The sequence below is a fragment of the Gossypium hirsutum genome, chromosome A12, assembly GCF_007990345.1.
Source record: "Gossypium hirsutum isolate 1008001.06 chromosome A12, Gossypium_hirsutum_v2.1, whole genome shotgun sequence".
NCBI lineage: Eukaryota > Viridiplantae > Streptophyta > Magnoliopsida > Malvales > Malvaceae > Gossypium > Gossypium hirsutum.
Genome location: NC_053435.1, coordinates 107,888,338 through 108,030,289, shown reverse-complemented (window position 1 = coordinate 108,030,289; position 141,952 = coordinate 107,888,338). Strand labels below are relative to the sequence as shown.

Sequence of the window (141,952 nt, the reverse complement as noted above, 5' to 3'; positions counted from 1 at the left end):
GATTTTCAATTGTGTCAGAAAATACAGTTTTAAATCCCCCTTTCTATAAATTGGATCTATAGATATTAAATTAAAATATTTAAGTTAGTATAAAATAATATTAAAGTTTAATCCTTCAATTTTACCTATTAATTGCTTAATTAAGGTATAGGAATTAAATCGTAAAAATCTTATATTTATAGATTTTTAATTTGTTAATGATTCAAAATAGTAATTAGACCATTTTGTCTCATCCAATAGTGGAGGATGATGTATCATCCATTGACTTTGATCGGGTATGATTAAGTTTTGATTAATTAAATTTTAAATCAAGTATATAAAGGTGTGTTAATGCAATATTGTCATCTCTTTCTTTCTTCATCCATTGAACTAGCATACAGAAAACCTAAGAAAACCATTTTTGAAGCTTCAAAACTTTGTCCTTAAGGTAATTCAAGTTATTTTCTTGTAAATTTTATATTTTTAAAATCATGAGAGTTTGATTTGGCCGGTCTATGTACCAATTTGTAAAATTGATAAATTTTTTTAAAAGTTGTCATTGTTAATTTATTGAAGAAATTGGTGTTAAATTGATAACTTTTAAACTTAAATGTGAAAAAGGATAAGATTATAATGTTTAATTGTTAATTTTTGTATGTAAAGACTAAAGTAAATAAATTATGAAATGGATAATACATAAAATTAAGTCTACAATAATATATAATACTATAAAATGAACATTAAAAAAAAGTTAATTAGCTAAAATTTTAATAAATGAAAAATATATAAAATTATTAAATATTAAATTAAAAATAATACAAATATTTCAAAAAATTTGAAAAAGAAATATGAATTGATATAAAATAACGTAAATAAAAATACATATTAATATCATATTTAAAAGCATAGTGGAATTCAACCCAAACAGATGAGCAACTCTAAATCCATAAATGCAACCATAAAACAATGTTAATGAAAACTTTGGCAGTTCATTTCATTCGAAGCAAATAAATAAAGAAAAAATATATATCGTTGACCTTAAAAATCATATCTTTGAACATCATGCTTCGTCCCCACCCCTAAAGAACAAGTCGAAGAACAATCGGCCATCTCATGAATCGCATCTGTAGAAACGTAGTGTTGCACCACCAACACCGATGAATGCAACGCAAAGTTCGACGATACTAAAGTATCGCCGATTGCCCCTAATTCCGGGCAACTTCCCCAGTCCGACAGTCCTTCAGTCACCGGAGATATTTCCCCTTGTCGTCTTCCTATTATGTACAAATCAAAAAAGTCTTCACCCAATGATCTGATAGCTGCTATTATTTCTTCTCCATTGTGAACGACCATTTCTGTATAATTTATACCGATATTGCTCATCAATTTGTCTTTGAAATCTTCTATATGTTCATCGTCGACCCGTCGTTCACGGTTGACACTAACGTCATGGCTTAAATCCATTGCTTTTTCACCCGGGACAAACCTAGCCACCGTTAAACAAACATCAGGGTGACCAGCCATCCTCCATGCGTAAGCCAATGCCTCTCGGTCGTCAGGTCCACCGATAAATAACATCGCGATTTGTCGAGCAAAGTTGCGGGGGAATTTCTCTTGTGAGTCGAACATTTTCGACCCTATGCCACGGTCGACTATCATCGCTACCGAACATGGCGCGTTCGTCAACACGTTCATGTTAACATTAGAAAAATTCGAGTTCCCATTCCCCATCCTACCATCACCTTTCACTTCCTTATGGAACGGTAATATTATAAGGTTAACACTTTTATCCTCAGCTAAGCTACATATATCAACATGCATGGTAGCGTAAGGCGATATAACCGACATCGTTTGGACCGCCACCGCGTTGTTGGTTTTCTCCAAATTCTCGAACGCACGGATGATATTTGCCGTTTCGTTTTTCGAGTGGTTATTATACCGACCTTCGTCATTGTTATTATCGTCATGCACGATGAGCATCGTGGTTGTGGATCGTTTCGATAGTTCAATTAGATGGATAGCAAAGACGGAGAGTGGTGAATCATTGGTGCCATTTGAAAGGTGAAGGACACTAATGGTTCCCATTACATTACGCATGGAATGGACACATGCAAGGATACGTATCTCCGTGTCTGGTTCCGATCCTTTGATGCTCCGATTCATGTGTCTCGTGATTTTCTTCGTCGACTTGTTGGCTAATGCGATTATGGGTTCTATTAAACATGACATTACCAGTAGCGTAAGAACCATCAATGGAAATGACTGGTTGTTTAGAGCCTGATAAGAAAGATGAAGTCACAAATGTAAATATTTGTTTTTGTTCAATAAGGTTAAATTACTGTCATGATCCCTCTACTACACTTACATTATGGATTTAATCATTATACTTTCATTTAAAAATTTTAGTTTAATTGTTAGCATGGTTAAATTTTTTCTACTAAATTCATTGATATGACACTCGTTTAATAGTTACGTAATAAAAAATGATGTTAGACTTAAATTTAAGAGTAGGGTATATAAAGTAAAAGGACTAAATTCTCAGAATAAAAGTAAGATATTAAATTTTAAAAATACGAAGATTGTAAGTAATTTGATTCCTCTAATTTTATAATGTTATTAATTAATTCAAATAGTTAAATATTTCTAAATATTTTATTAAAATGTTAATACATATTTTACTTAAAAACACCATTTCTAACTCATAATACCATATAAATTTTTTTTTTGTCTGGCTTTTTTTTATAGTCACAAATGACCTCATCTATTTTATGAAATGAATCTAATTGTGTTTGAGCTGAAATGATATTCAAATAAAGCCCTCCCAATCAAGCTTAGCTCTGGGGGCTGTTTAAGAGACTAGCCGCCCAAGGCCCAAGGTTGAAAGAGGCCCCCAAAAAATATTTTTTTCAACTTTTTATGTAAAAAAAATTTCAGACTAAAAAAAATTAATGAAATACCTAGGCTTTTCAAATTTTACCATTAATGCTTCATTTCCTGTGGCCCCAACAAAATTTCAGCTTCTATTGTATTACATTTTATAATTTTTTTAAAAAGGGGCTTAATTTATTATTTCGCCTAGGACTTCAAAAATGTTAAGAATGGGCATACTCCCAACAACAATAACTCCAAAATAAAAAACTGATTTTAGTTAGAATACTTATACCAAGGTTCAAATTGGGAAAACCCCTTGATAGGGATGAGCAAAATTCGATTCGATTCAATTCAAAAAAATCGAAAAAAAATCGATTTTTGAATTATTCGAATTGAGTTAATTGAGTCAATTAGAATTGTTTTTCGAATTTCTAATTAGAATCAAGTTGAGTTTTCAAATTCAAATAATTTGAATAAACCTAATATTAAACTACCCCACCTCTACCCCCACAACCCCCCTCCCTTTCTCTTCAACTTTTTTTTTTAACTTTCCCTCCCCTTTTACTCCCAAAAATCAAAATCTTCCAAGAATCTTTTATTTCTCCCCCTTTACCCCAAAAATCAAAATCCTCTTATTCTTTTTTAATTAGATATTTTTATTTGTTCACTTCAATCTTTCTTCGTATGATTATTTTTAAAAACTTTAAAGAAAAATATTTTTAAAAATTACATAAAAATAAAAAACACCAAAGCCATTTTTTAATTTAACTCGAACAAATATATTCGATTAGATTTCAATTCCATTTCACTCAACTCGATTTGAGAAAATTTCAAATCGAGTTAGGATGATAAAATAGGATTCGTAAACTCGATTATCTTGAAATTTTTTCATTTGATTCGATCGAACACTCACCCCTACCCCTTATCGTAAATATATATAAGGACTAAAGTCTAGATTTAAATTTAATAGGTGATCAAAACTATAATTTCACCAATCCAAAAACTATTGGCGATGAAAAAGAAGAGAGTACCTTTATGTCTCGGCCTGTATTGAGGACGATGAGAGCCAACACACCTTTAGTATTCATAAGCAAACCCAGAACCAGACTGTCCATTGTCGACATCTTGTAATGCAATGAAATAAAGAACACACTAGCAACCTTTGCAACCCAAGACATGACAACAACAATCACTACCATTTCCCATGGTGTATTTTGAAACATATACCACAAGTCAGACCGTAATCCACTGATCAAAAAGAACAAAGGCATCAATATTCCAGTGACAACATCCTGAAGCCTCTCTAAAATCTTGGTTCTAACAGTGTCATCGTGTGGCAAAATAGCTCCAAACATGAAAGCACCCACAATAGAATGTGAGCCACAAGCATCGGTTGTCAACCCACAGAACAAAATCCCGGCCATAATGAACCAAACATGGGTGTCACTAATGATTTCGCCTCTCGAGGTACGATCGATTAGCCAAGCAACGGTGGGACGGAGAGCGAATATAGATATGAGGATGAAAATGCCTGTAGAGAGTACAGCGTTGTATTTTTGGCCGTTGAAGATTGATATTGCCATTATAAGGAGGAACCATGTGAATAAATCGCTGATAATGGCGGAACACATGGCTATTTTGCCGATGTTTGTACGGAGGAGCTTGAGATCGGCGAGGATTTTTGTTAGGTCCGGGAAGTTGGTTGATGTTAACGCGATGGCCCAAAACATTGAACCCCTACTGTCGAAATGGTCGGATTTTGTTACGGCCATAAAATATAAGCCGAAGCCGAAAAGAAGTGGGAAAATAATCCCGGCGGCAGCGATACTTACTACTTGAGATCCAGCTTGCATGATAAGCGTAAATTCCATCTCTAATCCAACCAAAAACATGTAATATGTCAAAGCCAAGTTAGCAAATGTCTCTAACACCAATGTTGTTTTGTGAGGGAAGATGTACTTTCTCGAGAATGAGGTATCGGCAAGCATCGTGGGGCCTAACAACACCCCACACTGCATGGAAACCACCATAATTAGTACATTATACATAGATGCATGCATGCATAATTATGTATATACTGACAGGCGGAAAGCCAGAAAATTGTTTTTAGGGTGAGAAATAATACTAATTTTTTAAAAGGGTAAATAGGGGTAAAGTAAGAAAATTTATCCAAGAGGTTGTAATTAAGTTATATATCTTTACAATACCATTTTAATAATTTATGTTTTTATAATTTTTAAAATGATTAAATCAAAATTTTATATTTTTTTGGTATAAATATAATTTTACTATTACTAATTTAAAAATTTATAAATTATAAAGAAACTAAAAGAGAAAATTTTCTATTTTAGGGATCAACTACCAGCCCCAATTTATGCCCTGTATACTAACATATGATCTCATAAAAATTGAAGGAATCACGAAGAGAAATTTCCATTTTCTTTGAGGGTAAAGACCCCTATCTTGGCCCTTGTATAGGGAATTCAGAGGGGTAAACAGGGGTTATATAGAGAAATTTTCATTTGAAAGGGTCCGTCTTCACCCCTATATAGAGAGCCAAATCCAGAGGGGTAGACACTCGACAGGGCCCCAAAAGGAAAAATTACCTTTTGATCCCCTAAAACATGATAAAATTTAAAATTAATTTAGCAAAATTACAATTTAACCTGCTTCAAATGAAAAGATTTCTATATAACATTATACTAACTTATGGTTTCATAAAAGTTGAAGGGATTATGTAGACAATTTTCCATTTGGGAGGTTGGTCTTCGCCCCTATATCCAGAGACAAATCCAGAGGGGAGGGCACTTCAAATGTGAAAATCACATTTTAGTACTCTTATATATAATAGAATTAAAAATTAATATACGAAAAAATCATAGTTTTAAACCCTTCAAAAATGAAAAGATTTCAATTTAATCCCTTTAACAACGATGAAAATAATAAATCTAACATAAAATAAAATTTCCCTTTAACCCAAAAAAAATTATAATTCAATTTCAACCGGATTTGATATATATTATACTTACGAGGATGTGAGCCACGATCGGAGGCTGACGTAAGGATTTGAGGATGAGCAAGAGAATCCGATCAACAAAAAGGACAACAAAAAGTTGGGTTAACAAGAAAGGAAGGGAAGTATTCAAAGAGCTATGATCTCGCCATAAAGGATCATGGCCGTTCTTTTTTATGAAATAACATGCTTCGATGATATCATCTGTTTTCTTTATGATATAGTGATCGTCGGAGGCGTTCATGTTGTTGACGCCGGCGACGATGGAAATATAAAAATTCAGCAGCTAACGAGCTGCCCTAGAAAAAAAAATTATTCGAAGAGAAATTAAAAAAGATGTTAATATAATTAATTGACGGTTTGCCGTTATATTTGGTATTTGCTAGCTGTTTTTACATTGTGATTTTGTTGGTTTGGTTTACGTGTACAACAACTATTTCATTTTAATTTTTGTTAATCACAAAACTGTATTCCCCTGTCTAATTAGGGTAAATTAATCATTAATCACTAAATTATGGGTATATTTTTATTTTGATCATTTAACTATTTAAAAGTTTTTATTTAAGTCACTGGCTGTTAAAATTAATGCTATAAGCTTTTTCTGTTCACACTGCCTGCACCAATCAAAAGCTTTTTTTTTTCTTATCTTCTGTAGTTTAATTTATTTTTATGAAACAGATTTTGACGTCATGAATCTGTGAATCAAAATTTAAAGAGCTTTTTTTTCCAATCTCCAACTCTGACCTTCAAACCAATTTGGATCTAAGGTATGCTCTTTTACTCATCAATGAATATTGATCCACCGTATTAATTTGTTGAATCGTCACTTGGAGTTCGTTGGTGGAACTTTTTTTAAAAATAAACTTAACAACCTAGACTTAAATAATTTTTTTTGAATAATTCAATGACCAAATTGTAACATTTTTTAATTAAATGACCAAAACTAAAACTTACCCATAATTTAGTGGATAATGGTGTAGTTTACCCTATATATAAATATTTTTCATTTGGGTTAAAATATGTCATAAGCCCGTATATTTTTTGAAAATTTAAAATTTAGTCCTTGTACTTTAATTTTCAGAAATTTAGTCATTCTACTTTTCATATTTCAAAATTTAAGTCCAAATGTTAACAATGTTAATTTTTTAGCGTTATACCTCATTTAAATTAAATTAAAAGTTTGGGGACTAAAATGATAAATTTTTAATGAATAACAATGACATTGGATTTACTTTAATTACGTGGAAAATCAAAATTTAAAAGAAAAATTCATATCAACTTGCCATTTGTGATTTTAATGGGGTGATCAAATGACTGAATTATGTAACGTGCGTGTCTAAATTGTAAATTTTTTTGAGTGCCTAAAATAAATAAAAAATTATAATTGAGTGACTATCTGTGCAATTTACCCTTAATAATTTGATTTTTAAGTAGTTGTTTTTAGAAAATAGTTTTTTTTTTAAGTTTGAGAATTGGATAAACTAAAAATAAATATTTTTTTATAAAAAAATTAAAATACATAATTATCATTATATGTTTATTTTATTTTAATGAATTAGGATTTTTGTATTTTCATCAATTAACTTGATGTCAAACTCAAACGATGAATTAATATACAGAATAAATAAGTACCAAATTTAGATATTAAAAATATTATGTTTAATTTTGTAAATATATATTATGCGAAGGAAGGCGGTGAAATTTATCTGGGTAGTTTGATGAAACATCTCAATGGTTTTCACTGAGATTTATTTATGGGTATCAATTATCCTCCATCAAAGGAAGTGATTTCACCCGAAATACAAGTATTACATCGACGAAAGAGTTCGGCCCAATTATCGGCCCAAAAGTTGACACCTAAATGGGTCTCTCTAAGCCTAAAATCGCCACCACCACAAGGCCCAATATCAATTCATGAAAGTATTTTTTAGTAGAATATTAATAAAACATTAATTTTTTAATAATTTTGACGTGAAAATTCATTTAACAGTAGAAGATTATTTTTAAAAAAATATAAAATACATGTGAATTGCCGGGTAGGTTGTTATTTTTAAAATTTTAATATTTTAGTCGATATTTCTATTTAAAAATAAGAATTTTATATTTTTTTAAAAGATTAGTGATCAAATTCAATTTTTTTTAAGATTGAGAGTTGAATTTAATTAGAATAAAAACTAAATTTAGAGACAGATATAAATTGGGGGTAAATTTTATAGCATACATGCATGTTTAAATGGGAGGCCTGCACATTTCAAATATTTGACTTCCATTATTATTATTTTAATTTAAAAGGAAAAAAGAAATTTGTGTTGTGGCAGTACCACATTGAATATAGACATTTTGGTTTGTAATATTAATATTTCACCAAGTGCACGTGGCATTGGAGAAATCGATGGGCATATATTATATTGATTTTAGTTCACTTTCAATCATTACCAACATAGTATTAACTTTTTTTTTAACTATAATAATTGATTGTATTTTAACTCGACCGATATGATGAGTATTATTATCAATGTAAAAAGACGTAAATTTGAGTGTGCTGAAATGTATTATTTTTCTATTTATGAATTGTAAAGAAATTATGAGTAGTTTTAGGTATTAAATTAAAAAGAACAAATCTAGCCAAAATTTATAATAAAATTATTAAAAAATTTAAAAAATACAGTATTTGTTTATTTTGAATTAATGCAATTCACGTTAGGGTTAATTAATTATAGAGTAGACAAAAACAGAGATGGATACAACGTTATCACTTTTTAATTATTCTTTTCCTTACATTAAGCCACCGACGACACCTTTCAATTTTTCCACCAAATTAAAGAAGAAAAAGAACAATCAACTTTGAATTATTCTTAACTTCACAACTTTAATTATGAACTAGAATGAAAGTCATGCAAAGTTCGAATAAACAATATTCAAAATATAATCAAATAAAATATACGCATGCAAGGATGAAGTCGGAAATTTTTTGAGACAAAAATAAATAAAAATATAATTTCATTATTTTAATAGTTTACATTTTTAAAATTTTAAAAAAATTAAATCGAATTATTATCATTTTTAGGAGTAAAAATATAATTTTACCATTATTAATTAAAATTTTATAAATTTATAAATAAATCTAAATAAAAAAATTCATTTTAAAAGGATCGAAACCCCTACCAATATCCTTAGCAAGCAACTAATGTCTAATCTTAAATTAATATGAAAATAAAATAATAATAATAATAATAAAGTAATAAAGCAAAGCTAGTTAGCACTAATAATAATTTTCTTTTAAGATCCCACCACGAATAAATAAATAAAATCTTAAACTCAGGCGCTAAATTATTTGTGTACATAATATATAAACTTAAGATGATGCTATGTCAATAATTGTGTTAATAATTTATGAAAATTTGATCAAATTAAATTTTTATGTATAAATTTATACAAAATCAAAATTTATGTATAAAATTACACATTAAACTAAAATTTGTATATAAATTTGAGATTTATCCATAAAATAAAATAAAATAAATAATTTCAAGGCCGTTCGATTATATCATGTAGTAAACGATTGAACCTAACAGGTGTCTATTTCATTAGAGCCATTGTTTGTCACGTGGCGTAGCTTGCGTCATGAGTCAACGGTTTTGATCCATAAATTTTAAATATTGAGTTCTAATATATATTATTAATAATATTATATGTGGGTTCTAATTATGTGTGAGTTTAATTTAATTAATTTAATTTATTAATTTTATTTAGTCGATCAAATAATTTAGTACTTGTGATTATTTCGTCATATATTTATATTTTAATTGTACTTATCACACTTTCAAAAAAAAAACCGTGCCATTTAAAAATTATATTTTCGTGCTACCACTTTAAAAATTTGTAATTATTATTCTTAAAACACACTTTAAAAACCTAATTATATAAGATAAATATTAAAGTTATATATGAATTTTAATTTCACGTATGAATCTTGATTTGGTACAATATAATTATATACATAAAAATTTAATTATGGTATATGTTATTATACATATGTTTAAAGAAATAAATAAATCAATTTATTTTTATATTATATAAGCATAAATATTTGGATATGCATACGTAAACATAAAATGATTTTACCGTAATTGAATGAAATCAATATTTTTTTTATAAAATTATACAAAATTAAAATTCATATATAATATTATATATTGGATCAATAGTCATGTGTATATATATAGGTTTAATTTTTATCCCTTTTTATTATTTAAAAATATCATTTCATGTATATAATTATCGTAAGCTAAACTAATTTTATAAAATAAAATTAATTTTAATATAAAATACAAAGAAAATTTCGTGGAATCGATATGTAATAAAATTTTTTTACCTATATATTTATGGATAATTTATTATCTGATCAATATATTTGAACAAAATGTGTTTGATTTTAAAAATTTGAAATTTATTCTTCTTAAAACTAATTTATTTTATAAATCTTAATTACTTTGCAATAGATTATTTTCTAAAAGAGTTGCTTTTCAAATAATTTTTCATATCTTTTTAAGAATGTGTTATTCTATATTAAATTGCAATATGCATATAAAGATGCAATATTTCACTGCAAATTGTAAAAAATAAAAATAAAAATTAAGATTGTTCCTTAAAATAAATTGCTTTAAATTGGTAAACTTTTTTAAAAAAAATAATCCTCTAAAATGGTTGATTTAGTTTTGATAGTCAATTAATAGAAAAACTTGAAATTGGTTAAAAAATAATTTATTATTTTGACAAGGAGAAGCTCGATAATTGTGTAAATACTTTAAAAAATAATAATAAATAAATATTTTAAAAATATAATAAATAATAGAGTTGTTTGAGCTTCAGCTCGATTAAATTTATTCATAATGGTAATGACATAATTTTATAATATAAATATATGAAAAACTTGATAAGTCTTGCTACTTGTTCAAGTCAAGTAACACTAAGCTAAAATTTAGTTCGATCGATAGCTCAAGCTTAGCTTGATAATTATCAAATCAAATTCAAAAATTTTTATTGAACTCGTGTAAATTACAAGCATCAATGTCTCATTTATACCTCTAACCACATGTGGATCATATTCAGAATAATTTTAATATTAGGTAAATTATGTTCGATTTATACTTTGTAATATTTAATTCTAGTTCATAATAATTTTGTTGTAATATCTTTATTATTGTTAGTCAATATAATTGTATTTATACCCATCCCCAAAATATCAAACAAAGATTACAATTAGAAATTAACTTTATGCTTAATTAGAAATTGAATTATCAAGTGGATATAGCTTAATCAAGAGGGGTAAAAAAAAGGAATTGAATAGAGAATAGTGGGGCATGGTGCTGTTAAATTGAATCACCGACAATTGTTGATAATAAACTTGATATAGATATGGTAAGGATAAATACATGATGAACTGACTGTAACGTAGAATTTGTGAATACAATGTAGAATAGATTAAAAAATGGGATAAAAAATAATTTAAAAAAAAAACAGATAAAACGCACACGACATATGCGCATATAGAAAAAAAAAACCACTCATCATAACTGTAAGTGATAGGATTTAAATCTTAACCTTCAAGATGTGGGGTCTCAATCTTTGTCAATAATACCAAATTAAATATTAGAGTAAAATTAAAGTACTAATTACTATATTAACCCATTATGAATTTACCCTAATAATTAAATGGTTTATGTAAATTAGTGAAAGCATCACACATTGTCGGTTGCCCTCACAGTGAGTAACCCAAGCCACGTGCCATTAACATTGTGGCTACTGCCTATACAAAGACAAATACGAACTTCCTCCAAGGTCTCGATTGTGGAGACTTCATTTAGCCACTTTTATAACCGCCATCGCCGCCGCAAATCCCGCTACTCAGCTCACTATCACTTTTTTTCTGTCACTTACCTCCGCCGGAACTTTTCCAAAACGGCTGCTCCGATAAGTGATCTTCATGCTTCCGATACACTCCCCAAAACCCCCTTCTTCTCCGACGAAAGCCACAAAAACACCTGAATTGAACTCAATCAAACGCAAAAACTCGTCGAGTTCTTTCCAGTCACAAAATTCTTTCGTTTTCCCCAACAGTAATCGCTTATGGCTTCTTCTGGTCATCGTGTCGTTACAAATAATCATCCTCCTTATGGCTCGTGGCCTCCCTCTTTCTCACCGCCGTACCCATTTTCCTTCCCCTTTGTCTTACGATCATAAACCCGTTCAAAATCGTGCTAACTTTTCGACTCATCGTTTAAAATCCGCCGACATTTCGATTTCCTCCACCGTTTCTTCTCCACCCGACCGGTGTTCGTCGGGTCGGATATTTGTTTACGACTTGCCGGCTGTTTTCAACAGGGAGTTGTTGGATAATTGTGCGGATTTAGACCCATGGCACTCGCGTTGTGAGGCTTTGTCAAACGGTGGGTTCGGGAGGGAAGCCGCCGGATTATCCGGCGTTGTACCGGAGGGTTTGGTTCCAGCTTGGTACTGGACTGACCAGTTCGCCATGGAAGTTATTTACCACAACCGTGTCTTGAGCCACGAGTGCCGGACGATGGAGCCGGATTCCGCGACGGCGTTTTACATCCCGTTTTATGCCGGACTCGCTGTCGGAAAATACTTGTGGCTTGGGTATAGTTCGAAAGATCGTGATCGATACTGTGAGATGATGTTGGAATGGATAAAGGATCAACCGTATTGGAACCGCTCCGATGGCTGGGATCATTCCATGACGATGGGTCGTATCACGTGGGATTTCCGGCGGTCTAAAAACGAAGATTGGGGTTCCAGCTGTATTTACATGCCAGGTTTAAGGAACATCACACGGCTTTTAATTGAACGGAACCCTTGGGACTATTTCGACGTCGGCGTCCCTTACCCAACCGGATTCCACCCAAGATCCGATTCCGACATCGTCCAATGGCAAAACTTCGTCCGTAACCGCCGCCGTAAAACCCTCTTTTGCTTCGCCGGAGCTCCCCGAGCCGCCATCAAGAACGATTTCAGAGGGTTACTCCTGGACCATTGCAACAACGCTTCGGGTTCATGCAAAGCCGTGGATTGCACTGGCAGCCGTTGTTCCAATGGCACCTCCGTCATCCTGCAGACATTTTTAGATTCCGATTTTTGTCTCCAACCCAGAGGCGACAGCTTCACCCGCCGGTCCGTCTTTGACTGTATGATCGCCGGTTCGATCCCGGTCTTTTTTTGGCATCGAACAGCTTACCTTCAATACCAATGGTTCTTACCCGATGACCCCAAATCATACTCTGTTTTCATCCACCGTGACTTAATCAAAAACGGTACCTCCTCCATTAAAACCGTTCTTCAAAGTTACAGCAAACAAGAACTAAACCAAATGAGGGAGAAAGTGATTCAATACATTCCCAAATTAGTTTATGCAAAACCCGAAAAGGGTTTAAACAATATAAAAGATGCATTCGATATCGCCATGGATGGAGTTTTGAAGAGAATTAAAGAACAGGAGCAGCCTGGATTCAAATGGAAATGATTATATACATACGTACGTAGATTCTTTCTTTTTCATTTTTATTTTTTGAAGAACAGAGCAGGGGAAGACATGATTGTATTTGTATTTCTCTATATACGATAATAATATATATACCACTAAATAATAATATATATTACACAGATGTAAAGTTTTTGTTGGGGAAGATAATATATCAGAGTTGCAGAGCAGGTAAGAAAATTTCATCAAACATATGTTTTTTTCCTTGAAAAAATTGGTAGATTGAGTTTCAGGGGCTGTGTATATTTGTGCAGATGGCATAATTTGTCTGCAGTTTCAGTGGCAATGAAAGCCAAGTAGTTGATTTTGGAAGAAAGGTATTGTTTTTCCCAATTTGGGTTATGATTGGATTTGGAATTTTAGAGATGATAAAGAAATAAAAATATATCACATAACCCAAATAAGTCATAATATATATTTATTTGTTGTAGTCACCTGGATCTTCATATTAGATTGTTACATGTATTCAACCATTACTATGAAGATGGGAATTTAATAATTAAAATTTTATGTGATTATGTGATATAGTGGAATTCAAGTTTAGGTAATAATATTTTATAGTTGTTGATAACTTCTTATTTTAGTGACAAGAATATTATTTTATAGATGTGAGTTTGTATTTGATTTTTAGTAATCTTATTACCTCTCTCAATAATAAAAAGAAAACAAAGTAAATATAGTCGTTTAAGTTAATATTGCTTCATTGCACTTTCATGGAATCTAAGGTTAGATTTTAAATTAGACCTAGCTATTATCTCAAAATAAAGAAAATATAACTTCAGTATCAACCCCTATTAAGAAGGGGAGAGTATTCAGTTTTTTTGAATTTTTTTTTTTAACTTCAGTATTTTTGGAGCTTGATTTTAAAAGGGTGTTTAATATTATTTCTAATTGTTTAATTTTTTTTTTCTCAAAATATCTATTAGAGTAAATCTAATAATTAATTTTTTTCTTTCTATAAATTCATTAAAAAGATAAATATTGATTACAAACTTTAAAATTACTACATATTCAATATGAGTATTGAATCCTCGACCAGCACCATTGATTTCTACAAGCATTTTTTGAGAGTAAAAATAAAGATAAATAAAATGGTGTTTGGTAGGTGGTGGCCTTAGCTTCTCATTTAAAAAGAAAGGCTTTAAAATGATAAAGGAAACTCAACCTTTGGTTACTTTTTATTTTCTTCTGAATTCGCAGCAATCCACTTATTTTATATAGTAAAAAATTGTTCAAGGCCTTCCAAAAGGAAAAAGAGAACATTAAACAAGTGGAGGAATCATTCTTCTTGAACAAGTTCCTCTCTACCTGGTAGGGTAATCAATAATATATCCTAAATTAACCCCCCAAAAAAACAAATGTGATTAAATTATTAATAAATTAATATTTTATTTAATTTTAAAAATTATAAAATAGTAATTAAATTATTTAAAAGTTTTCATTTTAAGTCATTAGAGAGTTACCGTTGCTACTATATGATCTTCTTCATCCGTACCTACTGCACCAAATGAAAGCTTTTCTTTTCCTTCTCTTCTACGGTTCAATATTTTTTTTTCATGAAACAACTTAGATCGTCAGATCAACTTGGATTTAATATATGATCTTCCACTCGTCGATGAGTATTGATCCACCGTACTGATTGTCGAATTGTCACTGAGCTTATTAGTTGAATCTTAAAAGAAATCTTTCGAATATTTTAGTGACTTAAATGAAAACTTTCGAATAATTTAATAACCATTTTGTAATCATTTGAAGTTGAGTAACAAAAACGTAAAGTTACTAACAGTTTAATAATATTGAATGTAGTCCTTTTTTTAAATAGTGAGTATGGAGCTATGATAATTGTTTGTGTTACCGTGTTTTACTATATAAAATTATTATTTTACCGTATATGTATAATTAAAAGGTAAAAATGTGTTATAGAAAAAAAAAACCATATGTTTTATGTTTACTTTTTTAAAAGGGATAATAATTTATTTGGCCTTTCAATTTTATAAGATGTGATTTTAATTTTTTATTTAATTTTTTAAATATTTTTTAGTCATTAAATTTATATTACTTGTTAAATCACTTAAAATAAATAAATAAAAAATATTTTTTAATTTTATTGATGTAACATACACATGAAATTATTTTTTTAATTTTAAAATATATATATATCACATCAACAATAATATAAGCATTAATTTTTTAAAATAATTTAATAAACAATATAAATTTATAAATTAAAAGAGAAAAGTTAACTTAAGTAGTAAAATAAATTATTTTATAAATTTATGTTGTACTATATAAAATAGTGTTGATAAATTTTTTTCTTTATTTAAGTTGAAATAGACAGCTACAATTAAATAATGGCATGGGAAATTTTTGTTCCAAGATACAGTAACCTGAGCTGAGACTGACCCACTCAAATGCTTTTGTTGGGTTTCTCTCCACAGAATGGTACGTTAGATCTAAATTATGCACATAAAATGAAGGTTTTCGTTTTTCCATATATGAAATCTAGAAAATAATTGGGAAAAAGATTTTTTCCAGTTTTTCTCAATTTTAAAATTAAATAAAATCATCCTTCTAAAAAAACCAAAATAATTTAATTTTTAAAATTTATATATTTTATCAATTTAATCGTAATTTAATAATTTATCCACAACATTTGTGTAAACGTTGAGGGAAAATTTGTTAATTTTTTAGAACTAAAGTTAAAATGATCATATGTAAACATTGAAAGCTAAATTTGTTATTATACTTAATCAAAATTATATACAATTGAAGGAATACATTGATATTGTGATTAAGGCTCCATTTGTTTCACTGAAAATGACTTCTGGAAAAGCTAATATTTTTTTGTATTTGGATGAATCTGTATAAAATATTTTCTGTTGTTTGTTAGATTTCTTAAAAATATTTCATAAAAGTTGTTTTCAATTAAACAAACATACATTTGAGATTTTCTTATTTTTTCATTATTTAATTGAGTTTATTTTTATCTATAATATTTTATTTTACATTATTTTTGCATATATTAAAAATATTATGTTAAATTCAGATTCATTACAACGTAATTTTTTAATTACATGACTACTAAGTGAGTATTTTTTATTTAAAAATGTGACATCAACAAAATTGACAAAAAAATTAACTATGTCAACAATTGGACTTGATTTTTAAATTTGAAAAGTAAAGGGACTAAATTCTTGAAAATAAAAATATAAAGTCTAAATTATAAATTTGTGAATTGTACATAGACTTTTGACGTATTTTAACATTTACACTACAAAACATTTATTATTAAAATATTAATATTAAATGTTTTCAGTAATATGTGAATAATATTATTTAAAATTATTATTTTTAAAATAAAATTGAAATATTAAATAATTTATTAAAATATTCAATTATATTTATTATATTAATAATTTATTATATGACTAAATATAAATAATTAAATATTTATGTTTAATAATATTGAAAAATATAATATTTTAAATATATTTAAAAATAAAATAAAATTTATTATCAATATAATAATATTAAGCTTGATTTAAGTTAATTTTTATAAAAAAACAAAATTATCTATAAATGAGCTCTTTTCCAAAAAATGAATTACGCTTTTCAAAATGGTAAGCCATTTTACAGGAAAAAGTGTTTATTTTACCTTGACCTGTAAGTCATTTTCCGTTGACCAAACTATTTTCTTTGAAATAAACACAGGAAAATGTAGAAAACATTTCTCGTAAAACATTTTAAATGTAAACAAACAGACCCTAATTATCCTTAATTGCTTACTTTCAAAACTAATATGAATTAAAATACTCCATTTTTTTTTTGTTTTTACCAAAATATTTAACAAAATAAATTTAGTTGTTAATTATTTAATAAAAAACGTATTTCTATAGTGTCAGGTTTAAAGTTGAAGCTTAAAGGTGCTTTTACTTGCTGTTAGAGTAAAAACAACGGTGGCGATGAGATTAAATATTGTAATGTAAAACAAAATATAAGTTAAACGCATCCCACAACCCACCGTCCATCCAAAGCCACCCTAAGCCGATACGTACAAGCTTGATATTATAGACATGCAATTATTTCGCTAAATAATTGGCAACTAATGTATATTCCATGCATATATGAAAATAAAATCCTAAACCAAAAGAATTAAAATTCAAGATTTGCTAATTTAATTAATCTTTATATATATTAAAAACTAAAGATTGAAAAGATTTGTTGATATAATATTAATTAAATTAAACTCTCTATATATTAAAGAATTGAAACATATATTGAATATTTTTATCTCTTAAAAAATTTAAATTAATTGTAAATTTGTTAATACAATAAGGAGATTGTGGTGGTTCGTGATAGTTTAAATGTTCATGATAATTCATTTAAAGGGTGAAAATTTAGAGACAATGTTATTAGAATCGAACCAGTTAGGTCATCAGTTCGTCAGTCCAATTGATCATTCCAATTCAATTAAATAAATTATTAAAAATTTATAAAATACCCGATTTAACTTGCCCATACCAATTGTCAAATCGACTGATTTAATGTCTTTATTAGAATCAATATTGTGATTGATTCCCGTTCAGTTGATTTAACTGACTAATCCTACCTAATTCAAATAATATTAACTATAAGATTCTAAAATGTTTAGAAGGTGGGTTAGTGAAGAGGATTGAAGAGAATGAGAGACTAGAGAGAATAGAGAATATTTGAGAAGAGGAAGTGTATATCTTCATATCTTGATGTTTGTAGGTATTTAAAGAAATATTTTTGATCATTCGTAAAGCGTCATGTATTATCTATGTATTGATTTTAAATTAATTAAAACATATATAAACAACTAATATATATGATGCGTAATTACGAAATATAAATATAAATGAAATTAAATAAAAATAAAATTCGATTGGATTGGATTTAGGTGCATTTTGGTAGGCACCACAAATGGAAGCAAATCCCCAATTTTCAACTTCAAAGGAAGGTTCGTAACGATCATGTAAACTAAATGGCATATTTACCCTCACCGAGCGCTATCTTTCTCTTTGTGAATTGATTTATTATTTATTTATCAAAAATAATTTATTCAAATTTAATTTTAAGCTGACAAGTGTACATTCCGCTTTAACCTTTCCTTTGTTTTTACCCTCATAAATGTGCTGGTTATTTTTGGTTATCATTTATCAACCTTTCTTCTTCCTTTTGTGCAGGAAAAAGAAAAAGTGGGTTTTATTTTTCGATGGAAATGAGTAAAGCATCAATTGTTTTTCTCTATTTTGGCTTCGTATTCATCCATTGTGATGCTAAATCGATCAGAGAAAAGCCTCAAGCTTTTGAGTCCTTCAATGTCAGTTATATACAGGTATCTTTACATGTCAATGAAATTCTCGTAATTTATGTGTGCGTGTGTGTTTTAAATTCTTATGAATGAAAATAAATTTCCCAATTTTTTATTGCAACTACAAAAAAAAATTGAATACAGAATTTAGGGAGCTGTTCTTACTCGGTGGTTTTTACAACGAGCTGTTCTTCAACTACTTACACTCGAGATCAAATCAGTATTGCTTTCGGTGATGCTTATGGTAATCAGGTTCAATTTTTTTCCCTTTTCCCCTATTTGATTTTTTCATTACCATGGTTGCTTATTGGTTAAGAATAATCTGTTAATTGACCAGCTAGTGGTTTTCAATGTTACTGTGAATTAAGATGCTTTCCGCGCCCCCTCCCCCTTTTTTCTGGGTTTAGTTTCAACTCCATAGGAAATTTTAGTTATTACAATTATAGGGTTAGAGTTTAATTACTTGAGGAGAGAAATTAAGTTTGATTAATTTTTGGAACTATAAAACTAGGGTTTGATACTTGAATTTGGCTTCAATGTTTAATTTGGTATTTGAGTTTTTTTTGCTTGATGTTCACTTTGGTACAATTTTTTAATATGATACTTGAGTTATTTTTGGCTGTGTTTGGCTTTAATGTTTAATTTATAGCATAAGATTTTTTTTTAATATAGCACACATGTCAAACATTTAATGAGCCACATAGACCAAACGTCTCGGTACCAAATTGAACATTAAAGTTAAACTTAGGTATCAAATGGTATATTTAATGGTAAAATCCCTGAGGGATTACTTCAAGTGGTTTAAAGATGATAAATTTCCTTGAAATTTGTTTTTTTCCCTACTGAACTAGATATTAGCTTCTTGTGATAATGATGGCTGCTTAGTCTATTTTTTAAGCTGATTTATAGCTCACTTTCAAATTTCGATGAAAAAAAGGGGGAAAACGTTGTGTATCAAATATCATAATATATTTCTGGTGAATTTTGCTATGGCTCAAGGTTGATTTATTGTAAGGGAAAATATGTTGTCTTAAGGATATTGATTTTATTCTTTGATGATCAGATATATGCGCCGAGGTTGGATGATCCAACTTCTAGGGCATTTGAACGATGTTCTTCAGATACCTTTGAGATTAAAGGACCATGTATCAGATCTGCTATGTTTCCGGACCAGATGGTTGGAAGCTGGAGACGGTGAAGATTTATGGCTATAATTCAAGGGCTGTTACATTTTACTACGACACCTTCATTCCAGGTGACACTTGGTATGGATTTAATTATTGCAATAGCGCTTCTTCTTCGCATCGATGGATTGGCCAGACATCGTTCTTATTTGTTGTTCTTTGGTTTGTACTCTACGCACTCATATAACCATGGCTTGTCAAAGTATCCCTTATACCTATATCCAAAAAGATTTGTAGAATGTGATATGAACTATGAAGTACATGCTGGCATCAACATTGTTATTCTCTCGGTTCTAGGTACTTGCACCATAATTAATGCCTGTTAAGAATTCCAGACCGTTGCATATCGGTAGTTGAACTGCATATCTTTATGTTTCATTGCGATTTCTGTAGGATAGTGGCACATCTTCTCTTTATCGTAATGGGAGTCCCCAACTTGTTGTGAAGGAGCATGTTAGAGAGCATAGTATTCAACTTAGTTTGCATATAAGCCGTGTGGCTTTAGAGTCCGTTCTCCATGCATATTATGAACGTTGTAGTATCTATCTACTTATCTACCTATATATGGATCAAACTAGGGATTGAGGTCAACTGAATACTAGAAATCAAGTCCTTTACTACTTCACTCTGATTCTCCATGCATATTTTGATTGTTGTAGAATCTATCTACATATATCCTATTTTGAAAAGGGAAAAGGTTAAGGGTTGTTTAGGGGTCAAACTCGGGATTGAGGTCAACTGAATTCTAGAAAATGTGTCCTTTATCTCTTCACCGTGATTCAGTCGTAACGAGAGCTTTAGAGTACATTCTCCATGCATGTTTTGAATGTTGTAGAACCTATATATATATATTTTCTTTTTTTGAAAAATGAAAAGTGCTGGTGTTGTTTAGGGATCAAACTCGTGATTGATGTCAATTGAAAACTTAAAATCAAGTTTTTTATCACTTCACGCGATTCAGTTGTAACAAGAGCTTTAGAGTAAATTCTCTGTGTATATTTTGAATGTTGTAGAATCATTTTCTTTTTAGAGAAAATGGGAGGGGTCATAGTTTTTTACATATCAAATTCAGGATTATTTTTTATCACCGTTGCAGAACCTATATATCGGTGCCAATAGCAGGGGTGGACTGTGGAGGGAGGGGTAGGCAATAACTTTGGCCTCAAAATGGAAAATTGCTTATATGGTTCCTTTAGTTTTTAGGAAATCACAAGTTAGTGTAATAGTAAAAATGCATTTTGGCCTTTCAAATTATTTTTATTCATTTTTGACCTCTTAAAACAATTTTTTGCTCCTAGTCAGTAGTAGTAAGATGGTGACCAAAGAAGGTTGAGGACATTGGTATCCATAACTGCCATTGCTTTTTTTTTTTAGTTCAAGTTGGATTTGAGATAATTATTAATTAAAACTAAAAAGCTTAATTAAGCTCATAAAATTTTGCAGTTAGGTTTTAAGTGCGAATTTGGTTCAAATTTTGGAGTGCAATTCAAGAATGATACGAGTAAAAATAAATTATCAATACTAATTAAAATAAAGAGTGTTTTTTGGCCAAATTTAAAAAAAAAAGTTTAATTAAACTCAATTATTTATTCAATTTGTGTGAGTTTTGCTCGTTTGGAGTTAAAAATTCAATAATTATTGAATCAATTTTTTTTTAAAAGTTGCAGTTGAATAAACTTAATAGTACAAATATTTCATTTACATCATTGCATTAACCACCTCAGCATAATTAATATTTGATTTTTATTTAATTTTTTTGTAAAATTATCTTTTTCATGAATTAAAAATTAATATTAAGTTTGGGTTTGATGAAGATGTTATATGATAAAAGAATTATTATGTGACGATTTTAAAATGAATAATAAATGAGCAAATTATCAAAATAGTCATTTTTGATTGATTCAGATTATATTTTAGTCAATTAAAATTTTTTATATTCTTTTCTATTTTTCACTTTGTTTTTCTCCCTTTTTATTGTAGTTTTTTTTTTCATTTGTTAAAATTAGTCTACAAGCTTGTCTCTCTCAAAAAAATTAAATTGTTCAAAAAATAAAAGTATAGGGACTGGTTTTAATAAATGAAAAACATAAAAAAAAAATTATGTCAAAAGAAATGGAAAAGGGAGGAAAATGGAGAGAGAAGCAAAAAAGAATGAAAAAAAAAGTTAAAAAACATAAATAATAAAATTAAATTGTTCAAAACAAAAAAAAATATAGGGATAGATTACATAAATTAACTTAAATTTTTTGTTTGAAATGACGATTTAATATGTCACGTTAGTGTATCGTTATACTGTTAACGATAATTAATGGTTTAATCACTAAAATGTTATAATGCGATAATGTAAATAATTAAAATGTAACATTTTAAACACAAATAGCTAAAATGTAATCTGAAATAAATAAAAGTGATTATTTTGATAGTTTACTCTAATAAATAATAGCAGTAAAAAATAATAAAATGAAACAGCTTAAAATCAGATATTATTCCACAAAGTTTTGTATGGGAGATGTTTTGATCAATTTGGAATTAGTGTGCATCATGCGGGGTTACAATCATGATAATATATAGGTAAATTATACAAATGATGGCCTGATTATTAGTATATTTCAGTTTTAACCATTCAATCATAAAAAGTTTCTATTAAATTCTTAACGAAAGAGATGACATGGCTTTTTTGAGATGACGTGGCCTTTATCCATAGGATTACGTAAATATTTACACTAGAATAACAGAAAAAGCAAATTCTACTCAAGGCGGTCAAAACTAACAACCCAGATCTAACGGCGAACATCCAAAACTGCAGAATCTCAAAATCCAACGGTCCAGATCCAATCCACCGCATTAATATTGTTATTTGCTCTTCCGGTTTCCTTCCCGCGCTTACCTGCCACATAAACTATTGCAGTGAGAGAAAGAAACTCCCTTCACTGAGACATTCTCGCATTTCTTTTGTTTTCTACACAGATCTTCAATCTCTTTTTTTCATTTTTTTTTAAATTTTCAGTTGTTAACAATCTAAAATCTAAAATGCCTTCATTAGCTTTATCCGATCATAAACACAAGAAAGAAGATAAAAAGATGAAGAATAAACTCGCTTTAAAAAATCCAGAAACCGATAAGAAAGTGAAGAAACTGAAGGATCCAAAGGTTAAAGAAGATGAAAACGATTTGGAGGTAAAGAAGAGTAAGAAGAAACGGAAGGCATCGGAGCTTCAGTTAGAAGAGGACGAAAGGAGCGAGACGAGCTCGGAGATCGTCGAGCCGGTAGATGTGAAGGTGAAGGTAAAAGTGAAAGTGACAGAGAAGAAGAAAAAGAAAAACAAAGAGAAATTGGAGAAGGATGACGAGGATGAAGGTAAAAGTGAGGATCCGAATTTGGTATCGAGGTTTCGGATCTCGGAAGCAGTTAGGAAGAAACTTAAATCGAAGGGGATTGAATCCTTGTTTCCTATTCAGGCCTTGACATTTGATGTTATTCTTGATGGCACTGATTTGGTTGGCCGTGCTCGTACCGGTCAGGTATTAATCTTCGTTTTTTGAAATATGCATGTACTTATTTGATCTGTTGATTTGAATTATGAAGGAACCTTTTCTTAGAGAAATATCATATGAAATTTACGGTTTAAATTGTGTTCTCTATTTGCTTACTTTTAATGTTTAACTGTGATTGATGCACTATGGCTGTTAAGCTTTGTTGGCCTGGTTTATGGTTGTTTGCTATTGTGCAGGGTAAGACACTGGCCTTTGTGTTGCCAATATTGGAGTCTTTAACCAACGGGACTTTAAAAGCATCAAGGAAGAATGGATATGGCAGGGCACCAAGTGTTCTGGTACTTTTACCAACTAGGGAACTGGCTAAACAGGTATAGTGCCACTAATCTGATTCTTCAATGGTGTCTTTTTGTTTGTGAAGTTTATGTTAAATTAGCCCCTTCATTTATAGGTTTTCGAGGACTTTGAAGTTTATGGCGAGGTGGTGGGGTTGACATCATGTTGTTTATATGGAGGAGCTCCCTACCACACCCAAGAGATGAAAATGAAGAAAGGAGTGGATATAGTTATCGGGACACCCGGCCGCATAAAGGTAACCTGTTCAAGAGTTTTTGTTAGTTTAGAGATGTCATTAAATTTTATATCTATTTTATTGAAATATTTTTACTATTTGAGGATGTTAAATGTCCCAGTGCAAGTGTTGCAGGATCACATAGAGAGGGGGAATATTCACTTAGGTTCATTGAAATTTCGAGTTCTTGATGAGGCGGATGAAATGCTGAGAATGGGATTTGTTGATGACGTGGAACTTATATTAGGTATGCATTTGAGTGAATGATGTTTTACTTTTTTCACAGCTTGTACCTTTATTCCAATTATTGATACCACTTATCCCAGTGCGCATCACTCTACTGTGATCTACTTATGGTAATGATTTAATTTTCCAGGCAAGGTAAAGGATGCAAGTATGGTTCAGACACTTCTTTTTAGTGCCACCTTGCCAGACTGGGTGAAGGGTGTATGTTTCTTAACCGTTCATGTGTTGTAGTATTTTATTATCCGAAATAAAAATGTTAACTTGGATTTCTTCCTCTTCAGTTTTTATCATGAATTTTATTCTTTTTCATTGCCAGATTGCAGCAAGATTTCTTAAAACAAGTAAGAAGACTGTTGATCTTGTTGGTAAAGAGAAGATGAAGGCTAGTACCAGTGTTAAGCATATTGTCTTACCCTGTTCTAAGTCTGCAAGATCACAGTTGATCCCAGATATTATTCGTTGTTATAGCAGGTCAGTTTGTAGTTTTAAAATAATTTACATTGAAAATTTAGATTCCGGTTGATGATTTGGCTATAATTCAGCAGTGGACGTACTATTATATTCACTGAGACAAAAGATTCTGCTTCGGAGCTGGCTGGCTTATTGCCTGGATCCCGAGCTTTGCATGGGGACATACAGCAAGCGCAACGTGAGGTGAAGTGTTATGTAGAATATATCATTTTTCATGCTTTCCTTAAAGCAAAATGAATTCTGTTGTTTTACCATTCTCATTTATATATGCTTGCAGGTAACCTTAAATGGGTTTCGGTCAGGCAAGTTCATGACATTAGTCGCTACAAATGTGGCGGCAAGAGGATTAGATATCAATGATGTGCAGTTAATTATCCAGGTATATTTGGATACACATGTTTTACAAAAGCTCGTAATGTGTTATCAATTCCTTTATGTTTATATAGCATTAAATTCTGTCGCAGTGTGAGCCACCGCGTGATGTAGAAGCATATATTCATCGGTCTGGACGAACAGGGAGAGCAGGTGCATTATAAGTCTGCTCATATTTATTTATTTAGTAAAAAGACCTCTTTAGTTCCTCTTAGTTTTGAAATTGAACCAATTGTCACTCTAAAAAAATTAAAGCAATTTAATCCCTATCAATTTCGAAAGTGAGCAATTAAGAATAATTAAGCATGGAGTTAATGTCTTTCATCAATTGGTCATATATTTTTTTATTGGTATAGTAACAAATTTAACTTTCATGTTCACATATTTTGTCATTCTGACCTTAACTCTAATAAATTCAACATCAACATTTAAACATTTAAACAAATTTTGCAGGATAACTTTTCTAAATTAAGACCAAACTAGCTAACAGAATATGTAAACTTTGAAGGCTAAATTTATTATTATACCAATCAAAATCATGTCCAGTTGATGAAAAATATTAATGTTGTGATTAATTGTACTTAGTTGCTCATTTTCGAAATTGACATGGATTAAATTATTTTGATTTCTTTTGAGAGGAGTCAATTTTCTCAATTTCGAAATTGAGAGGGACTAAAAAGATTTTTTATCTATTTATTTATATTTTTTGTTATTGAAATTTGAAGTGATACTGATAAAGTAACTAAAATTTCAGGCAATACTGGAGTTGCTGTCATGCTTTATGATCCTAAAAGGTCAAGCATATCTAAGATAGAAAGAGAATCTGGAGTGAAATTTGAGCACATATCTGCTCCTCAGCCAGTTGATGTTGCTAAATCTGCTGGTGTAGAAGCGGCCAAAATAATAGCCGAAGTCTCTGACAGGTATACACTAGCAAATGATGTTATTTTATCTCTTCTTTGTAACTTTTCAACTCAAATCTTACCCTATATGAGATTACAGCGTAATTCCTGCCTTCAAGTCCATTGCTCAGGAGCTATTAGAGACTTCTGGTTTATCAGCGGAAGATCTACTTGCCAAAGCACTAGCCAAGGCCGCAGTGAGTTCTCTTCCTCGTCCATACCCGACCTCTTGATTCTCTTCATATTATGAAATCATATTTTCTAGTGTTTGCATTATTTAAGTGATAATTTAACTCTGGTTTACTTTCCAATTTGATTGAAAGGACCTAACCATTGATTGATTTTTTCAGGGTTATTCTGAAATAAAGAGTAGATCCCTTCTAACATCTATGGAGAACCATGTTACATTACTTCTTGAAGCTGGAAAACCTATTTACACACTTTCGTAAGTTCATGAAACCTTTTTCAGTTGTGTATTTTTGTAATTGATGAAATTCTTCACGCACGTCTTCTTTTTCTTTTTTGTTGATGAACTCTCCTAAATTGATTCATTTTTTTTTTCTTTTTTGATGTTTAGATTTGTTTTTGGTGTGTTGAAAAGATTCTTGCCTGAGGAAAAGGTTCAGTCAGTGCAGGGACTGACCCTTACTGCTGATGGAATGGGTGCAGTATTTGATGTTGCAGAAGATGATGTCGGAACATTTCTGGCTGGTATTTTTCTTTTCATGATTGAATTTGTGATTTTATGATATGCTGCTTCTTTGTTGTTGCCTGACCTGCGCATTCATTTCACTATATAAAAATGTGTATATGTTTCCCTCAAGTTATGTGATTGGTGTTGGTTCAAGTTCTTTTTTCATTTTAGTTTTCCTTTATTTACCGGCTAGTTGTTAGGATTTCTGATTCTTTTCAGAGAAACCTACAAAATGTCATCTGTCTTAGAGTCGGTACATCCCAAAACGTTCGAAAATTTTACCTCTCAATTCTGTTGAGAGCTTGAATGCTTAAAGAGGCAATAGATTTACAAAACAAGAGTGCCTTGTTGAGGTGCTTGAGATGTCGAATGATGCGCATTGCACATAATCACCCACTAAGAGAACTCATACTTGTGCTTCATGAGGTTCGACCTATGTCCTGTAAGGCATTGTGGGTATTCATTGCTCATGGTTAGTAGACAACACTTTACTGTCTAGGTATTCTGGTTTCAGGGGCTGAAAATGCAAATAATGTTAGATTAGAGACGTTGAAGAAAAAATTGCCACGTTTACAAGAAAGAGACCAGTCAAGAGGGAGATTCGGTGGTGCTGGTGGTGGTGGTGGAAGAGGTGATAGAAGCGGCGGCGGCGGAAGTGGTGGTGGTGGTAAGTTCTCTGGCGGCAGAAGTGGCCGAGGCGGGTTTTCTGATAGAGTAAACGATCGGTTTTCGCGTGGTGGGCGAGGTCGCTACAATAGCAAGAAATGGTGAGAGCTCACTAAAAAAATATATATATATCTGTGGTTTGATTTCAGTCATCAAATTAAAGGGAAATAGCTTAAGCTTTTTGTAAGCAAAATTATTTCTGAAGATGAAGAAAATGTTCTTAATGAGCCTACGGATTTTTTTTTATTTATCTGATTATTCAGTGTTCCTCAAAGGGGTTTTGTTTTTCATAGTCCCCATGTTGGTGAAGATGTAAAAAAATTGCATCTAAATATGTATATTCCTTGCCTACAAAAACCATAAGGAAAAAAAATTAATACTTTTGGAAATATAAACCGACGAAATATATGTACAAACTTTTTGAGAATTTACCCTAAAAAATGGAATCAAATCAATATGCATAATAAAATATAACGAATTAAAATATGAAATTTCAACCTAAATATTCAAATATTCAAAAATATCATCCATTAAATGTTATAAAGGTTATATTCGTACATTTTGTTATACAATTATAATATTTTTAAAATTTAAAATGAAGTTCAAATTTTCATAATAATAAATTTTAAGATATACTAAATCTTCTGACAAAATATATTTATCAAATTTGATTTTACATTATTTTACACACTAAGTTTTGATCAAATGAAAATTATAAAATGTTTATAATAACGTAGTTTAAGTTTTAATTTAATTACTACTATATCATTATTGTAACAATAAAAATATTTAATTATGTCTAACTATATTTTTCTTTTGTTTTGAAGATTAGAATAACATTACAAATAAATAAATAAAAAAGACATTGTATATATATAAATCTATAACAATTCCTTGCTTGGAATTGCTATATAGTTGTGAAACAAAATGGTATTAAAATAGTTTAGAGAAAAATCAATCATTACAAATATTAAATTAAATAATTAATTTAATATTTAATTAATTAAAAAAATTAAAAGAAAATTCATACATTTTTTCATATGATGAAATATAAAAATCAAATCTTAAAATTCTCAAAGTTTTTTTTTTTTTACTTAAGAGTCTCATTAACTAGTATAAGAGTAATTATAAATTTATAAACATTTTCATTCTTTTCCGCTGTTTGTTTGGTGGAAAATGACTTCCTATTGTAAAATCTTTTCAAAAACACAGGAAAAAAAGCACTTTATTTTAGGAAAACGTCTTACCATTTTCATTTGGTAAGACATTTTCCAAAAATTTTCTCCTCACCTGCAAACGAATCCCCTTCATTCCCACCCCGATTTAATGCTTGCCGCCAACAAACAACAGTTTTCAGCACCAATCGCTGGTGTGGATCTTTGATTTACCCCTTTTCACCTTTCGTTGTCAAAATCTGCACTGCACCAGTTGGCGATGGCATTTATCTTCATCTCTCGAAGGTAAGAAAGACTGAAACTTTCATGGATAGTTTACTGGAAAAAAAATGAAAGAAAAAAAACCAACCTAGAAGGCAGAAGAGGCCGTCCCAAAAATGAATCCTTTGGGAAACTGGCTCTGCTAATATTCTGTGAAGACCCAACCTGGATTCCCAAAGTTAGTAACAATGTAATAATTGGCAAAGCACTGGCCTTTAGCACCAAGTCTTTAATTCGACTATTACAGAAAATTGATATGAGAAAGAGTGAGAGAGAGATATATACCTTTTTCTAAGTATAATGTTTTCTTTTTCGCTAAGTTTTTCTTTGATGAACTGAATTTATGACACAGGCACTTGTAAATATGATAAGCAACCCTGTCAATTCAACTGTTCCAATTGCAGCTGAGGTTTTCAAGAAGGCAAGGACATATGATGAAAAAAAGCTGTTTGGCGTCACTACCCTTGATGTAATTAGGGCTAAGACTTTCTACGCTGAGAAGGAAAAAGTAAACGTTGCAGGTTTGTTCAATTCTATGCTTAACAAAGGCCTCTTATAACAACCTCATTTCCTAGAATATACTGCTATAAAGGGGGAGAACAAAGGAAATAACTAGTTCACCTCTCTTCAATCACACTTTTTTTTAGAATTGCTGTTTCTGAAGAATAAGCGAAATTCTTAATTGAGGTAGCCCAGAAATCAAGTGTTTAAGTAGATTTCTTTTCTCCTTTATGAAAATCTTTTTTGTCCAAAAAGAAAGAGGTTGTTAAGAAAAAAAGAGAATTTAATCGTTGATTTTAGCATAAGTTTACGTTTGTTTGTTGGTCTGTAGATGTATTTTGATTCAATTGAATAATAGTGTTTAATTTTGTGTCCTAGGTAATCACTCCCCTTTTTCATATGTTTTTGTATTAAATTTTATACCAAACATGTCAGCTTGTTTTTCATGGCCTAATTTGCAAATTCAAACAGAGAAGTTAAGGAAATAGATAATGAAAAAAGGAGGGTTATTTGTCATTCCACTTCAATTAAATGTTACTGGGTCTAGATATTCATATACATGGATGAGTTTAGTTCAAGAAAATGGATGGCATGTATTGCTTGATGCAACTGCATTAGGTGTTAAAGAAATGGAGACTTTAATACTTTCATTGTTTGACCCTGATTTCCATATTTGTTAATTTTTAAGAGTTTTTTGTGAAAACCCATCAGAGTTTTGCTGCTTGTTTATCAAGAAATCCATTGGTTTATCTGTTTTGAAATGTTCAACCACTAATGTTAGGATCGTGAGCCTTGTTCCACCATTGAAGCTTGAAGCACTCAAAGGAAAGGCACCGTTGTAGATTCAAGAACCAGCAACACCTTACAGTGCAAGGCCTTGGACCATGCAGATTCATTAGGTCTTGTACTAATAAAAGTAGCAGAACAAGGACCTTGATTAACTAGTTGGTCAATGCATTGATGAGTCTCCAACATCCACATTCAGAAACTAGAATCCATGCTGTCAAAATTATGGTCCAAAAGTAATGTTTGATCGAGGTCCAACAGTGGCTTTCAATGTATTTGATTGGAAAGGGGAAAGGATTGATCCTGCATTAGTGCAAAAACTGACTAATAGGAACAATATTTCATTGTGCATTGGGTGTTTACAACACATTTGGTTCAGTGTTAAACATAAATAAATGAAGGAAAAAGATGAGTTTCAGCCTGGGATAGATGTTACTGCTACAATTGGGTTCCTTACTAGTCTTGAAGACATTTATAAGCTTTGGGTATTTGTTTCAAGGTTCTTGGATGCTGATTTTTTAGAGAAAGAGAAATGAAGATATAAAGCTATTAATCAAAAAACAATTGAAATTTAGTCCAAGAACTTGTTAATTCTTTCCTTTGTATATTATTGTCTGGTATGAACTTTATTTGTATATTATTGTCTGGTATGAACTTTAGTCCAAAAATTATGATCAGGTATCAAAATTTGTAATATTAATTGTGGTTTATCTGAAAAAGCGTTTGACGTTTATCTGAAAAAGTGTAAATAGACTTTGATTGTTTTCAATTTATGACGGTTAATATTTTAGCTTAATAATTGAGTATTATTATATATTAAATTTGATTTATTTATTTATAAATAAATTATTGTAATATATGTAAAAATAATTTAAAGTATAAATTTATTAATATATATAAATTTATTAATATATGTAAAAATAATTTTTTCGGAAAATATTTTCAGGGAATTTGCCAAACAACAGAAAATATTTTATATAGATTCATTCAAACATCAGAAAAGTAAATCATTTTTCAAAAATCATTTTCCGGAAAACATTTTATTACCAAACAAACGGAGCCTAAAACTATAACATAAAACACCTTAATAATCTTAGGAGTTTTTTCATTAATATATAAAATCAATATATCTTTCATATTTATTTAACAATCCATGATTTTACATAAGCAAGTCAACCTTTGAAGCGAAGGTTTCAGCACCCAATTTTACATTGTGATACGTGTAGTGACTTAAATATACATATATATATATTTGTGACACGTATTTTTTGGAGATTAACAAAACTTTCAAACGGACCCCCACACTTTATTATTAAATAAATAATAAATTGACAGCCAGCTTCATTTCATTCGATATGCAGAATATTTTCAGATTTTACAAAGAATATTTCTTATTTCTTTAAGAAAGATAATATTTTTATATAGCAGAATCATTATTTCTAATTTTTTTTAATTTTTTTAAGCCATTTTTATGGACAAATCCATCAACATCCCAATCATCTTTAAAGATCACAAACTTAAAAAACCGGCAACTAAAATTGCACAACAACTATTATTATCAAATCTAATTTAATATTGGTATTAATATCATCTTCTCTTTCATATTATTTCAAAAAAAAGATTTAAAATTATTAATACAATATATTAACGGAAGTCAAGATGGAGGTTCACAATGAGAGAGGATAGTGTTCTAGACCAAAGAAGAAGAAAAATTCTCCTTTAGGATGTCTGTCGTCTTTTATTACCAAGTCGGATTTCAAGTTGGACTCCGAGTTAAGTCATTTTAATTATAATTATATAATAATTTCTCCTCCACCCGTTCGAAAAACTCTTCTCAAACAATCTAACATTTATGAAGTGTGTGTAATTTGGGGCTTACCACATAAGTTTTAACTTGAAGCATTATTGAGCAAGTTTTGTTTGATAGTGTGACACAAGAGTAAAAAATTGTATTGCAGAATACTTAGAACTGTATTTCCCGTAAGAAAAAAAATATTGATACTGCATTTATTTGGTTAAAATATATTTTAAATATTCTTATTTTTTCTATATTTTTTGTTTTTAAAATTTTAGATCTAATTAGTAATACTTAAATTTATTGATGTGATATTTTGAAATGGTAAAAATACTTAATAGTCATGTAATAAAAGAACAAACATTATAATAACATGAATTATTGAGAATTTTAACAGGATTACATTTCTCAAAATTAAAAAAAAAACTAAATTTGAAATGTATGAAAAATACAAGAACTTAAAGCACAATTAAACCATTTCTTTATTCCAATGAAAAAACTAAACTATATTAATGTTGAAAACCCAATTGCTTCTAGGGTTTCCAATAAGGATCTAAATGCAAACCAATTGAAGATATCAAAGGCAATCCCTTTGATTCCTTTACAATAATCCTCACAGCCCTACAATGAAGTACCTTTTCAAGTCTATGTAGCCTTTTATATCCCACTGTGGTCCCTTGCACCACTTTCTTACCATCCACATATATTTCATGCTTTATGATCCTTTGTCCTAGTCCAATTGGTTCTTGAATCCTCACCACATTGAATTTCATTCCTTCTTCGCCATTGGGTACCTTTATTTCGATCCAATGCTCGTTTTTATTTTCCTTCGGTGACCAATACGTCCATACATGGTCATTATCCAACACGTTCTCTGGACCAAACCCACCACCCTTTCCTCCTCTCTGGCTGCTAACTTTAACAATACATTTTTCAGCCAAATTGGTGGAGAATATCGTATCGATCGCGGCTCGAAATTCTTTTAATCTATGAATATCAGATTCTGATATGAGTCCGGTTGAATTGGGCGGTACATTGAGTAACATGACGCAGTTCCTACCGACCGAGTTGTAGTAGATGTCTAGAAGCTGGCTTAACTTCTTTGGTGATTGCGATTTATGCCAGAACCATCCTTCTCGGATTGAAACATCACATTCTGCAGGCAACCAATTGGTTCCTTTTGGATCTCCCGTATTGAGATAGCTTGCATTATTAAAATACAAAAGTTAGTTGGGGAACTTTTAATCACACATTTCACACATGGATAGATTTAATGTTAATAAAGTAGTGCCAACTAATGGCATGCAGCTACTAATCAAATAAATTGCGAGCATCAAAATAATTGTAGATTTTGATATTCGAAAAATTCGCATATAAATAGATTTAATGTTAATAAAGTAGTGCAATATAATGGGATACAACTATTAATCAAATAAGTTACGAGGACAAAAAAAATAATTAAATTCACATAATTTTAAAAATAATTTTATAAATCAACTAAATTAAACTTGGAGTTTAATTAGAGGTGGAAAGTCTAAATTACATGTTTTAATAATCATTAATCAAGAAAAGCTAAAAAAGTGATTGGGATAAGGGAAAAAGGAAAGGGCTTTCGTTAATGAGCACTATATCCACTTAACCTACATTAAAATTAACACCCATATTTTAGATTGGTCAAATTTTACATATGTAACGCCTAAATTTAGTCATTTTATTATTTTGTCAATTTTAAAAATTATAATTATCTCCTAAAAAATAAAATTAATGATTATTTTAACTAAACGAATAAAAAATAACTTACCATGTTATCATTACTCTATCTATACAAGATAAATTTTTTTCCAAAGTTTAGAAAATTACTCGCCAATGCTTGCGTTTCCGATCGACAGCAAGGTACTATTTATGGTAGACCAGCTCGTGTTTCCGGCGAATCCTTTTTCGTTCCCGACCCACCGTACATCAGGACCGGCATCGGAAAATATGTTGATCGAACTCTGCAACTCTCTCACCATTGCAAACCAATCAGAGAAGTAGTAAGACATGTTCTTAGCATCTTTACCCTTGAATCCATCAAACCATATCTCCTTCACACTCCCATATCTGCCAAATGTATGTCAAAATGTTTCAATGATCAGAATATATAGAAAGATCAATATAATTTAAAGAAAAAAAAATGGGTGTTGGTTTTTGAATCTTACTTAGTAAGCAGTTCTTGTAACTGAGCTAAATAATACTCGTTGTACTGCAAATCATGGCCGTATCTTTTATCATGACGATCCCATGGCGAAAGGTAGAGCCCAGCATCGATGCCGCCGCCGCCATGGGTCTTGACAGAGTCGATGAACTCTTGTACAACGTCGCCGTGGCCGTTTCTCCAAGGAGACGATATAACGGAGTGGTGGGTGTATTTAGAAGGCCATAAGCAGAAGCCATCGTGGTGTTTTGCGGTGAGGATCATTAGAGAAATCCCTGCCTCGGCAGCTACGGTGACCCATTGTTTGGTATCGAGACCGACGGGGTTGAATATTGATGGGTTTTCTTTGCCGGTGCCCCGTTCGGAGTCTGTGAATGTGTTGACACCGAAATGAAGGAACATTATGAGTTCTCTTCGTTGCCATTTGAGTTGTGAAAATGTTGGAAGTGGTAGCACTGGTAGTGGTGGTGTTGGAACTTGTTCAGGCCGGGAAATAGCCAATTTTGACAGCTCGAGGAATGTGATCATGCATACCAAATACCAAAACTTAGCCATAAAGTTTATGGTCTTGGTTGTTTGCTAATAATGAAGTGGTGAAACGAGAAAAAGCATAAGATGATAAGACGGTAATGGATGGGACCAAACAAAAAGAGGGTATGGCAGATTCGATGACAAGCAAAAAAGTGAAGCATGAAAGAAAGAAGAAAGAAGAAAGAAGAAAGCTTTTGTTCTTTTTCTTTAAAGAATTTAGTGACAGCATTCACGGGTTGCATTGTCCTTCTCAATTTGTATGAAGTTGAACAAGGCACGTGTAATTCATAATATTTCATACCATAATAATGAGATCTTCTTTAAAAATATGTAAGCTTATGTGTCATCTTGACCTAATTAGGGAATATTAGAGAATGAGGGGAGACGGGGCCTTGCTGGTGGTGTGGGCAGCCCGTTTTATTCCATAGTAATCCTCGCGTAGTTATGAGTTGGGTTAAGTTAAATTCGGGTTGGGCTTATGTATGATGTTAATATATTTATTGAGAGGTCCAATCTTTGATTTATCATCTGTCGGGTTAGTAGTTGAGCTTTAACAATGTCGAGATCCATGTATAGTTCACAAAGGAGGAGCATCTTGGTTGGTGGAGCTACGAAGATTTGAACTGCAAGACTTACAGGAGAGGTGTTAGTGTAAGGCGTAATAACAATTATGCAGATAACCTAACTTGTGCACAGGGAGACTTGAACCACCAACCTAAGACTTATAGGCAACATACTTGGAGTATGGTACCACTTGAACCAATCGAGGCACCTCCTATGTGAACCAAACATGGCTCTCAATAGATAGGGCTGTAAACGAACAGAGGGTTCGATGAACAGTTCATTAATAGTTCGATTTTTGTTTGTTCATTAAGTTAAATAAATGAACATAAACAAGGTTTTGAAGCTCGTTTGTTAAATAAACCAAACATAAACATGAAAAAAGCTTGTTTAATTCACTTATGTTTATGAACAAGTTCGTTTATGTTCGTTTAAAGCATATTTATTGTTCCATTAGCATATATCAATAAAATAATTTTGGTTTGTATTTTTTTATTTATAATATTATTATTAATATTTATATTTGACTATTTTATATCTAAATATATATATGTTTGTTTATTATTTGTTTGTTTATCGTTCATGAATATTGTTCTTGAACATTGTTTAAATGAACATGTTCATGAGCATTAAATAGACGAATATAAACACGCATAATTTTAAATAAATAAAAATGAACAAATATTTTGAAATTTTTAACGAACACAAACAAACTTAAAAATAAACAAATGAACATGAACAAAAGTTTGTTTATTCAAGTTCGGTTCCTGTACAGCTCTTTCGATAAAAAAGAGACAAAACACCAACACAAAGATAATAACATAAAATATTACAAATTTAGAAATGAGTTAGATGAAGTCGAACTTAGACATTGAATGTTTACTCATATTTTAAATAGAATGTGAAAACCTAATTTTGCCTGAACTCTTTAAAATCTGTTATCAACCTTCAAGCACAAGTATGTGTATAAAGGAAAGGCTGTTGGGTTATTTTTCTATAGGCATAAGATTTTGGGCCTCATAAAGGATTCGGTCTCGGATTACTTAGAAGACTTGTCATGCCACTCCCCCTAGAAAGTTTTAATGAACTCCGGTGCGCGTCTTCTTTTATTTTTTTTTATGAGATGAAAAATATAAAATTAATTTGTTTAACAAAATAAGCTATTATGAAAATGAATTAATTGCACCAAACATCTCCAATTTATAATTTTCGTTTTAATTTGGTCCTTAAACTATTAATGTTATATTAATAAAGTCATTTTGTTACTAAAATTGTTAAATTAATCGTTAAATGAAATGTCTGATTTTACATGACATAACTTAATAAAGAAAAATGAATATTAAATTTTTTGATTTCGTGGTTTTCGAAGCATTTGCATAAACTATTGTTCACTCTTTGTTTTTTTTTCCATTTTATTTTATTTTTACTTTTTAATTTTAAAAGTTATGCGGTAACATTTTAATTTTCTTTAAAAATTTTATTTTAAATTATATCATATTTAATGGTGAAACTAATGATTTCAACAATAGAAGGACCAATTTGATATAACATTGATAGTTTAAAGATGTAATTAGAATATTTTAAAATTTGAGAACCAAACAAAAACGAAAATCATAATTTAGGAATGTTTGATGAAATTAACTCTATAAAAATTAGTGAAAGTGATTACTCTTTGATAATTCATTGCTCTAGTGTTATATTTAAATTTAAATTCATATATTTTTTCAATTTTAGATCTTGATGTTGGTGATGAAGGACAAACTCTATCAACATGACAAAGGCTTCGGCCTTAGCTCAATAGAATATTACGGCACATTGACAGTAGACTTTGCCACAACTCAAGAACGACATATCTAGAGTGATTGCAAGCACCCATCAACATAAAAAAAATGATCTCAGATGGTCCAAAGCGGCGGATATAATCGACAAAAGAACCAAAAATCAACCAAATAGGAGAGGACAATAATAAAACCATCCCTCAAATAATTTGCAAAAGCGAAACTAAAAAACTTTTACAACACAAGACAAAAATCTCCAAAAGCGAAGACTTAATGAAAAACAAACAAACAAAAACAATATAAAACATAAGATAACACAGGTCTAAATCGGCTCGTGAAAGTACTTATTATTCCGAAATACTCTCAAAACAAAAACATGTTAAGAAGTCGATGAAATGCCAGCATTTGAATATCTACAACCAACCCACTTTTCAAAAGAAACTATTGGTGGCTAATGGAGGTTCAGCAACAACAAGTACCGCCATCTATCCATCACAGCTCGTGAATACAATAAAGATACCACAAAATAGATTTAAAAATTGAAAAGAGAGAAGGCACAATGAATACCACAAAATAAAATAAAGAAAACTAAGCAAATAGCTCATAAAATTCTAATTTAATTTTAATTAGAACTTTTCATATCTATTATTTATGGGCAAAATTTTCTTCTATTAACAACACATAGCTTATTACATTCCAACTCATGCTATACTTTTATCACAAAAGTATACGTATTTAGACCACTTTCCATTAACATTATTGTTGATTTTTCTTTTTTGAGGTTCATACCATACAAGATAACATGAATGGCCACATGTTGAATTATTGGGTTTTTTTTTTGTCTCAATTTAGTTGATTTTCGATTGGTGTATTGAAAATCTAATTCAATAATATTTTATTAGACCAATGAATAATACATTAGAACCTCAACTCAATCCATCGGACCACTCAATCCAAAATTGAGTCATTGAATTTTGATTGGTTTACTTTTTTTTTTAAGATTCATTGATTTGAATTATGATTGTTGTGACATTAACATTCAAGAAATCCCATTGGCAAAAAAGCAAGAACAAGAACCACAGAATTTGACATTATCATCAATGTATTAATACATTTCTTTTTCTAATATTTTTCAATAAAAAAAGTTTGATTGTTTGGTTTTATTAATATACTTATAGTAAATTAAATAATTATTAAAAAATTGTGATTTTTAAGTTATAAAAATAAATAGATTTTATTGAGATTCTATCATCATAACATATTTATTATAAGTGTTATACGAGACAATTTGAAATTTTCTTAATTTAAAGTGTGACAAAAATTATTTATCTGACATGGCGATATCACTCTTTAAGAGAAAACAACACCATACTTTTTTAAAAATTAAAAAACCACGTTATTCTTTTAAATAATTATTTAATTTGCTATATTTTTATAATAAAACCTGTTTAAGTTTATTTACTTCATTCCTATTAAAATTGATTTTAAATATAGAAAAAAATAAAATTTTAAATACTAAAAACAATGATGTTAAAACTTTAATAATTAAAATTTGCTAAATCGTGCTAAAATCTTATTAGCAAGTAAATATTTCAAATTTAAATTCCATCGCATATTTTTAATTAATGTGTTTAATGATTAAGGTTATTTTCGAATGTCAACTATTAGTTTGTTTAAGTTATTGAATTGTAAAAATAGTTGTTATATGATTTTTTTTTGTATACATCGCTTACACCAATTGAAATTTTTTTTTCTCTTCTCTTCTACAATTCGATTCTTTTTTTACATGAAATAGTTTTGAACGTCACGAATCTGCGAATAAAAATCCAAAAAACTTTCTTCTTAAATTTTCGACATTGACTGTTAGATTAACTTAAATCTAAATAATGCTCTCTTACTCATCGATAGGTACTGATCCACTATATTGATTTTCAAATCATCAATTAGAGGTTACTAATTAAACTTAAAAAAACATAACAGCCAAGTAACTTAAATAAAAAATTTTAAGTAACTTAAATAAAAAAATTTAAGTAGTTGAATAATTATTTTATAATTTTTAAATTAAAAATATAAATTTACCACTAATTTAGAGCTTACTTAAAAATAGATGATGTTTTAATTTTGGATTAAATCACATTTTAATTAAAAAACGTTAAAATTAAATTTCTTAAATTTTAGATAAATTGATCATGTTGAATTGATTTGAAATGAAATAAGGGACGTATGACGTATCCCCACATGCCGAATTTTATTGACCAATTTCCCACTCCAACTCACGCTACCACTTCGATCAAAGAAAAAATAAACCTCAAGTTATCACGTGTCCAATTTACAGCTCATGCTTTCATCGAATGGGTAAGAAAAAAGGCACTAACGACATAATCAGTGGACCCATTGGTCACCGATTTATGTCTGACAGCACTCCCACATGGCTAACACGTGTCCCCAATCCCGCCCCGGTTTTTATGTACTTCCAACTTCGAGCGTCTCGACAATGTTGAAAATCTTGCAAACCGTATAGGAGAAAAGTCACATGCAATTTCTGGTTGAAAATGTGACAGTAAATCAACTAAATTTGATTGAATGGGGTGTCTATGTTGAGATTTTCCCTTCTTTTTTATTAAATTATTTAAATTCTTTGATTAAATTTGGCATTTAAAAAAAATACTTTGTAGCTTTTTTGACTTTTTAAAATATTAACCCTTAAAATCGTCTTTTTAAATTCGAATAATATATAAATTAAATTCTTTGAAATAAATATTGAGCAATGAAAATTACGAAAACTTTAAGTGTATTTGAATTATTTTTTAATTAAATTAACTTATTCCTAAATGTTTCATGACTTTATTCACAAATATTAAACCATATTTTTAAGCATATTTATAAAAATATAATTGAAATATTGTGTAGATATAATTCTACATAGTAAAAAATAATTATAAATTTAATTATTAATAACAAAATAAAAACATATTTTTAAATACAAAGTAAGTAAAATAAATATTAATTATTATATTGTAGATAAAATAAACACAAACAATATGAATATCATAATTATATAAAATTTCTCAAAAAATAATTATATAACAACTAGATAATAAACAAACTTTTTTTTCAAAAAAAAAATGAATTTTATATGATGTTTAAAGTGTTACAAGTATACTGTAATTAAAGTACAAATATATGTGAAAGTAATCATAAATATTAAATTAGTTCAGCACAAATAAAATGTCTGAATAATCACAAAATAAAATTAAATTATTACAGCATAAATGAATTGAGAACTACTACGATCTAGACTAAAGTTAACGAACTGAATTATACCTTAAACATGGCAATGCATATGATAAGAGTCAAAGGCTTATGCATATAATTACACATGATGTATCAAAAATTGATGGTCAGACATGTTCAACCCACAATTTAATTATTAAAACATTAAATATAATACTTTAAGATTGTATCTGGTTATCACTTAAAAGTTTATATAATTTTATTTTTAAATGATATTGTGACACGATTTTATAATGCTAACTTTTATATTTTTAAAGCTTAAAGATTAATATTTACTTAATTATTAAATTTAATTGTTAAAATGAATAAAAAATATAAGTACTAAAATTCGCTTATTAGTCGAAAGGTTGAATCATATAATTTATTAATATTTTAAATTCGATAAACAAATACAAATGAAAAAAAAAATCCCTCGCCGGAAATAGCTTTGCCGACCGCAGTCGCCTGTGACGCTTAGCTTTGTTTAAGGGACAACACTTCCTTTTTCTCAACCTGTCAAGGATGGACCACACCAGACCACCTGCGCGGCGCTGGTTACTTCACATTCCGCCACGTGTGTCGAGGTCGCGCAATTTCAGGAGAGAGAAAAAAGAAAAGAACATTTGAAAGTGAAAACGTATTCCATGAGGGCCCATCCTGCTAACTTTTATTAATATACACGTGTCAAATTTTCAGCATCCCTACTTGCTTCATTTCGAACAGGTCGGGGCCGCCACTTATAGGAGCTTCCCCTATACGTGTCACCCTCTCCAGTATCCAAGCAAACGTTTTTTTCCCACAAATATATCGCGATACGCGAAATTGACGAGACATGAAATTAACGTTTCAACGGGAAGATAAAGTCCTTCTGGGTTATGCACGTGTCATGAGTGAAACAAATAGTGGTTGGTAACGGGTAGTGTTTCGGGCAACAGGGGCAGTTTCGCATGATGCTGGCTTTACCCAGTAGAAGGCTTACAAGTTACACGAGAAATAGAACGTAACGTTACACGTTGCCATTTTTTTTTATTATACGTTTCAAATAAGTTTTGAACAAATGAAAATATACACTGTGTTGTCCTTCTCGTTTCCTTTGTATTTTTTTTTTTTGGTTTTGTGATGATTGAGAAATTAAGGGGGATTTTTATTGAATAATGTTAGGCGGAGGAGATTTTCAATGACGGAGGTTTATAGGAGAATGCTGAGCGATGAAGATGAAGATACGCCGGCGAAGTGCCGGCAACGACGGCGAAGAAGGATTGAGATGAGGAGGCATGCTGCTGTCTCGGCATCGGGAGCGTTACGGAGTCTGGGCCCAACGGAGGATCCTGCGGAGAGTTCAGATTGCGGTCGTGAAGGGAAGCGGCTACATGTGCTGGAAGCCGGTGATCTGTTAGTGACTAACAGTATGCATAGTTCTTCTGGCGAGGAGGAATCTATGGCCCGGAAGTCGAGAGCGGAATTGAATAACGGGCCGGTTTACGGAACTATGTCGATTTCCGGGAGATCACGTGAGATGGAGGATGCTATTTCTGTTCGGACTGAACTCTGCCGGCCTGATATTAATCGTCGGAGACCTGTTCATTTCTTCGCTGTTTATGACGGTCATGGTGGCCCTCATGTAAAGCTTTAATGTATTAATATTTAATTTTTTAAATTAAAGAATTTTGAAAATAAAAAGAAGGTTCCAGATTAAAAAAATGGCGCTCGCTTGCTCTTTTTTGTCCATAGCAGCAGAGATGGGCAGGTTTATCGTAGGGGTAAATTTGTCAGTTTACAATCTGATTTCTGAGTATAGCTTTCTAAAATCTTTTTTTCCCTCTGCAGGTGGCAGCACTGTGCAGGGAAAAGATGCACGTGTTCGTAGAGGAAGAATTGATGCGAGTGGGTTGCACGAGAGAGAGCGAGCGCGGGAGAGACGGCAGCTCACAAGAGGCTGCGGCGGCGGGGGAGGAGGAGCGTGAAAAGAGGTGGCGAAGCTCGATGAAAAGGAGCTTTGAGAGAATGGATGCGGTGGCGACAAACACGTGCGCGTGCGGGAGCGTGGGACACCATTGTGGATGCCACTCGATGGAGGTGGCCCTCGGTGGATCAACCGCCGTGGTAGTCTTGTTAACGCCGGAGCACATCGTCGTCGCCAATTGCGGTGATTCACGTGCCGTCCTCTATCGCGGCGGGAAGGCAATACCCCTAAGTTTCGATCATAAGGTTCGCTTTTTGTTTTTTTGCCATTGTCTTCGAGCTTTGATGGTGTGTGGGCAATCCCCAACATTTCGCTGACATCTGGTACTTAGAAAAATAATCAAATATTATAAACTGCCAAATAAGTTATCACTTTTGACCTTTTTTTATAATCTTATTGGAATGTTATATATAATTTTAACTTTTTTAAATTTGTGATTTATATTAAGAAATCTTTAGTTTATTGATTCTTTTATAAAGTTATAACTAAAAGATATTAACTAGCTGTAGTCGATAATACTAATTAATAAGATATTCTCTGAACAGGTGTCTGTCTTTTCAATTGATGAAATTCTTTATTGACATTTTTAAACATAAAACTATTGTTTTCGTATTCTTTTTTTTCTCTTCCAATAAAATGAAGTACTATTTGATCATATTTTCTACATTGGTTTCACTTTTTCAGCCTGACAGACCAGATGAACTTGCACGGATTGAAGCTGCTGGAGGTCGGGTTATCTTTGTTAATGGAGCACGAGTTGAAGGCATTCTTGCGATGTCCAGGGCAATAGGTAACCTTTTTTCTCTCTAGCTTTAACAGTTTATTATCCTTGAAATCTATGTTATACAGATTATATCAAATTAAGCCCTAATTTAATACTATTAAAAAAAATCTAATAAAGGCTAACATTTATGGTTTAAAAAATGACATGAAATTTATTTCTTCATTTACCATTCAATTCCAAACAACAGAATCAATTTGTAGAATCATAAATGGCTTTCAAAATACTAACTCTCTTAAACAGTAATCCATATTTTTGAACAGTAATTGTTAACAGTATTGAAACTTGGTCTTAGTTGATTCTTTTTAATAGTATAATGATTAAATTTATCCATTTAATCGTTTAGGGACTGACTTGATCCAGTCTCTATAATAAAAGTACCTGCCAAATTCTCCATTTATTATCATTCTGATTTATGCTTTACTCGTATTAACATTAATTGTTGCGGAAGCTATGGCTTCTATAAAAATGGGGTATTGCATTGCAATATATCTTTATGTGTTATTGGATTTCTTCCTCATCCGGGTACGTTCTATCACCATTAATTGTTGTGGAAGGCATTGCAGTATTGTTTTCTTTTGTCATGTATTTGCTTCACTTTTTCTCTGTTCTCACTGCTGGAGAGTGTCAAACTTGTTATATGCCTTAAAACCAACCAAAGCATACGATATAGGTTCCATTTTCAAATAAAAGATCTTTCTAATGATCTTACAATTGTGAAGTCATTACTGGATTTGCATTCAAATTTGTTTCTGTAATGCGTTGTTGTTGAGAGTTGATGATGATAATGTCCTCGTACTTCCATAAGAAACACATTAGGTCATAGCCCTAACCATGTTGGAGGTGGCTAATTTTTCGATCCCAAAGTTCAAGGCGATTTGTTTAACACAAAAGACGAAAGCACCATTGGATTTTATTTGCCCGTGCTCTGGCATCAAATACCATGGATGCTTTCTCTTTTTAACCTTTTATGATTCTGAGCAGGTGACAAATACCTAAAACCGGTTGTATCATCGGAACCTGAGATAACATTCACAAAGAGACAACCAGAAGACGAGTGCTTAATCCTTGCAAGTGATGGTTTATGGGATGTTCTATCTAGCGACTTGGCTTGCGAGGTTGCACATGAATGTCTTAAAGAAGGAAACAACAGTGTATTCAACGCAGGACGATCAAACCAAAAAGACGACGGGACTGAAGCATTATACCCTTCTCGCAGTGTACTTGCCGCTGCACTGCTTACTCGGTTGGCTCTTGGACGAAAAAGCTTGGATAACATCAGCGTCATAGTTGTTGATCTACAGAAAAGTTGACAACAACAACCAAAACCAGAGGTAAAAACCTAGATTTTTATATGAACCTTGCATGTAAAATGACTCATGCATGAATCATGATGGTAAAAAGAAAACATGCAGAGGTACTTGCAGTTGCTGACTTAGAATTGAATTAAATTGACTCGGATTTTATGATAAGATTATTAAATGGGGTAGATTTGAGGTGGGATTGGCACTCTATGAGAGTACCAGGACCCTATCTCCTTCCATTAAACCGCGGGCTCGGTTGACAATGATCTTTGTTCGGGTTCGGTTGACTTACGAGCCTTGATGTCTGGATGCCCGATGAGTGATTATAATTGAGCATATTTAAGCAAAAAAAAAAAATGTTGTTCTTTTTAACCTGTTTAAATAAGCTTTTAGTTTTTAATTTGTACTAAAATAAATTTTAACATAATTTTTTATTTGAAATTAAATTTATTTTAAGGGATAATATGAGTTTTGGTCCTGAATTTAGCAATTAGGTCTAATTTGATACTTATATATTTTTTTATTTACGTTGACACCTGAACTTGACAAGTTAATTCATTTTAATCCTTGAACTTGAAAAATATAAATTGTATCACATTATCACTTGAAAATTAAAAATTTTATATAAATTTTTAGTTAAAGACATGATATAATCTTAGATTGTGTTACATATAGTGTTTTAATGTAAGATTATTGAAGTCGTCAAAAATAAAACCTACTTGAAAAAGATGAATTAGTAGAAAACGACACACAAGGTCGTATTCAGAGAGATCGATGATAATTTTATTTATTTAACAAATAAGTAAAATTAAAATAAATAATGGATTTAGAATTAAAAAACTAAAATTAGAAGTAAAACAATGTAAAAATAATAAAAAATATAAAAAATAAAATGAGGAAAACTCTAGAACTTAATTGATGCAAAGATGAATTTCAATATTTTTTTAATAAATCAATTATAGTTACTGATGATCACATGGTAATTAACCTAATCTCTTATTTTCTCGATAATCAAGACAGCTGCCATTAATTGCTTTTCTTATTATAAAACAATCCTACAACAATCGCTCTGGAACTTAATTTATCGTAGCCTTGAGAATGAAAGAAACACAATTCTAACTAGCAAATGCATAATTAAAATTTATTTAAGTTAGATCGCATGCCTACACTACATATAATCATGCATTCGTAAGAAATATTAGAAATCAATTGATCGATTAATTATCTAATTGACAAAGTAATCATTCTAAGTTATAAAATACCAATTGAATATTTAACAAACTTGAACGATTATAATTAAACTAGACACACAAATACTAAAGAACAAAGAAATATTAAGAGCAATTTAATCTCACAAGCTTATAGAATCGAATTTTGAATATTACTTCAATTAGAAAAGAGGAGTTCAATAATCCATGGGAAAATAAAACATAAATAGAATTAAATTTGAGAGCGGAGATGATTCGTCTCTTTTCTAAGATCTTATTTATAGAGTTATGGAATTTTAGTTGACTTCCAACTAAAGTTACAAACTTAATTTAGACTTAAATACTCAAAAAGTACGGAAGTAGCCTTCTATCTTAGTTTTAAAACAATAAACGAACCCACAATACACGAACAACAACATCGCAACTTGGTGAAATGGCATTGCGACACGGGGCTTGAGGTGTTGGTTGTTGGGTTGGGGCACCACTTGCTATTTTGGGTCTGTTAGGATCGACCCGATTTAAGCAACGAACATTTAAAAATAACAAAATAAATTGAGAAATTAAACACACAAATTTAACGTGGAAAAACTCCTCCAAAGAGGATAAAAAACCACGAGCAAAGATAATTTTACTATAATAGCAAAAGAACGAAGAGTGCAAAAGATGAATATAAAAATTAAACCCCGAAAACCCGAAAACAAAGAACCCTCAAAACGTAAATACAAAATTCTCTAAATGTGTTATTAGTTCTAATCTCTAATGGGTGTATTTTCTAAGGTTGTAAAAGAACCTATTTATAGGCTAAATTAGCAAGTCAAATAAACTATGCTAAATATATTATACTAATAAATACTAAATCTTCTAGAAAGAATATATTTTTGTTTAACTTGACTTTCAAGCAATCTCTTAGAATTTGGGTCACACAACTCTAACAATCTCTACCTTAACATGAATTCTTTCAACGCCATCTTTGTCAAAGCCCGCCACGGGCCTATTTTAAATTATGCAGGGAATTAATTGAATCGAATCTGTGCTTAGAAGCTGGAAGATTACTAGCTTTTGACTTGTGCACTGTGTAATGCCCCCGTACTTGAGACCGTTGCTAGAGTCGAGCACGGGGTGTTAACGAACTTAATTCATTAATTAAACAGTTCAAACAATTTATTTTTAAAATTTCTAGACAAGCTGGCTAACTGCGTCACAGTCGCTTAAAAATTCATATCTCGAGTTCCGAAACTCGAAATTAAGATCTGTAAATTTTTCCTGAAACTAGACTCATATATCTATCTATTAATTTTTTTCTAGAATTTTTTATTTAGCCAATTAGTACAGTTTATTCATTAAAGTTTCCCTGTTTCAGTGATTGTCTACTCTGACCTCTGTTTACTACGAATCAATTTTCTCTCTGTACAGAATTCAAAGAGCTATGCCGTTTATTTATCTTAAAAATAGACTCAATAAGGAATCTATAAATGTAAATTATAACTCCTAATTATTTTTTCACAATTTTTAGTTAGTTTCTCAAATAGGAATAGGGGATCTCGAAGTCATTCAGACTCTGTCTCACAACAATTTAAATATCTCATAACATAAAATTCAATTGCATGTACCATTTCATTTATGTGAAACTAGACTCATTAAGATTTTATCTCATATTTTATTCAACCCCTAACTCAATTTTCACAATTTATGGTGAATTTCCAAAGTTGCATCACTGTCGTAACCCAAAACTGCGAAGGCTAAATTTACTCAATCACAACTATTATTCACTAAATCCATACAATATCATTTCATCCATCATGGAAAGAACACATAATTTTGCTTCATAGGCATAGATCCATAATCTCAATGTCCTCATCATGTCATTTTCATAATATTCACCAATACTATATACATCATATATCAAGGCATCACACATAAGTTTAGTGTACATACCTGTACAACTTGTAATTTAACTTAAAAACATACTCACCAATAGCTTGTCTCATTGGGACCATTATCGAATACTCCGTCAAATTACTCGTTGAACACTCGGAATATAATCGGATTCACGGAATGCATGCACATAAGTGCCATGCCCACAGCTAGACAAACTCAATAGCCTGTGGAATATATGTGTAGCCAAGCTATCATGTAACCCACCCATAAGTGAACTCGGACTCAACTCAATGAGCTCGGGTGTTCGCATCCATAAGTGAACTCAGACTCAACTCAACGAGTTCGGAACTCAAATATCCTAGTGACATGTCACCTGTATCCTAATCTATTCCTAAGGTTCAAACGAGATTTTTTCTTGATCATATGCCTTTGCCATCTTTCTCGTGATGTCAATATCGATACTCCGGTGGCAACTCATATTTTTCAAGTATTCTACATAATTTGTATAATAATTCAACAATAATCATAACATGCAACAATTCGTAAATAATAATCATCATACCATTATAAATACATCAACAACATATAATAATGTTACATCATTTACATAATATCAAATTATTCACATATATGTATACTTACTATTCATATAATATCATAACATTAACATTAAAATACACATTGCATTATTAAAATCATATGAACTTACCTCGTATGCGAAAATGGTCATTTTTACCATTTTGTCCACAACTTGGTATTTTGCCGATTTTAGCCCGAATTTCGATTTTCCTTGCTTATTAAGCTTGGAAGCTTGGCCAAACCCTAACCATGGCTACTCTTGGTACATTCTGCTGGAGCAAGAAGAAAGCGACACATTTGGGGTTTAAAATTTGTCTTTTAATTCATTTTACTCCTAAATAACCAAAATGTCCTTTTTATTATTCTTTAAATTTTTACCCAAACAAGGTCATTTTTGTCCAAAAAAGTTATACAATGGTTTAATTATCATTTAAGGACCTCCTATGTAAAATTTCACGACAATTAGACACCTCTAACATATAAAAAATTAACTTTTGTACTTTTTACAATTTAGTCCATTTTACGAAATTGAGTGCCCAAACATCGAAATTTTCGAATGAAATTTTCACAAAATCATTTCGTGAAATCGTAGACCATAAAAATATAATAAAAATGAAATTTTCCTCATCGAATTTGTGGTCCCGAAACCAATGTTCCGACTAAGCCCAAAATGGGATATTACACACTGCCAAATCAAAACTAACCCGGGTCTGATTTTCACAAGCATAATGCCCTAACTTTTCAAAACCTGTATCCAAAAGAGAACCTCTCTTCAACGAAACGATCATATATTTTTCCCTCCTATGACCAAGTTGCCTTCGCTCCAGATGAATTGACTTCGACTCCGTAACGGACGAGGGATGTCCGATTTCACAGGTCACTGTAGATCCTTCTAGAATATAAAGACTGCAAGTTCTTTTATCTTGTAACAAAACGAGAGCTCCACGAGATACTTTAATACCGCTTGACTCGATGTTGATTCTGCATCCTTTCAAGTCTAAAATACTCAAAGAGATGAGATTCTTTCGTAAATCAGGTACATACTTGACATCTGAAAGTGTCCTAATCGTCCTAATACCAATTACCTTATTGGATGAATCATTTCCTATGCACACAACTCCACCTTCAACTGAACTGTATGTGGAAAACCATTCTCTATTAGGACACATGTGGAAAGAACATCCCGAATCTAAGATCCACTCGGACGTGAGCTTAGAGTTATCACTCGTTGACACTAACAAGAAATCATCACCATCTTCATCGGCCAAATTAGCACCAGCTACATCTTCTTCGTTACTCTCAGCAGCTCTTTTATTTCGCAGTTTATAACAATCTGCTTTAACGTGACTTAACTTTTTACAATAGCGACACCTTTTGTCTCGTTTCTTTGATGCTACCAAAACGGAAGCTTGCCTATCTGCCTTGCTATCCAAACCAAACTCATTGTCGAGTTTGTCTCTACTAAACAAATGACCCTTCAAATCTTCAAATGAGAGTTTGTCTCTACCAGAAATCAATGTCTCCCTGAAAGACTTGTATAAAGGGGGTAAAGAGCACAATAATAGCATAGCCTGATCTTCATCGTCAATATGAACCTCAACATTCTTTAAATCATTTAAAAGAGTAATGAATTGACTGATGTGATCTCTAAAAAGCTCACATTCGTTCATGCGAAACGTAAATAGACGTTGTTTCAACACTAAATGGTTAGCCGGAGACTTAGTCGCATAAAGAGTTTCTAACCTTTTCCACAATGTGGATGAGGTCTTCTCCATCAATACCTCCTGCAACACTGTATTCGCGAGGCACAACTAGATTATAGACAAGGCCTTTTTATCAAGCTCTTCCCATTCTGTTTGATTTAGATTCTTAGGCTTTTTCCCGGTAACAACCTTTTTCAAGCCTGTTTGAACTAGAATTGCCATCATCCGAACTTATCATAGATTGAAATTTGTCTCACCATCGAACTTCTTAATTTCAAACATTGTTGTTGTCATCTCTAAATGGGCTGATTTATAAAAAATTAAACTAGCTCTGATACCACTTGTTAGGATTAACTCGATTTAAGTAACAAACAAGTAAAAATAACAGAATAAATTGAGAAATTGAACACACAAATTTAACGTGGAAAAACTCCTCCAAAGAGGATAAAAAATCACGGGCAAAGATAATTTTACTATAATGGAAAAAGAACGAATAGTACAAAAGATGGAGATAAAAACTAAACCCCGAAAACCCAAAAATAAAGAACTTTCAAAACGTAAACACAAAATTCTCTAAATGTGTTATGAGTTCTAATCTCTAATGGGTGTATTTTCTAAGGTTGTAAAAGAGCCTATTTATAGGCTAAATTAGCAAGTCAAATAAACTATGCTAATAAATACTAAATCTTCTAGAAAGAAAATATATTTTTATTTAACTTGACTTGCAAGCAATCTCTTAGAATTTGGATCACACAACTCTAACAGGGTCAGCACCACGGCGCTGGGTTATGAAGCCGTAGCCTGCTCATCTTTGTTTAAGTCTTATTTGAAAATGCTCCTTATATCCTTTATGACTCGCGACATTATATTCTAAGCTTGTATGCACTAAATTTAAGTTACAGAAACATGCGAAACAATCACTCGTAACTAACTAACATAAAATCAAGTAAAAATAGAGAAAAGTAGCAAAGCATGCATAAACAACACTAAATGCATAAATGGAGATAAAATACAATATTTCTATCATGGAACAATAAAAAGTAAAGTAAGAAGGGTTCGAAATATATGATATATGTGTACTTATCACTTAGCAATTGGATCAGTTAGTTGTAACAGTCAAATTATTGGTTTCTAATTCAGTCAACTTGATTGGTTCAATTGCTATACAACAAGAATTAAAAAAGTCAACTTGATTGGTTCAAATTACTATACAACAAGAATTAAAAATTTATTAAACTAGTTCAAGTATTGACTTTTGTCATAATTTTTTATGTTCAATTTTCAATTCAATTAGTTCAACTATTTTGTTTGGGTCAATATATTGATCCATTCTCGGTTCAATCGATCTAACTGATTAAATCCAATAATATTTTAATAACACTAGTCATAGCATAAAATTTAATTAATGGACTAATAAAAAAATTTTGATTCAATTGACAATTTTTTTAAAAATTATGTTGAAGACAAATTTACTTATTAGTTAAATTACCCAAATATTGATGGAAGATGAGACATGTATACCAAGTCAAGTTACAATTTCAATGGAAATTTTTGAATTCTGGTCATTTAAGTCTCAAGAAACCTTATGTTGATGACTTACATATTCAAATTTATAAAAGATTTATTAATGTAGAATAATTGACATTCAGCTTCATCTTTGGGTAGAAGTGATCACAAATTACAGCTAAAAAAAAATTCAAATTTTGTGACAACATTAATTGGTGATCTTCTCTTTATAGCAATTAGCCCCGGTGACAAGTGTCGTTGCCAAAATATGTCGAAAGGGATGTGATGAAAGGTGGTGTATCTTCCAAATGTGATGATCCTACAAAAATGGGAATTGCCATAAATAAGTTCAGTGACAGTTCCTTTTTATAAGGTGATGGCCCCCCTTTGATATCGTGGTGGTTTTGCATATACTGTTTAAATCGTTTCAAATATGGAACCCAAAACAAGTCTATGTCATATCCAACAGTAGTTCATTTGATGTTCTTTTACTCTCTTTTTTATACAATAAAATCTTTAAACTCACACGCGTATTTATTGAAATTAACATAGACAACCTACGGATCAATTTCACAATCTTAAAAATATGGTGAACACTTTTGATCAATAGATCAAATGTTGGGGTTCGATAGATGCAGGTTTATGACAAGTTATGTCAATGGTACTTTGGTATTATTGGTAAATGCCTTAGGTTCGACTCTTCTCTTATGTAAACCACTATATTTATTTTAAATAAAAGTATAATATAAGTCTGTATACTCTATACTAATCTAGAGCTTAGTCTCTCTATTTTTCAGAATTTAAAGTTCAAGTTCAAATGTTAATATTGTTAATTTTTGGTATGACATTTTTTTCAGATTTAAAAAAAATATAAAAACTTATAACATATTTCAACCTTTATTCTAACTTAAATTTGATCTTATATAAATAATTTCTAAAACTATTTTAATTTTGTTTCAAATATATTTTGAATATTAATCCCATTATACTCATTCGGATTAGAGGTGTTTATCAGTTAGGTCAGGTACAACCAACATCTTAGACCTATTTGTTAGGCTTGAGCCCAACCCGACAAATAAGCTTACAATTTTACCTAAGTTTGGTCTGACCTGCTGATGCGGTCGTTGAGAGCACCAAAAATATCCTATTCCCTGTAAAATAACGAAAGATAAATAGTAAAGGGAAGTAGGGTCGAACCCTCAGGGACCGGATTATACGAATGCTTGTTTCTCGAAATCCTAGGCAGAATCGTGCCCAAGAAAACCTGCGTTCCTGGAAAAAATAAAAAAACAGAATTTAAGAATTGATTTTGGAAGGAAAAAATAAAATAAAAACAGAATTTAAAATTTACTGAAATTATGATTACGAAAATAATAAAAATAATAAGAGTTTTAAGAGAAAAGAAATTCTTATGGGAAAGTTCCAGCCTCCGGTTGTCTCATTCTGCCTTGGGCTCAATCCTTGGCTTTTGGATGATCCTTCTCGACTCAAGTAAGCCAGTTATAACAGAAGAGGACGCCTACGACCACCAGCTCCAAAGATTAGACTTACGATTTTTAAGGAACCTGACTCTAGCCAGTAATCTATACTAGATCAACGCTTTTCAATGGCGAATCCCACGCCATTTTGTCTCTTTGGCTCGCCAACCTCTGATGCAGTAAGTTAACGAACCGACTATGCAATCCTTCCAAAACATACAAAGCGGCTGCCTTTGCATATACTGAAAAGCTTACTTCTTAAGGGCCATGGACGGAAGCGTCAGCTCGGAGTGCGGAGAAACGATGAATAATTGGTGAGAAGGCTAAGTACGGATTCCAGGCCTCAAGAACCCTTTTTGGGGAAATATTGACAACTTTTAGCTAGAAGGGTTTTTAGTGGCTCATGATAATGGTGGAGAAGAAAATAAATATAAAAATGGAAAAAGGGAATTTTATTAAAAGAAAATATGAAGAAACAAAAGCCTAGACTTTCAGGGAGAGAGTGTTTACAGAAAAAGATGCCCCCAAATAGAGTCACTTCACCCCCTATTTATAGTGCTAGGGAGATAGTCTAATTTAACTTAAATTCTAAAAAGATAAATACATTTAATTAAAGATAAACAAAGATAATTAAAATAAAATCCTAAATTTGAATAATCCTAATAATTATCTTAATATTAATTATCCTAATAAAATAAAATAAAATAGAGTCTTCCAAAATAAAATCTCTTCTATTTGCTTTTAAGTCCTTGTGCCTTCCATGTTCGCACTTTTGGCACCATATTTGTCCCACGTTGCATATTGGCCCATTTGATCTCCAAATTGACGCTTTTTCCCTTGAATTTACTTTTCGCCTCCAATTTTGTCCCTAAAAGATAAAAAGACATAAATAGCTCAAATTAGTAGGCTCAAGCTCAAAATAAACACATGATTAATATATAAAAACACGTCATTTTAGAGTATTATCAAATTCCCCCTATTTAGCCCATGCTTGCCCTCAAGTATGGTTTCTATCGACTGTGGAAGCTAGATTCTGCCATAAAAGAAATACCACTCCAAAGTTTCATAAAAGTTAGTTAAAAATGCATATGAAAAATAAAGAGACCTCTAAGCTTGCTTTAAGTAAAACAGAAAAAGTATTCCAATTAATTCACACAAAAATTAAGATTGACTTGAGTTATGCTATTTAGGTAAATTACCAAACCTACTAAGACACCTTAATTATTTCCTCATTTAGTCCCCGAAGTGCAACTTTATTAGTACTTATTTTTTTCTTCTTCTTTTTCTTATTCTTTTTTTGATTTTTTTATTTATTTACTTAGGAATATATTAAACCTTTTGACGCGAAGAGAGATGACAACCCAAGCACCCCACCCCGGTTACTCAGCCCAACATACTCCTAAAATTATTTATTTCCGGTTACCGGAGATTTACCCAACACGTCACACAACCGTTTGACGCAAAGTAGAATGACAACCCAAGCACCCTACCCCGGTTACTAAGTCAGTCACGATTTGAGCCATACTCATAACCTCGGCTAGCGGAGTTTTACTTGTCACGTCACACAACCTTTTGACGCGAAGTAGAATGACAACCCAAGCACCCTACTCTGGTTACTCAGTCAGTCACGATCTAAGCTGTACTCATAACCGTGAAAAGCTTTTATTAAAAATTAAACGATATTTAAAATTCTTAAGAACTCAAGAAAGAAAAATTTAAGTGTCAAAAATAAGTTTCAATAATCACCTAATAGCCATAAACATTAATTAAGCATGCAATCATTTTAAGTGTTCACTTTATATTAAACTTGATCAATTTTACGAAAAGTAAGATAGAATTAACCCTATTAATCACAATTATTTTTAGCCTAATAAAAACAAAACAGTAGAGATGGCATCAATTATGAGAAAAATCATAATTTCCTTAGAATGTAAGAATCATGCTTGTAGGTCAAACAGTAGGCAATTCATGGTAAAATATTGGGCATGAAAAGAGGCAAGATATTCTAAAAAAAACAGAAAGCCAGCAACAATAGCAACAACCAAACCAGCAGCAATAACAAAAATTCAGCAGTTAAAACAAAATGAATAACCTCCTCCTCCCTACTTAAAACATATAGTCCTCGATTGAAAGTAAAAGGAAAACAAATAGGTAGAGAAAAAAAATTTAGAAAAACTCCCCATGTAGTTACCGTCGGTTGACGCACACGGTGGAGAAGAAGATAGCGAAGCGGCAAGAGGTGGAGATGGGGTGGGTGACGTGTGCAACGACGGTTCAGCTTCGGGTTCTCACCATGGTGGCTGAGCGGTGGGTGGTGGAGAAGAGAAGAGTCGGCGGTTATGGAGAAATTTTGGGAAAAAATGTAAGGTTTGGGGGTTTTATTTGCTGAAAAGGGATGTTTGGCTGCAGGTTTTGGGGATTCTAGGGCTGGAATATGACTGTTTGGCTGCAGAGATATGGCATTCTGGGCTGGAATAGAACTGTTTGGCAGCAGGAATATGGCATTTTGGGCTGGAATAGAACTGTTTCGTACCATGGATAGGGTTGTCTTGGTGCACACTTTCTGTCTCTTTTTTTTTCTTCGTATTTTCGTTCCATTTCACCTAGATGGAAGAAGAGAAATTTATTAATATTTAACTAAAATAAAATAAAAAAATAAATAATAAAAAAATAAAGAAAAATAATAAATAATAAATAAAAATAAAAAGAAAGATTGGGTTGCCTCCCAACAAGCGCTTGTTTAACGTCGCTAGCTTGACGCCTCAACTAGAATTGGAATTGTTCCAAATAAATTCTTTCATTTGTATAGGCTTAGAAATTCTCGTTTTCTATCACATCCACCATATTTGGGCTCAATTGTTCTTGCGCCTCTTTATTTGGTTTGGTATTTTCCTCCAAGGTGTTGATCCCTTTTAAGTCGGCAATGGTCTCATCATTCTCTAAAAATGTGCATTTGAGATGTTCGGGAAGTGGTTTTAATTTCAGATCTGGTGCTTGCATAATAGGAGGTAGAAGTTTAGTATTCATGGGAGCTAATAATTTATTAACAGATTCAAAATCATCAAACATCATTTTAGGTTTATCTCCATAAGATGACTCAAAAGTTTTTTCTACTGATGAGTTAATTATGTCGACACGATTTACGTTCAAGACTTCACTTGGGTGACTAATAGTGCCATAAACGTTAAACTTCACGATCTCCTCGTCAAAGTCTATCGTGAGGGTTCCGTTTCGTACATCAATCTTAGTATTCGCAGTACTAAGGAAAGGTCGCCCCAACAAGATGTCTGAAGACCCAAGAGTGTTATCCTCCTCTATTTTTATCACATAAAAATCTGCAGAGAGGATAAGCCCATTGACTTTGACTAATACGTCCTCGATGACCCCTTCGGGATGCACAATAGACCTGTCTGCCAACTGAATGGTAACAACCTGTCTGCCAACTGAATGGTAACACCTGTCTTTGTTAAAAAACCCGCGTTAAGTGATTCATAAATATAATAAGGCATTACATTTATGGAGGCCCCTAGATCACACATAGCCTTCTTAATTCCCAAATGGCCAATTTTGCATGGAATAGCGAACATACCCATATCTTTGCATTTAACCGGCATTTTCCACTGTAGAACTGCGGAAACATTCTCACCAACACTTACCTTTTCATTACCTGTTAGTTTTCGTTTGTTGGTGCAAAGTTCTTTGAGGAACTTGGTATACCGCAAAATCTGTCTAATGGCATCTAATAGTGGTAAGTTGATCTCAACATTCCTGAATGTTTCGAGGATCTCCTTATCTTCCTTACTTTTTTGACATTGATTTAATCGTCCTGGGAATGGAGGTTGGATTTTTGGCAGTGGGGGTTTCGCTTGGATCTGTTCGTCGTTTTCTGGAGTTTCCTGGGTAATTTCTTGACCAAGATTCTTGACAGGAGCTGGTTTCAAGACCTTTCTGTTTCGTAACGTTACTGCATTCGCATTCTGTCTCGGGTTTGGTTCTGTTTGTGATGGTAGTTTCCCTTGAGAGTTTAATTTCTCAATTGATGTGGTCAACTCCCTTAAGGATGCTTCGGTTTTCTGCTGAAAACCCTTTATTTCTCTTTGGAAATTGAGACAGAATGCTGTTGAAAATCAAGGACATTAGTTGCTAATTTATTGACCAAAGTTTCTAGAGAATTACCTGAATCTTGCGACTATTGTGGGGCCCGATTTTAGTATGGTTGGTTTTATCGTGGATTAGCCCCATAACTAAAATTAGGGTGGTCCCTCCATCCTGGGTTGTAGGTATTGGTGTAAGGGTCGTATCGTCTTTGTGGTGGCCCAGGAAAATTTCTCACAACATCTAAATGGGCCATAGAATCGTCACACAGACTAGGGCACGCATCAGTCGTATGTTCAGGTGTAGCACATATTCCACATACTCGGGCAGGTTTCGATTTTTCTGTAATAAGAGAATTCACAATATTAGTAAGTCTATCAAGTCTATCCTCAACGTAGAATTACTTAGCTGGTGAACCCTTCTAGGGGGTTCAGGATTGGCTCGAAATTGCTGGGAATTCGCAGTCATTGTGGATATTAAGTCTCTTGCTTGTTGTGGAGTCATGTTGACTAACGCTCCTCCACTCGCGGCATTTACCATATTCATCTCCATGGGTTTCAAGCCTTCATAAAAGTACTGGAGTAAAGACTGTTCCATTATACCGTGTTGTGGGCAACTTGCACACAACTTCTTAAATCGCTTCCAATAATCTTATAGAGTCTCTGCGTCTTTTTGCCTTATGCCCACGATTTTTCTTCTTAACTCAGCCGCTCGTGATGCAGGGAAAAACCTGTTAAGAAATAAACGAGATAGATCACCCCAAGTTGTAATGGATCCAGGAGGTAAATAAAATAACCATTCCCTAGCTGAATCTGCTAGGGAAAAAGGGAAAGCGCGCAATTTAATTTGATCCTCAGTTACCCCCTAAGGTTTCATACTCAAACAAACCATATGGATTTTAAATGCTTATGGGGGTTTTCATTTTGTAACCCACGGAAAGTTGGCAGTAACTGAATCAAGCTTGACTTTAATTCAAAATCAGTATCCATAGTAAGATACGCTATACATAGTGGCGGTTGTTCTGTCGGTGCTTTGGCCAGTTGCCGAATTATCTGATCCATCTGTTGCTGCGCTAAATTAGGGTTTTCGTCAACCCTAGCGTCAAGGACCTCTTCAGGTGAATCGACTTCTTCTTCTTTACTTTCTAACGTTCGAGTAGGGTTTTCGTTAACCCTAGACTCTACTTCGTCGTCGATTCTAATTTCTGGCGGTGGATTGCTTTGAGTTCCAACCACCCCTGACTGTTTTTTCCTTAGTTTTGTTTCCTTACGATTAGCTTTTGCAGTCTTTTTAATTTCTGAGTCGAATGCAAGAGTATCTGGAGCAGATCTGGTCATAGAAAACAAAGAAAAACAAGATTAGTATGTTGTCGGTCCCCGGCAATGGTGCCAAAATTTGATGCGGTCGTTGAGAGCACTAAAAATATCCTATTCCCTGTAAAATAACGAAAGAGAAATTGTAAAGGGGAAATAGGGTCGAATCCTCAGGGATCGGATTATACGGATGATTGTTTCTCGAAATCTTAGGCAGAATCGTGCCCAAGAAAACCTGCGTTCCTGGAAAAAATAAAAAAATAGAATTTAAGAATTGATTTTGGAAGCAAAAAATAAAATAAAAACAGAATTTAAAATTTATTGAAATTATGATTACGAAAATACTAAAAATAATAAAAAGAATTCTAAGAGAAAATAAATTTTTATGGGAAAGTTCCAGCCTCTGGTTGTCTCATTCTGCCTTGGGCTCAATCCTTGGCTTTTGGATGATCCTTCTCGACTCAAGTAAGCCAGTTATAACGGAAGAGGACGCCTACGACCACCAGCTCCAAAGATTAGACTTACGATTTTTAAGGAACCTGACTCTAGCCAGTAATTTGTACTAGATCAACGCTTTTCAATGGTGAATCCCACGCCATTTTGTCTCTTTGGCTCGCCAACCTCTGATGCAGTAAGTTAACGAACCGACTACGCAATCCTTCCAAAACATACAAAGCGGCTGCCTTTGCATATACTGAAAAGCTTACTTCTTAAGGGCCATGGACGGAAGCGTCAGCTCGGAGTGCGGAGAAACGATGAATAATTGGTGAGAAGGCTAAGTACGGATTCTAGGCCTCAAGAACCCTTTTTGGGGAAATATTGACAACTTTTAGCTAGAAGGGTTTTTAGTGGCTCATGATAATGGTGGAGAAGAAAATAAATATAAAAATGGAAAAAGGGAATTTTATTAAAAGAAAATATGAAGAAACAAAAGCCTAGACTTTCAGGGAGAGAGTGTTTACAGAAAAAGATGCCCCCAAATAGAGTCACTTCACCCCCTATTTATAGTGCTAGGGAGATAGTCTAATTTAACTTAAATTCTAAAAAGATAAATACATTTAATTAAAGATAAACAAAGATAATTAAAATAAAATCCTAAATTTGAATAATCCTAATAATTATCTTAATATTAATTATCCTAATAAAATAAAATAAAATAGAGTCTTCCAAAATAAAATCTCTTCTATTTGCTTTTAAGTCCTTGTGCCTTCCATGTTCGCACTTTTGGCACCATATTTGTCCCACGTTGCATATTGGCCCATTTGATCTCCAAATTGATGCTTTTTCCCTTGAATTTACTTTTCGCCTCCAATTTAGTCCCTAAAAGATAAAAAGACATAAATAGCTCAAATTAGTAGGCTCAAGCTCAAAATAAACACATGATTAATATATAAAAACATGTCATTTTAGAGTATTATCACCTGCCTGTATTAATTTTTTTATATAATTTAAAAATACTAAAAAAATTAAAATAAAAGTTCCCAACAAATTGAAAATAAATTTTTAAAAATGCGTATACTTAAATAACATTAAGATAAGTACAACTTAACAAGAAAATGTCTCTAAAATAGTAATAAAATTAATGATAAAATAAGAGTTATGCAATATCTAAACAATAACAATAAAATAGTAGCAACACAATAGTAAAACTATAAAAAAATTGTGAGAAAACAATATGAAAATAACAATAAAATAGTGAGAAAACCACATAATAGGCCCGGATCATTTTCTAAATATTTTCCAACAAATTGAAAATAAATTTTTAAAAATGCGTATACTTAAATAACATTAAGATAAGTACAACTTAACAAGCAAATGTCTCTAAAATAGTAACAAAATTAATGATAAAATAAGAGTTATACAATATCTAAATAATAACAATAAAATAGTAGCAACATAATAGTAAAACTATAACAAAATAGTGAGGAAACAATAAAAAAAATGACAATAAAATAGTGAAAAAATAACATAATAGACCCGAATCATTTTCTAAACATACTTTTTTTTTGTTTAAACTTATTTTTAAATTTATATTTTTACCTGAAACTCTCTGATATATATTGTAGTAATAATTGTACTTCTACCGTTATGGGTTCAAATAACCATTTAATACCACAATTGGTGCATGACATAGCATGTGAAAGCAGTTGGTTGGGGGGTGGGTGGGTCGGTCACCCACGTGCAATTTCATATATATATATATATATTTACTTTGACTTCACTATCCTCTCCATGTTTTTCTTCTTCTTTTCGATTGTTTTTAATGGATTGGATTCACTTTCCAGAATTGTGTTCTGTCTAATACGTGTATACCAAAATCAATGTCATCAGACAGACAGTCCGCACGTGAGACGTGACAATTTACCATTTCTTTTTTTTATTTCAATTTTTTAAAATTAAATACAAATGAGATATACATGTTTCTAGTTTTAAAAAAAATTAAATTTGATCTCGAGTAAATTGAATTAAAATATTATAATATTTATTAATTAAGTTTTATTTTTTTAATTTAAAAAAAGAATTAAACATAAATAATTAAATTTAAACTCATTTTAGAAAATTCATATAAAATTTTGAAGTATTAATAATGAAAAAATTATATTATTTTTGTTTCATGAAACAATTTTAAAATTTAGGATTAGTATCTTATCTGTCTCTTTAATATAGTTATAAAATGTAAATAATTAATAATTGAACTTGTTGAGTACATTAAAAAATTAAAAAATAATAATAACTCTTAAATTTTATTAATAATATTTAAGTGAAGTTTATATACTTTAATTCTAAACCATTAGTATAACTAGTTTTTAATTTAATTTAATTTAATGAAACGGTCCAATTTGATTATGTGAGTAAAAATTAGAAAATCTTATACCAAGGGAATATATTCATGTAGCCAAAGGAGGAAAAGACATTTGACAGCAGCCACTTTGGACTTTTGAAAAGAAAATGCAAATTAATGTACCAAATATATGAATTGCATTAGGTTTTAATTTTTTAATAAATAAAATAGTAATATTCCCTTTTACCCATCAAATTCAAATTTTGAAAATATAAAAAGAAAAGTGAAAAAAGTCAAATTAAATAAGTAATAAGAAATAAAAATGGTTCAAGCTTTGAAATTTGGGAAGAAACAAACAAGAAATTGATACCTAATGCACTTATTTTTATAACAAACTAGATTTAATTTCAGAGACAAAATTATTTTTTTGAGAATTGAATTATAATTTATTGAATAAATCAAAATATAATTTTATAATTATATTAACTACAAATTTTTAAAGTATTAAATAATAATTTTTATTTTAAGAATTAAAATTGAGTTATAAATTTTGATGGTTCAAAATATAATTTTATTATTATATAGATTTAATTTTTTTTAAAAGTACCCATTTAATTTGTTGTAAATTTTTTTTATAAATTAAATGCTTTGAGAAAATTTTTTTAATGGTTAGTTAAATTAAAATTGATTTCTATTTTTTTTGCACTTGCATTAATTCGCCCAATTGTACTCCCTTTTAATATGCCAAGTTACATTTTTTTTTTCAAAAATGGGAAAATTGTGATTGTTCTCATGTTATAATTTTGGTGCATTAATTGACAAAATAAAATCAAATTTTATTGCTCATAATCTTATTTATTAGGAAATAACTTAAGCTGTTAAAAATTATTTTTTTCATATCAAATCTAAAAGCTACTTAAAAAAATAAATTAAACAAAAAGGAAAGATTTCAATTTAAAGTTCTAGCTTTGTACGTAGCTTGGCTTGGATTATTTTGGAGGGAATAACACTGTCTTTTATACCTTATCTTTTAATTTGAAATTTTTCGATATTCGATAGTTATATTGGATATTGTCTGATTTTATGAGCCAACATCTTTAATTTAAAGAGGAATTACTTTGCACGTTAAGACATTCGCAAGTTCAATCCCATACAAATTTAAACCATTTAAATTACGTACTTGACATGGATAAAACGTAGTTATATTAACTTAGATTAAAATTAAAATCAAATTATATGAAATCCTAAAAAAAATTAGACTTAAAATATTATTTAAATGATAATTAACTCCTTACTGATCGGAAATCATATATTTTAATAGATTTTATTAAAAAAAAAAAACAAATGATATAGCTGCTCTATGAACTCAAGGGGTGAAAGTAGGCAAAGGTCAAAGTAGATGACTACAATTTAACAACTCAAAAAGAGAGGAGCTGATGTTCCTTTTGGAGCTCTAATCATCTCCCTTTTTCTTCTTGTCTGTTCATTTTCATTACAGGAAACCAAAACAAGTGGAAAAATCATTACATTCAGATACTAAAACAACCCCACTTTTTTCCCCTTTTATCCTCGTAAAATCACCCTCTTCTTTGGGGTTTTTTTTTTTTTAATTTTGTTGTTGTTGCTGTTATAGAATGGGAAGGTTGATCCCTCCGTTGCCGGCGCCGCCGTTGCAGCAACCGCCTTTGATATACCACCAGAGTCCTTTGCCTGCACGACTCATTTTCCCACCTGTCGCAGCTGTTTCCGCTTCCTTTTCAATCTTATTGGTTCTGTCTTTGTGTCTTCGTAAAATCCGACGGCAACGTACTAATCCCGCCGACTCTAAACCGCCGCATCGGTATTCTTATTCCGTCTTCCGTCGTGCCACCTCGTCGTTTTCAGACTCTTGCCGCCTTGGTCAAGGGGGATTTGGCTCTGTCTACCGTGCTACTATTAACAACAGTAACGGCAATCGAACCGTCGCCGTTAAGGTGATGGACGCCGGTTCGCTCCAAGGGGAACGTGAGTTCCAAAACGAGCTCTTCTTCGCTTCTAAACTCGACTCTTCCCTGGTCGTGTCGGTCCACGGCTTCTCTTACGACCGCAAACGACGCCGGATGCTCCTGGTGTACGAGCTCATGCCTAACGGCAACTTGCAAGACGCGTTGCTTCATCGGAAATGCCCTGAATTAATGAACTGGAAACAGAGGTTTTCGATCGCCGTTGATATCGCCAAGGGACTTGATTACCTTCACGGATTGGACCCTCCGATCATTCACGGCGATATTAAGCCGAGTAACATTTTGTTGGATCAGAATTTCTCGGCCAAAATTGCGGATTTTGGATTAGCACGTTTGAAATCGGAGGAAATTAAAGTGGAAATAGCAGAGGATTATGGATCGGTAGCAGAAACAGAGAGTATAGCTACCGGAATCGAGGAGTTCAATTTTCCGCTTGATCAATCGCCGGTTTCGGTTACTGGGTCTCCGCTGAATGCGGAGGTTGTTATGGCCGTAGTTTCACCCGAGCCGGTTGCGGCCTCCCCTGATATAGGAAGTGTTTCGGAGGGGATTTTCGATAAGGCGAGTGTCGAGAGCGGTATAGAATTGACGAATGCCGGGAAGCACAATGATGCGGCGGCAGCGGAGGAGAGTGATGAAGTGAAAGATTATGTAATGGAATGGATTGGGACTGAGATCAAGGAGAGACCGACTAGTGATTGGATCGCTTCGGTAGCGGCTTCTTCGAGTAGTAAAACGAATGCGAAATTGGAGAAGAAGAAGAATAAGAGTAAGAGACCATTAGAATGGTGGGTGTCGATGGAGGACGACAAGGAAAAGAACGTAAAGAAAGAGAAGCGAAGGCCGGCGAGGGAATGGTGGAAAGAAGAGTATTGTGAAGAACTCGCGAAAAAAAAGAAGAAGAAGAAGAAAAAGAGACAAGGGACGTACAATAGCGATGATGCGGAGAATTGGTGGCCAGTTGACGACGAATTGTACACGGAAAAGAGGAAAAGGAGTAAACGAAGTAGGAGTAAAGGTAGTGTTGGCAGTGTGGATTGGTTATGGGAAGGACTTAGCGGCGAATTACGAAGAGCTTGGCACGATTCATTCAGTGGGGAAATACCGAAGAGTGGTGGTGCTAGTAGTACACCGAGTATGCGAGGAACTGTTTGCTATGTCGCACCCGAATACGGTGGCGGTGGGGACGTATCGGAGAAGTGCGATGTTTATAGCTTCGGTGTTCTGCTTTTGGTTTTGATAGCGGGTCGGCGACCATTGCAGGTCACCGAGTCACCGTTATCCGAGTTTCAACGTGCGAATTTGATCTCTTGGGCTCGACGTCTCGCCCGAACCGGGAAACTTATCGATTTGGTAGACCAAAATGTACAGTTTTTGAATAGGGAGCAAGCTCTTTTGTGTACCACAGTTGCTTTGCTTTGTTTGCAAAAATTACCGGCTCGTCGACCTTCCATAAAGGAAGTTGTCAGCATGCTCACCGGTGAGGCGGAGCCGCCTCAATTACCGACGGAATTTTCCCCTTCACCTCCGTCACGGTATCCATTCAAGTCTCGTAAGAAGGTCCGGTGAGGCATTTTCACAGTAGTTTATTGCTTTTAGCATCATTGTAAATAAAACAGTCATTTTTTATTCTCTTTTTTTTTATTGGCATTTAAAATTCAATGGTTTACAAGTCAGTTGCATTTTTCTTGATGTTACTAATATGGCCTACAAATTCATTTTGATAATTATATGACAACATATTTGCACTTTTTGTCAATTTCATCCTCACATCAACATTTTTGGCATTGAAATTTCTTACTGCTCCCATTAATAAGCCTCAAATGCATATTTAAGACCTAGTTGAGCACGGACCAATCATCCATGGAATGAATCCTTAGAATTAATGGTTTTTTAACTATATAGATGGTTGGAACAATTAGTCCATTGTTTCTTGTTTTGATTGGTTCAACTCATCTAACCTATTGATCTGATTTGATTAAATAAATAATTAAAATAAAAAAATTGATTTAACTAGTTTAATCATCTATTCAATCAGTTTTTTTTTTTCAGTTCAATTGGTTTATACTAGTTTGTAGATTAATTAATTTAATTTTTTTCCCGGAATCGATGTACCGACTGAATCTTAATCCAACTTATTTCAGTAACCATTTCGGTTTGGTTCCAACATCATTCAAGAGTTGTAATAGTTGTATTGAAGGTGCCAATTGGTGGGGAAAATAAAAAGGGATCTAGCCCCCTACCCTGCCCTTTTATTCATGGCTCCAACTCATTGCGAGCAGTGTTGCTATGACCAAAAGAGATAAAAAGCTGCAAATTGCATATTAATTGCAACTGTTTTCTTCTTTTGTTCATTAAAAGTACGGTAGTTGCTTTAAAGGCAATCAATTAATTTGAAGCTTTTCCAGCAAATGTTAGATGCAATGAGTTGTTATACTTTTTATAAATTTATAATTTAGTCTTCAGATTTTTCATCCAGTTAAACTTAGTGGTTATATATTTTAATTTTAAAATTCAGTTTCAACTATTAATACAATTAGAATTGTTTTGTAAAATATGAAAAGTAAGAGAACTATATTTTTAAAAATAAAATGATATGGATTAAATTATAAATTTGTGAATAGTACAAATATCAATAGTATATTTTAACTTTTTTTCAACTAAAAATGTATTGGTATCACTTTGTTTTTCTTATAACAGTGGATTTATTTATATTTTTTAAAATATATTTAATATATGTATAAAATATATATAATAAATGAGATTAAATAAATTTCAAATATAAAATATTGAGTAAACTATACTTTTATATAGCAATTCGTATTGAGCATTACCTCGACATTCATGTTCTCTTTGAACTCAAATATATTATATTTAATAAGGTTCATTAACATTAGATATTTATATTTCAAGCTCGAAATTCTCCTCTGGCTTAAAGTAGAGACTTTCCCTTTAATTCTTGACTGGCTTGTTCAATTTTATGCTCCGGTTGAGTCAATTTTATAGATTGGACTGATACAAAAACGACTTCAACATCGGTTTCACAATTTGACCATCGTAATAAATAATAGTTCTAGTTCATAAAAAATTATATAAAAAATTTAATAATTGTAAAAAAATAATTTTCACTCTAACTAGTATAACTTTAAAAAAAATAATAGAGAAAATTAGTTTAATCATTAGTTTAATGAATTTTTTAATCCGATTCAACTAGTTCACATATTAACCGGTTGAATTCCATATTTCAAATTAGTACCCAATAAATTCTAGATCTAAATACTTTTAATTCGAGTTTAATCTCTAAATATTTGATTTTTAATTATTTTATTTAAACAATTAATGAGTTAATGCTGTTGAAAACTATGGGCAACAGACTGAAGTCTACTTTTCTGGAATGGGCCCAAACCAACAATACGATAAAACTTAAAAGGATTCAAGCTTAGTCTTACTTTGTTCATTGATCACATTCAGTATTATTGTTAACCATTAGTCAAAAGCCCATCAGCATATAAAAATCTCCCTTTACCCTTAAATGAAGGCCCATTAACATCTTAATATCAATCTCTCTCTTGCATTGGAAATAAGCTATTAATTAGGGTACATATTTTTTCTATAACCATGTATGCCATTATCCATTTTACGGTTAAAATATAATTTTGTTCAAATCAATGTGTTACTTAGGTAAAGTTTTTCTAATTCTAAAATTCAAATTTAATATAAATATTTGAAAAAAAAATTCACTTTTACTTCTTTCAATTATTTGTAATTAGTCACGAAATATAGATTAACTGTATAAAAATAACAAATAAAAATAATTATAAAAACATCTAATCTAAAATATTTTAGAAAATATATAGAAACTAGTTTATGAAAAAAGATTCGTTGTTTAGTTTTGATGTATATTTATGGGATTAAGACAAAGAGATTGTGTTAATGATGTAATAGAATCACCAACAGATTACGAATACTGTGGTTTAGGAGACGCTGACTCGCATTTCGTAGGCCAACAGTTTATTATGGAACCCTTTTTTTTCATCAAATCAACACCAATCTTAGCTGCATTATGTCTTAAGGACTCTTGTAGTATGTCACGCATGGATTTTTTGCATCAATACTTAAGCCGTATCTAATACAATATATGAAATCCTTTCCTAACCTTTCTTTTTCTTAATAAATGTCTTCCAACTGCACAAATTTAAATTTAATAATTGAGAATTAGTTGGTTTGATGTTATTGTTGTCGTGACTATTTGGGTGAACTGAATTCAAACAAATTTAAGTATATTATTTTATCTATTGTAAGAATCAGGGTCATGAATAGTTTAAGCATTATCTATATATAAATTAGGTTTATCGATATTCATATGTATTATGAAACTTATGATTTGTTCGGGGTCAAGTGTCAAATAATACAAATGTTAAATAATATTTTGGGATTTGAACTTGGTAATTTTTTCACGTTGGGGCTTGAACCTTCTTTTGTTCAAGTTAGGCCTTAAACGTGGTAATTGTTCCGACATTGGGACTTCAATTTTGTTTTACCCAATTTAGTTTTTGAAAACCCTAAAGTTCAAGCCTTATGTGAGAACAATTGTCAAGTTCAGCCCCCAATTAATGTAAGAACAATTGCTAAGTTTAAGGTCTAGCTTAGACCGAAAAAAGTTTAGGCCTTAATGTGAGAAAAGTTGCCAAGTCCAAGTTCCAATGTGCAAATAATTGCCAAGTTTAGAGCTTAACTTAGACACAAAAAAAATTAGACCCTAGTGTGAAAAAGTTGCCAAGTTTAGGTCCGTGGTTTGGACCCTGAATGCTAAAAGAATAAACTATTAAAATAAAAAGGGATAAATCTCAAATTTATACATAAACTTTGATTCAATATGCATTTTGATACATCAACTTTAATTTGGTATAATTATACATATGAAACTTTGATTGTGATTCAAATGTATACATGAAATTTTATTTTTGATCCAATCATACACATAAAAAGAAATAACTACATCAATTTTTTTTATATTAGATAAATATAATTATTTGTATGTAATATATAAACATAAAATGATGCTATACCAATAATTATGTCAATAATTTGTAAGAATTGGATCACATCAAAATATCATGTATAAAATTACACATCAAACCAATGTCTATGTATAGTTTTAAAGTTTATCTCAAATAAAAATAATATATTTTTTGTCAATAACAATATCAATAATTATAGAACTCTTTTGTTTAGAGTTGAATCACAAGAAATAATTTTAATGTTATTTTTAAATAATAAATATTAATTCTATTGAAATTTATTTTTATCTAAAAAATATTTATAAATTTATAAATATTAATATAAAAACGTCTTAATTAATGGAAATAAATTTCAATACACTTTGGCAAACTTATGGATAGCCAAAAAAAAAAAATCGTACTTGATGGGCTCTATCACCTGACCCAATTCGATTGAGCTGGAGTTTTTCTTCTTCTTAATATCAGATTTTGGGATGGTTTTTGGAATAATTTGCCTCAGCATATTTACCAAAATGCTCTTTATATATATACTATTAGTTTAAATATATGATAATAAAATTTATATTAATATTTGTATTAATATAATTATACTTAGAAAATAATTAATAAAATAATTAAAATTTATTATGGAAACGACTCGTTATGACTTGTTAATGTTTTGAATTATTATGTACTTAGCAACTCAGAGTTCGCATTTTTAGGCGTTGTGCTTCCAATGCACTAGTAGGCAAGTTAATTAATAAGATGGCTTATACTCTTGCTCGTAGTTGTATTGCCAACTAATTACTTTAATTGTGAAATTACTCTTAGGTACATTGTCGATGTTTTAAGGAACGGTAATTTTAATATCAATCTCAATACTAACGAAATAGTATAATATATGTTCGAGTGTAATGGATAAGGTTGCCGGTTTAAATTAAGAAACCCTATATTTTTATTAATCATTGCTCTTACTTTTTTAAAATATAAAAAATAAAAATTATGGCATATTATGTTGGATGAAAGGTGAATGTAGCTTTGATTTTTCAGGTGGGGCGACCAAAGTAGATTAGATTAGAGTAATGGTTAGAGTGGAAATGTTGTTTGTGGGGGGTCAGCCTTTGTCCTCCAAGTTTGAAGACAATGATTCTTGGGGTTAGTTAAAGAGATCTGGGAATGATATGCCCTCCCATTAAAGTATTTGAATATAAAAGATTTCGAAGGATCGACGCAACCCCCCATCTTATCTGCACTCAGTCCCCTCGTAATATAATGTTTTATAAACTTAATATCAATGTGGGATCTAATTGATTTTTAATTTATCTTCAAAAACTATGTAATAATTGTTTGTTGGTGTGAGACTGCCAGTTATCAACTTATCATTCTTTTTTATTTTTAATCTCTTAAATTTATTAAGTTAAATTCTATTATTTTTAAAATTTGATGCGATAAATATATTATCATACGCATATGTCATGTCAGTTTATTCTTTTTAAATATTACTCGTTAAGAATTCAATTAATAAATTAATAACTGTCATTTGCATTAATACTAAAATTTTAAAATTCGAAAAGTACAAGGGCTTAGAATGACATAATTGCACAATACAACACAAATTTAATTTTTACTATTTAGATCATGATTAAAATTTTAAAATTCGAAAAATATATATACTAAAATTGATTAAATTAAAGTACAAAAATTAAACCTACAACATCAAATTTCAATCCACGACAAGATGGCAAATGAGGACTTAATGGTACACAAGTACTTTATGACTACATCAAATTCTATCGATTAATCCATGCATAACAACATTTTAAAAAAAAATAGAAACAAAGCTAAATTAACTTTGATTATAAAACTTCATCATTTAAATATTCGATTTATTTACTTATTTATTTTGGGTATTGTACAATTAGAGAGTTAGTATAACACATAAAATAAGAATATACTCACGCCACAAACACGCATACTACGTCAAGTGATGGAATCAAAATTTTTTTAAGGAGGCTAAAATTAAATTATATATTTTTACAATAATAAAAATATAATTTTATTATTTTAATAGTTTATAATTTTATAATTTTTTTATAATTTTTAAAGAATTAAATTAAATTTTTATAAGGGAAGAAGGTGAGGTATAATTAGTTTAAAAATTAACAACTTTCTTGTACAGCTCATGCATGCAAAGCTTAATAATATTTATAATTATAGAATTAATAAAGTAAGAATAAGAAATAAAGGAGCTTACTTCAAATATTCTGAAGATCTTTTGCCCCTTGGGTCTTGATACAGTAGGTGGGTGTTTAGGAACCTTCCCTTCTTTGTCCGACCATTTAATTGGTGCCTCCACTTTCACTTCAATGATTAATTATTTTGTTTAATGCCTTTTTTTTTTCCATAATTAACAATTGGCTGTTGATGGTTTCAAATAGAGGTGGAAATTATATACTTTTTTTTTTAAAAAAATTATTAATTTAATTTAATTTTTTAACCATAATTTTTATTTTATATCCTCGCAAAATTTATATATTATTCTGAATTTTTCATTCAAAATTTCTTCCCCTTAAGCTCAAAGGCGCAAGCAATTTATTGAATTACATAATTATAAAATTTGCCTCTAATATTTATTTCTTTTTATCACTTTGATTTTAATTAATTAATTATATTAGTTTTTAACAATCAAATTTTAGTTAAATTATTATTTTTACAAAAAAAATTGTTCGAATTAATAAAAATTTAATGATATTAGTGTGGTAGCCTATGTGATTATCAATGCGTATTTTATTGTTTACATAAATAAAATTTATTATTTTTTTGAATTTTTATGAAGTACGTGTAGATTATTTATGAGCCTCCACATTTCCGTAATTAAAGTTTTAGCATCCCAATCAAAATTTCATTCCAAAAAAAGGAAAAAATTAATTAAAAATTAAAAATCAAGGGTCAAAATGAATAAAAAAAACTAGAACTAAGATACAAAATAAAGAAATATTAAATATTAAATTTATCATTATTACTTAATAATAATTTCTTGCTTCTTTTAAGATTAGGGTATATAAAATTGAATTAAAAAATTATAATCGCTTCCACCATTGATATTAGGATAAAAAGATAATTATGTAAAAAGGTCAAGATCATATATAATATATATTTCTACCCTACATTCATTACATACTTCAATTTTATATCATATTCATCGAGTCACGTGTTATATATTTTGATTATAATACATGAATATGGTTGTAGTAGCGTAAATTCACAAAGTATACTTACATTTATACTAATTTTAAATAAAATTTGCCCTCTAGAAACCATATAAAGTCTAACTAAAAGTAATTTATTAATTATATAATTACATCTTTCTCATGGGGCACTCCATCAAGTTCTAAATATTTTAGAATATCATATCCGGTCATAATATCCTACGGTAAAGATAGGCCTTCATTGTGTGAATGCAAACAAGTGGGGTTACAAAATATAAAGCTACAGTACCTTTCAACCCTAATTTTTAATTGAATAAACTATGCTTAAGGTCACTAAATTAATAGGAAGTTTATATTTTGGTCACTCAATTTTAAAAAGTTATAAAATAGTTATTGAACTATATGTAAGGTTTTATTTAAGTGAACAAACTATTGGAATGTATTTATTTAAATAATTGAGTTGTTAAATTTTTTTTCTTTTTAAAGTTCGGTTAGTGAGCTCCAAGTAGACTTGGCCAATGGTCGAGTAGCTCTCTCGACCCAATACTTGGACACAAAATTTTGCACTTACGGGGCGGGTCGGGCCGAACTGAATTTAATTTAAATAATAAAAAATTATTTTTAAAGTTAAAAATTAATTATAAAAATATATCAAATAGTAACTAGAAAATATGTTTTTATATTTTATTAAATTTTAATAGTAAAATTGGCTTTTTGGGCGTCGAGGGCCGGCTTGAAAAATATTTTGGAATCGAGCTTCAGCTCAGCCCATGGGCACCTCTAGCTCCAAATGATGATTCGACAATTGGTACAACGGATTAATACCCACCGATGAGTAGAAGAACATACCTTAGATCCAAGTTAATCTGATAGTAAGTGTTAGAGATCGAAGAAGAAAATTGTTTGGATTTTAGTTCGCAGATTCGTGACATTCAAAGTTTCATTAAAAAAAAACTAAACTATAAAAGAAAAAGGGAATGAAAGCTTTCGATTGGTACAAGCAGTGCAAACAGAAGAGGCCATACAACAACAATTTTAACATTTCAATAACTTAATTGAAAACTTTCAAATAGTTTTGTGACCATTGTGTAACTTTTTGAAGTTGAGTGATTAATACGTAAACTTACTAATAATTTAGTGACATCGAGTGTAGTTTACCCTAAATTTTAGTTAAAGTGAAGTTTTCTTATATAACATCATATGAGCTTGATATTTTTGCATAATACTTACAAAAAGATAAGTCATTTTAGTTAATGAATTTAACAACTTAAGTCAAAATTGAAATTATAAAATTGACCAACAAATGGTTGAAAGAAGTGGTTGTAGATGATTGAATTCACGGGGCAAACAAAGTATGACACTAATAGAATAATTTCACCTAACAACTTTAACAATGATAATTTATGTCATATATGAAATTTCGAAATTCAAAAAATATAAATATTAAAATTAACAAATTAGAGTACAAACAATAAATACACAACTTATACATAGAGTAACAACAGAATTTCTTCATTTGATTAACAGTGGCCGGTGAGGTCATTTTCCATAATTGCTTTAGTTTATTCTAAGGGGGAAAAAAATAATTTGAAAAAAAGAATTTGCAGAAAAGATTCTTTTTTTTTCCCATTGAAGAATGATCAATATCTCTTTCTTTTCTTCCATTATTTCTGGTGATCAACAGACAAAATTTAAAAAAAAAAGCTTTAATTCTTGAATAATTATCATTGAGCAATATGTTTCCTTTACACCAAAGCGATGACCTGGTGTATCAGATTTTCTCCCATACCAAACAACACAAAATCCCACAAGATCCGATCACTGGTCACACCGTAGTGGTGGAATCCAACCCTATAATATCAAATCCCACGGTGAAAAACCGCGGCCGGAAAATCTGTCATATGGAGGGCGGCGCCGGTAGTGATAAATACAAGAAACAAAAGCTACATAGAGAGATTGAACGGCAAAGGAGACAAGATATGGCTTCCCTTTATGCTTCACTTCGATCCCTTCTCCCTGGTGAATACATCAAGGTAAACCAAAAAAAAAAAACCTTTCTCATAACTATGTTAAATTTCCTGGGGTTTTGCCACTTTGTGAATAGTTGAAATTTTTAGGGAAAGCGGTCGATGTCGGATCAAATGAACGAAGCAGTGAATTATATAAAACATTTGGAGAAGAAAGTCAAGGACCTTGATGCTAAAAGACATGAACTGAAGAGAGTGTCTGACTTAGCAAGTGTTGGTTCAAGAACCAAACCAGCTGCTGCTTCAATTTCAAATCATTGTTTCATAATCCGACCATGTTTGATAGGTATTGAGATCATGTTCCGTTGTGGCGTTGAAGACCAAGATTTGTCTTTATCAAGAGTGTTGGCTGTTCTTGTTGATGAAGGACTTCGTGTTGTTAGTTGTTTTTCTACCAAATCAGAAGAATTTTTGTTTCATACCATCCAAACCGAGGTGAGTTTTGTTTTGTTTTTTGTAGAAAATAATGTTAGGGTTTTTGTTTTACTCATGGAATTTCATTTCATACAGGTTAATGATCCGACAAGTGTTAACATATCAAGGCTGCAACAGAAATTACCCCAATCTAGTGAAGTAACTAAAAATTAACCATTTATGTATTATTTAGGTTTCGTAGGGATTTGATCTTTTCACCATTGGCTTATATATATATTGACTTACTGCAGTGTTGGAGTTTTAATGAACAATATCAATGGAAGGAGAAAATGTTTTTATTTGGAAAATATGTGTATAATAATTTTTCTTCTAACTAAGCTTCTTTGCAGCATTGTACTGCTTCATCTGATAAGACCCAAAATGAAAGTGCCAAAGGTATAGCAACTTGGTTGGTAAGGTCAATGGTAAGTTAACATATAGATACTGCATTATTTTGTTTAAAAGTATATATACTCAAAAGTTTCTATTTGTTGGTTTTTTGTAACGATATTGTTGAGGGGATAACCATAAACTATGAAAAGATTAGTATCCATGGATCGTACAATAGTCATAAAAGATAATTTGTGATTACACAGAAAAGTTTCTCTTTAGTTGATTTGAATCTCGAAAGAATTAATTCCTTAATAAAACTTAAAATGGTCATAGAAAATACTTTGTGGTTGTCCCAAAAAAGTATCTCTCGATTTGGAGTTGCTTAATAGAAATATTAGCCGTGAACTTTTGTTGATAGTGTTTTAGTGAATGAACTCAATGCTCCTGCTAGTTTTATATGTATGTTTTCAATTAATTTAACTTTGCTGGCGACATGTCACATTTTACCCCATCATGAAAGGTTATTCAGTGAGTTACAAGATGTTATTTGTTAAAATTATAGCTGTTATATTTGTTTTTTTATAGTATGTTCATAATATGCTCCATTAATTAATATTGTATGAACTTATATAGACCATCACTTACGTTATAGTAATTATGTATATGCATGTGTATATATATATATTTCATCAGTAACTTGAATAATTGGGTAATGTGTGGTGCCGCCAGCCAAGCTAATTAATGGAATACGCACTTACAGTACATACGTACGTATATATAAATAAATAGTATATGTATAGGAGCCATAAGGATCTTGTGTTGTTTTGATATTCCTCATCAATGATCTGTTCATTCATGAAAATTAAAAGAAGGTTCCAAGTACATGCTTTGTTGTTATAACCTCACCCATAAACTTGGCCAGCTCACCCATAATCTCCACCTTTTTAATTTTTATTTTTGTTGAAAGATCTGACAGCTCGATTTATAGGGAACAAAATCAAATCAGAAAAGCTATTTCAGGATTCATTGTTGTTATAATAATGAATTACTTTTCATGCATTACTGCACATATACATGCTTAGAAGCATTCAAACTTTTTCAGCCTTAATGTATATATAGCACTTGGATGGATGGATGGATGGATGGATGGATTCATGCATGCATCTATATACGTCAATCATTGTTCTATGAATTGTATTTCACTATATAGTTTAATGCCTCCATCTGCTTTGCTCTTGGTTCTTGATTTCATTGACTCTGGTGTGCATATTTTTTATGGTTGTATTCTTTAAAGTTCTTTTAAAAATAAATAGTAAGTCTAATAACGTAGAATTTCTTCATAAACTCCACAGATGAAATTAGAAATTTATCATTTGTTTTTTTTTAAAATAGAAAATATAGAAAAAAATAGGGATTAAAAAAAATAGGGATTTTTTAATTTTTTTTGAGCTAAAATGGTTTTGCTGTCATTGTATCAAATTATAATAATATTTGTATAGCTATAAATAAGATTAAAATATAATGCATATACAAAATAATAATCAATATGATTTTATAATAAACAGACTATTAATCAAAATACATTTGGAAAAAATTTCAAACATGATTAAATTTAAACTAGAATATAATCTAAATTACACATAATATTTTGAAGTCTTAGGACCTCACTTTAGAGACTGAAATTACAATAGATTAATATAAGTTATAAATATTTTCAACAAGCAAAGTAAAATTATAAAAAATATATAAAAATTATAGGCTTAATGTATAATTTGATACTTAAGTTTATGTGTTATTTTTTGGTCTAATGTAATATTTATATTGGACAAAAGTTATATATTTTGGTACCTGAAGATAACAATGTTAATTTTTTAATGTTTAATTCAAGTTTTAAAGTTGGTTTGATGAGAATTCACAATTAACACTAAATTTATTCTATTAACAAAATCATTAAAAAATCTAATCTAATAATATTTTTTTTAGCTCAATCAATTGATTACAAGCAAAATGGTGTAATAAAAAACTCTCAGCTCATGTATGATCGACAGAGCTGCAAAAAACAGCAGTACAACCTACAAAGAAATATAACAAGTAGACTGCACTAATACAAATCACCAAGAAATAACAGATTACCAATAAGCTTTAAAAAAGTGATTCTTGGATAGTCCAACGTTTGCCAATGAATTAGACATACCATTCTTCTGACTATTTGTGACCACAAACTTTATCTCCACCAAATGTCATAATCCTCCTTCATTATCCACAAATAATTTTCTTACTGACCATGGTCGTAAACGTTTATACTTCAACCAATTAGAAACACTACCACTACAAGAAAACAGGGCTTTAGTGGCGTTTGGATAAAAAACGCCACAAAAAATTGAGCAATAGCGGCGTTTTTGGTCCAAACGCCGCTATAGATCGAGGTTTTAGCGGCGCTTCTGGAAAAGCGCCGCTATAGGTCGAGGTTTTAGTGGCACTTCTAGAAAAACGCCGCTATAGGTAGAGGTTTTAGCGGCGCTTCTGGAGAAACGCCGCTATAGATCGAGCTTTTAGCGACGCTTTTGAAAAACGTCGTAAAAAATATATCTGTCAATTTATTATTTAACTTGTTTCTTTATATTAATTAAAATACAATTTATTTTTCAAAAAAAATAATGACACATAGAAAAAATTTGAAAGTAAAAAATATAGAAAAATATTTGTTAAAAATGAAAAAATTAATTATCATTATAGTTTAGGGTTTAGTGTATATGGCTTAGGGTTTAAGATTTAAGAGTTACTGTTTTAAGGTTTATGGGTTATGGGTTTAGGGTTTATGATTTATGGTTTAAGGGTTGGGGTTTAATGTTAGGGGTTTAGGGGTTTAGAGTTTATGGGTTATATTCTATGATTTAGGGTTTAAGGGATAGGGGTTAGCAATTTAGGGCTTGGATTAATAAGTATTTTTAATTTATATATTAAATAATTTCTTATATAATTGTAAAAGAGATAAAATTAATTTTAATATATTAAAATTATGATTATAGTTTAAATTATTTAAGAGATAATAGATAAACTTTATATATATTAAATGGTTTAGGATTTAAGGTTTAGTTGAGATTTGTTAAATGATGAAATTTTATACTATCAATTAATGCTTTTATATTTAAAAATATTTAATCTAAACCATTTGATATATTTAAGTATTAGATTTTAAAAAAATTGATAAATAAATAAAATAAAGTAACAGATTGATATGGATAGGTAACTATCTATTTTGAATAAGACCAATTTATAACAAATAAAAATGAAATACAAAAACTAAAATCATTCCACATCTAACATCTAGCAAAATAATTATATTTTAGTTTTGAAGAAATACCTCTAATAAAATGGTGATTAGATCGGAAAAGAATAATATAAAATCATATTTAACATCTCAATCTTTAATAAAAATTTGATATGTGAGAGATTAATTGCTTACATTGGATAATTCTAACTTAATAATTAATTATACCCATTTAATTATTTGTTTTCTTATTAAAATATATGATATTTATTTTGAGAGTACTTAATTTTTTCTTTTATAAAAATATAATTTATAAAAAATAGTAATAAAAAATATTTTATAAAATCATGTAACTAATAATTTTTAATAGACAAAATAAAAAAATTTTAGTAAAGTAAAACCACGTCGTTTTATTTAAAATGCAATAATTTTTTGCGGCGTTTTTAAGTAAAACGCCACATGCAAAAAATATTTTCCTTCCTCACGTGTTTTATCCCCAAAAATTTCCCCCTGAAACCCCTAATTTTCCCTCCTAAAATCATTTTTTTCCTTTCATCTTAGCTCATTTCAACTTTCCTTCCTTCATTGATTTCTATGTGTTTTTTATTTTAAATCTCTCTGCAACATATATCAGTTGAAGCTTCAACCTTTATACCCAAATACAAGATTTGGAGTTTAAAAAAGCATCAGTCTTTGTTCTTTTGTGTATAAATCATGAGATTTGTTTGGTTTCTAAGAAAATATTTTATTCGTGTTTGGAAGATTTTCTTCACCACCTCTTTGTTTCATTTTCCCGAGAAAATGTTGGACTTGACGGAAATTCCCAAGTTGGTAAGTATAATCTCTCTGGGTTTTCTTCATTTTTTAATCATCATAATCAATCGTTTCATTTCTAATTAAATCCTTGAAAAAAATTTATCTTTGAATTTGGGGATAGGATTTGGCATCTTCCAATGAGATTTCAACACAAAAAATCTCAGTTTCGGATCATATAGGTGGGTTTCAATACACAGTTGATAAACACGACAGCTTCGTTATCGACATGGATAGTTTCTCTTATGGAGGACTCAATAAAGGAATCAATCAAAACCCAAGAATCACAGTAAGTTTACTTTCTTTATTTTTTCTGGGAAGATTTCCAAAATCTTGCAATATCTCTTCAAGCAAGTGTGGCCTTTTCTTTGTTGCTAATAGTCTATTTTGCTCTAACTATTATGTTGTGTATTGCAATGCCAAATGTGTAGTTGCATTGAAAATGAAAGTCAAATCACTTCAAGTATTCTTTTCTTTTTCCTCTTATGAATCCGATATTGAAATGTGTTTTAATTCAATTTTGAGTAATTGATTTTTTTTTAGTTTTATTATCTTTGAATCAGCTGATTTGATTTACTGGAAACGATTTTCCTGATTTTGGGTAAATAGAATTGGATTTGATCCATGGTATTTTTGGATTGTGAAGGTATTGATTCAAGAACAAAGCAATCAGCCTAGCTTCTTTTCTTTTTTTCTTTTTGTTCAAAATAGTGTAAATTAATTGTTTAAGATTGTAAGCCTATGAGTAATTGAACCAAATAATCCTTGTTCTAGCCAAATATTCGTAAAATTATCCCCCTGGTGGACTGTAAATTGAGTTATCGATCTGATTGCGGGAATGCTGTATCCACTGTATAGATTATAGAAGCATTCATATGCTTTCTCATTGACCTCAGGTTGCTTTTCCCCTTCCTTTCTTTTGGTTTTCTTGTCCACCTAAACTAGATATTGTTATGTGAAATATGGTTTACATAAAGTATTATATGCCCTTTTTTTTTATTTACTTTCTGGACTGATTACACTCTCCATAAGAATGTGAAAGCCTTTTTGGAACGATGACCTTTGAACCATACCTGACCTGCTATGCAGGTTCCTATACAAGTGAATAAGTACTTGGCATATAGTGATGGAATGCGAGTGATTGAATCAGGGAAGCTGTCCGTACAGTCCACAGCTTCAGATGTTTTACCACATGCCGAACTGGACCAGTTAGTCTTGGAATCCCTTTGGAGATTGCATTTGCTTTCTTTACTGATAGAATTAGATTCATTAAAAATTGCATGAGATTCTTGTTTCTGAATGCGGCTTACCTTAATTAATTTTCCAGGCCAAGTGGTCAGCCTTGTCTCGATTCAGAGGAGTTCAAAATTGTCAGCAACTTAAATGAGGCTATTTCTCAGGAACGCTACAAGGATGCTGGTAGTCTCCTTCTGTCTTTCTCAGACATTGCATTGCTGTTTAACATAGGCTTAAGCCATTTGTCTTTTGTCCAATAGAATATCTATCTAATTATGATTAAAAAGAAGACTGGAGTGTAATTATGTTAGGTCAAGCTGAGCTTGATTAGAATTGTAGCATCGCTTAGACCTTCCTCCTCATTTGTCAGCTTTTTTTTTTCTGTTAATTATCATTAATATGTTTATTATGATTCTGATGTTATCTGACAGCTGATTTGAGAGACAAACTTGATAAGTTCCGGGCAGCAAGGAACTTGAGGAAATTCACGTGACAGGTGATGTTTATAATATGTGAATCTTTAAGGGGCTTTAGTGAATTATGTGGTAGTGTCTCCTGTATCATATCTGCCTATCTGTTTATTTATTTATTTTAACAAAACTTGTAATAATTTGTTGCAGTTGTTTATGCTAGAGTTTTCAAGTGTAAACAGCAGTTATTGTTGAAGCTGACATCTATCGATCCGGCGGCAAGCAATTGTTTCTCATCCTTTTTTATTAATTCATATCAATTTATATGAAATAGGAAAGTCCGTGAATATATGTATATTGTAACACCCCTAACCCGTATCTGCTGCCAGAACAGGGTTTCGGAGCATTACTACCATTTACAGATCACTAAAAAAAATTTAAATACTTACTGATTCAATGCATCATATAAATAAATATATTACCATTCAATCAACAGTTTGACACTTGTATAAGCATCAAACAGCAACATCGTTAGTATACTTGCACATATCTCATATAAGTTCAACATTGATATATCTATTTTCTCGACATATCACACTTGAGTTTAATAATAGTCTCAACTTACATAATTTCCTTGTATCAACATATAAAAAATAATCATATATGTACATGTCATGAAACATATCATGCTTTTACCGTTTCTTCATAAGCATATATCATTCATTTCATTATATCAATATTTCATGCTCCATCATTTACATATATTTTATGTATATTTATTCCGGTAATAGCTTATATCAAACTTAACATAAATTATATTCCATGTACTTATACTTATTTCGTTTATCTATATTCATAATTATTTCATATAACCATTCGTCATCTGATACATATTACCTGAATATCAATTGTTCAACAGATGTTAGAGCGTCTTCCATCCACGGTCTTATTTATCTTTGACAAGATGCCATAGTGTCTTTGAACTATGGTGTTACTCATTTTCTGTCATGTTGCCATGGTATCTTTCAACCATGGTTTTGTTCATTTCATATCACGTTGCCATGGTATCTTTCAACCATGGTCTTACACATTTCATATCAGGTTGCCATGGTATCATTCAACTATGGTCTTACACATTTCATATCAGAGAGCACACTCCCGCAAACCTCATCCTTACAGTGGGATTACCAGTCCAGGCTAAATCCCCTGTAATATAAACTCATAGAGTATTGTCGGGATTACCAGTCCAGGCTAAATCCCCTGCAACGACAATTACTCTAATGAGCTTGGATCTGAATTACCAGTCCAGGCTAAATTCAGACCCTAATTCGGATTACTTGTCCGGGCTAAATCCATTTTACACGTATTCTTCGGGAGGGCTATATCAGGATAGGATCACCCGTCCGGGCTAGATCCTTTTTACCGTCAATTCTTTTTCAGAAATCCATCGAATTTTCTTTTCATTCAACTGGGATTTATTTTCAATTTATATCGAGTATTATCAATATTTCATCAAATATCATGAATTGAACATTCAAATCATATTTTCATCACATAACCACATATTTCAAGTATTTAAAATACAATTCAAGTTACACAAACTTACCTCATTGCTTGTTTGTGTTTATAATTTCATTAATCCGATATCTTTTCTTTTCCACGATCAAGTCTCATATTTGAGTCGTCCGGATCTTTATAAATAAATTTGATCATCATTTTCATTCATTTCATCTTTTAATGCATTTAATTAATGCTCTAGGCAAAATTACCATTTTGCCCCTAAAATTTTAATTAATGACGATTTCGTCCTTAGGGTCAGGAAAATAAAATTACCATTTTGACATTTTTACAAAATTACACATAAAGTTTTACTTTTATTCAATTTAGTCCCTAAGCCTAAAATATGCAAATTAGCCATGCTTAATGAATATTCATATATGTTTTCCTCCTCCTCCTCTCCATTCCACATCCTTGATGTATGTAGCACACTTGTAAGTAACATTATCTATAATCTTTCTTATTTACTTTTATGAATATTAAAGCTGTCCATCTGTGTCATAGTCACTAAATTATTTATATCTGGAGCTATAGGACTCCAAATTAAGATCCGCTAATTTTACCTGAAACTAGACTCATATATCTTCTTACCATAAAATTTTAAGAATTTTTTGTTTAGTAAATAAGTACATTTTATTCTTTAAAGTTACCCCTATTCTGCTGTCTGACAGTTGTGACCCTTTTTCACTAAAAATTAATTATCTCCTTGTACAGAATTCGAATGATGTTCATATTTGTTTCTATTGAAAATAGACTCATTCAGGATTCTAAGCATATAAATTTAAGCCCCTAATTATTTTTATCCAATTTTTTTTATGATTTTACAAATTCAGAATAGGGGAACCCGAAATCATTCTGACCTTGTCTCACAAATTTCATCATATCTCATGATTTAGAATTCCATTTCCTACATAATTTCTTCTATAAGAAACTAGACTTAATAAGCTTTAATTTCATATTTTATTCATTCTATAATTATATTTTTATAATTTTTTATGATTTTTCAAAGTTAGACTACTGCTGCTGTCCAAAACTGTTTTAGTACAAGATATTAATTACCATGTTATAACATCCTTATTTTCTTTTTCTACACCATTTCTCATCACTTTCTCTTATTTTTTTCTTCACTAACATATCAAGAACATAGGACCTTATGTAAGAAAACTCTACTATAACATTATTTCCATGCTTTATCAATAATAACAAACTTAAAAACATATTGAAATCTTGATGTACTTACCTTTTCTTATTGACTTCAATCTTTAACTTGATTTTTCTCTCTCCTCCAGCTTCGATTTCTTGAATCCAACTTGATATTCTTGCTCCCCATCATCTCCTTGCTATCTTTCTCTCTTGATGGCTATGGAAATTCTTTCAATTTTTAGGTGAAAATAATGAATTTTGGGTGGAAGGACTAAATTGTAAAGAAAGCAAACTTCTTTTCTTCTTCTTATCTTACGTTAGTTTGCATGAGAAAGGAAATGGGTTGATAATTCTTCATCTTTCCTTCCTTTTATACTAAATAAATAATAATATAATAATAATAAACATCTCATAAAATATTAATAAAATAATATTTATCTAATTAATTAATTTAAAATATCATCAACATAATCATTACATTCTAGAATTCTCTCTCTTACTAATTTACCATTTTCCCCTTCATGATCTTTTAGAATTCCATCATTGAGTCATCACTTAATTTGGTAAAATTGAGATTTAGTCCCTCATAATTTTTTTACCTATTCAATTTGGTCCTAATTCATCAATTTTTCTTGGTTTCTAGATCATTCCACCCTTAAAATATTTGCACCATTAGTCCTTCAACTTTTTTATATTTACACTTCAACCCCTTAAATTTTGAGTATTTACTCTTGTGCAACAAGATTTTTCTCATCTTTGCAATTTAGTCCTTTCTTGAATTAATATATCATAATATACTTCTCAATATTGACATCACTCAAAAATTCCCTTTTTGTCACTTTATTTCCTTATGTTACTATATCACGGATAATATTTTACTGTAAAAATTTTCGGAGTATTATTATATAAATAATTTTTGTACAGATATAGTTAGAATATTGGTAACAATTATTATTATTATTATTATTATTATTATTATTATTATTATTATATGTTAAAGCACGTTGGTTTATGATGACGCTTAACAAAATATGTTTCTTGTTTCACATGCTGCCATTAAGTCCAATTTTAAATTACAGATATAATAAAGATGAGTTGTTTAATATTAATGAACTAACAAGAAATATATATAATGTTTTCGATTTTTTTACTGTCTTGAATATTAAGTAGCATATATATGAAATTATGAACTTGAGCTTGCTTGATTTGTTCCATATGCAGGACAAAGCACTGCAAGAACAGAATACCAAAAACAAGAAAGATTGATATAAAGCTTTATCACTCCTATCAATCACTTACCAACTCCTTGATCACCATGTTTGCCAAAGGTAAAGTCATTGATTATATACATAAATTCCTCAAAAGATAAAAGAATACCAAAAATCTCAATATTCAGCTTGCTTTTTTCTTTTTCCTGTCATGAACAGACAAAAAATGTGATGAAGATGATTACATTCTCACCTACCAGGACAAAGAAGGAGAATGGCTGATTGTAGGCGATATTCCATGGGAGTAAGAATATTTTTCCTTCCTTTTCTTGGTTCCTTACTCTAGTTTTCTTATTACAAGCAACCTTTGCGAATAATAGTAATCATGGAAGGAGTACAAGAAAAAAAACATAAATTTATCCGGTATTTATAGACATTTGCAATCCTTTTACATTATCTTCTCATAGAAAAGAACTTTAATCAACTTAACATATTGGACCAAATTTTAAATACATACGCAAGTTAAGTTTAAAATTGAATTTATGAATAGAGTGTCTAAATTTGGATGAATTAATGTTGGTTTTGCAGAAATTTTGTTAGGAGTGTGCAGCGAAGGGAGATAGTTAGGAACTGGGGTTGAACATTAGAGTTTGATGGGATTTGCAGTCTACTTTTATAAGCAAAATTTACTTGTTTATACCAACTTTAGTACTTTGAATATCAATTGTTCCTTCCAATAAGTACGTAGTTTGTAAAATAAAGTAAAAAAAGAAAAGAAAAAACATGTAAAATGAGTGAAGTAGTCGTAGATATTCTAAAAAAAAGTGGACTTCAACACTGTTAAATGTTCTCTTGTTGCTTTTACTAGGTTAAGAAGCGAATGAAGAAGCCTATCTATGCCTACTACCAATTGGACAATTTCTACCAGAATTATCTGAGGTATATCTTTTCTACCTTCACTATAAGTTTTGTGCTCCATTATGTGCTCTATTGCATGCTGGCTGATCTTTAAAATGATGTTAAGGATATCCTCTTTTTCATTAGCAGACATCATGCAATATTTTAACTAATTCTATTAGCATTTACCATATGCTTTTTACATGAATCCATATGATTTTTGGGTTTTATGGAAGTTTATATCTCTTAAACTGGAATAACAACCATCAGTATGAACTTCTATTAATGTCCTCTAGATATGAAATCAAATTGTAACAACCCAAAATCCGTGGGCACCAGAAAAGTGTGTTATCGGGCCTCCGTCTTAGTGAAATAAGTTCGAAAATAATTATTAAAAATATTTATGAGTCTAGTAGTGTGTTTAATTAGGTTTTAATTAAGTAAATTTAGCTTAATTTAGAGTAATTAGTAAAAAGGATTAAATTGAATAAGAGTAAAAGTTTAATTATAGATTAAAGAAAAATTAGAAGGACTTAAGAGGAAATTAAACCATTTCCTATAGCTGAGGCAGTTTAACGTGGAAAATATTAAAGATTTTATTGATTAAAAAAAATATATTTATTTAATAATTAAGTATATTATATTATATTATTATTATATATAAAAGAAACAAATAAGTTAAAAGAAACAGAATGAAAGCAAACGAAACACAGAAGAACAGGGGAGAAAGAAAGGAAAGAAGAAAGAAAAGGGGAAATAAGGTTTATGAAGCTTGGAGTTAATTGGTAAGCTCAATCAAGTCCTTTTCTCATAATTTTGATATTTTAGAAGTCTTAAAACAAGTTTTTGATGAAATTAAGTTGTTAGTTTGGAAGTTCTTAGGTTTTTAAACAAAGTTCATGTTGAATAAAATGATGAAATAGGGGTTTAATTGAACGAAATTCAAGTTAGAATAGATATAAGGATTGAATTGCAAAGTAAGCTATAAGTTTTGTGTTTTAGGGACTAGATTGAGGAAAATTCAGAATTAAGAAAATATGTTGAAAATTTAATAGTTAAATTTGAGTTTAAATGAAATTTGAATAGGAATAAGGTGTGAATTGGTGTTATAAATTTGGTTATTAACATTTTTCATCAAAACAGTTTTGGGAAGTAGCAATGGTTTGACTTTGAAAATTCACTACAAATTTTATAAATTGAACTAGAGGATGAACAAAATATGGAATTAAAGCTTATTGAGTCTAGATTCTTATAGTAGAAACAGTGTAAGCAATTAATTGATGAATCAAGAGATATTTGAAATTTTGTAATACTGGTTCGGGGTGATTTCGAGATGCCCTATTTTAACTTTGGAAAATCATTAAAAATTGTACAAAAATTATTATGGAGTGTAATTTATATATGTGAACTCCTTAATGAATCTAGTTTCAAAATAAATAAACAAGAACCTTATTCGAGTTCTGTACAATGAGATAATTTAGTTTTAGTAGAGAGAGGTCAGAACTGTCAAATGAAATAACAGGGGAGTATTTAACGAATAAACTGTATTAAATGGCTAGACCAAAAATTCTGGAAATTTTATGATTAGAAGATATATGAGTCTAGTTTTAAGAAAAAATTACGGATATTAATTTAGAGTTTTTTAGCTCAAGATATAAATAATTTAGTAACAATGACTCAAGTAGACAGCTTAATGGTGAAATTATATATATACATTAAAAATGGTTAAATTTGCATGTTTAGGCTCATGAATTAAATTGAATCATGTTGTATTGATGATTATAAATTATTATTTTCGTATCCAACAAAGAACCTGAAGCATCAGCATCGAAAGGAAAGGAGAAAGTCATCGAGTACTAAAACGGGAGAATTACGGTGTGTATTACTATAATTCGAATTTTAATTATTATTGATTGCTGAATTTTTTTTATTGTTATGTATGGTAAGTAAGACTTGAGGTAAGTATGTGAAATTGATATGAATATTGAGTGAAAATGAAAGTGATGCAAATTGAATCAAATTGAATTGAATAAGTGAATTATGGAAGATGTAATTATTTGAAAAGCGTATTGATTGAAAAATGATTGGTGATTTGAATTGTGAATTGAAAGTGATATAGGATTGAGAAAGTGAATTGAATACCCTATTAACTAGTCGGGCTGAGTCGGATATAGTTGGCATGCCATAGGATTGGAAGTGTTCAGGGATACTTCGACCTCGAGTCGATGAGACACTGGGTGTCACTATATTTCTTCGGATAGATTCGATGAGGTACTGGGTACCAACTTTACTTCGGCTAGGCCGATGAGACACTGGGTGTCAACTATTACTTCGAACTATCCGATAAGGCACTGGGTGCCATATTGGTGTGTTTGGTTGGATCCGTGTATCCGCCAAAGTCCGAGTTACGTTAATAGGGTGAAAAATTGAAATGTGAATTTGAGGCATTGAAACGAGAAAAATAAATTGAATTACGAATTGAAATTGGAATTGTGATAATAAGAGAAAAGTATGAAATGTATATTCATAAGTGATATAAATTTAAGTTTGAGAAAATACATTGATTTATGAATTAGTACATATGACATTAATTGTTAGGTATTTTAATATTTATGTTTTTACTATTGTTGATATAATTTGAATTATGGTAATATCACTGAGTATATCCATACTCAGCGTACGGTTGTTTCCGTGCGCAAGTTAGTAGAAGTCAAGTGTCCCGGTTCAGCATCCAGAACATTCCCGACTCCAACACAAATTTGGTGACGTATATTTTTCTTTTGGGTAAAGGTGGCATGTACATAGGTGTTATATAGTCACTTGAATATGCATATTACTTTGGGTAGTGAAGGTTGAATTATAAGATTTAGATGGTTAAATGAAATGGTAAGAAAAGTATATGATATTTTGATACATGAACATTAAGTTGTTAAATGAATGAAGTTTTTAATCAATTTTGAATGATGCTATGATAGTTATTAAGTTGAAATTATGTTAATGATATAAATATTAGTTATATGAATGTGAAAAATTGGTGTTGGTTGTTTTAGTTTGAATTTGCAAAAGGTTTTAGGTAAAAATAAGCAGACCGAAATTTTTATATAAAAAAAAAATTAGAATATTCGAACAAGTTCCGTTCTACTTTTAACACGTGCTTGAACTTTGAGAGTTCAAGATAGGGACTCAATTATTTTATTATACCATAAAAGTTATATTAATTGTAAATTATTAGTAAGTTGTCTGATATGTCCGGTAATGCCTCATAATCTCGTTCCGGTAACGGTTTGGGGTTAGGAGGTGTTACACAAATTGTGTTGAATTATATTGTAAAACCACCAGAAAATGTTTGTGTCCTCTTAATATCAAACTCTAGAGTCTAGAATCCAGGCACCTCGGTGTGGATAATAGATTATAACTAGATTTATCTGTCAAAGTGACGATGTATCTGATCATTTGGTTTTGCATCATTTAGATATTAAAGGTGCGGTAGAGGATTCAATCTTTTCAAGCTAGAAAAGCCGAGGCTTAGCACTTCTTCAAGTGGAATGTTATTTAATGTTGCATTCCATGGTCATTCATCTTAGTTGGAACTTGAATTTTTTGTTATGGAAATAGGGTTTTGTAGCTACCTTGTGTACTAGCTTCTTTAACCATGATGGTTAATTATTACGAGTTTTGTAGTGTTAATTATTACTAGTTTTGTAGCTTCTATTATTTAAACATAATATTTAAATTGTAAATTTAAATTTTAGTTTTAAAGTTAAAATTTTAATAGAAAATTTAATTTAATTAATATTTTTTTATTTATCCTTAAAAGTATATAGTTTAAAGTTCAAATTTCAAAAATAAAACATAATATAATATTTATCATAAAAATAAATATTATTTAATAATATTTTTTTAAAAGATATGTTCTTTAGTGGCGTTTTCAAAATAAAAGTGCCGCTAAAGGTCATGATTTTTAGCGGCGTTTGCGAGAAAAGCGCCGCTAAAGGTCATGGTCTTTAGCGGCGTTTGCGGGAAAAGCGCCGCTAGAGGTCTTGGTCTTTAGCGGCGTTTGCAGGAAAAGCGCCGCTAAAGGTCTTGACCTTTAGCGGCGTTTTTTTTAAATAAACGCCACAAACTTTAGTGGCGCCATCTATAGCGGCGTTTTTTGCGGCGCTTGTAAAAACGCTGCTAAAAGTCAATTTTGTTGCGGTGTACTCAATTCAAACTCTACAATCAAAGGAACATTTACCTTCCGCATCAAATCAATAAAAATCACTGTTGCAACTTTAATAGCCATTACTACCACTAGCTCCACTCAAGCACCACATTTACCCAAAAAAAGAGCCGAGACCACTCCATTTTTTCCCTGAACACCCCTTCACAGCCCGCAACCTCCTCCACAACAACTCCAACCATGTTAAATTTCAACCAACCCGTAGGAGTAGGATCCCAAACACAATCCCTATCCCTCCCCAAATTTCTGCATGACTTGCAATCCTTAGGCCGTCCCCACCAATCAACCTCTGAAAATATACAATCATGTACTGATCTAGGCCACATCAATTGTAACACCCTTAACCCGTATCCGTCGTCGGAATAGGGATTCAGAGTATTACCAAAATTTACATATCATTTAACAGAAATTTCACTTATAACAACATATAAAAGATAATCACGCTTTTACATATCATGATAGATATAATTCTTTTGCTGTTTCTTTATAAACATTTATTATTCATTTCATTATATCAATTTTTTTCACGTACCATCATTTCCATATAATTCAGGTATATACCGGTGATAATTCATTTCAAACTCATATTATCTCATATCAGAACCTTACCCCTTGAATCATTTAAATATCAATGGGTACACTTAATTCAGCTCAATATCAATAATAACCATAAGTCTACAAATACTAATTTCATATGTCACTTATCAATCTTTGTCAAATTAGAGAACGTCTTACGAATTTGAGTCTGTCATTTGCTCAGTGCCACGATTCACCACTCGGTATGGTTTTCCTCATTGAAATACCATACCTACATTTTATACTCGGTATGGAAAATACCATACCTACGTTTCACAACTCGGTATGGGAAATGCCATACCTACATTTCTTAACCCAGTATAGATAATACCATACCTATATTTCTCAACTCGGTATGGATGATACCATACCTACATTTCACAACTCGGTATGGATAATACCATACCTACATTTCGCACTTTGCCATGGATCAACCATTGTCTTTTCCATCAATTCATCTTGTCTGAAAATACTCAATTTGATCGTTTATTCAATTTTCACGCTCTTACATTATTCACGATTTTATCATCAATTCATATGAAATAACACATCATGAAATTCATAAAATTAACAAACAGTCACTAAAATTTAGTTATACAAACTCACTAGTACGATTTTTGTATTATAACGATAATAATAATTTCATATTAAATATTCCAAATAAAACATTATATCCTTTCTAATTCAACATTTATCGATTATAATCGGGCACGTGATCAATTTATACACAAGTCATTCATATATAAATGTATATTTTCCTCCTCCTCCTCTCCATCCACATCCTTAGTATAAACAACACACTTATAGGTAACATTATCCATAATTTTCACTATCTACTTATGTGAATATTCACGCTGTCCATCTGTGTTATAGTTACTAAATTATTTTTATCTTGAGCTACAGAATTCCAAATTAAGATCCATAAATTTTCCCAGAAACTAGACTCATATGTCTTCTTACCATAAAAATTTCATAATTTTTGGTTTAGCCAATTAGTACAGTTTATTCATTTAAGTTTCCCCTGTTTCACTATCCAACAATTCTGATCTCTCTTCACTAAAAATTAATTATATCACAGTACAGAACTCGGATAATGTTCCCGTTGATTTCTATTGAAAATAGACTCATTAAAGATCCTAAGCATATAAATTTGAGCCTCTAATTAATTTTCTCCAATTTTTGGTGATTTTCTAAATTTAAAACAGGGGAATCCGAATTCATTCTAACCTTGTCTCACAAAACTCATTATAGCACATAATTTACAATTCAATTGCTTACACCGTTTCTTCTATGAGAAACTAGACTCAATAAGCTTTAATTTCATATATTATTCATCCTCTAATTCGATTTTTACAATTTATGGTGATTTTGCAAAATTATCCTACTGCTGCTGTCCAAAACTGTTTTAGTTCAAGATTTTTATTACCATTTTTCCTCTAAATTTCACAGGTCATACAATTCAGTCCTTGCTCAATTAGCTCATCTAATAAGCTAATTTTTCTCAATTAACATTTTATTCCATCATTCTAAACTATTACACAACCTTTGAAAATTAGAATTTTAACACTAAACCTTAATTCACAACTTTCTCATAATTAGGTCCTAAAATCAATTTCTATTGAAATTACTTGATAAAATCATCAAACAATAAAATCAAAGCTTCAAATTCATTTTAATTCATCATAAACAGCCAAAACTTGTCAATGATAACTTTTAATTTTGTCCATAAAATAAAAAACTAATGAATTAAACACTTGGACTTAATTGTAAAAGTCACAAAAACATAAAAATCTCAAAGAAAAGGGCAAGAATTGAACTCACATATGTCAAAGTATGAAAAACCAGCAGCTTTCAGACCTTCCATGGCGTTTTTGCTGAAGAAAAATGATGATATCTCCAGATTTTTCAATTTTGTCTTGTTTTATAAGTTTAATTTGCAAAATTTCCCATTTTGCCCTTGTTTCTCCTTGTCTTTTTGCTGATTTTCTTACCCAGCCGTCCAGCCCATACAAATTGGGTCCAATTCCCTTTTAAATCCCTCCTTTTTAATCACTTAAACTATTTAATCATAATTGAATAAATTTCGCACTATTTTCAATTTTGTTCTTTTTAATTAATTGACTAACCAAACGTTAAAATTTTCTAACGAAACTTTAATACTAACTTAATAACACTCCATAAATATTTATAAAAATATTTATGGCTCGGTTTATGAATCCGAGGTCTCGATACCTCGTTTTCAACCCAATTTACCTGATTAATTCTTTTAAAATCACAAAATTCAGTAATTAAAAATAATTCTTTTAGGCTCGCGCTTGGCCTATAATTATTATTTATTAAAATTTCTAAACTTACTCGTCGGATTTAGTGATCTCGAATCACTGTTTCCGACACCACTGAAAAATTTGGCTATTACATCAATGATCTCCTTTTTGATTGAAAGACTAAAGAATCAATTGTAGCCACCGACCTTTCAAACACCTTGTTTCGAACTAGCCGTATTATCCAACACGAAGCCGCAATTACCAATAACTGTAAACTCTTTTCAATACCTGTCAACTTCATAATCCAACACCCAGAATAGAATTCATCAACATTTGCTACATCCTTCCATACTAAATCCCACAAGCTAAAAATGCAAGACGAGAAACTTTTGATAAACAAACATTCAAAAAACAAATGGTTAGTATTTTCGAAAACTCTATCACACCATGGGTAGCCCCTGTTTGATGAATCAATTTGTATCCCATGGTTTATCAAAAAATCTTTTGTTGGATTGCGATTAATCGCCAACATCCACAAGAAGTTACGCACCATTGGAGGAACTTTTAGACTCCAAATTCTATTAAATAGGAATTCAACAGCTTTCATTCCATCATAAGCTAGCAATTGCGATAACTTTTTAACTGAGAATACCCATCCCGTGAATCCACACTATACGATCCTTTACCTCATCATTTAGCTGACAATTAACTTTCACCAAATTAACTCTAAACTCGAATTAAATATTAAAAAATTAACTGTTATTTTTTAGTACAAAAATATATAAATTTTATTAAATACAAATATAGAATTAAAAAAATTAACAAATATACTACATTAAAAAAATCAATAAATATTATTTATATCACTGTTATTTAAATTCTTTTACAAGTTTAAAAATCAAACTAAAACCACGTGTATTTTCCAGAATTAATATTATATATATATTTTCCAAAGCTTGAAAAAGCTGAGTCCACCTTTCACATCATGCTTAAAGCAATGGGTGCCTTGTCCATGAAACTTTACCATTATTAGTTATGGCCAAAGTTTTGGTTCTTTTTAAGCAATTAGTTCAAATTTTATCAACTATAATCATGATTATGATGTGTGAACTGTGAATATGCGTATGTATAATATAAATAAAATTTATCTCTTTTTTATTTACTATACTTTATATTAATTTAATTTTTATTATAATAATCCTAACATATGATAAATAATGCACATGAAATATGTATAATAATTAAAATTAAAAAAAGTTAGATTTAATTGTGTATTATTGTATTGTTATTAATCTTTAGTTGGTGTCGAGTTAACTTGTAACATCAAGTCAATCAAAAACATTATTAATATTAACAACTAATGGAAGTAATAAAGTGCACATAATTAAAATTAAAATGTATAAATATTTGAAAATAAAAATTTAACTAATTAGTAAATTAAAACTTTTATTAATGTAATTAATTTGGATTACCATTGTATGTATATTTTTAGTGATTTTTTAAAATAAAATAAAATAATATAAATCATTTTAATTACGAAAAAATATTTTTATAATTTAACAATTAAATTAATAATTTAATTTAGACTAATAACAACTCAATAAAACACTTAACTAATAAAATAATAGTATAAGTTTTTAACTTTCCGAGAAAAAAAAGGGTTAGAGCAGCTTTGAGTCCTTTTCTAATCATGCATCTTCTAATATCAACACGTGTCTATCTATAATCAAACCAGGATAAAAGTGATTGTAAAGAAGAAAAAAGAATCAATAATAATTTAATAATGTTGAGTATTTTTTTAATTTAAAAAATTATGTTAGTGAATTTAATAAAAAAATTTGTGATATTAATAAATGGAGTAAAAAATTTAAATTTCAAAGATAAAAAAATTTAAAAATATAAAAAAATTAAAAAATATAAAATCAAAATATATTTCAATTTTTAATTTTACAAGGTTAACATAAATCTTTTCGGAGTTCTAAAAAAAATTAAACTAGACAAATAAAATATCCTGAAATTATCATCAGTCAAAATCAATTTAAATTAATTTCATAACTAATTTAAACTAATTTATATAATTTTAAAAAAATGAATTTCAACTATATAGTCAAATTAAACCAAAAGAATAAAAAATAAATCACATTGTTGAACATATTCTTGTCCATGGAACGGATCAGTATCTGCCTTAAAAGTGAGAAAATTTTGATAAAAATATAGATAAAAAAATGAATTTGAACAAAAAAATAATGTTTCTTTAAAAAGTAGTTCAGATATTGAGTAAGACTTTTTTGCCTAGGTTTGGCCCGGCCCAAATTAACAAAAAGACAAAGAAATTGTTATTTTTTCATTGTTTTACTATCATTTCATTATTATGTTGTTACTATTATGTTGTTATTGTTTAGATATTGTATAACTATTGTTTTATTGTTAATTTTGTTACTATTGTATAATTTTTAATTTGTTTTCAATTTATTGGGAAATATTTATTTTAATGTTTTTAGTATTTTAGATGTATTATATTTTTTATTTTTTTATATAAAATCATATAAAAAATCACAATTCTAAAAAAAAAAAATTTTAGTTTTCTATTTAATTTTCGCCTATTTTAGCCATTAAACTTGAATTTTTTGTCAAATCACTCAAAATGGATGGAAAAGTTTATCGTTTTTTAACTTTACTAATGTGACAAACATGTGGATTGTCACATGGACGACACAATAATATTTAATTAAATTTTTTTAATTTAAAAAATATTTAAAAGATATATATTTTTATAATTATTTAATAGTTTTAATTTTTTAATTTATAAATTTTATATATGTTTTTGATGAATTTTTAAAATTTTAAAATATTAATTAAATGTTGACATGCCATTTACGTGACTATTTATGTGTATGTCATATCAACAAAGTTAAAAAGCGTTTATGTTTCCATCCATTTTGGATGATTAAAAAAAATGTAAGTTTAAAGGTTAATTAAATGAAGGATTAAAACGAATTTTTTAATTAAAAAGGTTAAATAAGTTATTATACATTTTAATTGATGGCGTATAGTTTTTTATTATTATTGTAATTGATAGCGTATTATGAAATGATGTGATCACGAATTGAGTAGAATTCAATTGTAACCTTTCGTTTTCCCAATGATAGTTTTTCTTTTTTTTGAACGTCTTTTTAATTAGTTTATTAGCACAATTACAAGTAGATATATAAATAAATAATAATTATAATTTTTTTAGGAGGGGCTAAAATTTAATTATGAATTTTGTATAGATCAAAATATAAATTAATTATGTATTAATTTATAATCTTATCATATTTAAAAGGACTAAAAAGAAAATATTTCATTTTTATGGAGACTAAAATATAATTATTATATAGTAATTTATAAAAGAATTGAATTAAAAAAAATCAAAATACAAATTTACTATACAAATTAAAAACCATAAGTAATCATATATTGATTTTGTTTAGATAAAAAATTAGGAAGAATCATAATCAAGATTTAGGGACCCTTGACTTTTTCTTTCATGCTTTCAATACGAAGAACAATAATATTATTTTATTTCTTCAAATACAAGGCTTATAAAACTAAAGGCAAAATCCACATTATATATTTTGTTTTCTTTTTTCTTTAATTCAGGTTAGGTGGCTTACTTATCACCTTTACACATAAAATAAACACCTCTAATTAAATTAGTATTATGAATTAATTGATTATATAAATACTATTATTATAATGATAGTTTTATTTATTTTTAGTTAAAGTAAATAATAATGTGTTAATGAAATTTATATAAGAAATTTTTATTACTTCACCACTAATCTTTTTAGATATAATATAGGGATATAAGTTATTCCTGGTCGATCTTATATACTTGATTGAGGATTATATTGTAAGGAATCTTCAAATCTTAGGCCCCATTCGAAGATCTCACACCCTAACCAACGTATCCCCCATAAAACTTGTCCCCATATCTCAAATCCCCAAACCCCAAATCTCTGAAAAAAAGTTGAAACAATCAAACACAAGGGAATTAAAAAACAAAAAAAGGGAAAATGAATGCTTCACCAAGTCCATAACCGTGTTTACACCTTTACACCAAAGCCATGGATGAGTTGTTCTTGTTCCAATTTCCTTCCATTCCCAACCCTCAAAATGAAACCCCACAAGATAAGGTGTTGGATTATGTTGTTCCCATGGATGGCAGTGGCAATACTCATCTGTATAGCAGCATGGGAAGTGGAGCAGCAGGCAATGATGATGATGATGATAATGTTGAAAAGAAGAAGTTGATGCATAGAGATGTTGAAAGACAAAGGAGGCAAGAAATGGCTACCCTTTATGCTTCTCTTAGAAACCTTCTCCCCCTTGAGTACATCAAGGTGATCAATTTGCTTAAATCTTTTATGAAATTAATGGTTTTGGATTGTGAGTTTAGGGGTTTACCCTTTTCTTTTTGGGGTTTTAGGGGAAGCGCGCAATATCAGATCATATGAACGGGGCAGTGATGTACATAAAATATTTGCAGAAGAGGGTTAGTGAACTGAGTTACAAAAGAGATGAGCTAAAAAAGGTGTTGAATTCGACTGGTTTTGACCATGGGATGAGCTATGATGGAGCTGTTTTAAGTACTGCTGTGGTTCACCAGTCTTTGGATGGTGGTGTTGAACTGGTGATCAGCACTGGTTTTGGTGCTCGAGCTTTGACCTTATCGAGGGTGTTGAAACTATTGGTACAGGAAGGACTTGATGTTGTGAGCTGTGTTTCTACTAGAATCAATGGAGGACTGGTTCACACTATCCAATCTGAGGTATAAATTGTTCATTGACTCTTTAGGGTTTCTGGCTTTTCTTTTAGGTTAAATTACGGTATTAGTCACTGTATGCTTTGTGAAAATTATGGATTTAATCCTCATATTTTAATTTGGTCATTTAGAATTCTGATTCTCATCAAACAATAACTATTAAATTCATTAAATTTTGTTATTTTCAAAATCTAATGCAATAAACATATTATATGTCTAATGCTATATTAGCTTGTTATTTCTAGTTACTAATTAATAATCCAGTTAATGGATTAACAACTGTCGTCATTTGTGTTAAAACTAAAATTTCAAAATTCGAACAATATAAAAACTTAGAATGATGCACTTAGAGAATATGAACTAAATCTATAATTGTACGCATAGTACACTATTAGTAATTGAATTCAACCAAACGGACTTAAACGTTATTATTTGAGTCAAAACTAAAATATCAAAACAGGGACTAAAATTAATCAAATTAAAATATAAATATTAAATCCATAGCTTTCCTAATAGCAAAGTTTAACCTTTCTTTCATGGTTTCTGAGGTTGCTAATGAACTGCAAGCTTTTATATAGGTCATTGATCTGACATTGGTGGATCTCCCTAGGTTGGAACAGAAACTGAGTGAAGAAATTTCATCCTTGAATCGAATTTCTTAGCTAGTAATCCATGTATGCTGTTGCTCGTTATTAGTATTTGGGTAAGGTTTGGTCTTTTTCCACTCAGTATATTATTATTATTATTATTATTATTATTATTATTATTATTATTATATGTGAATCTGATACGCTCCATTTCATTAATTTAGGATTTCTTTTACATTCATTGCATGTTATTCAACCAGATTAATTTCATTGTTAAGCCAAAACTTTTACATTTCAAGTTTATTATAATTCTTTTTTATTTTAAGTGAGTATTTTTTTAATTTAAAATGTTAAATTAGTAAATTTAATAGAATAATTTTAATATTTAAATTCCAAAAGTAGATAGACAACATTTATAAAAATAAAAATAGAGAGACTAAATTCTGAATATATGAAGAGTACAAAGATTTAGAACATATTTTAACCTTTTCTTTTTTATATATAATTTGCCTCTTGGTATAAATTTTTAGGTCTGATTTCTATATAAATAAAATTTTCAATATTTGTTTGTAAATTTTCGATAATTTATTTTATCCATTGATAATAATTTATTATTTAACATTTTCATGCTAATACCTTTCTTTCTTTTTTTTTCCCTCTTTCGTATGCTTTATTTTTTTCAATAAATTCTCTTTTTAATTTTCAGGTTAGTTAAATAATTGATTTGCTGATTATTATATCTTTAGTTAATCATCTTTACTTGATACAACATATATATGTGAGCGTTTGTGATTATAATCACATGCATGATAATTGAGCGCATCACAATTGAATAGAAAATGCTAATTTATTAGCCTTAATTCAATTAACATAATTACACAATTTTAAATTTTAATAAATAGATTTTAATTATTATAAAAAATATCAATAATATTTGAAGGAAAAAATTTAAAATCAAATTATCGTATATAATACATAATTCAAGAAAATATCCAATAATATAATTATTGATAAAATTAATAAGAAAAATAAATATACTAAACTATTTTATCTAACACTCTTATCTTTCATATTTGTTGGGCTATTCCTTCTCCAATATTAAACATATACTTCTTGCCATCATTGGATGGTATATAGGGATGACAAAACCTGAACCGTCCGACTCCATTTGGATCATTTTTTTTAAAAGGTGGATGAGGGATGAGGTAAGGTGAATTTTTTTGGAACAATAGGTATGAAGCGATTATGGTAATTGCTTGGCTCGCTCCACTATATGAAATTATCATTGTATCTGTGTATATATAGCTATTAAAAGGATAAAAAAGCAACAACGTATTATAGAAAGAAAAACCCATATAGTTTATGTTTAAATATTTTATAAAGAATTATAATTATAAAAGATTGAGAATATTAAAGATAAGTATAAGAAATTGAATTGACACCGAGTGGTGTGGGGTGGGGATGGATGCATATAACTTCTATGAAGGTGATAGTAGTTTTCAATATTATATATCTATAGTGGAGTGAGGTGGGAGGTGGGAGGTGGGAGGTGGAGTGGAGTGTGCCAACTATGGAGTGGTGGTGAATTTAGTAATATTTTCCTTTGCGCCATTACATTGCCATCTATGTAATTTAGTCAAATTTAGTATAAACCATTTATAATAAATATTATGTAACTTAGTTAAATATTTAGTAGATAAAATGCACGAGAATTTTATCTATTGTCAATAAAAAAACTAAATTAAAATACTATTATTATTGTATAAAAATGACTTTTGGACTTAAATTGTGTATGAGTGAGTTTGGAGAACTACAAGGTAATTAGATTTAAGTGTAATGGCTTCTAATTACTTGCATAATTACTCTTATTTTAACTTTCTCCTAATAATTAGAGAATATAATTGAGGTGTTCCAATTACCCTCAATTAAATGAAACTCGCTAATTATAATTATTAGCTAAACATGCCATATATATAATTATAAACACTTACATTCAAATACAATTATTAAGTCACTTTCTAGACGCACCCTTATTGATTTATTTACCAATATCATTTAGCATATAACATATGCAAATATCATGGATGATGTTTGATAACTAGGCAACAAGCATGTCTCTTGACAATATCAAAACTTAGAAACGATAGAAAGAAATGGCATCCATTTGGTAAAAGTATCATGAATATCTTGATATTGAGAGTTAAATTGCATTTTGCATTCTCTACTTAAAAAATGAGTAAATTAGTCATTATATTTTATACTAAAAAGTAAACTGGTGTTTTTATTAAAAAAATTTGTTCATTTCTACCGTTAAAAATTAGTCCCTGTAAGTCAGCATGAGGTACACATTCTCAATGATATCCACCAATTCTCAATGATTACCAAATTGACAAATAGAAAAATATTACATCATTCGAGCCCTCAACTTAAAAAAAAAACTGTAGCAACAATAATAATATAAACCGAATTAATACTCAATCATCATATTCATAAATTTTTAATTTTATAAAATATGACGACTTTGGGTGGCTATTGGCTAATCACAATAATAATATAAACTGAACAAATACACAACCATCATATTCATAATTTTTTAGTTTTATAAAATATGGCTACTTTGGGTGGCTAATCTGATTTGAGATTATGGTGAACTTATTTTCAAACAGATCTTAAAATTAGATAACTACTCAAGCTTAACTATATGAATAATTTCACCAACTCAAATCATTTTTCAATATTTTAGAAAAGGGAATCTGAAAAGTTAAAATTGGAACCCCTTAGCAGTTAGCACAATCTCAATGACGTTGCTTTATCTAATTTCTTATATAATTTGCAATTAGTGCTTGCTCCTCCATACGGAACATGCAATGTTACGTTGCATAGGTAACTCTATAATCATAATTGATAATATGAATTAGAGTATTTTTCAAAAAAAAAAAAAAAGAGATCAGAATATTCGTAACATCGAATTTGTACTAGAGTTTGGTTTATACGATACACATATTAATTGTACATAATATATAAAAAAATTGTTATATTTTGTAAGAAAAAAAAATATTAATTGTTTCGATATTTTAAAGTAATAGTTGAATATGTAAATTTAACAGTATGATCTCTTTGGCCGGAGGTGTGCATGCCGGTAGTGTTGTCCGGCTGATTCGGACTTCTCCTGTTGGCGGTGTCTTAGCAGCTAAGTTTCTTTCAAGAGTGGAGTCTGTGTGCATTAAGGCCCATTGTACTTTCACACTTTTGCTTATTGGGCTATTTTTGGGCTTGTTTGTTATACCCACTATCTTTTTTGTTGGAATTTTTTAATTAACAACCAAGAAATTAAAAATTATCAAATCGGTATAAAAAATAATTTTAAAAAATTATTTGATACACTATAAAAGAAAGTGTAATAAATGTATTCAGAGCAGCTCAATTAAATTTAATTGGTGTGATTTTAATTTTTATTGTAACATTTCATTGATCCCATTCATACCATAAACTTTGTAAGTCGAGTCAGTTGGTTAGAGATCATCAGCTGGGCTAGCCATCCCTATAAGTCAGTGACCAGTTTTCTAGCCCCTGCAATCGTTGACAACATTGGGGAACAGTCCCAGAGGCCTTGTTATATTTCAGGAGGGTGCCCTAATAATCTAATTTCATAAACCAGTACTAATACTAATTAATACATTCTTTTTAGGAAAAAGAAAAGGAAGTGCCAAATGTTCCTATCCAAGTGAAAGCAACAAGTTCAAAAAAAGGAAAATGCTAATTGAAGGCCAGAGCTATGATACTTTTACCCAATTAATGATACCAATATATAAGTTGGTTTAGGGTATATTAATTAAAATTCCTTGGGAGTCAAGGCCTACCTGCCTTCCTCGGATTTGCCTCTGTTCAACCCCATTGTATTTGCCTTGAAAATTACTAAGACGATGCGGCTTGGCAAGCGAACGAGCGTCAGGCGGCTTATGTAGCAATACTGCGGGACTTGGATGACATGGTTCAAGCTAGTTGTGCTCGATGTTTAGATGGTTCCTTTGATGCACTCTTAGTCAAGGGCTTTTCCATAATCGAAGCCTTTAGGATGCTAAGAAGCACCGCTTTCATCACATCATTGTTGAGTCTGATTGTTTTGCTGTTGTGAATAAGCTTAATAGTCGAACATTGAATTTATCTTTACATGGCTGAATCATTAAGGAGGCTCATAGGTTGATTGTTTTTTCTTCATAGGTCGGTCGGCTAATGGGGTAGCACATAGGCTAGTCCAATAGTTTCTTCATGCGAACATGGGTAGAGCTTGTTGGTGGCAGTGGTAAAACAAATTCACTATGTAAATTATCTAAAAAAATCCTAGAATATATAATACGGGACTTTAGTACGTAAGTATATAATTATTATTATACATGCATGCAATAAACTGTAAAAATCTGCAATTATAATATAGAATAAAGAGAGCTACTGATATAATAATAGTGTTTGAGAAATCATTTGCATATATGCAGGCTTGGACGACAGGGACAAGTTAAAAACACGACAGAGAAAAAGAGGTAACCAAAAGAAGACAACAATGGACATAGCTGGAGAAGCTATAGGGTTGAAAAATGGAGATAAGCCGACCTATATATAACACACTAGGATTTTCTAGTAGAGCTAGGCTCAGACTCAGACAGCCTCGGATGCCATTTTACTTGTCGTTCTGTGTTTTTCTTTTACATGCAACCAACGGTTTGAGACAATTTATGGGGATGTTTGTTTTACATACATTTTTAATGAATCAATAAAAAAAGGAATACTATGCGCCGCCGCAAACAGGGATACCGCAGCAACGAAAATACCATGCGCCGCCGCAAACTGGGAGTTTCCGGTCGGGCGCTCTCAATCGACGCAGGGGTGTCCAACCCTTTGTTCCTTCTTTTCTTTTTAGAAAAGCATTAAATTGTCTGAGGAAACAACGTTAAGATACTTTTCTTTTGGGAGCAGCGTTTTGCAGTTGCTGTATAAATTCATGCACGACAATTGGCATCCCTCTTTTAACCTCGGTGTTTGTGTTTATGTACATTATGTGAATAGATTTTCTTTTTAAATTTATTATGATTTAAACTTTAAATTGGGTACATTTTACTTAGATTATTATGATTTAGTTGGAGATGAACCCCATGAGATAATAGCCTTCCTGTTATCGGATCTTCATGTTATCAACCCGATGACCCTTGGGTTTAATGACCTCGCTAATGGGAACTAGAGGGTTACCAACAAGGTCATCAAGTTTCTCCCACCTCAAAGTCAATCAGAAGAGTAGCAAACCTGAGATAGAAGGGTAAGTGGTATAATATGCCTCAAACCCGTACAAGGGCAAAAGAAAACACTTCCTATCATCCACCAAATCACATTGGTAGGCACCTGTCCGAATACATATAATGGGGCTAAATGTAACTCGGCTCGTTTCTCCCAAAAGAGGCACACCAAATCAATTGCCTAGACAAAAGGGGTTCGCCCATACTGTAAAAAGCCATGCCCATCATCTCCAAATCTCTGGAGTATATCTTTATTAGGATGTTCTTAATCACATCTCATATATTTTATTTTTTTAATGTTTGTTGTCAATCTATTCCATTTATACATATTTTTAGATTTGTTTTACCATTTATAAAAGGTTAATTCTTTTAACATGACTGAACACCAAAATTTTTAAAATCAAATCAACGATGAAATCTTTGATTTATAAAAAAGATAATAAAAAAGCAGGCATTCTCAAATCAATTAGCTAAACCTCACAATTTGAGAAATTTTTGATTAATTTTTAATTTACTCAATCAAACCGACAAATTAGATCTCTAAATAATATCGTTGTTTTTCCAATACTTGTTTACTAAAATCGATTAAGTCTTAACTCAAATTATATAGACATTACTATTAATATAAAAATATATATATTGAAGTACATTAAAATATATTATTTTTTTATGTGTTAAAAATAGACTATAACTAATTTTAGGTATTTTCTCATTAAAAACAGCCTTATTTATAGCGGTAAACATAAAAGTTAAAATTCAATATTGTAATAAATTTATTTTACCGAAGGGTCACAATCAAAACAGTTCCACAGTCTTCGTCTTTTTTCTATTTACTTCTTTCTTGGTCTCTATAATTGCTTTACTTTCCCTTTGTGAGTTACGCCTGGCAATCATAATCACACACACACACACACACACAAAACCCACAACAATACTTCAATGAAAGACACCGCCACTATTATCTTTGTACCTCACTTAGTTTCTCAATAATGTTATGTAATGCTGCTTGTCCTTTCTGATCTTGTTTTTATCTGATTTCTCTTTCAGCTCTCTTCTGTTTGAGCTTCATTTGAAATGGGCGATAACACCACTGGGGATGGTACCCGAAAGCAAACAGTACCCCAACAAACTCAACAACACTTCTCGGCTTCATCTCCTATAGAGCCCCTAGAGTGTGTGAACCCCAAAAAACCTCGATATTTCAGTAGTGATAAATGGAAACAAGCTCCAATGGCTGAGTCAACTCAAGCTCGTGTCGCAGCTGGTTCTTCCTCGGATACTTATTCGTCTCCGCCTCATTCTCCAACCATCATAAAACCAGAAGGAGATCAGTTTCAACATCAGTTAAGGAAAGGAAAATATGTGAGTCCCGTTTGGAAACCTAATGAAATGTTGTGGTTAGCTCGGGCTTGGAGGATTCAGTATCTTGGTGGTGTTGGGGTTCAAGTTCAACCATCTAGAGGTAAAACTAGGGCTGATAAAGATAAAGAAGTAGCAGAGTTTTTAAACAAACATGGGATTAATCGAGATGCAAAGACTGCTGGTACTAAATGGGATAACATGTTGGGTGAATTTCGAAAAGTATATGAATGGGAAAAAGGTGAAAAGGAAAGAGTTGGTAAGAGTTATTTTAGGCTTTCACCATATGAAAGGAAACTCCATAGATTACCAGCTTCTTTTGATGAAGAAGTCTTCGAGGAATTGGTTCAGTTCATGGTTCCTCGTGATGGCCGCACAGTTGGGTCCAGAGCTCTGCCTATGCCCCCTCCTGTGATGACGACAAGTCTTTTAGGGTTCGACACTGCACTAGACGGTGGTCTACTTAGCCTTCATTCTTCATCATCCTCAAAAGAGCTTCGTAGGATAGGGAAAATAAGAATGACATGGGAAGAATCAGTGACTTTATGGGCAGAAGAAGGTGAACACCATAGAGGAAGGGTTAAACTTCAATGTTCAAGCTTTTTAAACGCAGATGAACTCATATTCTTTGATGATGCCATGGTTGGTTCAACAATGGAAGCTTTTGAAGATACTCCATTAAAAGGTTTCTCCGTTGATACATTCGTTAATGGACAACAAGTTAAAGTCTTTGGCCGGAGAAAGTCAGCTCAGCATCCATTTGTAGAACCTTCTATTAGATGTAAGTCCAATTAAACCTCTTCTATGATCCGTTTTCATGGCTGAAATTCATTTTTTGTTTTGTTACAGCAATGCCTCCAATGGAGTTCCAAGACCCTACGGATTTCTACATGGCGTGTCTTCGGGTTCCACCGACGACATTACCGAGCTTGTTCGACCTTTCATGGCATTTACAAGAGCCACCACCGGAGGATTATCGGTTTCCGTTAAGGCGAGATGTTTACCGAGATTTACCACCTGGTAAAGAAGTTATGTTTACTGCTTCTAGTGAACTGTTAGATTGTAGAGCTATGGTATATGATATGTTGGGACCGATGATCCGCACAAACACTAGTCTTAGTGCTGCTAGTGCCACGGACCGAGACTCGTTTATTGGACTTTGGGATGATTGCATCAATAGGGTAGTCTCGAAATTTTGTTCGGTCGAAATGGTTATTATCCGAAAACCGTCTTCACCGTCGACTGATCAGCCATTGCAGGACCGATGGCCAAACGTGACGGGTTTTGTTAAAAATTTCTGCTTGTGGAGGGGAGAGGAAACTGATCGATCGAGGGAAGGCCAGCTTGATCCATCATCAACTATAGTGGAGAAGTTGCTATGGAGTTACATGGATCTTCCTTACATTTTAGGGTATTATGCTGTTGGGTATATGGTAACATTTTGTGCAATAAGCCGATCGGAAGACCGTGTTATAATGACCGATTTATATTCGGTTGATTTGTCGTTCCCCTCGGAGAGACTAAAAGCACTAGTGCCTTGTTATAGAATAGCTGGCCTGTTGCCTTTGCTAGCTGATCGATGCTTAAATAGAGTCTTGGACATGCAAGTCCCCTTCAGCGATTTTGAAAGGATTAATTTAGGCAACGGAGATATAATCGAAATGACACCAAACACGGTAACGAGATCGTTCTCGAGCAAGAAAAAGTGGGCAATGGTGAAAGAAATATACGACATGTTAGATCAAAGAATCCCGCATGCCGAATTCATTTATCGAGCAGCCGAGATAGACAGCACGTTGGTATTCAAGCCTAGAGGGTGCAAATTCAAGCCACTTAACTATGACCAACTCGTAGAAGCTCTCAAATACGTGACAAAAGCATTAGTAGCCTTACATGACCTAAGCTTCATGCACAGGGACTTAAGCTGGGACAAAGTTTTAAGAAGGTGCGACGGTGAAAACGAATGGTTCGTCACCGGGTTCGATGAAGCTGTGGGCGCACCACAAATATACCCACACCCGGTTGCAAGCACGGAGGCGCGCGGAACCCATGCACCAGAGATGGTAAGGGGTTTACATGGGGTGAAAGTGGATGTGTGGGGTGTAGGTCACTTGGTCAAGACCTGTGGGTTAACGAACTTGCCAAAAATGCTGAGAGAGTTACAAAGCAGGTGCTTGGATCAGAACCCTGACCAGAGGCCAACCGCAGCCGATTGTTACCACCATTTGCTGTCAGCTTCATCTACTGCAACATATTGAAGTGAGCAACACCATATTACATATTCATCAACAATGTAATTAGTTTATGGAGTAGGGTTTATTAGGTTATTGGAATAATATGCTATATAACATTAATTCTTTTGGCAGTGGTATTTTAGGGTGTAATAGTACCTTAAAAAATTGAATGAGTTTGGTCTTTCCGAGGAGGTTCTGTCACTGCTCAACTTGTGATATTGTCTGGGATTTTGGGAGTGAAATGGCGGCTGTAAGCTATTCAACAGTCTTTTCTAATCAAATCAAAATTAAAGTTTTGAATGTACTTTACTATCATGGGTTATGCTTTTTTTTTTTTCCACATCATGGGTTATATTTTCATTATTTAGATGGTGTGTTGTGTGTGCATAATGCATTTATAATATTCTTTTCTGTACAAATATTAAATTTGTATAATATTATTCAATATTTTAAGGTATAATCAATACTTATAACAAGACGCAAAAGACACCGATTAAAAATATATTTAATTGAATATATTTAATTGAATGAATGGTATGTTTATTTACTATTAGTTTAAAAATAACAGTAAAAGAGGTAAAAAAAATTAAATGACTTGAAAATCAATATTTATCCAAAAAGGTCCTAAATTTATTAGATTTAAAAGAAGATAAAAATCAAATTTCTAAATGCTACCATTATCTTATGCACTTTAATTAACACAATGTCGTCTAACTCGATATGCATCATGAATGGATATTTTTGTATTAAGAGTATTTTTACTTATTACTTCTTATAGTAAATTTGTCATTCTGTTAAAATTTATCCTCATTTTTATTATTAAGTATTCACATAGCTAACAGAGCAATCATAGAGTGACACATGACATACTACATGTATCCTATACCGATGTTGAGGGATTAATTCAAGCAAAATGGATGAAAGCTACAACACAAGGAATAGATGAAAATTTTAACGGTCAGTGAGATGAATTAAAATTTTTTTACGTGGAGGAATTAATTCAAGTAACCATACAATTGACTCGTTATTACTTAACACTAGAAATTAATAGAATTTTAATAGAATGAGAGTTTGTTCTTTAATTTAACATATATGAATTAATTTATTATTTTTAAATAATAAAAGTAAAATGTAATCTAACTCCTAAAACAAAGAGCTCACACTACTATGTTTTCTTATGTTGATGCAGAAAAGTGAAATTTAAAGCCAATTTTGAAGTCTAGTAAAAATGTTTTTACATCATGTCTCTCTCTTACAAGTGCCGACATTTTTATCCATTGATGTTACGCTCGTATGTAATGTGTTACATATATAGTCATTAACAAACATATTTGATTAAGTTCCAAACAGCAAAATACCCTCACATCCTTTGGAGATTAAATGTATCAATTTAATCTTTATTAATCACATTAAATTTCAACAAAATTTATAAATTTTACAAATAAATATACACATACATGAATTTACCTAAGTTGGAAAATGTTGTCCTAAACAACATTGTTATTGTAGCAACTTTGTTGGGCAGGTATCTTTGAATAAATTATCTTGGCCCCAAACGAAATATAAATGGTTCAAAAAAATAGTATATGTTGTTTGATATTCTGATACAGCTTTTTTTTATGCTGCCCTCTTTAGCCTATTCAGGCAACAGCCCATTTCTGCTTTCATTGGACCATCTATTAGGTCTTTAGGATAAAATAACATTTAGTCATTGAGCTTCACAACTTTTTCTAATTTGGTATTTAGATTTTTTAACGCATTAGTCTTGTAATGTGACAATTTTTTTCTATTTAATCTCTGAACTTCGATTTTTGTTAAGGTGTTGATGGTGTAATATTTTGAAATTGTCATATCAACATAAATTTTTTTAAATATGTATAAACTAATAAAAAACAATTAAAAATAATTTGAGTCATGATGTATTATAATATTAGAGTGTTGAATCTAAATTTGACTATCAAATAAAAAAAACCAAATTAAAGGGCTAAATGCACTTCATCCCTAAACTTTTTTAACATAAAATATCATTTAAAAAAAATTCTAACTTCACTTTCGATTATTACGACTTTTCGAGAGATAGTAACAATGAAAAGGAACATAAATGAAGCTTCATTAAAACTTTCAAAATTAGCCATTCGTTCTACCTAAACGTCAATTCATCCCAATGAATTTCTAGTTTTAAAATAGTTAACTTGTTTGACAAACAAAACCAAGTCTACTGATAACCCGGCAGCCATCATGAAAACTATCGAGTAATTGCTTACTGCTGACTGCTTACTGCTTACTGCTTACCCAAGAAATCTCCCTCTATATTTGTCTTCATAGGAAACCCAAAGTTCAAAAAACCAGAACAAAAGACCTCATCCGAGGGCTCCGGTGATGTCGGATCAAACAAAAGCAGCCCCTTCTTCCAATCCCACTGTCGTTGATGATCCTTACAAGCGCCTCGAAATCATTCTTAACCCCAATGGCTCGCTTACGCGCAACCCTAATAGGTTTCCCAACACTTCAGCCATACCTGATCCGGACCCAACTGTCCCGGTTCTCTCCAAAGATATCACTATCAACCAAACGACACACACATGGGCTCGTGTGTTCCTCCCCAGGCAGAAACCGCTTGGTAGGAACAAGTTCCCTCTCATAGTTTATTACCATGCAGGAGGATTCATCCACTGCAGTGCGGCATCCACGATCTTCCATGTTTTTTGCTCAAACATGGCGGTGGAACTCCAAGCCATCGTTGTGTCCGTCGACTATCGTCGTGCCCCTGAGCATAGGCTTCCTGCTGCTTACGACGATGCTATTGAAGCGTTGCTCTGGATCAAAACCACCCAAGAAGAGTGGTTGACACAATACGCAAATTTCACCACTTGTTTCGTTATGGGGTCGAGTTCAGGTGGTAACATAGCCTATCATGCAGGAATACGTGTGGCGGAAGAAGCCGACAGTCTTCGACCCTGGAAGATCCGAGGGCTAATATTGCACCAACCATTCTTCGGCGGGTCCGTAAAGGTTGAGTCAGAGTTAAGATTGGTTAATGATCCCGTATTGCCTCCTGGTGTGGGGGACCTGATGTGGGAACTGGCGTTGCCAATCGGAGCTGACCGTGACCACGAGTACTGTAATCCAACAACAACCAAGGGGACAAGCCTTATGGAGAAGCTCGCTGCGGTAGGATGGAAAGTGTTGGTGACCGGCTGTGACGGCGACCCTTTAATCGACCGTCAGGTGGAGCTCGTAAAATCAATGGAAGAAAGGGTGTAAAGGTAGTGAGCCATTTTCGTATGGGGGATCATCATGGAGTGGATATTATGCAGCCTGATAAGGCCAACGCACTGTTTTTGGTCTTGGAGGATTTTATTGCATCTGCAACCTCAGTTACACTTTGAATAAATGCAAATGTTGAATGAATTTTTAGCTATCTTTATCATGCAATAATGGTATGTATGTATAGAGCAGTGGATTATCTTACTAGTGGTACTAAAAAAGTAAACTTCGAAATATTTTTATTTCACCAGATTATTATAGCACTAGAATCTAGATGCTTTTAATTTATTCCTTCCAAGTATTTTACATAAATTTACATAATGCCAAGCTAACTATAGCATTAAAAACAAAACTGAAAGATGACTCAATAAAAGTGGGAATTCATAGGGGAGGGGCTCAATATGAGTGTCGCTTTTTTATGTGATGACTGTAGGTTTCTCCCTGCCTGTGAAGTCCTTCAGCTTCGATACAGACAATGCCAAATCTGAGATTTTCAACCGTACAATTCATTTCATAAGTTTGTTGAAAGAAAGAGATAGAAAAACGATCACGGTCGCGAGCATACCTATTAATGGTTTTAATGCCACTTGGGCGTCCATGTCATGTTTAGAAGCATCTGGTTCAAATTGCTCAATGTAGATTCGAACCGTTGCACCAGCTGAGCCAGTTCCCTGCATGTATATGAAGTTAATCATATCAAAAGAGAGGAAGACTGTATAGGCCTTTAAAGATCACGGGAAACAAAAACCCAGAACGTACAGATAAACGGAATATAATCCTTGAACCATCTGTGAAAACAAATCGAACACCCTGCTTTGAGGCCACACTTCCATCCACCTAAGAAAACAGACAGAAAATATATAGCAATTTGTTGAAGGAGATCAATCGTACGAAAATTGTAGAGAGCATACTTACGGGATCGGTATATGAAAAGTCATCAGCAAATTGAAGGACATAATTTCCTACAATGGAAAATTTTTTTGAACAATCAAACAGATGTAAAATTTGTATAGTACAGTAGCTGGTGCCGGGGTTAAAAGGGTCGGTTGCAAACTTACCATACTTTTCACCTGCCTTACTCTTTGAGATTAGACCTCTAAGGTATTCGATCATTTTATTGGCACCTTCAGATTCACATTCCTGAACAGCAAAACTAATTAAAACAAGGAATTTTCGAGCTGAACCGAATATGAAACTATACACTCGTGTTGTTTTGAGAGAGAGCTATCGTACTCACTTCGTAATCATATCTAGAAAAGAAATTTCTTCCATAAGTTGCCCAGTGTTCTTTGACAACATCAGAGATAGATACCAATTTCTCCCCTGGTTTCTTGTCTTTGTTTCGATATGCAATAATCGAGAGCCATGCTAAAACAGCCCTGCCATTGACAAAAATAGAAACCATTTTACTTTGGTCCCCTGTACTCGAATTTGTTAGACAGTCCATAACAAGAAATTACCATATGCCATCCTTCTCACGAATGTGATCTGAACCCGTACCAAAACTTTCTTCCCCACAAATTGACAACTTTCCAGCATCCATAAGATTCCCAAAAAATTTCCAGCCAGTAGGAACCTGAAAAAAAAAAAGAAAGAAAAAAAGAAAAAACCCAAAGTTCAAAGTATGTACCTTTAGAATATAATCTCTTTTTTTCATAGATTATTAGAACACTTAAGTTGAAATAGTGCTTACCTCAAAAAAGGTAAGACCCAATTTTTCAGCAACTCTATCGAGAGCACCACTAGTTGGCATGGATCGAGCTAAACCCTGAAAATGCAAGACGTAAGCATCTTCGGTTTAAAAATCATGGAAAGCAAAGCTACTAGAATTTTGTACCTTAGGGCCACTCCGGAAATATGGTATTGCTGCTTGTGCATTCGCAGCAATAATTGCGACGGAGTCCGAAGGGGTAACAAAAAACTTTTTACCTAGAATCATGTTTCTGTCGCCGTCTCCTGAGGAAACATGATTGTGATACATTTGTTAGTCAGTGAATCCTATTATGCATGCATAATGGAGAAATCTGACAATACGAGAAATTTATTTCATATATATAATTTCTTTACCATCACTTGCTGCTCCAAAATCAGGTCCATTCTCACTATACATGATATTGACCAAATCCTTTGCATACCTGTTTTGCCATAAAGGTTAGAAAGTGGTACGATTTTAAATCGTCGAAAAACGTATAGTGACTATCTTACGTAAGATTAGGATCAGGATGACCATGTCCAAAATCCTCAAGAGGCACTCCATTCGATATAGAATCCTACATGACACATCTAACATTTAAAGTCAGGAACTTTATTAAAATTTAGGTCAATAGTATATTTCAGATTTTTCATACACATGACATACCGGGCGAGCCCCAAGCTTGTCCACGAAGATGGGTTTTGCATAAGCACCAGTAACAGCATGCATGGCATCAAATGCAAAACTAAAAAAGTAACAGCCAATACAGTAAAAGTTAGTTACCAGAATTGTAGCAGGCAACCTAATGATACCCGTTCGGGATTAATCAAGGGCATACAGTTTACCTGAAGTCTGATCTTGAGAGAAGATTTTTGATCATCTGGAAATCGAACACACTCTGCATATGATCTAACAGTATAAGTGATACAAACAAGTGAAGTTTCATTCGGAATTATAGGATGAGTAGCTGTTTTTTTTTTTCCCTCACCTCCATTAATTCCAAATAGTCGGAAACCGGGTCTATAACCTCGACAGTGAAGTTTCCGTACTTGGTAACTCCAAGGCGAGAAAGGTCAACATCAGGAATCTCAGCCATTTTAATCTTGGAAATCTGCACAGAAGTTCCATTTTCAAATATCAAGCAGGACGTATTCACTTGCATGTTAGAAAAACAAAAAATACACACACAAACAGATGAAATAACAGACAACGAAAAACGACAAGAATAGAAAAATATATAATATATAACAGCAACATCCAATACTTACAGAAAGAGTATTCCCATATATCTTGTCAGTGATGGATTCAGGTGCAGGTTGGCCACTGTTGTAATTAAACTAGAAAACAAGTAGATGAACACAATGGCATTTAAAGTCAGAGACAGAGACCGGAGTTGAAGCAATGAAGCACAATTCCACAGGTGCATTAGGAATAAACCTTGATACCCCAGTCGTATTCGGGGCCTCCTGGATTATGGCTTGCACTCATAATAAATCCACCATTGGCCTAAAAGAGGGTGAAAATATTGTTTAACCAAGTGATAAAATATGTAAATAGGTAAATATTGATACCATTTAAAATGAAAAGAGACATGCTTGCCTTCCTCTTTCGAATGACAGCAGAAACAGCTGGTGTAGACAGAATACCTTCCCTGCAACATCATATGATCAAAATTAGACAGATTATAAAATACAACATATTGGCAGGAGGCACAATAGATATTATATGACAGCTGGGAAGACAAATGAGACATTTCAAGTTTCATAGCTCTTCCCAGGAACAATGGTGACACTAGTGCATTATTGTTTAAAGCGGTTTAACATCGATAGGAACATTTATTGTTTTCAAACTCGAAAGCTGAGGCAATGGCGATGCCAGTGAAAGAACACACACCTGCCAACCAAGATTTTTCCAACTCCATTTCCAGCAGCAATTTTGATAATTATCTGCATTTCGAATTCAAACATTCGAATAAGACAAATGCATTTTAAGTACATACTACATATATAATTTATGAGCGGGAATCATTTTGTTTGTGTTCCTTTTTTGTTCCTAGTCCTCTTAATCCAAATCCAAGCACAATGAACTGTTAAAGAGTACCGGTTCAGAAAATGACCTGTGAAGCTTCGCGGTTAAAGTACCGACCATCGCCTCCTAATACCAACACCCCATTCTTGTAATCCTCAGGCGGTAATGAATTAAACAACGACTGCAGACACACAGTTCCAACCATCATAAAACATTGAAACTAATGAAAATGGGATAAAGTAAATGGGAGGTCCCTGTATTATAGGGACTAGATCAAATTAGTCCTTCTATTATTAAATGAATCAATTTAGTCCCTATACTATTAAAAAGAATCAAATAAGTCCAAATTGTAATAGAGTTAACATTTACCCTATTAAAAATATTCTTTTCAATAATACCTAAATTGATTCATTTAATAGTAGAGGGACTATAGTAAGGGGATCTCTTAGGTACATTCACCAATAAAAATGAATGCCAAGAAAAAGAAAAATTCCAAACCTGGATCCAATTTGAAAGGTAATTCTCTTCCATAAAAACCTTAACCTGAAGCAAATGAAATTATATTAAATTTGAAAAAAAAAACGAATTTTCTAATGAGTAATTGAATCCCAACCCAATTTCAAAAATTCAACAACAGATTACTCTCTGTTCTTAGCTATCCCTTGAGGAAGGAAGAAACAATTCAAAAGCAAAGTGATATGAATAACAGTGAAAAAAATTTACCTTTTTCCGAAGCCCACTTGTCCCGGTCTTTTGCCCTTCAATCGGTTTAGTGGGAACTGAAGTTATCTGTAAGATTCAAATAAAGAAAACCCAGAATCACTATTTAAGCTAATTTTTAAAATAAATTAAATAAGAGAAGAATGAAAGCCAATGGAAAAAAATATACAACCTTGATGCCTTCAGGCTCGGCAATGGTGGTGGAGGAAGAAGAGGAGGAGGAGGAAGCTTTGATGGTAAAAGAAGGGGAGCGTGATACTGAAAAGGAAATGCTTTTAAGAGGGAAGCGATGGTTACAGAGATGAGAAAAAGAAGAGGAAGGGATGGGAATGGGAATGGCATTGGATGATCGCTTAGATGATTTAAAAGCAGAAGAGAAGAAACCTTCAAGTCTCAAAGAATTGCAACAAGAAGCCATGGATATATGTTACTTCAAAAGCTCTCTCTCTCTCTCTTTTTCTTCAAAGATGGATGAATCAATGGAGGAAAAATGGGGTTTTTGATATTTTGAGTTTGGGTTTTTATTTATATATTGAGTGGAGCAGGAGAGAGCAAAGGAGAGGAGAGAAACTAGGAAGAGGGATCTTTGAGAGTGAGTTTGAGAGAGTAAGCAGCTGCTTCTTTTACTTTCTTTGGCTATAAATTACTTTAGTAAAGAAACAAACGAATTGCCACTGCTACTGCCTGGAGCACTGCCACGTGTACGTTGGACAATGCTTTATCTTCTCCACATCCTAAAACCTGTCTCATTTCACTTCTGCCATCAATGTCTTCCCACTTACTTCCATGTGATGGTTTATAAATTGATTAACGTTTATAACTTCGTCAATAATTAATAATAGCTCTAAATATATGGACCGTCAATCTTTTTCCATTCAGATATCAAAATTATATTTACCAATTTCACGTCCATTTTTAAGGAAACTTACTACTTTCCATCCTTGACCTTAGTTTAAATAAATATTCAAATTCCTAGATCTAGCCTTGGGTTTGGGTTTAAGCTAATTCCTTTGCCCCCTCTTCAATCCATCTCTTTTACCATAAATATGGTGCTCTACTCCTCCTACAAAATGCAATAAATGAATATATTCCTCTAACTTTTCACTTTTTATTTTTAAAGAAAATCAAATTTCAGGAAAATATTAAATTCTACAAGTAACAATTTTTTAAAATTAAGATTAAATTAATATAATATATAAATATTAATAGTTAAAATTATTATTATGTTAAATTACCGACCATGCAAACTTCCCTTATTTAATTAAACCGATAGCGAAAACAAATATTTATATAGTGGAATGTTTTGTTTGAAGAAAAAAACAATTAATGACGTTCAAACATATAAAAAATAATGGTATATTATAATTTTGTTTTCTAAAAAGAAAAATATATGATATTCCAACATTTAAGTTAAATTAATGAATTTTAAAAAAGAAAAGAAAAGCTGAACTGGAATCTTCACGATACAAGGTATCGTGGTATGATTTACTTGTCAAATAAAAGATGGCTTTGTGTATATTTAATTACGTTAGGAAATAAAGGTAACACGAGATTTTGTATGGAATGTGGGTATGCATCAACTTCATGTGCGACACTGTGACACCAACAATGCAACGTTCAGAAAATAAAGTTCCACCAATTTATTCTGTTATCATCGTTATTAAATGTTAAATATTAACAAAACCATATACTTTAATTTGATATTTATATTTAATAAAAACTTTATATTAAAATTCACTCATTATACTTGAGTAAATCTTTATTGATTCCCATTAAAATTTACTTGAAGCAGTGGTCGGCAGTGGCCTGATTCTCTTAAAATAGATTTTTTTTATTTAGTCATTTTAAATTAGTATAAAAAAATTTGCACATTATTTCCCCTAAAAATGATAAAAAAAATTGATTTAATCATTTAAAAATTATAAAGATACAAGTTATTAAAATTATGAAATTGCATTTTTACTATTATAAAAATTATAATTTAATTTTTACATTTTAAAAAAATTTTCTAGTTTCGCTCTACTTAGAGGTCACTTCTTTCACATTCAAGGTTTTCATAATTTTATTATTAGATATATATGCTATTATCAAATCACATCTTGACAAGGCTATCAGGTTTCTTTTTTCCAATTAGACTCTAGGCAACTTTAGATCAAGGATGAAGTTTGGGTTGGGCTTATGTATAATATCAATACCATACATAATTGGCCAAGCTCAATTTAAACCATAAATCTTAAATGTTATCTAAACTTAATTATATTTGTAAATAATTTATCCAAATCTATTTAAGTTCACATATACATACATATATTACTTTTCCAAACATTATGTTTTTATTTAATATTTTTTAATTATAGATATCTTTTATTATCATTATATATTGTTATAATTACTTTTTTTTTATTATCTGGTGGGCAAAGAATGAAATAGTTTGAAATGAATCAACGATATCGTGTCAAATGATAATTTTTTTTTACAATTAATCCTTTGAAAAAAATGGTAGAGTGATTTTAGAATGTCAATAATGAATTATCATAAATGAGAGATAAGGGCATGCAGAGAAGATGATGATTGGAGAAAAATGGAGGTGTTATGTTGATGGGGTTGCCCTATTATCGCCTTGAGTGATTAAAGCAATTGCTCATGGACTTTGGTGGGCGATGTATAACCTAATTGGTAGGAGGGTGGCATGTACCGATGCACAATATGTCTCCAAGATTGTTTATTTTATGGAAGATGGTTGATTTGAATTTGGTAGCATTATTCAGGACTTTTCATCCATTTTGTAAAACAATACAAAATTTTTAGTCTTTTGCAAGTAACAAAGGATTGTCTTGACAATTAGAAGGTGTATTCCAGTTGGACTCTCCATATATTTGCTCATGAGACTTACGAAATACTTAATGTTTGATATTGTAGCAGTTATATACATCAAATTGCCTGCAATTTGCTCCTAAGGTGTATTGTCCACTTTTTCCCTCTTCCAACTTTACTTAGATTCAAGCCAAACTCAATTAAAGTGTTTGTAGGTTTGCAATTATTTATCTTGAACTATCCAAAATTTCTTGAATACTTCTTCTTTTAGGAAACAAAAATTCCATCATCATCAGTAATGCAGAAAACCGAGGATCAATAACGAATCCAAACAAACAACTTAGAGCGGCTCGACAGAAAAGCTTTTTTAAGCTTTTCTTACAGCGCAGGTAAGGATAATTTTGTGAAATTCTGACGACAAAAAGGAATAATAATCAAGAAACAAAATTAAAGAAGAAAGAAGAGAGATACATAGGTTTAATTGAAGAATTCGATCTTTCTTGGTTGCTAAGTAACTTGAGGTAAAGATGATTTCTCTTTTAAGTAAAATTTGAAAATTAAGAATGAAAATAAGAAATAAAAATCAATATGTTGTAGATATTGCTAAGATGAAACAAGAAAGATGAATTTATGGAAGGATGAAACCATATTCGATGAAGGTGGACCAGTGGTGATGGTTGAGTAGATAGATGACCTGATCCCTCTTTAATATTTGAGTTTAAACACCAATTAAGGACTTCAAGCAACCTTTAATCAACCCTCTAATAAAGTTACTATACAAATTGAAGTTATGAAGAATTTCACCAACATATTTTAATAAGGATTGAATTGAAATCACTATAAAAAAGACCACAAGAAATAGATCTTGAATAAAACTCCATCAGAGTAATTTTATTGAAAACAAAATTATAACTTATTTAAAAAATAGATGTCATATATTGAAAAACAAATAAACAATCCTTTCTTTTGCATTTTGGTAAGTTTACGTTTTGTTTTACTTCAAAATTTATAAAATGATTATTCAATTATTCGAAAGTTTTCATTTAAATCATTGAACTATTCAAAAGATTTTAAGTCACTGGGTTGTTAAGTTTTGTTTTATATATAAAAAAAAGTTCAACTGGTTAGTTTTAAGTTTTGATTCGACGATTGGTATGGTGGATCAATACTCATCGATGAGTATAACATACCTTAGATATAAATCAATTTAACATTCAGTGTTGGAGATCAAAGAAGAAAGCTATTTTGGATTTTGGTTCGGAGATTCATAATGCTCAAAGCTATTTCATGAAAAAAGAACTAAGTTGTAGAAGAGAAAAGAAATGAGAGCTTTTGATTGGTGTAGATGATGTGAACAAAGAAAGTTATATAACAACGATTTTAATAACCGAATGACTTAAATTTTTTAAATTAAGTAACTAAAACATAAACTTACTAATAGTTTAATGATATTAAATGTATTATACTCTTAATTTTTTATCAAAAGAATTTTTTTTTTAAAGCTTAAACTAACTATTCAATTAAATAGAGAAAAAATCAAAGAGAGAAACCAAAAATCATAAAGGACAAACAACTAAAACTAAAATCATCAGACTTACTTAATACACCCCTCTTAGATCTTTTAGAATCAATATTAATCAACATTGTAGTATCATTATCGACCCACTCTTGATGATATACATATAACAAAGCAGCTCCAAACATTCAGTAAACAGCCAGATTGGTCTCCCGTCGAGTAGAAACCAAAAGACAAGAAAAATTATTCCTCTGTCTGTAGTAAACTTTACCAAAATATTTACGACCAAAAGGCAATTCGATTGAACCAACTTTATCAAAAGGTAAGCTTTTAACCAAGATAGAGCCTCTCCTGCCAACAAAATTTCAGGTATGCGAGGTTCCAACAAAGCCCAGTTATGACCTTAGAAATCGACCACTACCATCAAAAGGTTATTAATCCTTGGATTGGAACGTATAAAATTATTTGTTACAATAAATTAATATTTACCGAAAGACTGAAAAAGAAATATTAAATTCACGTTCAATGAATCAAATAGTTGTACTTACGTTGTTTCACTTGAAAATTATGGTCCCACATGGGACACACCCAAGCTTTTGTCCGAATACAGCAAATATCTAATATATCGGTCTTTAATAAAAGGCAATTTTTGTATTTTTAAAATATTTTTAATTCATTTGAATTTTAAATGGCTTAATTTGTTCTGATCCCTATTGTCTTCGTATTCTTAAATTTTAATCCTCTATTTTAATTCTCAGCATTTAGTTCCTCAACTATCTAACTTTATTTCTAACATGTGTTTACTCTGATACGATTTTATCTACTTTAATTGATGGTTGTAGGATACTTTTAATTATGATCGATAATAGGAGTTTGAGACATGTTTCGATCAAAGTCCTATATTCTTTATATATTTGAAATTTAAACAGATGTGAAGTGAAAAGGATATTACTCAAGTTTTTAGTTAACAGGATCTCTTATGTACTTTATAAAAAATAGATTAAGATATGCTCTAAGTCTTTGTATTCTTCGTATATTTGGAATTTAATCGTTATACTTTTATTTTTAAGAATTTAATTCTATATTTTTTACATATCAAAATTTAAATTTAATTTTTAACGTCATTCAAATTTTACCAGTATGACATGTTGAAATAAAAAAAATCACTTACTAGCCTTTAACACAAAAAAAAATGTTGTAATGAAATGAATTTAAGAGAAACATTTTAATAATATTAATAATTGAACTTGCATTTTTAAATTCAAAAAGTAAAGGGACTAAATTTCTTAAAATAAAAGTAGAGAGACTAAACCCTAAATGTATAAAAAAGTATAGAAACTAGGAAGATATTTTAACCAAATAATAGAGGGACTAAATTTCAAAATCCAAAGAGTAGAAGGGGTGTGGATCAGGATTAAACCTTTTTAAAATTAAGTGATTCATGTGACGGTGATCTTAATGAATTTGTCAACTTATCTTCTAAAGAAGAATCCAATTCAAGATTGGCGACGGCCACGCTCCTATTCTGTACGTTTCTGCTTTCTTCTTCGTCTTCCAAGTTTCAAATACAGGGACAAGAAAACCAGTACCGGCTTTAGCGGCCATTGTTTTGCTCCTTCAAATTCAATCTCTGTAATTCTCAGAAAAGAAAAAAGAAAAATGGCTGGGAATTTAACTACAGGTTCTTCTCTCTCTCTTTTTTTTCTTGATTCTTTTTCATTTTTTAAAATCTTTTTGATATTTCATTTTCTTGAGATTCAAAAATATTCATCTTTGAGCTTAACTTTGCATGTTGTGCCATTTCTGGGTTTTGAGTTGGTTTTCTGCATAAAGATTACAATTTTTTTATTAATTGTAATGCGCTAAACTGCTAATTAAATTTACTAACTTCAGTCTTAATAGAAACATGTTTTAGAATTGGCTTTCAAAAATGATAATAATCTATTTGGTTATGGAATTCAAGTTCAATCTCTAGCTTAAGAAACTGGATCATTCTCTTACGTTGTTTCAAATCATTTGGTTCCTTGCTGTTTATAGTGTTTAGAAATAATAAATATTTTTTCTTTCGTGTCCAATAGTTTTTTTTTTTTGCTTTATTTGTCATCTGTTATGAACATGTAATCCTATAATTCTTGCTTTACGAGTTTGGGTTTCCTTCACTTCTAATGAAATTGTTTGATCTGATGGTGTTTGATTGTTTTTCTAAGTGATTTGAATCCTGTTTGGTCTGGAAAATTTTGGTTTTCTATTTTTATACTTACATGTTGGTTAAATTACATGCTATGTTTTAACACTAATTGTGTGCTGGATCTGTGTTAGATTACCTTTTAAATATAGATTAATTGCGAATCTGAATGCCAAATTATTCGATTTGTTTCGAAAAATCATTGATTTTGTAACTCGAAATGGACAAGGCAATGTCTGAGGGCTAGGAGTTGTCACTTTGAGCAACTTGTTAGAAAAACATCTATGATACCGATAAAACTACGAATTGTAGGTGGTGGCAAAGATCTTCCCGGTGATATGAACAGGAAGTCCGCAAATACGGATTCACTAGTTGTTTGCTTTGGTGAATTTTTGATCGACTTTGTACCAACAGTCGGAGGGGTTTCTTTGGCCGAAGCACCTGCTTTCCAGAAGGCTCCCGGTGGCGCTCCGGCTAATGTGGCTGTTTGTGTATCTAGATTAGGAGGATCATCGGCTTTCATAGGCAAGGTAAATTCAGAACATCTAGCTTTTACTCTGTACCAGTTACTAGAATAATTCGCTGGAATCATATGATGTTTATTCGTTGAAAACAAATTGCTTTAATCTTTGTGTTCAGAACTAACTTACAATACCGTAGAATGATATGAATAAGAAGTCTCTTTGTAGTTCCACTACTCGCTTTTTGTTGCAAATTGCAATCTCGTGCTTTTTATTTGGATCATGAGAATATCAATGTACATGATGCCTTGCAATTTTATACCAGGTAGGGGATGATGAATTTGGGCATATGTTAGCTAACATTTTAAAAGAAAACTACGTGGACAATACTGGCATGCGATTTGATCAAAGTGCAAGAACGGCATTGGCATTTGTTACTCTCAGAGCTGATGGTGAACGGGAATTCTTGTTTTTCCGTCATCCAAGTGCTGATATGCGTCTCCATGAATCAGAGCTCGATATAAACCTCATTAACAAGGTTTTTTGTTTTTTGTTTTTTCTGCATTTCTCATTTTTGTCCTGGTTAATCAAAAGAGTGGTTAGATTTGTTCTGATCTCTGTATAATATTTTCATTACAGGCGAAGATATTTCATTATGGTTCGATTAGTTTGATCGAAGAACCATGCAAGTCAGCTCAACTTGCGGCAATGAACATCGCCAAGAAATCTGGCAGTATCCTCTCTTATGATCCGAATTTAAGATTGCCACTGTGGCCATCGGCAGAAGCTGCTCGGGAAGGCATAATGAGCATATGGGAACAAGCAGACCTTATCAAGGTACAAATTCGAATACGAGACTCATAAAATGCGGTCTTGCTACTTCCATTTATTTGCAGCTAATCCATGAAAAATGCAGGTAAGCGAGGACGAGATTACATTCTTAACCGAAGGCGGTGACCCTTATGATGATAATGTGGTGATGAACAAGCTTTTTCATCCTAATCTTAAGCTTTTGATCGTAACCGAGGGGTCAGCTGGTTGTAGGTATTACACCAAGGTAAGCTTGAGCTTGTCTAATTATTAAGTTTACTACATGGAAATAAACAATCGACCTATATATACAGGCTTTCAAGGGGAGGGTTCCCGGGATTAAAGTTAAAGCTGTTGACACTACGGGTGCTGGTGATGCTTTCGTTGGCGGCTTACTAAGCAGCCTAGCTTCCGATTTAAATCTATTTCAGGTACCCTTAGTTCTTACATAACTCGTTGTTCTAGTCTGTAATACAATATTTTAACATGTAAATGAAACTTTTATCTTTTCCGACAGGACGAGAAGGGATTAAGAGAAGCCTTGGCATTTGCAAATGCTTGCGGAGCGTTGACGGTAACGGGAAGAGGGGCAATTCCGGCACTTCCGACAAAACAGGCAGTTGTTGATGCCTTGACCAAATATAATGCATCATAGAAATGAAAGGAGATCCTGATTGGTATACTTTGTTGGCCATTAAAGCTGTTTTAGTTCAAATTTTTTACACTGATTTCAAGCCAATTTTGGGTTACTCAAAGAAGTGTTGTAGAAGATTGATGTAACAATAAAACAAGTGACTATTTTTTATCATATTAAATTCGTTTTTTTTAAATGGAATCTAAAAAATTAACATGTTCTCTTCCAATTTTTAATTTTTTTACTACATTTATTATATATATATATATTTTACTAAAACATCTAATTACTTTTCAAAAATATCAAATAATTAAATTATTATTCATAAAGTATTCACGAATAATTTATTTATTTTCTTTTTTTTAATTATAAAATTAAAAAAAATTCAAACTCTTAACTTCCAAACCTAAAAATATATTTAAATACGCATCAATTAAGTTTTTGACTAATTATTAAGGAATAAGTTTTTTAAATATTTTTCTTAAAAAACAGTATAATTTTTTTTGAAGTTAATAAATCAATTATCATTATTCAATGACTTCAGTAGAAAAGAAATCCACTATTAAAATATATGAGTAGCTAAATAAAAGAAAAAAAATTCTCTTTTATAATTAAAATTAAAATTAATATATTTAACATACAATTGCATGAAAATAATTAAAAATAAATAAAAAACACAATTATATGCATAGCATTCTATTAAATATAAAATTATATTTATTAACTTGAAAATTATTATATTTAATATATACTTATATTAATAAAAATTATTTAGTAAATTGTCACTAAATTTTTAGATTCCACAAAAAGTCAAAGATATAATAAAATATTAAAAATATATATTAAAAAATAAAGATACATGTAAATTTTTAAAGCAATTTATAAAATAAAAAGAATATACTACAATGTATGAAATATTAACACTAAAATTTAAAGCTAAAATTTTATCGAAAAGAAAAGTATGAAAATAATAATATTAATAATAAAATTATTATTATTATTATTATTATTAAAAGACGTGGGTAACGCTCGCGATCGGGAACGAGGATAGCGGCGATTAACGATTAGCCCTCACGTGTTTCCTTTTGCTGTCAATTGAAGAAAACGAAACCCAAAAAGATTTTTAAAAGTTAAAATAAAAAACTCAATGCTTCAAGAAATGAAAGAAGTCCACTTCTTTTGTGTAAAATCAGATCAGATAAATTAGAAGACTGTTTTGCATTTCGATTTCCAGTTCCGATCTGAATTTCTAACAAATGAGAAAATAATAGGAAGAAGAAAATATGACCTCGAATCCAACGCTTTTGCCCGAGATCGGACCCGATGGACTCCCTAGGGAACCTTCTGTCATTGCCTACACTGAGAAGGTCAGTTTACTTTTCTTCTTTTTTCTCTTTTATGAGTTTCGTTTGATTGCTTTGACGAAAATGTGATGCCGAATTTGTGGTTATATATGTGGCGGCAGATAATCGAGGAGGAGCGGCTTCAACTCACGAAGTATGTTCATGTTGTTAATTACTTCTAAGTTTTTTTTTTCAGATACGTGCATTATTTCGTCTTTTGTTTTTAACTTTAACTCACCTGAGTTGATTCTGTTTCAATGCTGGAATTTAGTTCTGTTGTAATGAGGAAAGCCTTCTTCTAATCTGTGGGCCTTATGTAGAAAAAAGGAGGAGAAATCGATAGCGTTGAAGAATTAGCTTAAAGCCTTACACTGTAATTCAGATCTAAAGAGATAGGATGTGATTAGGGCCATCGCCTGAAGTTCTCGTTAGAGTTTGATACTGCTTGAAACGGGATTTGAACCTTAAATCTCAAATGATTTTGATGTTTGTTGCTCTAATTAAGTTCTTACTATTTGAATCCGGAATCTATTCTATTTGAGCTTGGTGATGAACTCTGGCATTTTTATTTTTTTTCCTTTGAGTTCCATGAGTTGCTTTTACTAAATATTAAAAACTTCAGTTCGTTGTTTACTAGCTCAATTAATCAAGCCAAAAATGTAGTTCTTTTTTCTCATTTAAATTTGGTTGTTAAAATTTTGTTTGGATTTAAGAATTAATTTTCCTGTGTGTAGCACTTGTACAAAAGGTTGAGAGAGGTATACGCCTTGTATAGTTATTATTTCTCGTCTTTTTAATGTTCTTTGAGTTTATTTCTCATGATTGCATTTGTTGGTGGGGTCTTGTCTAATCTCATATGCATGCTTTCAGATATATAGCCGAAAATTATTCTAAAATTCATGATATTGAAAGAGAACTAGCAAATCTTACAATGGAGATGAAACTCACTGCTGGGCCTAAAAAAGCAGGTTTGCTTGAACTTGCCATTGTATGGGATATTTCTTCATTTATGTATATTTTTCTGTTCTGGACTTACTTCTCCATTGAATAATGTGTGGTGCATATCTTCAGCCCTCGAACATATGAGAAAGAAAATTGAAATGTCAACTGAGAGAATACGCATTGCCAAGGAGAAGGAAGAACAAGCCCGGAAGGTTTGCCAAATTCTCTCTCCATCAACTATATTTGAGCTTGAATCATGGCCTTTATATCTCTTATTTTCTTAACCGAAGTACTGTCCTCATTATTTCCTTACACTTTTGCTTGCTTTGAACGGACAATAATACTAGGTTGATTAGGGCCTGATGGACCAAAATATAAATGGAAATGTTCAAATGGCTGTGTATCTATGTAAAACAATTTTATCTGAAGAGAGGAAATTTGCAGCTATAGCACATTAGTCTTCCTGCATGAAGTTGCAGATTGAGATCGATTCTGGTTGTATTTCAATTAATTAAGGCCGAAACTGGACTGTGAGAGGCTATTGAATCTTTTTTATATTTAAAAAAAATCCATTTTATTGGAAAGTAAAATTGCCTCCTATCTTAAATTTGATAGCTGTTTTTTTTCCCTTTATATGCATTTCAGGCTTGGGAATCAGCATCAAAAGCTCTGCATGATGAGGAAGCAATTAAGCAGAAGCTATGTGAGGACTTGAACAATCTGGTATACTTCTTTGCTATAGATGGACAAGCAGGCATTAATCAGCTGTGTTATAACGTGTTGCTTTTCGCTAGTAGGTTCAAGAAAGCAGTAACTCTCAATTTGCTCGGCTTGAGGAGTTGAAAAGGCGATTGGAAGCTCTGAACCCAAGTAAAAAATCCACTTTTTCTGATCATGTAAGCTTTCTTTCTATTTCTCCTAGTATCCAATACTCAAACTGTCCTCTATGTGGAGAAGATAACTGTTTAACAATGGTCACTAGAATAGACATGTTAGCTGATGTAAAATTGTGCACTTTTAGTGTAATTTGTTCTTGTGATTTTCTATTGCTATCAATTGTTTTGCAGTAAATGCCACTGTCATAAACTGGATTGATAATAAGGTGTCTTGTTAAAACAAAAAATACATTCATGTCTGTTGTACATATCTACAAACACTTGAGAACTGTTCCAGATGATCTAGTTTGGGCCTTGCTGATTATTTGTGAATGTTTGGCTCCCTCTAGGTAGTTGTTCTTTAATCAATTCAAACTGCTCACCCATGTTAAAAAGGCGAAGAGGAAGAAATATTAACTAGCTGATCTTTCTGAGTTTATTTTTACTCTAATATGATAAACTATGGAAATTGGTTCAAGAAGCCAAACTAAAATGCCAGAGTGCTTAACTGAAGGGCTCATTCTTTTGAAACACTTTTTGTATATCATTAATAATGTCGGGCTTGTGAATGTTGTCACAAGCACTGGTGGTATATGCATGTAAATCAGTGATAAAAAAGAATGGATAAGATCAGCCGGTTCAGCAGCTCAACATCATACTTATAATGGGGAAATTGGACTGGAAAAAACCTGTCAAATACCTGGAATCGGATAAGGGAAAAATCAGGCATGACAATTTCTTTAAATATTTTTGGGCTTTTTAACCAAATTGGACCGGGTTTTTCACCCAAATCTATCACCTTTAACTCCCACTTGATTACCTTCCCAAGTTGTGCCAATCTTGTCTGAAGAGAAGCTTCCTGGTGTTGTCTGAAGATGATCCGGGTTGAGATGGTTTTCCATTACTCCTATCTTCCTGCTAATGTGGAATTCATTCCCTCTCTTTTTGGGCATTGAAGAATCTAAAATGGTTTTGAAAATGGGAAGTTAAGTAATTGTCTGCTTCTACGTGTTGAAAAAACTTCTACATGTTAACTAATGTGGAATTCATTCCCACTCTTTTTTGGTGGTGTGGTGCGTTTGACTTGGTTTTCAGGGGGGCAAGTGAGGAAAATAGTGGTCTACGTTTGATTGATGAGTTGAGCATGCATTACAAATTTACTTTTTATCATGAAAAATTAATTATTGAAAGTAACATTTGATAAAAAAAAAATCGAAATTACTTGTATGATTCTTTTTAAAAATGTTATAGTTGAATCAGCATGTTCAACTAGTTGAACCAAAAATTGGAGATTTGATCAATTTGATCTCTTCTTTGGTTCTTTATTCACTGCCTTAAATAATAGAAAGATTGTTGAAAGTTTGACTTGGATCATGTTTAGGACATGAAAGCAATTGGATTGACACAACATGCTGCAACCATAGGCGTGTCCTCAGTTCCACAAACAAAAGAATCGGGCTCTACTGTTTCCACAAGGGTACCTCATCAAGGCAATGGTGGGAATGTTCAAGTTATGAATGGGCAGAATCAACTTGCTACTAATGATGGAGAAGTAAAAGGAAAGAAGAAAAACACTTTTCAAGGAAGAGGAAAGGGGATTGGTGCGGTGCCCAAGAGCAGAGGATCTGCAGCACCTGGTTGGACAGGAGCTGGGTTTGATGTGGATGCTAGAACTTAGAAGCATTTTTCTGGATTTTCTCTTTTCTTTGCTGAAGGATCAAGGCAACAATCAGTGTTTTCTCATGTTGTAGGGTATCACCAGTCTTTCTTCCCCTTTGTTTTTTTGATCTTTACCTTGTATTCTTTCAATTGCTTATAGCTTGTTGATATGAATGTGGCATTTGACTTTATGTCATTAGTATTGTCTTCAAGCAGGAAATTATTTAGAAACAGATATAGAATTAGAAACTCATATCTTCAAAAAAATAATAGAAAAGGAAACCTTTTGTGTGAACTCTCTGCCATGAGATGATACTACTGTTGGGGTTTTTGGTTAATGTTTAACCTCTGGCTTTTGCGAAGAACTAATTAGGGCTAATCAAAGTGAGCAGAGATTCCTATTATTTGCCCGTGAGAATATAAGAAAGAAGGAAGAATCATTTTTCATCTATTAGTGTCAAACTTTTATGTAATATATGCCAATACTTGTGGTTTTCCTTGTTCGTATCTCGAGACATTCTACACCATGCTCTTAACAGTCTGTTAAATCATTTATGTACTGCTCTTATTATTTACTTAGGTGTCATGTAGTTTAGGCATTACTCAACTCTTTTCAAGGTACCAATTGATAAAATTGTTTGGAAACGTACAGTTAAGCCCCACTTCTGCTTGAGGTTCTTTGATTGGCCTCCATTAGATATTGAAATCTACCTGGCATAGCATCATTGTGTCTGCAGCTGCATTAGATGATTGCTATTACATATGTTTGTACCACATGAGCCTTGATTTATACATTCATCCTTTTCATGCCGTCATGTTATACGAACCCGCATCTCATTTCTCTACTGCTTGTGGCAATTTTACATGACCGAGAATTTTTAAGCACCTACTGCTTAAAAATTCAAAATTTGAATGCTCCTGTTCACATGTAATCATGTTGTCGACCGAATGAATTTTTGAAAGTGTGCTAATGATGATAGCAGTAAAATGTTGGTATGCTGCAGTTTCCTTTCATCGATAATTTGGAGAATTTTTATTAGGAAAATTTCTTTCCTTGAATTCTTTCTGCTGATCTTTTATGAGAATTATGTCCCTATGCATTAGGTTTGGTTTATGGGGCCAGGGATAGTAAATGTTTTGATGCTTTGATCCTTCAACATAAGTTTTAGAAAATAATTTCATAACATGGACTGGCATGATCTTGTGAAACATTAACGAATATACTGTACACTAATAGTTGTTGTGACGAGTCATCTAAGCCGAATTTTGATTGACATTAGGTTCCGGGTTAACATCAGAATATTTTAAAAACTAGTCTTAAAGAACAAGAACATGTTGAAATGTTAGTAGTATCTTTGGATGCAGGCTATTCTGATTTTGCGATTAAAATCTTTCACTTAAATATACCTTTGTAGGTATCAGATGAGAGTTATGAGACGTACTAATAAGGTCGTTGAATGTATTTATGATATAAAATGGATCTAAACTGATTGAAAGACTGTAGCTAGTGATTTCAATGTGAGGACTCTGCTCAAAGTGGGTAGGTTAGGAAAATCAATGGCCAATTTATTCATCGAAAGACTTGAGAAGAAGAGTAGGAGAACAATGGCGGTACATTGGTACATAGACTTTAGAACTGTATTTGTAATTTTTTGGAAAGTGGGGTGTGGGTCAACCCTGGTCTCTGAAGTATCACTTTTGCCATTTATTATTATTTGTCTCTTGGAAGCATCTTCTACCATTGAGAATTTGCTATATTCCACGGGAAGCGGCACTTTTTAACTGTAAGTAACAGTGTTTTTCATTTTCCTTTTCTTTACCCTCTTGCTATTTGCTGGTTTTATTTATTTATTTATTATTACTCTTTTCTGAAATGGAAAATGGCTGTTTTTTCTTCTGCCCTTTTCTGTGCTCTTCCATTTCAGTGAAAGCATAATAAACTCACTTGCAGAACTCTCTTCTGGTGTTTTGATACGTTAAAATCAAATATATCAAAGAAGATCTCAATCACCATGATGAGATCATTGTATTAGATCACTGAGACTGACCAAATCATTTAGAATAGTGACGAGGTTTTATTATAGAGAGAGGAGCGATATTCAAAATTCTTTTTGAGGCAAATTCACATTATTAAAATACGTTTTCATATATTTACTTTTTTATTATTTATTTTTATAAGAAAATTTCATATTTTAGTCATCTTTAGACAAGACAATTCAAGTGATCATTGCATAGGAATATGTTAACAACTTAGTATTACGAAACTGACATTGTTGCTTTCTTTTAATAATGATGTTTATTCTAGGTGTTATACATATTATACCTTGTTTAAAGGAAGGTAAATTTCATGTTCACCTTTAGACAACACAATTCAAGTGATCATTACATATGAATATGTTACAAACTGACATTGTTGCTTTTTCTTAATAATGTTGATGTTATTTTAGGTGTTATATATTATAACTTGTTTAAAGGAAGGTAAATAATCTCTTTTTTTATTAGGATTTGTTTCAAAAGTAATGCTCATGATCACAACAAGCGGTTGGTCTAGAGTGATAATGATATGTGTGAATTTCAAATCCATTAGCTGTCGGAGTGGTAACTGGGTTGGAATTTATGTTTTGTAGTAATCTAGATGTTGTAGAAGCTTGTACAATCTCTAAATGTAAACATTACGTTTGAAACATGATTATCTGAATCAAACCTTATACCATAAAATCGGAAAAAAGGATTGAATCGGTTAAAATTTAATTAAAAAATTAATAATATAATTGATTTAGTTTTTAGAATATTGTTTGAGAGAAGTAATGTGAGTTAGATAAAGCTCTAATCTAACCCTGGGTATATCAAGCAGGATAGAAAAAGGAAAATGATAAAGGGATAATAATAATAACAACCATAACCTGAGACCATACGGTCATGGCTATCACAATCCATAGACAAGTTCACATTACACCTGCAGATCCCCACCCTAGGAAATAAAATATAAAAACCCACCTCGTATTTAAAACTACAAAGGGAGGAATCACATTGTAAATCGAGCTTGGGAGAGTGAGAGCTATTTGTAAATGTGTCCAACAGATGGGTGTGAAATTAAAAGGGTGCGTCATCAATACCTTTCCAACATTTTTATACCCTCCCCACTGACTTCAGTCACCACTCCCCACTACTTTTTATATCTTTTTACCAATTCCATTTCCCAATAAAAACAGAAAAAAGACGACCACACTCACCCTAGTCTACCCCCTTTTTCATATCTATGGAAATTGGATATAGATAATTGATAAAATATTGGATAAATTGCATTCAAGGTCATTAAATTCTTAATAAATTTATTTTTTAGTTATTTAACTTTAAAATGTTATAAAATTGTCACTTAATTATTTAAAAGTTTTTAATTAAGTTATTGGGCTATTTTTAAGTTTGGTTAGCGAGTTCCAAGTGTTGATTCAACAATCGATATGGTGGATAAGTCCAAGCTGATCTGATGATTAGTTTAGAGATCGAAAAAAAAATTGTTTAGATTTTGGTGAGTAAATTCATGATATTTCATGAAAAAATTATAAAAGAGAAAGGGAATAAGAGCTTTCAATTGGTGCAAACAAAAAAAGTCATACCACAAAGATTTTAATAGCATGATGGTTTAAATAAAATTTTTTGAATAATTTAATGGCTATTTTGTAATTTTTTAAAATTGAGTGACCAAATAGAAATTTACTAAAAATTAGTGATCTTGGGTGCAATTACCTAAAATGTTTGTTTATATTTAATTTTTATTTGGCAAATGATGTGGTCCATGTTAAAAGTTTGCCCGTACTCAAACGCTACGGTTGAGTTTTTATTCTAACATTTTTTGAATTTAAGTTTTAGCGATTAAATATGTGACTTGTATTTATATTTATAAATTTTTAGAAAAAAGAAAATAACTTTTACTAATGTTATATGATTAATTTGTATTGAGCGTATTTAGATTATAAACTAAAATTTAAATTTTATTTTAAAATTTAAAATGTTTTAATTAAATTTTTAAAATTAAAATATGTTTTTTTTAGTTTAACCATTAGTTTATATATTAATTATTAGCTCAAAGTTTATGTAATACACATGAATTGAATTACGAATACCTATCTATTATATGAATAAATTGGATATAATAATAAAATAAATAATATTTTTCTAAAAATTTATTAACGCATACCTTTTATTTAATATGTATGGGATGAGTATTATTTGATTTACATGATTTAAAATATCTAAATTGAACATTTAATCCTAAGAGTAATGATAATATAAAAATTCAATTGAACTATTTCGAAGTTTTATGGACTAATTTAAAATCATGTAAGAATTTGAAGCTGTTTGTGTGGAGTTATCCGTATTGCCGCGCGCCCACAAACCATATTTTTGTTGTACTTTCTAAAAAGTCCCTGAAATTATAAAAAAAAAATTGTGGGCTGCTTGCTACTGATTTATTTAACATGCTTTGTGGATCCACTTTTCTCGCTCCTTCTTCACCATCTTATAATAACCCTTTTTTAGTCATCATCATCAACTTTCAAACTAACAAACCTCTTTTGCACTTTCCTCCTTTCTCTCTCTCTACCTCTCTCTCTCTCATTTCTATCCATTTACTAAATCCCCATTTTCCTTTTGATCGGAAATGGGAAGAGATTGGCCGTATTGGGCTACCGGAGCTAAAACATCCACCAAAAGACCACCACCATCGAAAGCTGAAACCACCACCACTCCCACTGGTTGTATAAGTGCTGTCTTCCAGTTCTTTGATTTCCATCATTTCCAGTTCCCTTTAAACCATCAAACAAATAGTAGCAGCAATAGCAGTAGCAGTTGTGGTTGTTTTAAACAACCCTCCTCTTTTATTTCTCCCCATAGTAACTTCGTCCCCACTGCACTTAAAGGTTCTTTCTTTCATACGCTCTTCTCTCTCTCTCTCTCTCTCTCTCTCTCCCTCTTTTTGCAGTACATTATCGAGTTCCAATGCAAATGCAGGTACTGAAGCACCAAGGAATAGTTTAGAATCAGAGGATGAAAGTTCAACTTCAGTTTCAGCTTCAGTTTCAGCTTCTTTAACAACATCAACCAGTAAAGAAGATGAAAGTTTAAATATCCCCGTAAGTTTGCTAACTAGTCCTTTGTTTTTCTTTTTTTTTTTTAAAGGTGAGTGATGATGATGATGATTTTTTTTTTATGAAAATCTAGATGGGAATTCAAATTAAAACAAGTGGGGACATAAAGTCAAAAGTTGGAGCTTCCAATAATGACACATTTTCAGAGATTAGCAGCTCACCAGGGACCAAGACACCTACTCTAGTTGCTAGGCTGATGGGTCTTGACCTTTTACCTGAAACTCATTCACCATCTTTTTCACAACCTAAGTCTTCTTCTTCACATTTAAAGGGTCGTAGGAGATCAGTAGACGGTTGTGATTTTAGGGGTACTCGGTCGTTACCGGAAACTCCGAGGTTATCGTCTGCTAGGAGGTCGGATGTGGACTATCACCATCGGTTTTCGCTTCAGATTAATAAAGAGAACATGAGTACGACCGAAGAGGTAATGGTTACTCGGTTCTCGAAAAGGAGCGAAGACGAGAATAAGAGTCCGGGTCATTATGCTCGGCAGATAATGAAACAAGTTAAAGAAAGTGTGGGAAGAAAAGTTGGGATGGATATTACTAATACTGTTCGGAACAGGGAACAAACTAGAGAGGAGCTTGTTAATCAATTCAAGTACAAGAAGATTTCAAAGGCGATGAGTAAACTAGCCGAGGACTCGACCAGTAATGGCAATGGCAAGCACTCGACGACACCTTCGTGTTCGCCTAGGCTTAGGTTCTTGGAACCTAAAACCAAAGATCAAAACCCTCAACCTCCAAAACCATCAGAAATTAGTATCCAGCCACAGCCGACCAGGGTTTTACAAAAGCCCAAGTTGCAGACAGTGGCAGAGGAACAAGATGAGCAACAGACACAGAGAAGCACAAGCAAATGCAAGAAAGTGACAAAGCTGAAAAAGCCACAACGAACATCGGACATAATCCGAACCAAGCAAGAAGAGCCCTTCGTTCGTCCTTCAACAGCCAACAGAGCTAACATTCCAGACAAGAAATGTAAGAAAACACCATTATCAAATGATCTCCTCAACATTACAGTCTCTTCCCTTTTTCCAGTCAAAAAAGACCCGTCACCTCCAGCTACTAAAATCCCTCAAAAACAGGTATATTCAAAATCAAGTATCACTTCTTTCAATTTTCTTTTTAACTTTATCATCATTAACTTATTGTTTTTGGATTCGTTATACAGGTCTTAGATGCTACAAGACCAAAACGTAGTAATAGCTCACAGTTATCTAGTTGTTCGAGCCAAACGTACAACAACAAACAAGAAGCGACGTACTTACACAGTTCCCGACACGACAACATCGGCGACAGGTGTAACAATGTTACTACCACCACCACCGGTGAAGAAGCAGAATATCATGAGTACATTGCAAGAATACTAAGACGTACTGGGTTAGATAAACATACCCCACTGTCCTTAGCTTCTTGGTTTTCTCCTTCTCATCCTATTAACCCTTCCATTTTTTACTACCTCGAACATTTCACCACTAATAATAATAAAACCAGTCAACTGAACCTACGATGCAATAGAAAATTACTGTTCCATCTAGTCGATGAACTTTTGACTGATATTTTAAACCCTTTCTTCAATATGAAACCTTGTGTTAAATTTGTTGGACGTGAACGTTTTAGTAATATGGTCGGGTCTCAGTTAATAAACACATTGTGTTCGAAGATTGGTCGGTTTCCTCGAGCTGATTGTCGTGTGCTTGAAGACATTGATGCATTGATCGACAAAGATTTGCCGGAGATGAAACTCCGGTGTGTGATGGCGTATGAAGAAGAAGGGGAAGGGATTGTGTCGGAGATCGGAAACAGCATATTAGAGGCGTTGGTACATGAAACGGCAGCTGATTTCGAATTTTGTTTTGCTGGTTTCAATTTTCAAAAGTCTCGTCTTTTAGAACTAAACGGTGCCGTTTAATGTTTGAATAGTGGTGAATGAGAACATATCACATGGGTGATTCACGTGATGAGATGCTATTCGTTGGGGTCTTTGTAGGACTGTACACGTGGATAAGTATAGCTGTTGGACCTTTTTTTTATATATATATATTTTGTATATATAAATTGTAATAATGTATTCTCCGAAATCTTTTCGGATTAAGTAGTAAAAAACTCGATATTATTTAAATAAAATTTCGAGTTTTAAATTTTGGGTATTTAAAAACTTTGCCTCACATTAAAAATCTAACTCGGTTCCATTCTGTATGTAGATGAAACCTAATATTAAAAAATAGATATTCATTTTGGGGTTTAAAAAAAATTTTAAGTACTTCAAAGTTGGAGTCACATTTCGATGTAATATGCTTAGTACAATGATGCTTTTATATATATATATATATTAATTTTGGGTCACAAAATCAATATTTAAGATTATCCCTTGTTTTTCTCTTAATAATATGTGTTTGTTAGTACTTAAGAATATCTAATCATTATGTTCTATACTGTTCATATGTAACTTATTAATGAAGCAATTAGCATTATACTATGCATGAAAGCTTTTATGAATGGAAAGCTAGATTTTTACTTTTAATGATAAAAGGACGAAATCTAACATAAATATATATATATATTTATATAATAATAATAAAAACTCTTATTTCAATAAATTTGTTATCCCGCCCTGCCAAAGGCACAAATATTGAAATGAACTCAAGAATGTACTAGTTATTTAAACATGTTACATGTTATATATATGGGGTTAAAATCCGAAAGCCTATTCAAAGGTTCCTTAAAATATACTTTTTTTATTTCTCTAGTTTCAAAATGCTCCATTTGACCTTTGACCGTCCAAAAGAGTTGCACAACCATTGGTCAATTTTTGCATATTTACTTATTATTAATTTAGTAACTCAATGGTTAAAAATAATAATAGTAACTCAATGAGGCTTTGATTTTTCTTGTCTCAACATATAAAAATTACACGTGAATTATTAATTAGTTTATTTGAGTTTAATTAATTACTTGTAACTTTAATAAAGACATAATCTACATCTAATAAAAAAATCTTATAAGTAAATAACGATGAATATTTTTTTTATTCAAGTTTATAAACTCATAAGGAAAAGATTTTAGTGATTTTTTTTTGTTAACAAACAAATTTGTACATAACTTTAAAGTAATGAATAAAATCGTTATAATTATTATTATGAAGTTTGGTTCCCCATTCATGGAAACTTGAGCTTGTAGAAGAGATAGATGAAAAAAAAAAAAAAGCTAAAAGAAAAGGGAAAAAGTGAGGTGGTAAAAAGCTGGTGGTGCATGGATTTTATGAGAAAGTTCATGTTACGTACGTTTGATTTTGCTATTTTTAGGGCCAAGCTAAAGCATGCATGCATCTAAAATTTTGCTACTTTAACTTTAGTTTTGGCTTTAACTTTATACAAGATAAACAACAATTTAAAAGAATCTGTGATAAAAAAAATTTTAAAAAGAAGAAGCTGAAAGTGCAAACTTTTGTGATGAATAAGTAATCTTTGATACGTTCCAAAATTAGAAAAAAAAATTATTATGAAATTATTATAATTTTTTAAAATTTAAATTACAATTTTTTTTTTCACGATATATATCAGTTACTAGTCCTAGAACTTTGAAGGAACCAAAGGGAACTAAGGCCTTATCTAACTTTTCTTGGAATAGCCCTCTCATAGATGCTTCATAGCTTAGTTGTATAAATTTAACCGAGTAAACATTTATCATGCAAAACATGACGGATGGTGATGGAATGTGTCATTGTGTTTGAGGGACCTACTTAATTTTTTTTTAAATTAAGGGTTTTAATTTTTTAAAATTTTAGGGGTTTAATAAGAATTTTTAAAAATTACGGGTTTAATTAATTCTTTATTTTAAAAAGGATTAATGAGATTTAAAAAAAAAGTTCTAATTAAAGAATTTAAAAGTTTAAAAATTTTGAGTAGGGCTAATTAAAATTTCAAAAACGTTATACATTGGATTATTGTAATTATTTGTGTATATAATATATAAACATATATGTCGATAGTATTATTGTAAAAAATTGAATTAAAATTTCATGTAAAAAATTATATAAAATTAAAGTTCATATATAATATTGTATAGTTTTGATATTTATTTTTAAAATAAATTGTTAATATAAATGTAAATTTATAAGAAATTTTTATCACTATAGTATAATTCAACTTTTGTTATATGCAATTATAAAGTGGTCAGAAAAGGGAACAAGAACAGCAATGGTGTGGTCGGGTCTCTCCCATCATCTGAACTATAAAACAAAAATAATTTAATAAATACAATAAATATGAAAAATACAATACAAGAGAATAAATTAATATGCCAAGACAAATTTCGAAAATAAACTAAAACGAGTTATGGTATGAGAAGTGAAACATACCCCTAATTGATTAGAGGTGTCACGTCAATTGAAAGGAATGAATCAGTGGTGGAACCAAAAAAAATATATATATATTTTAAGAGAATTAAAATTAAATTGTATATTTTTATAATAGTAAAAATATAATTTTACAAATTTAATATATTATATCTTTATAATTTTTAAAAGATTAAATTAATATTTTTATTATTTTTGGAATCAAAGTGTAATTTTATTATTACTAATTTAAAATTTTATAAATTATAATGGGTATAAGTGAAAATTTTTCTATTTTAAAGGAACCGAGACTCATGCCTACCCCTTGGCTCCACCACTGAAATGAATTTAATAGGACAGAGAAGCCTTACTCCTTGTATATTTTATATAGTATAAATTAGATTTTTGTGAATTTGAATTACAATAGTAACACACAAAAAAAAAATTAAAATATGAACTTCAAAGTTCAAACCCTAAGCTCATATTCTAAGTAATTTCTTTATTCGTTGATGGATTCTTCAATCATCAAGCAATGCTACCACGAGATGTTTTAAAATACCTTTTACAATATTTTAAATTGTAAAAGATTTACGAGTATTACAAATATATTTTCGAATAATTATAATACAGAATCAAAATAAAATATAATAAATGAAGAATCAAATAAAACTCACATATAACGTACAAAAATCATGAAACTAGAAGTTTATATATTGTAAAACTTAAATATGAATACTTAAATAAATATATAAATACTCTAAAAGGGATGTAATAAATGTATTAAGTGTTAAACAGTGAGCGGGAAATTCAAAATGCAAATCAAATTAATTGTAGCTGTATATATAAAAGATAGAAAGTCAAATGGTAACATTAATACAAGTCTTTTCTTTTTTTAATCACAACTAATACATGTATTTTAGTGAGATGAACGTTGTTTTCAATAATTCGTTAGGGTTGTTTATGATGATGATTGAGGTTATATTTAGTATAATTAATGCACTATTTATATTCATTTTACGGTTAATAAAAATTATATTTTTAGGGTTTTGATTGTTTCTCTCAACAATATTATTTTTAAGATTAGAATTCGTATTCTCCACTTGAAAGTTTAATGCATTTTATTATTACACCCAACACTTAGTTATACGAATTATTTATAATTTTCTCAATATTATTGTATCAAGACGTCACTTATCATTATGCTCATAATGTAAATGATTTGTATCCATAACGATTGTATTATTTTCAAATTTATTTTCCTAAGATTAAACGCATATAATGGCCTATGTCTCAGGGCGATTTTGAGGGGGAGAGCAGGTAGGGCCTTGTCTTTCCCCAAATAGCAGATTATGCAATTTAATCCTTTTATAAACCACTCCCCTCAAAAACAGAAAAAAAAATTTTATTTAATCCTTTTAAAAATAATAAAATTAAAAATTATATTTTAACCTTTTAAAAATTTATAATTCAATTCTAGCCAAAAAAAAAAAATCATCCCTTTTTGTATCCACAACATATAGATGACTTGTATCTGTATTAACGGCTGAATTCTTTTTGAATCTTTATTTTTAATGTACTAAAATTTATGATTCCTTTAAATAATTTACAAATCAATGTAGTTGAACGTTAGAAAAAAAAATGAAGATATATATATGTAGGATAGAGTAGGGGCAGATGAGAATAAAAAAAATAAAAAATGCATGGGAGATTCAGTTATTACGCAAAACTTGGCAGATTCCGACTACACAATATTCCTGAGTTCTGACTACATTTTCACTAACTCTTTTGAAACCCTATCTTAAATTTCAATATTATTATTGAATCATAGTTTACTGATTTATATTTCAAATTCAAAGTGGTCCTATTTCGCGGGGGTATGAACAAAATAAAATAAAAATTATTCAGTGGGATTAGACCGTTGATGAGGCAATGCCAGCAGCAGCAGCATATGCATCAGATCAGGTTTACCCATATACTATAAATTTAATTAATTAAACCATACATTTTTATCTGCAATATTTGGACAAAACATTATGAGTTTATGCATCGATCATCGTACTTCATGTTATAAAATTTATAATAATAATAATTAAACAAGGTTTTTTTTTTTTTTGGTTTCTCTCTCTTTCTTATCTGTTGTTGGGTGGGGGTAGTAGTATTATTTGGTGGTGGTGACTGTGTCAGTTTCTTTCATGCATGTGTGTACATGTTTTGAAATATCAAATGTGAGAATGGGCGGTGGAGGGGAGAAGACAGAGATTGGGATGTTTTTTTTTTTTTTGTGGTGTGTGTGGGGTTAATAGCAGCCTGGCTATGGGACATACCCCCTCTTCCACTTGTCTCCATGTTTGGTTTTGTATGATTTAGGGTTTTGGTGGTATAGACTAAAGATGGAGTGTGTGAGGATATTATTGGAGGTTGGAAAAAGGAAGGATGAAACTGAAAGTGAGGGCAGTGGACCCATTTGTGTATAGGCTATAATAAAATCAATCAAATGATCATTGCTCTATATACTCTACAGTGTTATACCCTGAGACTCACTCAGTGTGTGGTAGAGTTAAAGATAAGAGACTGGAAGAAATTGAAGGGTGGGTGAGAGAGGGAGAATTTGGTTTCCAATTCACAACGAATTTGTATTTCGGACAAGTCTGTATAGTGTTGTTAGATTAACGGGTTAGTGAACATGTTACCATTTGAGCTAGTAGGTTGTGTGGAACACGTATGATTTATTTGTTTAAGTAGCTGAAGAGATGTTCCAATTCTGTGATTGTGAACCCACTAGAGACAATACCAAGCCTCTTTAAAGATCTATTGGCTCAATGCAAACCGACACCTCACAGATTTTTCCTGGAGAAATCAATCTACTTTAAATAAAATGAATTTACATATTTGAGTGAAACTTGAATGATAAATTTCTTAAACTTTCATCATGTCTAGCAACATGCAACATCTAATATGAGATTTTATTATAGCAATATCCCGTGAGATCTTTTTTTAAATCAATGGTTGTGAGTAAAAGATAGAAACGAGGAGGTTGTAGCCGTTTGATTAAGTCACGTCAAAATCTATAAAATTGTACAGGTGATTTGAAACTTGTTAATAAATTACTAAATTAGTTATTTTTCTCTAAAAATTAGTTTTTTCAGTGTTGAAACTAATTGAGTTAATTAAAAGTTAAACTCGTGTTTCTTAATACAAATCTTACTTTCTCCCTTTTATTTTAATAATTAGTTTAAAAAAATCTCACGATAATAACATCTTGAAATACATTCCACCCTATTAGCAAGTCGTTCATTTGGATGTGTTATAATATGCACAGATGGGTAGGCCATAAATACTTGCTAACCCAATTATTGGTCGAGCTCGTTCTTTCCAAGCTAACTGGATTATCAGCCCAAAATAGATCTCTTCCAAAAGCAAATCAAATAAGTGGACTTTAGAGTTTAGGGGCAGACTAATAGCAATTTTATTTCATTTCTTAAAAGTATTTACCGAAGTAAGTTCAGTAATTAATTAGTCGTAGTCTGTAAATTTATTAAAGGAGTAGACGCTGACCATGAGTTTTAAAGTTATTTTGTACTCAAGGTGAAAATTAAACCCTCGACTATAAGGGCAAACTAATAGTGAAGTTAAAGACGATTGTAGGATAATGTATATAGATTATATATAATGATTTAAAAAAAATTGTTAATCTAGAATAGTTGTCTAATTCAATGGCTCGGAACAAAATTATTTTTAAAATTTAGATAAGCTTGAATTTTTTTTAAATTTAATTAAATGTATTTTATTTAATTTTAATTAAGAAAATTATTATATTTTAATTACTAGTAATATATAAAATCTTATAATAACTTTTTTTTTTCAATTTTCAATATTGTAAATGATGTTTGTGAATACAAATCTAAAAATAATCATAATTATTATAGTTTCTATTTCACAGATTTCTTTGAATAATAAAAATAATTAACATATAAAAAATATTTAATATAATGTTTGTGATCCTAAACTGTTCATAATCTTTTTATAATTCAACTAATTAAAATTTAAGCGAGTTCCAACCCACAAACCTAATTGAGTTACATGTAAAGGGTAGTGTGAAGATTTTGTACTTTTCTACAAGACCTATTGCCAATAAAAAATGCTTTTGTTCCTTACCCTACCTTAAATTTATCTTCAACTTGCTAAAAGCCCACATCTAAACTAGGGTTTAAGTTTGGAGCCCAAAAGCCTTAATGGGCCATTTTATAAGTACTTTTTCACAACAAGTCCTCCATATTTTTCTTTGGAATTTTGGAGAACAATGACATGATACTTAACTTGGCTTGCATTAAGGGCAAAAGCAATCAATTTCCCAATTTTTTTTACGGCTTTCTGGATTCCTTTTTCCCATTTCATTGCTTTCGTAGAAGCCAAACAGTACAACAAACTCCCATCCCAAAGTTAAAATACGTTGTTAGTCCTTATACTTAAACAAAATTTAAGATTTAGTCTATATACTTAGATTTTAAAAAATTAAGTCCTTTTACTTTTTTAATTTAAAAATCTCAATTAAATCATTAAATTATTAAGTTTTGTCATAAAAAAAATATCAATTTGACATGTTGATTAGGCACTTCTCTTATGTAACGAGGCATTTGATTGATGAAAAATATATATGTTAAGTTGATAAATTTTAACAAAAACATGGTAATAATGATTGGATTGAAATTTTTAAATTGAAAAAAATTAAAAAAAGATAGGGACTAAATCTCAAAATCTATGAAAGTATAAGGACTAAAAACATATTTTAACAAAAAACTCAAAAAGTACAAAACTTATGTACTGCTTTAATCCATTTCATTAACCAACCTGATAGATATAACCCAACAATCGCAGAGCTTATAATAATAATACCACATGAAACTCGAAACAATTATTTAAATTTAAAAATCATATAAAAACACATGTAAACTTAATATGTGAAATAAAAAGAATACTTAAAGAGTTGGTGAAATATATAAACTTGGTCTAAAAGTACACCACTACCAATACCGCATCCATTTTCCACAATTTTGTTCACAATTTGAGTGACTTAAAAGCATAGGGAATATGTATATTATATGCTCAACATTTACGTTGCCATGGCTACTATATATATACTCCCATGAATCTTTTCATACCCTCATCGTTTTCACATTTTTCTGTTCTTATATTCCTTATTTACTTTTAAATTTTGATAAACCAAAATGGCTGTTTTTTCACCGAGAAAGTTCTCTTTTTCGATTATTTTCCTTGGGCTGATGACGGTTCTACGCTCACAGGCGGCATTGGATGTTCATTATTATGATCGAACATGTCCTGAAGCTGAGAAAATTATAAGATACACTGTATTGAATGCCTCCATGCATGATGCTAAAGCTCCCGCTCGGATTCTTAGGATGTTCTTTCATGACTGTTTCATAAGGGTACGTATGTTGTTGTTTACGTCTTTTTAGTGTCAAAATGTGTAGCCATTTTTAGGTTGAAATGATTTTTCTTGGGGTGGTGACAGGGATGCGATGCATCGGTGTTGTTGGACTCGACTCCGCAAAATCAAGCGGAGAAAGATGGTCCTCCTAATATCTCTCTTCGAGCATTCTATGTGATTGATGACGCGAAAACTAAGCTTGAATCGGCGTGTCCGAAGGCGGTCTCTTGTGCTGATATAGTCGCCATTGCAGCAAGAGATGTAGTAGCAATGGTAAACATTGAAAAACCCTTTTAAAACGAAGTTTCTATAATTAACCTATTGAAAGGAAGTTAACTCTTTTTTGAAAAGTTTTGAAATGTTATTGTTTAAAGTTGACAAGTCCCTCAAAGGGTGACATTATCTTTATGAGTCAAA

At 31.1% G+C, this 141,952-nt stretch overlaps 16 protein-coding genes, 3 long non-coding RNA genes and 2 pseudogenes across 21 annotated transcripts in view; 16 read left to right on the top strand and 5 right to left on the bottom strand.

Moving 5' to 3' along the window:
- Positions 1-908: 908 nt before the first annotated feature.
- Positions 909-6,202, bottom strand: LOC107930980 (cation/H(+) antiporter 23, chloroplastic). The gene is made up of 3 exons (XM_016862758.2): positions 5,880-6,202; positions 3,882-4,862; positions 909-2,256 (listed from the first exon to the last, which is right to left on the bottom strand). The coding sequence occupies exons 1-3, from the start codon at positions 6,105-6,107 to the stop codon at positions 1,018-1,020; spliced, it is 2,448 nt and encodes an 815-aa protein (XP_016718247.1). The 5' UTR covers positions 6,108-6,202; the 3' UTR covers positions 909-1,017.
- Positions 6,203-11,569: 5,367 nt separating this feature from the next.
- On the top strand, positions 11,570-13,992 carry LOC121202955 (xyloglucan galactosyltransferase XLT2). The gene is made up of 3 exons (XM_016862802.2): positions 11,570-13,415; positions 13,545-13,592; positions 13,676-13,992. Exon 1 carries the CDS (start codon positions 11,850-11,852, stop codon positions 13,401-13,403), a length of 1,554 nt encoding a protein of 517 aa, XP_016718291.2. The 5' UTR covers positions 11,570-11,849; the 3' UTR covers positions 13,404-13,415; positions 13,545-13,592; positions 13,676-13,992.
- Positions 13,993-18,546: 4,554 nt separating this feature from the next.
- Positions 18,547-20,225, top strand: LOC107931031 (embryo-specific protein ATS3B-like; annotated as a pseudogene).
- A 2,098-nt stretch (positions 20,226-22,323) lies between these two features.
- Positions 22,324-27,631, top strand: LOC107931029 (DEAD-box ATP-dependent RNA helicase 7). 2 transcript variants are annotated; one of them, XM_016862800.2, is made up of 14 exons: positions 22,324-23,462; positions 23,672-23,806; positions 23,887-24,027; positions 24,142-24,253; positions 24,383-24,453; positions 24,569-24,723; positions 24,795-24,906; positions 25,001-25,102; positions 25,188-25,248; positions 25,850-26,018; positions 26,098-26,194; positions 26,348-26,442; positions 26,575-26,708; positions 27,206-27,631. In XM_016862800.2, the coding sequence occupies exons 1-14, from the start codon at positions 22,971-22,973 to the stop codon at positions 27,460-27,462; spliced, it is 2,133 nt and encodes a 710-aa protein (XP_016718289.2). In that variant the 5' UTR covers positions 22,324-22,970; the 3' UTR covers positions 27,463-27,631. The 2 variants fall into 2 exon arrangements, with proteins under 2 accessions (XP_016718289.2, XP_016718290.2); XM_016862801.2 differs by having other exon boundaries at positions 22,329-23,462; positions 24,798-24,906.
- Positions 27,632-28,539: 908 nt separating this feature from the next.
- On the top strand, positions 28,540-30,813 carry LOC107930989 (uncharacterized). The gene is made up of 3 exons (XR_005906550.1): positions 28,540-28,817; positions 29,146-29,314; positions 30,076-30,813. It is a non-coding gene; the product is annotated as an uncharacterized lncRNA (long non-coding RNA).
- Positions 30,814-32,333: 1,520 nt separating this feature from the next.
- LOC107931058 (alpha-L-fucosidase 1) lies at positions 32,334-34,856 on the bottom strand. Its single transcript, XM_016862843.2, has 3 exons — positions 34,074-34,856; positions 33,736-33,975; positions 32,334-33,078 (listed from the first exon to the last, which is right to left on the bottom strand). The coding sequence occupies exons 1-3, from the start codon at positions 34,622-34,624 to the stop codon at positions 32,409-32,411; spliced, it is 1,461 nt and encodes a 486-aa protein (XP_016718332.2). The 5' UTR covers positions 34,625-34,856; the 3' UTR covers positions 32,334-32,408.
- A 6,349-nt stretch (positions 34,857-41,205) lies between these two features.
- Positions 41,206-44,428, top strand: LOC107931062 (probable protein phosphatase 2C 75). Its single transcript, XM_016862846.2, has 4 exons — positions 41,206-41,833; positions 42,040-42,420; positions 42,860-42,965; positions 43,941-44,428. The coding sequence occupies exons 1-4, from the start codon at positions 41,390-41,392 to the stop codon at positions 44,267-44,269; spliced, it is 1,260 nt and encodes a 419-aa protein (XP_016718335.1). The 5' UTR covers positions 41,206-41,389; the 3' UTR covers positions 44,270-44,428.
- A 10,995-nt stretch (positions 44,429-55,423) lies between these two features.
- On the bottom strand, positions 55,424-57,304 carry LOC121211485 (uncharacterized). The gene is made up of 3 exons (XM_041084250.1): positions 57,112-57,304; positions 56,202-56,729; positions 55,424-56,055 (listed from the first exon to the last, which is right to left on the bottom strand). The coding sequence occupies exons 1-3, from the start codon at positions 57,302-57,304 to the stop codon at positions 55,424-55,426; spliced, it is 1,353 nt and encodes a 450-aa protein (XP_040940184.1).
- A 4,870-nt stretch (positions 57,305-62,174) lies between these two features.
- On the top strand, positions 62,175-64,502 carry LOC107931049 (receptor-like serine/threonine-protein kinase At4g25390). The gene has a single exon (XM_016862829.2). It carries the CDS (start codon positions 62,437-62,439, stop codon positions 64,372-64,374), a length of 1,938 nt encoding a protein of 645 aa, XP_016718318.2. The 5' UTR covers positions 62,175-62,436; the 3' UTR covers positions 64,375-64,502.
- Positions 64,503-72,551: 8,049 nt separating this feature from the next.
- Positions 72,552-75,108, top strand: LOC107930987 (transcription factor bHLH118). Its single transcript, XM_016862763.2, has 4 exons — positions 72,552-73,047; positions 73,132-73,476; positions 73,552-73,614; positions 73,806-75,108. The coding sequence occupies exons 1-4, from the start codon at positions 72,751-72,753 to the stop codon at positions 73,887-73,889; spliced, it is 789 nt and encodes a 262-aa protein (XP_016718252.1). The 5' UTR covers positions 72,552-72,750; the 3' UTR covers positions 73,890-75,108.
- A 2,439-nt stretch (positions 75,109-77,547) lies between these two features.
- On the top strand, positions 77,548-80,011 carry LOC107930971 (bifunctional nuclease 2). Of its 2 annotated transcripts, XM_016862751.2 has the most exons (6): positions 77,548-77,890; positions 77,997-78,161; positions 78,962-79,080; positions 79,200-79,291; positions 79,540-79,604; positions 79,729-80,011. In XM_016862751.2, the coding sequence occupies exons 1-5, from the start codon at positions 77,774-77,776 to the stop codon at positions 79,599-79,601; spliced, it is 555 nt and encodes a 184-aa protein (XP_016718240.2). In that variant the 5' UTR covers positions 77,548-77,773; the 3' UTR covers positions 79,602-79,604; positions 79,729-80,011. The 2 variants fall into 2 exon arrangements, with proteins under 2 accessions (XP_016718240.2, XP_040939720.1); XM_041083786.1 differs by having other exon boundaries at positions 77,564-77,890; positions 79,540-80,011.
- Positions 80,012-83,439: 3,428 nt separating this feature from the next.
- On the top strand, positions 83,440-84,183 carry LOC121211230 (uncharacterized). The gene is made up of 2 exons (XR_005906549.1): positions 83,440-83,546; positions 83,646-84,183. It is a non-coding gene; the product is annotated as an uncharacterized lncRNA (long non-coding RNA).
- A 4,910-nt stretch (positions 84,184-89,093) lies between these two features.
- Positions 89,094-91,189, bottom strand: LOC121211229 (uncharacterized). Its single transcript, XR_005906548.1, has 2 exons — positions 90,943-91,189; positions 89,094-89,584 (listed from the first exon to the last, which is right to left on the bottom strand). It is a non-coding gene; the product is annotated as an uncharacterized lncRNA (long non-coding RNA).
- Positions 91,190-95,352: 4,163 nt separating this feature from the next.
- LOC121211228 (transcription factor bHLH120) lies at positions 95,353-96,975 on the top strand. The gene is made up of 3 exons (XM_041083785.1): positions 95,353-95,770; positions 95,857-96,198; positions 96,771-96,975. The coding sequence occupies exons 1-3, from the start codon at positions 95,495-95,497 to the stop codon at positions 96,852-96,854; spliced, it is 702 nt and encodes a 233-aa protein (XP_040939719.1). The 5' UTR covers positions 95,353-95,494; the 3' UTR covers positions 96,855-96,975.
- A 5,989-nt stretch (positions 96,976-102,964) lies between these two features.
- LOC107944826 (uncharacterized) lies at positions 102,965-105,961 on the top strand. Its single transcript, XM_041083784.1, has 2 exons — positions 102,965-104,204; positions 104,273-105,961. The coding sequence occupies exons 1-2, from the start codon at positions 103,139-103,141 to the stop codon at positions 105,679-105,681; spliced, it is 2,475 nt and encodes an 824-aa protein (XP_040939718.1). The 5' UTR covers positions 102,965-103,138; the 3' UTR covers positions 105,682-105,961.
- A 1,818-nt stretch (positions 105,962-107,779) lies between these two features.
- Positions 107,780-109,174, top strand: LOC107944053 (probable carboxylesterase 120; annotated as a pseudogene).
- On the bottom strand, positions 109,139-114,141 carry LOC107944052 (phosphoglucomutase, chloroplastic). Its single transcript, XM_016877862.2, has 22 exons — positions 113,538-114,141; positions 113,369-113,434; positions 113,144-113,188; positions 112,734-112,826; positions 112,511-112,563; positions 112,217-112,268; positions 112,055-112,123; positions 111,886-111,954; positions 111,606-111,728; positions 111,463-111,515; positions 111,284-111,362; positions 111,130-111,194; positions 110,992-111,059; positions 110,762-110,880; positions 110,618-110,692; positions 110,385-110,500; positions 110,162-110,303; positions 109,983-110,064; positions 109,840-109,886; positions 109,684-109,761; positions 109,490-109,595; positions 109,139-109,408 (listed from the first exon to the last, which is right to left on the bottom strand). The coding sequence occupies exons 1-22, from the start codon at positions 113,781-113,783 to the stop codon at positions 109,341-109,343; spliced, it is 1,914 nt and encodes a 637-aa protein (XP_016733351.1). The 5' UTR covers positions 113,784-114,141; the 3' UTR covers positions 109,139-109,340.
- Positions 114,142-119,151: 5,010 nt separating this feature from the next.
- LOC107944055 (probable fructokinase-7) lies at positions 119,152-121,981 on the top strand. Its single transcript, XM_016877864.2, has 7 exons — positions 119,152-119,376; positions 120,193-120,410; positions 120,667-120,879; positions 120,981-121,178; positions 121,258-121,398; positions 121,466-121,582; positions 121,669-121,981. The coding sequence occupies exons 1-7, from the start codon at positions 119,154-119,156 to the stop codon at positions 121,804-121,806; spliced, it is 1,248 nt and encodes a 415-aa protein (XP_016733353.2). The 5' UTR covers positions 119,152-119,153; the 3' UTR covers positions 121,807-121,981.
- An 814-nt stretch (positions 121,982-122,795) lies between these two features.
- Positions 122,796-126,899, top strand: LOC107944054 (uncharacterized). Its single transcript, XM_016877863.2, has 7 exons — positions 122,796-123,152; positions 123,251-123,282; positions 123,999-124,096; positions 124,200-124,282; positions 124,716-124,793; positions 124,868-124,966; positions 126,327-126,899. Exons 1-7 carry the CDS (start codon positions 123,069-123,071, stop codon positions 126,621-126,623), a joined length of 771 nt encoding a protein of 256 aa, XP_016733352.1. The 5' UTR covers positions 122,796-123,068; the 3' UTR covers positions 126,624-126,899.
- A 4,145-nt stretch (positions 126,900-131,044) lies between these two features.
- Positions 131,045-133,994, top strand: LOC121211227 (mucin-4). The gene is made up of 4 exons (XM_041083783.1): positions 131,045-131,523; positions 131,615-131,736; positions 131,825-132,838; positions 132,925-133,994. The coding sequence occupies exons 1-4, from the start codon at positions 131,265-131,267 to the stop codon at positions 133,663-133,665; spliced, it is 2,136 nt and encodes a 711-aa protein (XP_040939717.1). The 5' UTR covers positions 131,045-131,264; the 3' UTR covers positions 133,666-133,994.
- Positions 133,995-141,244: 7,250 nt separating this feature from the next.
- Positions 141,245-141,952, top strand: part of LOC107947286 (peroxidase 66) — a 2,483-nt gene continuing 1,775 nt past the window's right edge. Inside the window, exons 1-2 of the mRNA XM_016881881.2 lie at positions 141,245-141,533; positions 141,620-141,808. Of these exons, the coding sequence (XP_016737370.2) occupies positions 141,315-141,533; positions 141,620-141,808 (408 nt within the window). The 5' untranslated portion in view covers positions 141,245-141,314. The remainder of the gene's footprint in view (positions 141,534-141,619; positions 141,809-141,952) is intronic.

Bases quoted from the DNA above. Each gene is read 5' to 3' on its own strand.
- LOC107930980 (XM_016862758.2), bottom strand. From the start codon at position 6,107: ATGAACGCCTCCGACGATCACTATATCATAAAGAAAACAGATGATATC. The intron at 4,863-5,879 runs GTAAGTATAATA...GTTTCCATGCAG, and splicing joins CGATCGTGGCTCACATCCTC to TGTGGGGTGTTGTTAGGCCC. The intron at 2,257-3,881 runs GTACTCTCTTCT...CTTTCTTATCAG, and splicing joins ATACAGGCCGAGACATAAAG to GCTCTAAACAACCAGTCATT.
- LOC121202955 (XM_016862802.2), top strand. From the start codon at position 11,850: ATGCTTCCGATACACTCCCCAAAACCCCCTTCTTCTCCGACGAAAGCC.
- LOC107931029 (XM_016862800.2), top strand. From the start codon at position 22,971: ATGCCTTCATTAGCTTTATCCGATCATAAACACAAGAAAGAAGATAAA. The intron at 23,807-23,886 runs GTATAGTGCCAC...CTTCATTTATAG, and splicing joins CTAGGGAACTGGCTAAACAG to GTTTTCGAGGACTTTGAAGT. The intron at 26,195-26,347 runs GTGAGTTCTCTT...TGATTTTTTCAG, and splicing joins AAGCACTAGCCAAGGCCGCA to GGTTATTCTGAAATAAAGAG.
- LOC107931058 (XM_016862843.2), bottom strand. From the start codon at position 34,624: ATGGCTAAGTTTTGGTATTTGGTATGCATGATCACATTCCTCGAGCTG. The intron at 33,976-34,073 runs GTAAGATTCAAA...TACATTTGGCAG, and splicing joins TTACAAGAACTGCTTACTAA to ATATGGGAGTGTGAAGGAGA. The intron at 33,079-33,735 runs GTAATTTTCTAA...TAATAATGCAAG, and splicing joins GGAAACGCAAGCATTGGCGA to CTATCTCAATACGGGAGATC.
- LOC107931062 (XM_016862846.2), top strand. From the start codon at position 41,390: ATGACGGAGGTTTATAGGAGAATGCTGAGCGATGAAGATGAAGATACG. The intron at 41,834-42,039 runs GTAAAGCTTTAA...TTCCCTCTGCAG, and splicing joins ACGGTCATGGTGGCCCTCAT to GTGGCAGCACTGTGCAGGGA. The intron at 42,966-43,940 runs GTAACCTTTTTT...GATTCTGAGCAG, and splicing joins TGCGATGTCCAGGGCAATAG to GTGACAAATACCTAAAACCG.
- LOC121211485 (XM_041084250.1), bottom strand. From the start codon at position 57,304: ATGGAACAGTCTTTACTCCAGTACTTTTATGAAGGCTTGAAACCCATG. The intron at 56,730-57,111 runs GTAATTCTACGT...GATTTTCAACAG, and splicing joins TAGAAGGGTTCACCAGCTAA to CATTCTGTCTCAATTTCCAA. The intron at 56,056-56,201 runs GTATGTTCGCTA...GTTACCATTCAG, and splicing joins GGTTAAATGCAAAGATATGG to TTGGCAGACAGGTTGTTACC.
- LOC107931049 (XM_016862829.2), top strand. From the start codon at position 62,437: ATGGGAAGGTTGATCCCTCCGTTGCCGGCGCCGCCGTTGCAGCAACCG.
- LOC107930987 (XM_016862763.2), top strand. From the start codon at position 72,751: ATGTTTCCTTTACACCAAAGCGATGACCTGGTGTATCAGATTTTCTCC. The intron at 73,048-73,131 runs GTAAACCAAAAA...TGAAATTTTTAG, and splicing joins TCCCTGGTGAATACATCAAG to GGAAAGCGGTCGATGTCGGA. The intron at 73,477-73,551 runs GTGAGTTTTGTT...CATTTCATACAG, and splicing joins TTCATACCATCCAAACCGAG to GTTAATGATCCGACAAGTGT.
- LOC107930971 (XM_016862751.2), top strand. From the start codon at position 77,774: ATGAGATTTGTTTGGTTTCTAAGAAAATATTTTATTCGTGTTTGGAAG. The intron at 77,891-77,996 runs GTAAGTATAATC...ATTTGGGGATAG, and splicing joins TGACGGAAATTCCCAAGTTG to GATTTGGCATCTTCCAATGA. The intron at 78,162-78,961 runs GTAAGTTTACTT...CCTGCTATGCAG, and splicing joins ATCAAAACCCAAGAATCACA to GTTCCTATACAAGTGAATAA.
- LOC121211228 (XM_041083785.1), top strand. From the start codon at position 95,495: ATGGATGAGTTGTTCTTGTTCCAATTTCCTTCCATTCCCAACCCTCAA. The intron at 95,771-95,856 runs GTGATCAATTTG...TTGGGGTTTTAG, and splicing joins TCCCCCTTGAGTACATCAAG to GGGAAGCGCGCAATATCAGA. The intron at 96,199-96,770 runs GTATAAATTGTT...GCTTTTATATAG, and splicing joins TTCACACTATCCAATCTGAG to GTCATTGATCTGACATTGGT.
- LOC107944826 (XM_041083784.1), top strand. From the start codon at position 103,139: ATGGGCGATAACACCACTGGGGATGGTACCCGAAAGCAAACAGTACCC. The intron at 104,205-104,272 runs GTAAGTCCAATT...GTTTTGTTACAG, and splicing joins TGTAGAACCTTCTATTAGAT to CAATGCCTCCAATGGAGTTC.
- LOC107944052 (XM_016877862.2), bottom strand. From the start codon at position 113,783: ATGGCTTCTTGTTGCAATTCTTTGAGACTTGAAGGTTTCTTCTCTTCT. The intron at 111,195-111,283 runs GTATGTCATGTG...TGTGTCATGTAG, and splicing joins ACAAGCTTGGGGCTCGCCCG to GATTCTATATCGAATGGAGT. The intron at 109,762-109,839 runs GTAAGTATGCTC...CTGTTTTCTTAG, and splicing joins ACTTTTCATATACCGATCCC to GTGGATGGAAGTGTGGCCTC.
- LOC107944055 (XM_016877864.2), top strand. From the start codon at position 119,154: ATGAATTTGTCAACTTATCTTCTAAAGAAGAATCCAATTCAAGATTGG. The intron at 121,179-121,257 runs GTACAAATTCGA...TGAAAAATGCAG, and splicing joins AACAAGCAGACCTTATCAAG to GTAAGCGAGGACGAGATTAC. The intron at 121,399-121,465 runs GTAAGCTTGAGC...CTATATATACAG, and splicing joins GTTGTAGGTATTACACCAAG to GCTTTCAAGGGGAGGGTTCC.
- LOC107944054 (XM_016877863.2), top strand. From the start codon at position 123,069: ATGACCTCGAATCCAACGCTTTTGCCCGAGATCGGACCCGATGGACTC. The intron at 124,097-124,199 runs GTTTGCTTGAAC...GCATATCTTCAG, and splicing joins TGCTGGGCCTAAAAAAGCAG to CCCTCGAACATATGAGAAAG. The intron at 124,967-126,326 runs GTAAGCTTTCTT...GATCATGTTTAG, and splicing joins AATCCACTTTTTCTGATCAT to GACATGAAAGCAATTGGATT.
- LOC121211227 (XM_041083783.1), top strand. From the start codon at position 131,265: ATGGGAAGAGATTGGCCGTATTGGGCTACCGGAGCTAAAACATCCACC. The intron at 131,737-131,824 runs GTAAGTTTGCTA...ATGAAAATCTAG, and splicing joins ATGAAAGTTTAAATATCCCC to ATGGGAATTCAAATTAAAAC. The intron at 132,839-132,924 runs GTATATTCAAAA...TTCGTTATACAG, and splicing joins CTAAAATCCCTCAAAAACAG to GTCTTAGATGCTACAAGACC.